Source organism: Vidua macroura, chromosome 16 (assembly GCF_024509145.1).
Source record: "Vidua macroura isolate BioBank_ID:100142 chromosome 16, ASM2450914v1, whole genome shotgun sequence".
Classification (NCBI taxonomy): Eukaryota; Metazoa; Chordata; class Aves; order Passeriformes; family Viduidae; genus Vidua; species Vidua macroura.
The window spans coordinates 10,176,608-10,320,786 of NC_071586.1; the positions used below are offsets into that span (position 1 = coordinate 10,176,608).

Genomic DNA, 144,179 nt, shown 5'->3' on the forward strand with positions numbered 1-144,179 from the left:
AACATTTGGGATTTCATATTTTTTGGGCCTTTTAGGTGATGTAAACCAGAGCTGACCACAGGGGAGTCAGACCTTCATATATTAACCCGGTATTTGGTATTTCAAGTCTCCCAAAGAGTCTGGGACATAACAGGAGATGGAGCTCTGTAAAATGACAAACCTGCTGTACATTTATTGACTGAGTCTAACAGGCCTGCTCAGCTCTATTTTCTTTCAAGTATCTCTGCTGGCTCAAACACTGGAATGTGTTACTGTAATAAACAGGTGGCTAGTCATCTGGGGTTTGCATCTGTATGTTCATTTTATCCAGGAGACACTATTGCCTGAATTACTGATAGTAGATTTGTGGTTCTAGCAAGAAAAGGAAGAAACCATAAAAGTTGACTTAAAGCTCCTGTAAACAATTAGTAGCGAGTAGACCAGGGTATGAACTGAGAGCACATCAGCTAATGCCCTGAATTCCTGTGTGTGAAGCAGCTGACTTCACTCAGAAGGTACAGCGAGGCCCTGGGCAGATGGGCCTCTGCAGGTTCAGCCGAGCAGACAGAAGATGCTACAGATACAGGTGTTCCTCAGTGCTGCTGTGCCAGAGGCTGCTGCCCCTTCCTCTTTGCTGGCAGGAGGGCTTTGCCCGAGCACAGACACCTTTGGTCAGGCAACATCAGCAGAGGCAGCACAAAGTGGCGGTGTGGTGGGTGTGAGCTGCTCCCAGGGCACTGCTGATGTGCCTTGGGGAATGCTCCCGTGGGCTGCTCAGTGTGGCAGATCCAGTGCAGGGGCAGATGCCAGCAGCACCTCACATGGAGGAGTATCTACCTGCAAAAGGAACAGATGAGATGTGAGTTCACACCCCTCTCGCTGTGCATTGGCTTTGTCACTTCCAGAGGGCGATTAGGTTGCTGTGTCACTGCCAGTGAACGATGGCACCCACCCACATTTTCTGAAAAGTCCCTGTTATGTTGTACACAGGCCTTGTCTTCTTCATTGACTCTCAAGAGTATGAATGTTTTACAGAAACACAGATGTTACCCAGAAAATTCCAAAGTTGCCTCATACTTATAATGCTTTTAGCTTCACTTTGATATTTCCCTGAAGGATGCAATGCCTTCTTACATCTCTTTCTGGACAAAAAGTCCCTTTTTAATGTCCTTATACTGCAGCATTTTCATTCTTCTTCTTCTTCTTCTTCTTTTTAATTTAAAAGCTTGCTTTGGGAGTTGTTTCACCTTACATGACAGTCAGTCCCCAGGAATTATTTCACTTTTACATAATGCGCACATCTGTGTTCTGTCTGTGGTGTGAAAACCAGCAGAATGCTGGCTGTTAATATCATATACGTTAAGAACTTATATCCACTGCTTTCCCATTGCCCCTGTGACCCTCCCCAAAGTCATTGGCAATTCATCATCTTGTAGTAACTCCTAATGAGCAGCGTGCAAGGGTTGAATTCCTGGTGGTTCAGTGTGGCTGTTGAGTGTCCTCGTTGCCCTTTCTGTCCTGAAGAGTTCTGTACTCTAGAGGACACTTTCAGTTCACCTGTTACCCAACTGTGACCACCTCTGCAATGGGCATGGCAAGTATTGAACAGGCTCCATTTGATCAAGAATAGGCTCTAAAGGTAGAATCTCTTGATAGTTATATGTGGCAGACATTTGCCTGTCCTGAAGTGACATGGGAGAACAGGTCCTTAAATCCCAGGACTGTCAGCAGCTGCAAATATCTGCAGATGTGGGATCTGCAATCTCTCCTCTCAGACTCTAACATTGCTGCTTAATCTCTTCTATTTGTGACTACAGTTTTGTTTTCATTTTATTTTTTTATAGGAGTCACATAAAATCCACTACAGGAAGAAATCACTGCACATTTCTCATTTGAATGGCAGTAGACTGCAGGAATACATATATATGCCTGGATATGTGTATCTATACACACATACACACAAATATATATGTAAATAAAACCACAGGGAGCTCTAATGCAAACATTACCACATACTGTGAAGCTAAATGGAGGCAACAGATACAGAGGCATGGGAAGGAGGTGTTGAGTTTTCAGGTGGTACAATAATGAAAAGCTGATGTGCCTTGGTGTCCTGGTGGTGACACCCATGAGAGCCCAACACATGACTCAAGGACAACACACCCAGAGAGGTGCAATCGCTCCCTATTAAAGTGCTCATTGTTTTGGAACCAAGGACTTCCTTTACTGATCAAAGAGCTGCTTCTGATTAATCAGTTTTGAAATGAATGAATTTCTAAGTTTTTATTTTTCGCTTTTCTTAGGGGAAATATTTCAAAAGCCTTTTGATCTTTGGTGATAGGCATTTAGTAAAAGGCAGGTACACTTTTACAAAAAGAACCTGGGAAGTCTTGTTGTAAAGGGTAACGTGTATCAGAAAACATTCAGAACATGTTCAGCAGGTCTATTGGCTTCAGCAGACCCCTGCACACTCACAGAGTTGCTCTTGTGTTCATTCTTTAACAGGATCAACAGTTTTAAAAGGTAAAATCAGGCCTCTGGTCTGTGAAAAAAAGGGGCAATATCTAATGGAAAGGTCAGAAAATATTAATGTGGCATCTAACACTAACAGAGTACAGGCAGCACAAATCTCTACAAATAGGCATCCTGCTGGTAACCAATTGAAATGTAGGAGGTAGTTAATGTCTTTCAATTGTAAGTGTCATTTGATCCCCAGGGAGACATTTAATGGATGGTATTTTCCTACTGAGTCCTGTCTTTTCTTTCTGTACTTCATTAGTAATAGTTCAGGGTCCTCATGTTAATAAAAAATGTATGCACTGCTTACCTGATTTTTCACATTTCACACACTGTATTAGGAAAATTGATGTTTTTCCTACAGAATTAAATAGAATGCTTTACCTTTAATTATATGGTGTCTTCCTGTCTGCAAGCAGGCTTTCCCCACTACTTATTAACAAGCCAAAGAGAAGGAAAGATCAGAACAGAAAAGATAACAGTACCTGAATAAAATAATGGCTATTTGCAAATCAACTCGCTGTGGAAGTTTCCCCCCTCTCCATCCAAGCTGTGTGGTCTGGATTGATCTTGGGGATTGTTCAGAATGCAGGTCCTATCTGAGATATCTATGGGAAATGGATGCCTCACTTCTGCTGTGGAGAAGTGATATGAAACACTCATTTACCGAGTATGAATAATTTTATCTGTAAGTGGAATCTTACAGTTGTTTGACAGGGTAGAGCACTGATATCCTACTGCCATTAAAGGGGAAAAAAATCACTCAAAGAACTCAAAATTCCACAAGTACACCTGCCTGGAGTAATTTCAGATTCAAAACTCAAGCTGTTTCCCTCCAAGTGTTTCCCTGGTGGCTCAGGGAGACGATACTGACCCATCTCTCTTCCCCAGGATCAGGGGCTGGCATTCCCTTTCTGATACCGTCTTGGCTGACTGCTGTCATGTTTTCATAATGTTTTAACTCAAACTTACTTTCTGGTAATCTTTATGAACTCCTTAATAAACGGATAATTTAGTAACAGGAACATCTTACTTTAATGGTCTGACTGAATACAATAAAAACAGTCTAACATGCAAATAGAGAGCCTGCCAGGAGCTGTCTGTGTTGATGGGGTTCAGTTCAGAAGTGCAGCTCAATCCACATTTGTGGCTGCAGTGTTCCTGCGTGGAGCACTTGCCTGGATGGCAGAGAACAGGCCATGCTGTCTGTCATAAACCAGTCCCCTGTGACCCATGAAAATACTCTGGATTCATTGCAAGTGAATTCAATGAGGGTGGAAAAAGCCTGATAGTGGCTAAAAAGTGCTTTTTTGTGTTAGACATGAGGTCTGCAGGTGCAGGAGCTCACTGCACGTGTTCAGTGTGGTCCTGAGCACCGGCTCTTCTGCTGCTCACCTGTCCATCGGGCACTTTCCAGCACCACAGGGAGCTGTTCCTCCTGTGTTTGCACTTACACACGTGTTTGAGAGCTCTGCTGGAGCAGAATCAAGCGACCAGTTTCAATATTGACTTGTTTTTGTAAAGTTGAGCATGTTGTGTTTTGTTACATAGCTTGCGGTGGTGAGAGAAATCCATTAAACTTGAAGTTAATTAGTATGGGAAGACTGTGATTTATCGAGATTGCCTGAATGGAAGTGAGGGCATTGCTATTTAATTAGCAAGTGCATTTAGATTTTTAGATTATTTTTTCCTTTTTAATTTTATTCAAAATATTGTAAGTACTTTGCATATAATGAAACAAGAATAGATTAAGGACAGTAAAAGACATTAAAAACCTGTGGGATAATATTAGGTTTTTTGCTATTAAGTGCATGCTTTTGATCAGATAAGAGAACTTTTATTGCTGTGGTCTATTCTTATTTTGTATCTTAATTCTGCCTGAAAAGATTTATTAAATGACAAAGTCCTAATTTCTATTACCACAAAGGGCCAGTCTTACAGTTATTAAACCAGAACGTGCCTGTTTGTTGCTCCTTCTACTTCCCTGTTTCTGAGACCTTCCACTGAAGTCATGGGCACCTTCAGGTGATTTCCATAAATGTTTACACTCAGCTGTGTTTTATTCTGTGGGCTACTTTCATTGTTTTCCTTAATTTAAGTCTTTGTAGATTGAAACTCCACTAACATCACTACTTCTCCAAATGAAAAATGACGGGAAAAGAGGAAATGGCCTCAAATTGCACCAAAAAAAGGTTTTAATTGGATATTAGGAAAAATTTCTTCACCAAAAGGTTGTCAAGCACTGGAACAGGTTGCCCAGGAAGGCAATGGAGTCCCCATCCCTGGAGAGCTTTAAAAGATGTGTGAATGTGGCACTTGGGGATGTGGTTCATTGGTGGCCTTGGAGCTGCTGGGGGAACCGTTGGACTTGATGATCTTGTTTCCAGCATCAGCGGTTCTGGAATCCACAGCTACTCTCCTCCATGGAGAGTGAAGCTGCTGCTGCTCGCAGGATGGACCTTGTCCCTCCAGTTGCTAATCATGCAGCGTGTCCCACTAAGGCATGGTGGCATGGGGCGTCCAAGTGCCCTGAACAAAGTCGAGGAAATTCTCTCTGAGGAGCGCACAGCATGCTCCATCCATCCATCCATCCATCCATCCATCCATCCATCATCCATCCATCCATCCATCCATCCATCCATCCATCCATCCATCCATCCATCGTCCATCCATCCATCCATCCATCCATCCATCCATCATCCATCCATCCATCCATCCATCCATCCATCCATCCATCCATCCATCCATCCATCCATCCATCCATCCATCATCCATCCATCCATCCATCCATCACCTCCCAGCGAGGGACACAAGCCTTGCGCTGGACAGGACAGCATTTTGGCACAGTGATGACCCCGACCTTCGGGGCGGTAATGACCCCGAGTGTGGGCTCAGGGCGGCATGGGGCGCCACCGCACCCTCGCCGCTGTTTTTTGGGACAGCGAACGCTCCTCAGCCCGTGCCACGCCGTCCGTGCCGTGCCGCGCCGTGCCGTGCCGTGCCCGTCCTGTACCGTGCCGCGCCGTGCTGTCCCGCGCCGTGCCCGTGCCGTGCCGTGCCGTGCCGTCCCGTGCCGTGCCGTGCCCGTGCCGCGCCGTGCCGTGCCCGTCCTGTGCCGTGCCGTGCTGTCCCGTGCCGTGCCGTGCCGTGCCCGTGCCGTGCCGCGCCGTGCCGTCCCGCGCTGTGCCCGTCCTGTGCCGTGCCGTGCCGTCCCGCGCCGTGCCGCGCTGTGCCCGTGCCGTGCCGTGCCGTGCCCCGCCGTGCCGTGCCCCGCCGTGCCGCGCCGTGCCGTCCCGCGCTGTGCTCGTCCTGTGCCGTCCCGCGCCGTGCCGTGCCGTGCCCTGCCCATGGCCCTGAGGCGGCTGAGGGCGATCCCCGCGCGGCGGGCGCCCCCTGCCGGCCGGCGCGTGCGCCGCCCGGCCCGGCCTGGGCCCGGAGCAAAGCCCCGAGCCCGCCGGAGAAATAAACTCTAACAGCGCATTTTTGAACCCTCCGCGGGAGATAAACCCTCTGGCACCGCCTTTTAGTGCTAGCGAGGAAGGAGGTGTTGCTTTGTTCTTGCTCAAGAGGAGTGTGTGTGTCTGTGTGGCCGACAAAATTTTCCAGCCTCCACACGAGATGCTGATACAAAACTTCTTCACCTGTTTGTTTATTTTTAGCAAACTAAGAGATTAGTGTTCACTGATTCCAAATCATACAATTAGTTCTTTAATTGGTATTCTGTCCTCTCTTGGTTATGGATTTCTCACTGTTCATGCTAATTCACATTTTTAGTCTTTTTAGTATCTTTTTTCCTCCAGCAGGGATTTTCCAACACAAATATACTGAGTTTGTTGTCTTCTTCTTTACCTTCTGATTCCTGAAAAACATCTTTGTAGTCCATAAATTCTTCACTTCACAATCCAGTTTCAGCAATACATCGCTCTCTCCCAGGCCTTGCTCATTGAAGCATATCAAAGTTAGCTTAGCAGAACTTTAAGTTTCTGTAATTTTCCCAAGCTAATTCCCAAGTATTCCCCCAATACCTGCTCATGCTAAATTTTGGCTAAAAGTGATTTAACACATTGGTTGTAATTAATACACTGGTTATGATTAAATAAAACCAATTAATTTCAATTAATTAAAACCATCAATTAAAAATTAGAAAAGTGATATAATTTACAAGAGAAGGACAAGGATTTGGTAGATGGTCATAATCTTTTTAATCTCGAATTTTATGCAGGAATTTGCAGCTGCCTGTGCTCGAGCAAGCTCCATATCTCTGTATGGCTCCCTTCTGCCTCCTGTGAACAGTGATAATATCACTTCTCTGCCTCCCAAGACTGCTGTGAGTAAATGCATTAGAAAATTGTTTGGCTGGGCTAGTCTTTCCCTAGTGCTCGAGTATGATTTGCTCCTGTAGTTGTGACAGTTGTACAACTGCGGTATTTTATAAAACACCAGATAGAGGCAGGGGATTCTGCACCCCTCAGGTGAGACCCTGCCTGCAGAGCTGCCCCCAGCCCTGGGGGCAGCACAGGAAGCACTTGGAGCTGTTGGATGAGTCCAGAGGAGATCACCACGGTGATCAGAGGAATGGAGCAACTCAGCTATGAGGAAACTGGGATTGTTCAGCCTGGAAAAGGGAAGGCTTTGGAGTGACCTGATTCCCCTACCTGAAGGGAAATGACAAGAAAGGTGGAGAGAGTAATTTTTACAAGAACATGTAGTGACAGGACAAGGCAGAATGGCTTCCAACTGACAGAGAGGAGATTTAATTTAGACACCAGAAAAGAATTGTTTACTGTGAGAGTATTGAGGCCCTGACACAGGCCCAGAGTAGTGGATGCCCCATCCCTGGAAATGCTCAAGGCCAAGTTGGATGGGACTTGCAGCAGCCTGGTCTAGTGCAACCATGGCAGGGGTGTGGAACAAAATGATCTTTAAGGTCCCTTCCAACTCAGGCCATTCTATGATTTCATGGTTCCATGATTTGCTGTGACTGCTCTCTTTGTGCACACTGCTGTAGGAATTACACATGCTGGTGATGAGTATACCCAGCTCTGAAAGAAGTTACTGAAACTTCTGTGTTCCCCACTTTTGTGGCTGCAATTTAAAAATCCACATTTGTAGTGCACGGTGTGCTGTCAAAGCTGAGAGCTGCAGGATCTGAGCAATTTTGTGACAGCTGCAGGATGGCATTTCAGTTTCCAAGGAAACTGGCACAAAAATCAAGGTGAAGTGTTGGCTGATTATCTAATAATAAAGTTGAGCATTTAAATATAAAGTTCTTCACCTTCCTTTTGCTGAGAAAACTTCTGTTTGTACAGCACCCAGCAAATGCTATAGAGGCCTTGTGTCTTCAAACTGTGCTCACAGCTTGGGCTGCGTAATCTCCTTTTCAGAGAGGAAAGACAAAATTCAGCCTTGACCCATTCAGCCATGGAGCTTTATGCTCTGCTTTTAAGATAAAAGGCTGACTTGTCCTCACAATTACTGCACAAACCAACACCATTGTTTATATGACAAATTACAGAGTAACAGAAGTTCTTTTGCTTTGCTGTGTGTTTTTCTCCTGTGCATTTCCAGAACCTTTCTGTGCTCAAATGCGTTTCCTTATAAAAAGTTCTCATTGCATGCATTTTTTATCTGCCCACACTCTTGCTTATCACCTGAATTTAATGGCTCTTTGGCTTTGCACTCACTGGACTCTTGTTTTGAGTCAGTGAGTTTGATCCTTGTGCTGAACATTCCTTTTTCAGGTCATTGATTTCTAAGGTTATCAAAATGAATCCTCCTACTGATCCTTGCTACGTCCCACTAATCTCATTGCTATATCCTGAACTGCTCAATTACCTTTTGTCTTCAATTTCAGATGCATTTATCAAACCCACAGATCAGTCTTTTGTGCAGGAAGCAGTTTCATATTAGATTCAAGAACATATTCGTGTGACTATTTCTCATACTTATATTTCAATTTGCTAAGGCTGTTTAAATTTTCTTGGTTAATTTGCTTCTTGACATACCCTTTTAAGTGCACTTTCTCCACTGCTTATTTTTTGCCAGAGATACCTTTCTTTCTAACCTCTCTTCTTTTCTGCTCTTGAAGAAGTGTCTTCCAGTATTTGGTAATGTTGACTTTCTTCTTTGCAGCACTTTATCTTTTCTATCCTCCTGAATAATTTGATTCATTTGCCATCCTTTCTTCACTCTAGGCAGAGAGTAAAAGCCAATATTCTTCTGAAGGACATTTGCTCTGTTTTTTTCAATAGGAAATCTGGGATTTTCTTAGGCCTGTCTTTTGTATCTCTAACTCCATGTCCCACTTTTTTGATGGGGGTTGATGCCTACTTTGCCAGGTTTGGCATGATCAGTTGTATCTTGGCTTGGACATATGGAGAAGAACACAAATGCAAAAACCCAAAGCAGCAAAGTTCCTGGCCTAAGTCCCCATGACACTCTTTGGATCACCTGAGTATTAATTCAAAAGGGGGCCAAGCATAAGTCTTGTTCCTTTCAAGTGACCCGTTTCAAACCCAAAGGAAGCCAGTTTCATGTATCTATAACTGAGTCTGCTCTCACAGATATTGTCTTTGCTAGCAGTACAATATGGAGAAGAAAGCTTTTTATACATCCATTAACATGTCAATGGGTTGTCTTTAAGTGTATTACAACAGCAAGGGCAACATGTCTTTCACAAATGTAACAAAAGAAGTCCAAACTAAATTCTGGCTGCAGAAACCCCTGTGCAGTCTGTCTCGGGACTCTGTCACTCTGAGCTGCATTTTGCATATCAGAAATCTCTTCTTTCCACTGCCCAAGGACTATGTAGCCATTTACAAACTACACTGACATCCCAGAACAAGTCACTGCCTTTGGCAGTGGCTCAGAGGGCTGGGATCTCAGGAATAAACAATTAATCTGAAGTTCACAGGCACAGTAGCTTCTTTGCTAAAGAGAGACACATTCTTAGCAGTAACTGAATATGGCTGAAGATAAGAGTTTGATACCAGAGCACTGAGAAAGAATACAAAGAACACCACTTTCAATCAACAAGCTTGCTTAGAAATACCATTTCTCAGGAAGAAAAGCTGAAAGAAGTTCTGCTTTGGAAGGGACCTTTTGACAAAAACTTGGGTTTATAGGATTTGTTATCTTACATGAGCCTATTCTATTTTAAATGTATCAAATTAATTAAGGGTCGTGTAATTTCTTTCACAGAAGAACTGAAGCTCTGGGCTCCTCTGAGGAAGCATGGATGTTGAACATGTGAGAAGAGTACCTCAAAAACCTCATGGTAAATCCCCTCACATTCAGACTATTATCTTCTAATCATTTGAGATACTATGAAAAACCTTAAACCCACAATACCCACATGCTTTCAACAGAGGTGGGGAGGGTGTGTCACATTTAAAAAAAGAAGTGGACACAAAGGCACTTCTGTTTAAAAGCATCCAGGGTACTCTGAAATGCCAGTGGGCAAAGCCTGGCTGAGCAGGAAGCTGATAGTAGATGATGGTCTGCAACAGGTATGGAGTTTATACAACCTTGAATATTGATTAGGAATTTCAATTAAATATGTTTTGCTGAACAGCTTTGAGCTACTGGTTGTTGCATTTTTTAGAAGAGGACCTTTGATGGCTAAATGGGGAGCAATATGAGGTCTAAAAGAAGCATGGATAGCCTAAAAAAAAAAAAAAGCTTCTTATACAGATTAGAGTGGTATTCTATTTTAGAAAGGGGTGGACATGTGGAGGTTTCTGCAGTACCAAAATACTGCTAACAGGTGAGTATATCACTACCACTGCAGTCTGACAGAACTCTATTAGCTTAAAAATGGATCTTTTAAGACAGGAAAAAGAACAACATAATTAGGTTGTCTCGTTCATTGGAAACCCCTCCTCTGTTTTCAACCTGGACACGTCAGTTCCTTGATAGAAGAAATACACGTTCAACAGTATTTTGGATGACTTCCATTTCCAGTAATGTTGTTGTACATAGGAAAGGAGGTATGTGTGTCTTAAGCATTTTCTTCTTTGAAACAAGAGAAAAGAAGGAACAGAGAAATTACAAGAGGTAGTGAATTTAGCAAACCTGCACATAAAACAATCTTCCATAAGAATAAAATGTTGCATTTACAGCTGTAAGTGTACACACCCGTATAAGTTAAAAATACAAAGCTACTTTTACTGTGTTTCTTGTTCTTTTTAAGTTCAGAAAATGAAGTACTCAAGTGCTGGACTTAAAGTGGTGAACCTCATTGCATTGGCAAAACCAAACCATTCATGCAGCACCAGGCTTTTGACTTAGCCTAAGTGAGAAAGTTAGACAGTGCAACCAAAGTGCAATTGTGTTCTTCACAGTGTGTACATTTTGACTGGCTTGTAAAGTGAATGTAGAAGTTCATGACTCTCCCAGGCAGCTTCTTTTGATGATTGAAGAAAACATGATCTGCAACATACTGGGCCACAGCCTGACTTGGAATGATTAGACCGGCGTTCATCAGACAGTGGAGAAAAGTCAAAGTCAGCTACCTGGGAAAGGAAGATCAAAAAGATAATTCTTAGTTCTGTTCCCACTGGTTCAAGTCCAGCAAGAACACATTGGGCTACAAATGGCACTTGGTCCTCAACCATTTTCACTCAGTCACTAACTTCAAATAGACTTCTCATTTATATCTGCTTTGCACATGGCTTATAGACAGTGTCTCTAGAGGTATATAATTTATATTGTGGCACAGTGTAAAGGGTATTAGGTACTTTCCAAAGAACCATGAAAGCTACTTTTGATTTAAGAACTCATGCTTATTGCAAACACCTTTTGTAGCAAGTGAAAGTATATTAGAGATGGCAGGGAGCTGGGGAGATGAAGGCCACATACAAGGGGTAGGTAACAATTTAGGGCTGCTTTAGGTAACATACCCCTCGTTTTTTATTATCCTGTATCCTCTTGCACTGTCTCCTGCTTTCTTTCATGTAACTACTCTGAGGCAGATCCTCTGGAATGGATACTTCAATGCAAGCATCTGCTTGGGAATATTAAAACACTGTCCATTATTATTCTGGCAATTTAGAGTTCTCTGCACCAAGCCAGAAGCATGGCTGTTTCTTCATCTGCCTACACTGCTTGGATTTTTTTTTTTTTTTGTGGAACAGATCACAACTACCAGGGAAATTCTCCCTCCCGCTCTGTTTGTCTGGGGATTAAAGAATGTTTCCTATCAGATACCTTTCATGGCTGAAAGCTACCTAATTACTATCCCAGCTCAAAGTAAGAGTAACTGAATACCTCCACGAGGTCTTTTTGTTGTGTGTGACTTCGAAAAGTCGTGTACAGCACCAATACCAGCATCACTGAAACCAGAGCAGTGCAGAGCAGGACAAAGAAAGCTGGGTGGATTCCTAGGAAAAAGCACAAGGACACATTTCTGTGACACAATACCCCAGAAAAGGCAACAGCGAGAAGGAAGCAATGAAGAAATTTTAGGAGCATTTTTAGAAAAAAGAAGGAATGTGTGTAAGAAGGAATAAACTTTTCAGCCCTGATCACTCCAGGTTTTTCTGAAATCTCAGGAGTGGGAGAGGGGTTTGTAAGGATCTTTCCCTTTATGCCCTCTTTTGCATTGAAGAACCTAAAAACTTCCACTCAGTTACATATGTTAGCCCCTGACTCCCCAGGGTGTTTGTGGCACCCCAAGAGGATGGGAAGGACTCTCACCTCCACAGGAGCCAAGAGCCTCCAGCACAGAGGATTCAGCCCTGATGCACACCAGTGCCTTCTGGAGTGAGCTGCCCTGTCTGTACACAGCTGGCTCACAGTGACATGGTGTGCCCACTCTGTGTCACAGCCTGGCTGTGCCCTATCCTCTTCACTTGGCCACCTAACCACTCTCCCAGGTGGTTTAGGGACCCAGGACGAGCATGTGTGACCATGCATGGGGGAGCCAGCTGGGGCCACTGGCAGGAGGGACAGAGACTTGTAATGAAATGGAAGCCTAGAAAATCTACCCTCAAAATTCCATAACTAAACTAAGCACAAAGACTTGAGACTGTTTAATTAAGGTAGTGTTACAGACACATACATTTTCCTAGTTATCCTCTCTAACAACAAAAGCTGGACTATTTAAATAGGAAAAAAATTAATTTAAGTAATACAGCCTTCCCAGTGTACTTAGTAGCTTCAAGACACTCTTGGGACTGAGGGTTCAGTGGAACACAAGAAGCTCAGAGCAATTACAGCAGGCACATTATACATTCTCATTTCCCTTTTTATTCCTCTCGTTTTAGGGATCTACACCACATTCCTGAAACCTCATCTGCAGGCTGGTTAATCCACGCTTGTCCCTAACCTGTTTGGGACTCTCCGTGCTGCTCAGACTCCCTGCCCCTCACCTGCTGGCCGCACTTTGATCCCGTGGTACGTCTGCAGCATTGTCACGCCGTTCTCCACCCTGACACTGAGGCAATACTGTCCCGCGTCCCTGAAGGTGTGGCTGAGGTTGTAGCAGGAGCCACTGATCTCCACCAGATGGCATTTGTCACCTTCAAGAGGAATGCACTCGGATTTTATAAGCCAGCATAATGCCAGTGGTGGGCTGAAACGACAAGAGCAAAAAGGCAAAATAAAAAAAACTCTGCAAAAAATTTCAGCAAAGAGCTTGGTTAAGATAGCAGAATAATTTTGAAACTAATGAAGTTAATTTAAATACAAATAAACCGCACTGTTGTTTGGTTTATAGCATATGCGAAATGAAAAAGTTCTTTGTGATGCTTCTATAAAGGCAGGTCTTTCACCTGAGAGCTGAATACCTGCAAGGGTCATCAGTGGGCCACTGTTTGTAGAAAACTCCATAGTCCTTCTTCAATAAAGATAAAAGGAATCTTTTCTCCTGCACTTCCAGGGGAAGTTAGTTTTTTCTTTGTCCTTCTCACACAGAGATCACTGTCTGTACCACTGAAGCACACCCAAGAGTGTTTTAATTAAAACACCCTGCACATGAAACTGGAAAGAATATAAGATGAGCTCTGAACAAAGGACTAAAAGCTGGAAAATGTAAGTAAATTTCAAGCATCACATTCCCTTACTTTAACAAAAGGGTTTTTATTTGCTATCAAGCAATTTAGTGCACGTCATGGCCCTGTGGCTTCCCATCACATCTAATTGAAGCCTTTTACTTACCTGTTCAGCTCCCTGTTTCAACTGATTCTTCTTGAGCTTACCTTATGCACTACAGACTTTGATTCTGAAAACAGACAGAGCTTTTCTTTACCCTATTTTATTAGTATTTTGTTTCTTATCTCTTTACAACATTCTTTGCTAAAGAAAGCATCATGTTTATGTGTTTAGCTCATTTTCTAGCTTTGTTTTTGATAACCCATCTCTTTGTCACCACATCTCTATCTTAAACTCCTCTTGCATCAGCCCCAGTCCTGTGACTACGAGGTCACCAAGCCTGCTCTTAGTGATCTCAGGTTTGCCTGTCATAGTTTTTGGCTGTTCACCTTTACTGGGATGCCATCTCCAGTTCCCATTCCTGCCAATATGCCTTTCACTTTCTGAATGCAAACTGTGCTGCTTTGTCTGTTGGGACTGTTTATGCCTTTGGTAGATGACTCTGTTTGGGTGCTGCTCACTCCAAAACTCCAGTGTGCTCTAACGCTGCAACTTGAGAGAGCTTGTACAAGGATTGAGGCGCTCACAACCTTCCTATTTTTCTATGATCCTTGCTGCACAGGGCTTCTATGTCTTATTTGTCTTGTGGCATTGTGGCAACCTGAACTTTGCCAGAATCACTCCCCAAACCTATTGATCCTCTATGCTAGTCAAGTTTTGCTGCTGTGCAACAGGACTTGGAATATATTTCAATTTAATAACAGGGAAATTGGTGAAGGAGAAAAGTTCAGAAAGAAGTTTTCAGATGTATTTTCCCCCACCATTTCTCTGGCTACTTTTCTTTTAACATTCCCTTTACAAAGATTAAAAAAATAGCATTTCCTTTACATAGGAGGATTCTACTTTTCTGTAAAGATGCAGGGTCTTCCAGGCTCTTATAGCTCATGGCATTTCAAGTCAGGAAAATGCAATATTCAACAGTATTTTTGGGGGGGAAGGAGGTGGTCTTGTTTTTTTTTTTTTTTAACAATTGTTCTCTGGGGTTCAACTGACTATATTTAGGAAACACTGGGGGAAAACACTTAAAGAAACAATTTTTTGGGGGGGGGGGGGAAGAAGTTGTGTTTGCTACTTACGTGCCATTGATATGAAGAGATAAATTCAAGTTTTCCATTACGTGAGTCTCTCTGGAGCCCACTATGTCAATACTTTTAACAGCATCTGAGAAGTAATGAAAAGGCAGCATGTCACACTCCACATGTAAACTTGAGTCTCACTGGTTTCCCAGTGAAGGTTTATTTCCACAGACTTACAGATTGGAGTTTCATCAGTCACACAAAGAAAACTATTTGTCTCACACCCTAAAAGGAAACCTACCACTAGAAATGCTATAAGTTTCCTGACTTTTTGTCTGATTCCTTTTATAGGTATAATCAACTTTATTAATTCTTTACATTTTTAATTCTGTGTTTATTTACTCCCACAGCTGATCAAATCAATGAGACTTTCCTAATGCTTGATTTAATTGATTTATTGTTTAGGGAGAGCTGGTGTAAATTGAACAAACAAATCCAGCATAAGTTGCCATAAATCCTTTGTTGTTTGAATTGTATGTAAGACTTCTACAAAAGACAGTAAAATAATCTGTAGATTAAAAATAAACTGAAGATTGTATCTGTTTCCACCATTTTTTCTGCCCTAGAAGAGCATGTAGTCAATTCTACAGTGGAAACACTTTTGGTGAATGATGTTGACCAGTCCTTGCATGTGAAACAATGTTGAAGTTGTGTTACCATGTCAAAAGCTAGATTGTATCTGTATATACTAGATTGTATCTATACATATAGGGCTTGATCTGCATTGAGGCTGCAAAAATTTCATAATTACCCAAGAGCTCCAGAGCTGTGGTAAAATCACCAGTTTTCTGCAGGATTTCTCTTTCGTGTATGATGCTTCCAGTTTGCTCCCATTCAGCTACGACCTTCAGATGCACCGTGCGGTTCCCCATGGAGGAGCAGTTGCAGTAGACAAAGGGCTCCTTGGTAATCTGGTAAACTCTGTGTGCAACAGGGAAAGATTTAGAATCAAAATTGCCTTTTACCAAGTGCTTGTGTATTTCTGGTTTAAAAAGGGACAAGCTCTAATATATTTTTTTTACAGACAACGTTCCAGTGGCTGTGATTCTAATTCTACTTTATGTCCATATAAACGAGGATTTATGTCTGTGGTATTACCTATAGAATGACAATTAGTACCAGATCCAGAGTGAATCTCTGCATTTTCAATTAAAGAAACTAAAGAAAATGCTAAAAGAATTCACAAAATTGATGAAAATAACATTTATAGCAGGCAGACTATTAGCTGACTGATTTTATTAGGATTTCTCTCTAGATGAACATCTGAATCAGAGCCATCTGGAACACTCATTAAAGCAAACAAAGTAACCACACCTACCCATCTCCAAAATCCCAGTTGTAGACAAATGATGCTGACTTGAAGTAATGACTTGGGTCATGAAGAGAGAAAGAAATCCGGGTCACTGTGTCCAAGGAGGAACTAGAACCATGTGTGGTAACTCTGCTGTCTTCTATCTGGGCTATGGTGAGGTTCCCTGTGATAAATTCTGCAGAATAAAAAAGGGGAAAGAAGAATGACAACACATGTGACGGCAGAATGACAGCATGTATGACAGCATATATGACAGAAGAATGACAGCATCCTTCCACAGCTCCATGCTCTGTGTGTGTATCAAAACATTCTTTCAGGTGTACTGGGTGAGTCTTGCTGTGTCCCAGTCCAAGTGGTTAAGTGTATTTTACATCTATTACTCAGTGTTGTCATGCATGTGAATGAGGCAGTGAAATGAAAATATTTATTGAGGGTTATACAATGGGTCATGATAAAACATCCAGTAGAACTAAGAGAAACAGTCCTTGACTGATTGAGCTCATTATAAATTTTGCTATTTATTTTAAAATAACTGGTATTAATATCAAGCATCTAGATTCAGAGTCAGGCCAGTACACATACTCATCATGTGTGGGATGGTGGTTTTTGGTTTTGTTTTGTGGGTTTTTTAAATGTAGCATTCCCCCCCTTAGTTTTAGCTGTTTCTACAGAAATTAAGATTTGACTACTGTGAATAACAGTGCTACATATTGTGAATGCAGAAAGGGAGGAATGTGTTTGTGAGAGGTTCTTTGTTGGACAGTGAATGGCAAGGACTGGTCTAAAAAAATCCTCTCTAACCTACAAATAAAGAGGTATTATGATGAGACACTTATCAGATTGTTATAAAATTAATAGGTTATTGATTACCAGTAACAGATTCTTATCCTGTTAACAAGTCATTAAATCTGGTTAACAGGTTTTTTTGGTGATGCACAAATAATTGCAATTACTGTTGGAAAGGTGCTGTCAATCCCTGTATCAGAGATTTAGTTAACCATAGCACACCAGTGGTTAATTTGTAAATAAAAAAAACATATTTATGGTTATGAATATTCCCAGAAAACTGAAGTTGCACTTAACAACATTTGGAAATGCAGCCATGATTTCAGATACAATTTCAGTACACTTGGACAGAGCTTTAAAAGAAAATGTAAAGCTCCGCTGTGCTGATGGCCTAAGATTTGCTGTGTCATGCAACAGGGAAAAGCAGTAGATTGGCACTGCTGATGATCATCCTAACTTTAGGTCTAGAAATGCTGGAAGGCAGCAGAAGAAGCATTGTTCTAGGAGTTTGGACATCACTGACCCATGGTGATGTGTGAACTGCAGCTGCTGAAGCATCTGGTTTCTAGTTCAGTTTCTCTAAGTGACAGAGGCAGGAAAACAGAGGCAGCATCACACTTTCTTCCTGGGTATAGAGAGACTAGAGCGTGGCTGTAATGGTACTTATTGCACCATGCCACCCAAACCCACCTTCAGCCACAGGCCATAACCCAAACTCTGTTGTCAGAAGCCATATTTACACTGGCTTTCTTTCTGATGCTGCAAGGGCATATATACTGAGTTCCTGAGAGCTATAGGTTGTAAAGTTATTTTACCCATTTTACCTGTAATCTGAAGCACTGTGATATTTCTTGCAATCGGCCGACACAACCAACAGTTTTTGTGAGTCACCCAGACAGACACGGGGAAAGTGCCAGGGAATTCACCGGTCACATTAATTATGGAATGAAACTGCTGCTCTGATTTCTCTATCAGAATCAGTGGAGCATAAACCCAGTTAAAGTGATACCAGTTTGATGTGACATTTTCATTCTTCATTCTTAGCCTGGCCTGAACAGTAGCTTGAGCTCCTGTTGTGATGGGACCGTTGTTGGTTATTTCCAGACTATACAACTCTGTGGAAAGCAGAAGAAAATGAGTAAACCAAACTTTCTTGCATGACATTTTAAATTTCATTTATTTATTTATACATTTTAGCCAGTCAGCTCTAGTTATATAACTCACAATGACACTCATCCCAGCAAAGAATTTGCCACCATAATTTTTTACTTTTTAAATATCTGAAACAGAAACTGTTCCATGTGTATATGAGTTCAAATAAATAGCAGTAAACAACATGTGAGACTGGGTCCTAGAAATGTTCATAGTAGAAGACAGCTTCAGTCTAGAACATCACAAAAGCGTTGATGAGGTTTTACACCTGGAGCTGGGTGCTGGCTATAGGTTCATTGTCACTAATGATCTTACATGAGCATTAGACTTCCAGCTACTGGAAGAGGCTCAGCTCTAATCTCTGTACTAAAAATGTAAACTTTCAAACTCAGGTGAGATTTCATTCACTAGATTCCTTTGCCAGCTCTATTGAAAAGTTATCTAACTTTCCTCACAAGTAAACATAAAAAAACTCAGTAAAAGCATTTTCTGTGCTATGGTCCACCTTAAATTTCCTTTTCCAGGGAAGGACCAAAAGTCCCAAGGCAAATAAAAGATGTACCATGCTGCAGTGGCAGATCAGCTGCTGTCCAGAGGGACCTGGACAAGCTGAAGAAGTGGGCCCATGGGAACCTCATGGGGTTGAACAAGGCTGAGTGCAAGGTGCTGCATCTGGATTGGGGTAACCCCTGGTATTCAGTACAGGCTGGGGGATGAAGGGACAGAGAAGGACTTGGGGGTACTGGTGGATGAAAATGTGGACTTGAGCCAACAATATGCACCCAAGAAAGATATGAGGCTGCATAAAAATCAGCCAGCAGGTTATGGGAGGTGATATTTCACAATGAGGGTGGTGAAACACTGGCATGGGTTGCCCAGTATAAACATTCAAGGTCAGATTGGACTGGGCTCTGAGCTACCTGATCTAGTTGCAGATGTCTCTGCTTGTAGCAAGGGGTTGAACTTGATGACCTTTAAAGGTCTCTTCCAACCCAAACCGTGATATGATTCTATGAGACATCAAGTCATGAGAAGTGCAGGACCTGTGATAGTGAACCAGCTCTGCTGCTCTGAATGACTCACCATTATCTTCTCTTCCATGTTTACTCAAATTACTTACTTCAGATCTTGCAACTACTGCGATAGACAGTGTTGCGTTTTGTGGAAAGAATACATTATTTTTTTTAAGTAGCAGTGCAGAAGCATTAAAGAATGTGCATGTGTTAAACAACAAAATCAACCCCCAAGCCCCAAAACAAAAGGAAATGCAAAATAGCTGTGAATTGGGACAGAGTTGGGAGCAGGATCTGGTTGCTTGCCTCCAACATGGAGATGCTCCCTTCCCTGTATCAGAATTCTGCCTGGCTCTCCTCTTATCAGCAGTGCTGGGCAGAGCAGCAGAGCTGGAGGGTTCTAAGGCAGATGCCTTTCATTATCCTCTCTTTCAGCAGCCACCAGACTGCTACCAGGGACCTGAATATCTGACCCTTAGAACCTGCATTTCTCACTCATCCATGACCTCTAATATGAAGGGAGAACTGGGGCTAACTAACTCCTGCGCTGGCTTTTCTGCACCCATCTGCTTGGGATGGGATGAAAGAGATGGCATTGTGCCTGCATTTTATTTTACAGATCACAGGTGTTGAACAAGTCTGGAGGCAGAAGAACTGTGAGAAATTAACTGTAACACTACTGCCTGAGAAAGAACTCCACTGTTCCCATTTCACAGCAGAAGAAATGGTCCTGAGCTTAGTTTCCTCAGTTAAAAGAGAAATGCTTGTGATTTGATGAAACCTGGCAGAGGGAGGTTTCTTGTCTCTAGAAGATTCAGGCTATGTTCTACTTGGTTTCACAGAATTCGGGAAAAAAATAGCCGACTACCTCGTGTTTATCTAGCACTCCTCCTTGGAGGTTATCACGGTGCTCTACAAATCAGGGCCACACCGGCCAACAGCTGCACAGCTGGAGGTTCAGTGGCTAACCCAAGGTCACCCAGGGAGTGACTGGCACATCAAAACGCTCCATCCAATTCAGGGATTTCTCCTGCCTTTCGGACCTCTCTGCAGAATGGAGCTCTGTGAGTCCCACGGCGAGGGACAGCAGCTGCCCAGGTGCCTTGTGACCCGCGGCGCGGGGTCAGCGGGGGAAGCAGAAGTGCAGCTTTTGGGTTAGCAGTGCAAAGCAGAACCCCGGCTTCCCGGGATGCCCCCCCTTCACTACAGGCACCAAGATCGCAGAGCCGGAGAATAAAGTCTCCGGGGGTGGGGGGAGCGTGCCCAGAGCTGCTTCCATCCCTTGTCACATCTATCAGGCTCACCTGTGATGCAGCTCACTCCTGAGGTCTGAGCCCTCTCCCCCAAGCACCCCGCACCCCTCGCCCGCTCCGCAGCGGCGATGCCAGCGCAGACCGGCGGCCCCTTACCTGCGGCCGGGGAGCGACCGCGGCCGAGCTGCAGCAGCAGCAGCAGCAGCGCGCAGAGCAGCCACCGCATGCTGGGGGCCGCGGGGGTCGGCACCGGGGCCGGCTCTCGAACCGGGAGCGGGTCTGGGCGCGCTGGGCCGCACTGCCCCCGCGGCACTGCGGCTCCTGTGTCCGCGCCCCCGGGCCGCTCCCCCGCGGCAGCGCCCAGCCCGCCTCTCCCGGGGGCAGTTCCTGCGGGATCGCGCTGCCAGCGGCCGGGACGCAAAGCCGCCGGCGGTTTAAGCGAATAGTCAATAAAACCCGCAAATGCCTCTCATCTGCTCAGGGCGTGAGGACATCGCGGAGCGTTTGGGAAGGGGTTTGTGCTGCGCTTTGGTTGCGGCAGGCACATATAAAGTATTCCTGTGCGGTAGCGCGGGGATGCCTCTGCCGGGGGCAGTTCGGATGCTGTTACCGGTCCCGCAGCGCTCCGAACGGCCTGTAACGGGTGCGCTGCTGGAGAAAAGCGACAGCAAAAGCGCCGGAATGTGGTTTTCTAGTGTTCTTTTTTTGTCGTTTTATTTTGTTTTTTCCTGTTTTGTTTTGTACATTTTGGTTTTAATTCGTTTACTTCTATTTTTTTAATTTTCTTAAACTCAACATTCGAAGCCCTTTCTCGCTCCGGGCCGCCGTTGTTTCTTGTGGCGGATCAGTCTCTGCGCGCTTCGCTTTTGGTGGTGCCGCCGCTCCCCCGGGCCACCGGCGAGGCGGGGCGGGCCCTGCGCTGGCCGGAGGCACCGGCCGCGGCCGCCTCCACCCCGGTAACTCCTTGCCCGATGTTACCGGCGTCAGCGGAGCCTCGGGGGACGCGGGGCCGGGCGGGGCTCGCCTCAGGCAGCGGCCACTGGCAGCGCCCAGCCGGGGCGGGTCAAGGCGGGGCTGTGCGAGGGTCGCGGGGCCGGCGAAGGGAGCGGGCGGTGCCGCGGAGCTGCGCGCCCGCCTCCGCCCGGGGAGAGGCGCGGGAGGCGGCACCGGGAGGAGGCGGCCGGAACTGAGCTCGGGCGCTTCCGTCGCGCCCATGCGCTGCCGGCGGCCTCCGGGAGCAACAAAGGAGGGATCCGGGGGGCCGCGGCCGGGCGGTCCCGGGGAGCCGCGGGGTGAGGAGCGCGGCGGCGGCGCCCCGGTGGGGCCCGGGCCTGGGCGCGGTGCAGCGGGCCGGGGGGAGGCGGGACCGGCGCGCTGCGGGCAGGAGGCGGCGGCCGGAGCCCCGCCGGAGGCCTGGGGCCCAGCGCGGCACCGGCAGGGCTGAGGGACGGGGCGGAAACCTCCGCTGCGGCCGCTCACGGTGCCCGTGTTCGCAGGGCGGAGATGGGCTCGGCGTGACGGCGCCCTGGCAGCGGGGAGCGACCCGGGCGAGCAGCGCTGCGGCGGGGAAGGTGAGGGGCTGGCTCGGCCGGACCTGGCCGGGAGCAAAACTGACGGGGAACCCCCAGGGGAGGAGGGAGATCGCCGGTCTCTCAAGCTAGATGTGATTTTAGGCTTGGAGCGGGTCCCGCAGGGGTGTGTCCGAGGGTAGCTGTGAGTTTGGGGCGGAAGGCCGGATGATGACGGGTGTGCGGTGTCGGGAGCATCCCTGAGCCTGGAGCCTGCTGCTGGGAGAGAGGAAACCGAGCAGGACACGTGAATGTTCGTGCTGCGAAGAGCTCAATAACCCCTTTTATCTATTAGTGCAGTCCTGTCACAATGAGTGCTGTACATGCTTGGTGTTGTATTTGTAAGCCTAAGTAAAGGTTACAGTTGTGATTTTTGGAAAAGGAGTCTCTTCAATATGGTAGAAGAATGGATGCAGGTGATGGGATAGCTGCTGTTAACAAGCCGTGTAAACTAACAGATATTTCTATATTCTTTTGTAGGTGTTGATCTTGATTTTATGTACTGAAAGCTGATCTTTCCTCCTCCAAGATGGCATTTGTTTCAGCACAAGGGCCTACGGTGGTGGACCAAACCACTTTGATGAAAAAATACCTTCAGTTTGTGGCTGCTCTTACAGATGTCAATACACGTAAGAGACTTTTTTTCTTCTTGAAAATTGCAGCTCTTCAGTAGTTTGCTTCACAGGTGTTGCAAACGTGTTCAGACAGTTGATGAAAGAGACAGTGAAATCTGTCAAATTCACTTTGAAATTTGTTTGAGTTTTGATTTTTGAAGAAGCAAAATGATGAGAAACACTTGCATGAGCCGAAGTGAGTGAGTTGTGTGTGTGTGTGCAGTTGTGTGGTGGTTGTTTGAGAGAACTGTGTGTCTTATAATTGGGCAGTGATAGCGAAACTGATAAGATCTGATTGCTTCTTTGATCACTGAGTTTGTTGTTTTCCTTCATAACCTAGTTTTACATTCACATTTTTCTACTTGAATTTCCATTTTCAGCTGATGAAACCAAATTGAAAATGATGCAAGAAGTCAGTGAGAATTTTGAGGTAATAAGAAAGATAATAACCCCAAGCAACAAAACCCCTACAAAAATCCCCTAACTTTCTGCAATGGCAGCCTTTCTTGTGCTTAATGCATATTAATTGAATTTCTGATGTTATGCAGTTAAAATATTAATAGTAGCATCCTGTGACTAATGGTATGGTTACAAGTCATTGATTCTAGGTTTGTATTTAGGAATTAACCAGGTTGTTGAAGAATTACATTTGGACTTAGTGAGCTTTCATTGCCAAATCTTTATTCATTAAGCATTTAAATAAAAGTGAAGTAACAAATTTTTCTTCTATTTTTTGAATGCTATGAAATGTCTGTATTTAAAGCTTTCTTTAATTTAGTTCAAATGTGTATTGTGTTCTTGTGAAACAGAGGCCCTTCTGATTCCTCTGAGTAGTCCATGGTGTGGAAGTGAGAGAGGAGTTGTCAGATGCAGAATTTGACATCAGGAGTGGAGATGTCTCCAGTGACATCTTTTGCATGTTGATGGACCATCTTTTTAGATGAGCAGCAGAGAAAATGCAAAACACAAGTTAACCCAGCCTTGTGTTAGCAGAAATTATTCTTTAGTTGAATACTTAGTTCTTACGTGCCTGTTCTGAAGTTATAGAAAACTAAAGTCATACTTGTGGAGTTTTTTATCTGCTTAAGCTGTTTCTGAAACAATTTATCTGACTAAAACAATAGTTTTAACTGCTTAGTCTGGTGATCTGTTAGAATCTGAAGACTTAGTTGATTCTCTTTGCTCTTCCCTTCAGGGAAGGACTTGTATTTGTTTTGCTAATGTTCTCTTGGAACTCACGTGGTTCTGTAGTGTCAGCAGATACTTAATCACTGAATCTGTTAAAAATTTACTTGAAATGTTTAATAGTGCCTTTGAATGTAACTAAATGTAATCTATTTTATAACCCCCCATTTTTTGTTCTTAATTAGAATGTGACATCATCCCCTCAATATTCGACATTCCTGGAACACATCATCCCTCGGTTTCTCACCTTTCTGCAGGATGGGGAAGTTCAGTTTCTGCAGGAGAAGCCAGCACAGGTAAGCTGTGTGGAGCATCTCCTGCCTTTTTGCTGGGAAGTCCTTGATTAACCTAATGAACTGATTTAAGACTTATTAAAAATAAATCTGTCATTTGGAGTGGAACTGAGGAAATCCTGTTTCTAAATAAGTTACTTATAAACTTTGCTAATCTCGGCTTCTGTGAAATAGGAGGAAAAGCCAACAGAGTTGGCTTTCTTACTGAAATAGTAAACATTATTGCAAATTACTGACTTTACTGAAGGTTAGGAATGAAAGGCAAAAGTTGAATCTTTGTCATTAAATACTTAAAAATGCATTCCTTAAAAGTCTGATTTTACAACTAAATTAGTTAAATTTGCCTCATTCACATAGGTGGATACTAGGAAGATTTATGTCTTTGTATACAGGGCTATGTCTACATGAAATAAACTGGCTTTTTTTTCTATTTCAGCATGCACAATTATTAAGCTGAAAAAGATGCTGCAACTAATTGTTGGGTTTTGTTGGCTTTTCAAAAACTTCTGTCATATCACTATTTTTCTTGCTTTTTTTTTTTTACAGCAACTCCGGAAGCTTGTGCTTGAAATAATTCACAGAATACCAACAAATGAACATCTTCGTCTTCATACCAAAAATATCCTGTCTGTGATGTTCAGATTTTTAGAGGTATTTTTTACTTCGTCTTAAAACTGTTTGAAATTTTCAGAATTTTTTTCCTCTACTTTTTTCATCTCCAAAATTTTCTGGTGGTAGGTTTTTCAATAGCTGTGCTGCTGGAGCAAGAATGGAAAGATATTCTATTTAAACTTCACCCATGCCCTCTCTTACCATCTACAAGTTTTCTGCATGTTCTCTTCTGCCCTTTAGAAACTTGGATTTTACAAATGCAGGGAGCTGTTCTCATGCTGGGCAGAATTTTCTGGCAGATAGCTTATTCTTGGGAGTTTGTTTTCTGTCTTGGAATTCACAGCACTGTCATTTGAAGCTCAGATGGCAGGTCTCTGTTTGAGGGGCAGTGGGAACAGATCTGATGGTACAGAGTGGTTGAAATGTCTGGTTTTTATTCCCTCAGGGGTGGATTTAATTTCAACCGTGCTCTAGGACTGCAGGGTATCAAAGGAAAGGTGCCTTGCTCACACAAACCCATATTAATGGGGCACTTTAGAGTGTTGAGAAGAGTATAATTTTACAGGGTTTTGAAGTTCCCACTTAGTAGTGGAAGAATTCACCAGTGGGCTCACTAAAAAGTTTCTTTCTTTTTTTTTTCCAGACAGAGAATGAAGAAAATGTACTGATTTGCTTAAGAATAATTATTGAATTGCACAAACAGTTCCGACCAGCAATCACTCAAGAAGTAAGTTATAACTCTCATTACATGGTATAAAACTTGCTGCCATGCTCTTCAGAATTGCTATTTTGTTCAAGTGGGTTGATTGGTTTGATTTGCTGTTGTCCTTTTATGTTGCCTGACCTGTTGTGGTAACCATATGTTTAATTTTTTTCCTTTTTTTTTTAATATTAAAGTGATTTTTAAAAGAGGATTGCATAATGCTAGCACTCCAGGGTAAAAAATCAAACTATTAAAGCTTAGTTGTGCTTGGTTTAAATGTTTATGGACAATATGGGCAGTCTAAGGAATAAATTTCCTGCACAAAGGAAAAGAATTGATGCCTTTTGAGTGTGTAAAGGAAAATCCTGAAAAAGAATTTACTCTGATTGACTTCCCCCTGCCTCCCCTCTTCTCTCATGTGACTCATCAAGGGGAATTTGGAAGTTTGCATTGTTATTATCTTGCTTTTTGCCTTGATTTTCTCTTGGGAAGACTTAGTTGTTTCATGGTAATTGTACCTAACAATACTCTACTGGAACTATGTAGAGATGATAGGTAGATCAGATTGTTTCCAAGGGAAATTTGAATTAATACTAACAAAGAAGAAGGAGGGAGGAGAACACTTTCAGGTTATTTTCAGTTATCATGAAAAATATACTGTACTGGTGAGTAGAGATTTTATATATTTGTACTGTTAATACAGAGATTCTAAAATTGTGGTTTTAAAATTATTTTTCAAAAATTTCCTTATGGTAACTGACTTCTTCCTTCCTAGATTCATCATTTTTTGGACTTTGTGAAACAGATTTACAAGGAACTTCCGAAAGTAGTGGTAAGCTTTTTATTTCTTAAATCGCCCTTGCTATAGTCAGAAAACTAGTTTTTATTTCTTAATTTTATCTCTAAAGGATACTGACATAATTAATTTGCATCTAGTGATACTAGATAAATATAGTTTTAGAGAATCTATTTATCAAAACTATGTCTAAAAATGAAGACATTTAGATTTTGATTTGGACAGCCTTGTGTTTCTGGCACACTGTTAGTGGTGGGGGAGGATGGAGGTGAGCTGGAGTTCTGAAGCAGGGTGAGGTTGGCTGCAGTTGTCTCCATGTGCCCAAATGTCTGTTTTTGAGAGAAGGGTGAGGTCATGAAGGGAGGCTCCAGTCTGGTCCTCCCTCCCTGATACAGAGTAACTCTTGGGATGTTTTCCTTTAGGGGAAGAACCACCTTGGCTGGGGGAGCTTTGCTGCTGCTCTGTCCAGGGGGAAAGCCTGCAGGGTGTGTGCCTGGCCCAGGCAGATGCAGCAGTGCAAACACCACTGCAGGGAGGAGAAACCTGCTCCAGGGGAAAATTATATGGGGGAGTTCTGAGGAGATGGATGGCTTTTCGACTGTTACTGGCATTGTGATTTTTTTTTCCTGCTCTTTGCTTGTAGAATCGGTACTTTGAGAACCCTCAGGTGATTCCAGAGAACACTGTTCCCACTCCTGAAATGGTTGGCATGATTACAACCATCGTGGTGAAGGTGAACCCTGAGCGAGAGGACAGTGAAACGAGGACAGTGAGTGTTCTGATGGCTCTTAACTGGGGGACTGTCTGTAGCACAGGACCACAGATCATAAGGCCAGGCAAAAATAACAGACTTTCTTTTTGCTTGTTTTTCTTATCCAAACTTTTCAGTAGAAGCTGATTGAAACTTTCCAGTTATTTTCTATGCAGCTGTAATTACAGGAGTTTTATTTAATGTAATAGCCAATGCTTTTGTGTTTTTTGAATGTTATTATTGTTAAATATAGCGCTACTAAAATGAGTGGCTTCTGTAAAACTGTGTTTTACATACTCTTTTGAATTAATAATTAGACAGTTTATAAAGCATGCATTCTTTCTTTCAGCATTCAATAATTCCCAGAGGATCTTTATCACTAAAGGTCTTGGCTGAGCTACCTATTATTGTTGTTCTCATGTATCAGGTTAGTACACTTCAGTATTTTGCATGTAAATACTTCATTACTGAATGGCTTGTGTAACTTCTGTTGGCTATCATGTTAGCAAAAATGAATGTGATATACTTTTGAAATTAAAATATCAACTAAAAATAACCTGGTGAGATGTCTTAATTATTTTCTGATTAGCTCTCCAGTAATTTGACTGCAAATGTGATATGTGAATTTATCTAATAATATGTTTTTATTTTTAAGCTCTACAAACTGAACATTCATAATGTAGTAGCTGAATTTGTGCCCTTGATTATGAACACAATTATAATACAAGTTTCTGCTCAAGCAAGGTAAGAGCATTTAATGGTATTTTGATGATATTTGAGATAAACTACTTAAACCTGTCATTCAATATTGCTCAAAATATTTTTGTCTTCTATTTTGTGATTTTTGATTCTAGTCTCACTGCTTTTAATCTCAAAAGCAGCAACGATTATTTGACTAAAAATTACCAAGGTTCTATAGGTGAAGTTATTGGCATTATGTCGTTGGTATAGTCCATAGTTGTGCAGTAGGTCGCAGTTTACTATTTGATAATGAGTTTTTTTAAAAATAGGGTTTCTGACAAAAATCCACATTGTCACAGACAATGATGAAGACCCTGGGAGTGTGGACAGTTGCTGTTGTTTAATCTTTGCCATACCATCAATGTGCTCTTCAAGGTGTAGCTTACATGAAGCCTTGCGATGTTGCAGGGATAGGCACTGCTTTTCACAGAGAGGGATGTTTCTGAAGAGCACCAACTGGTTCTGGTCAGGGCAGTGGGAGCAAGATCTCTGCCTTTCCCTGTCTGCCTGGATGACCTGGTTAAGTGGTTGGAGCTTGAGAGAGACAGACAAGTCTGTGGGAGGGAATGTTGCTTAGAGAAAAATTGGCCCCAGTTGGGGGAGCTGAGCCAAATGTGTGCTGATTTGTATTGGCTTGGCATTCTGTAGAAAGGTGCTGCTGGGAATTTGAAAGGCAGAAGGCTTGTTGAAAATGGGCTCTTCCAGAGAGATTGTATTCTTTTAAGAAGCAAGAACTGCACTACAAGATGATGTAATTTGAAACTTCACCGAATTTTTTGAGTGGAGGTACTGAAGGCGAGGAACAAAATCGTAACCACTGTTCCCTTTAATTTCAGACAACATAAACTTTACAACAAGGAGTTGTATGCTGATTTTATCGCTGCTCAGATTAAAACTTTGTCTTTCTTGGCTTATATCATCAGAATTTACCAGGTAGGATGAATTTTTATTACTTTGGTACTTAATGCATCAGGTTTCTAGTTGCTTTATGGCAGACAAGTGACCTGCATGTCTGCAGTGCACTAGGGGATGGAGATGGGAGCATTTGTGTAGAATATCTGGATGTGGAGCTGTAATTGGTTATCCTTTCAAAACTATCCTCATGTGAATACAAAGTAAAAATATGCCATTCCCCCTTCCTGGGCATTTATGGAATGACTACTGTATTTTAGTTTTAGGATTAGATTTTGGAAAATAAATGAGTGAATTTTAATGGAGTGCTATTTTGCAAATGTAACACAAACCTTAAGAATAGAATGTTGCAGTAGTTGTACTCACGTTATTCTTTTTTGTTGCAGGAATTAGTGGCTAAATATTCTCAGCAAATGGTAAAAGGAATGTTGCAGCTGCTCTCCAATTGTCCAGCTGAAACAGCACACCTCAGGAAGGAACTCCTGATTGCTGCTAAGCACATCCTGACAACAGACCTGAGGAGCCGTATGTAGCACTTTTTATAAGTGTACCTTAAACTGGGAAGATTTCTGCTATTTCTGTCAATTTTAGAGGCTTACTGCTTATTTATATGGGACTGTCACAAGATGCCAAGCCAGATAGAATTGTTGTGTGCAGGGTTGCCCAACTTGTCATTTCCAGTAATTCATTGAAAAATTTTTTGTATTTAACTAAACTTGTAAATAACCTGAGTACTTTTTTTCTCTTTGCAAATAAAATTGACTTTGAGTACTGCAGTGTTACTCAAGGAGCAAGTATCAGTGGAGTAGACAGTCACAAGAGATTGTTTGAAAATTTCCTTGCAAGTGGCACTGCCTTTTAGAAGCTTCAAGAATTAATTTAGGGATAAAATCACTTCCTAACTTCAGGTTTAAATACTGAAGTTAAGTGGTCTAATACTTAACTATCTTATTTTCATTATGTCCTTTGCCAATTGTTGTGTATGGCTTTTTTGTTTTTCTGTTTTCTAAATTCTAGAATTTATTCCCTGCATGGACAAGCTGTTTGATGAATCTATACTGATTGGCTCTGGATACACTGCCCGGGAGACGCTGAGGTATGAGAAAGTTCAGAGTAATGATCTGAGTGCCTGCCAGGGCTGCTTACTTTGAAAATTATTAGTATTTACAGCAGCTTCTGTATAGGGTTCTAAGTCTTTGTTTCAACTAACTAATTTTACTAGATTGTTTTATTGGCAGAGCTTCTGCTGCTGTAATGGTGGCTTTTGTTTAACACTTTGATGGCACAGCATGGTAATGTGAGTGTAGGACAAAATAAGAAAAATGGGTGAATGATGATGATTTCAGTTTTTTGAATTGTGGAGGACAACCAAAACAGAGAAACCAACTGAGTATCTGCCCAATATTTCATGAAACACCCTAAATCTTATGTCGACTGTAAAATCTGAATGAGATTTAAGTTGTTTTGTCAATGAATACTTTAAAACTTACTTGTTTGCAATTGAAGAAGTAAATGGAGAGAATACTTAACTTTCTATATCTTCAATAGTCTAAATCTGAACTTCTTTTTGTTTCAGTATCAAGTGTACCTTATTGACAACATGTATTAGATTTAGAAGTATCTTCTCTGCTAGAATCATTTATGATTAATTATGAAAAAGATTACCAATACTGCTCAAAATGTGGCTAACATACTTGTTAACTGCATCTAGATGAAAATATGTGGTGGGGTGTTCTGCAGTGAAGGAAGAAAGATCAGAGAGGCAATACCAGAGTTGTGGGATAAATTGATGCATCATTGGTTAAATTGCACAGGTTAAAATTACCTCGAGTAACCGAAAAAGCCTTGTGAACTCTGGGTTTGCATATGAAAATAGAAAACTTACATTGAGAAACTTGGAAGTACCTCCAGGCAGTAATTATTTGTTTAGTCAAATTGACAACATTTTTAGTTGTGCTCAATGTGTTTTCCTCATTCCTTGTTTTGGCTGTAGACCCCTTGCATACAGCACCCTGGCAGACCTGGTGCATCACGTCCGGCAGCATTTGCCTCTCAATGACCTCTCCCTGGCTGTCCAGCTGTTTGCCAAGAACATTGATGATGAATCCTTGCCAAGCAGTATCCAGACCATGTCTTGCAAGCTCCTGCTAAATTTGGTAGACTGTATCCGGTCTAAAAGTGAACAGGAAAATGGAAATGGTAGAGACATCCTTATGAGAATGCTGGAGGTATTGATTTGTTTAAAGCATTTGATAATTGCTTGGATATCCTGTTTTGTAGTATGTTGTCAATCACATTTTACTTTCTCCTTTCTTCAGAAATGAGAATATGTAGGAACAGCCTGTGTACTGTATTTCACTTCAGTGTTTCAGAGAAGGGCTCTTTAAAATGCTCTGCAGCTGGGATAATATTTCAAGTGTAGTGGAGATGTTTGTCATCTCAGCTTCATTTAGTGGCTAGTTTCAAAGCAAGAAATTGAATGCCTATTTTGACTAGCTTGTTTTTTTTTTTTAATTATTTCATTCTAAATTTTAGTTATAATCTTTTTTTTTCCTTATGTAAGAGTATGCAAAACCCATATTTTTTAATGCCTTGTGGTTAAGGCCGTGCTTTTTGGTGTGTTTTTTTTTTTTTTAAGCCCTGAAAGAGGATCTTTGCACAGGTCCTTGGCATGGCACAATACAATCTGTACAATTAAACATATCTACTCTTTGAAGACCTAATGATCCTTTCTAATGATCTTTATATGGAAGTTTTTTTTTTGTATTTTTGAAAATCAAGGGTGCACTAGTTGTTTGAAGAAGGCAAACTAGTTTATAGATACACTTAAAAACGTTTGCTGTCATTTGAATTACTTTAAAAATAGCTGAAAGTTTTATTGATCTCTGTATGCTGATTTGAAATATCTGTACTATTAAATTTAGGATGACTTTTGAAGAAGCAACTTATTTTCTTTTGCTTCCCCCCCCGTCCCTGCTGTTTGGTGCCTCTCCTCCTTTGCCTTAGGTGTTTGTTCTGAAATTCCACACCATAGCACGCTACCAGCTGTCTGTCATTTTTAAGAAGTGCAAGCCGCAGTCTGAGCTCGGGGCGGCTGAAGCTGCCTTACCTGGAGTGCCCACAGCAGGAAATGCAGCCCCTGTTCCTGTCCCATCTCCTGCCCCAGCCACTCCCGTGGCCCCTGCACCAGTACCTGTGTTTGAAAAACAAGGGGAGAAGGAAAAAGAAGACAAGCAGACATTTCAGGTCACGGATTGCCGGAGCTTAGTGAAAACTTTGGTCTGTGGGGTCAAGACGATCACGTGGGGCATCACCTCGTGCAAAGCTCCTGGTGGTAAAACTGCATATTTAATTACATTTATCTCTCATAATTCTACAGAAAAAAGCCTCTCTAGAATGAAAGCAAATAGTATTTTTAATGCTTAACTATCTTATTCTTCTTTCAGAAGCACAGTTCATTCCTAATAAGCAGTTGCAACCTAAGGAGACTCAAATCTATATAAAATTGGTAAAATATGCAATGCAAGCCTTAGATATTTATCAGGTATGTAACCTGCCCACACAGCACTTCTATTTGTACAGTTTCTGTATGTTTGATCTTTTAATAACGATTTATTTGTCAGCTAAAACAGAGATTATACATATGGTATATTTGCACTAAGTCTTTAATTTGGACCACAACTAGTGAGAAATGCTCAGTATGACAAATTAATTTCAAAAGTGAATTTCAACATACTTACTATTTACAAGCAACAGATCTTTTTCTCAACAGCCATTTTTGTCAGTTCATGCAGGCAGGTCAGACAATTGTCTTTCATGTAGTGAATTAAATCTTTCCTTGAAAGAGATAGTTTAGCTAACAGTTGAAGCATTCACATGTCTATGTTTATCTTCTGTAGTTACACAAAGTACTAATGAAATGTAAATGTGTTTGATTGCGTATTAAGTAATTTACAAATTTACTGATATCTCCTACTATTGTCTTTCTCTCTTTGTAACTTCCTAGTTTTAAAATCTGTTCTGAAAACACTCAGTATTTTTGTCATGGTTGGCTCTTGTGCCCAACTTCTACCTGTGTGGGGCTTGCATGTAAAACCCATAAAATCTCAGTTACTTTCAAAAGCTATTTTAAGAATAATGGGGAACAAGCTACTCAAATTCTGTAACCAGTGTATGTGTTTTCTCAATTGCTGTAGGTGCAAATAGCAGGAAATGGACAGACATATGTTCGAGTAGCAAACTGTCAGACAGTCAGGATGAAAGAGGAAAAGGAAGTTCTGGAGCATTTTGCTGGTGTGTTCACAATGATGAACCCTTTAACTTTTAAAGAAATCTTTCAAACTACTGTTCCTTACATGGTGGAGAGGATCTCTAAAAACTATGCTCTTCAGGTATGTTACTGTTTACTTTTTAAATTGATAATGAACAGCATGTAGGAAAGAGGTTTATGCCTTGAGGTACATATGACTGATGCAGAATAACACATGATGTATAAATAATATAAATGATGTAGAATGATGTATAAATAGTAGTATTGAAATTATTATTATGTAAGATTTGAAGCAGTCTATATAAAGAGTAGTTTATGAAAATAATGTAAAGATGAATTTTCAAAAAACCTTACCTAAGTGATGCAATACAAACATGAACTCTTCAGTTTAGAAGATATGAATGGACTTCATTCATGAAAAGTACTGAACATTATGGACTTGCTGTTTTGTTCATCTTGTTGTGCTAATGTTCTACTGTTTTACAGAATGCAAATCCTATAATATCCACTTAAAATTTAACCTGAGACTTCAACATTAAGCTACATACATGGTTGTTTTCCACTGAGGACAAATAGAATCACTTGGGTAGCAGTGGAGATGGGGAGAGAAATTTGTCTTAGGATTTTTTAATGGATAGTGCATTTATCCTTTTGTTCTTTTCATTACAGCAGTAATAAGTTCTTTGTGGTTTCCTTTTATAGATTGTTGCCAATTCTTTCTTGGCAAACCCTACTACCTCCGCTCTCTTTGCAACCATTTTGGTGGAGTATCTTCTGGATCGTCTGCCAGAAATGGGCTCTAATGTGGAACTCTCCAATCTGTATCTCAAGCTGTTCAAGTTAGTCTTTGGCTCAGTTTCACTATTTGCAGCTGAAAATGAACAAATGCTGAAGGTAAAGGTCATTTGTTTTAAAAATAAGTCTGCTTTAAAAACAGCACTCTTAAAGAGTTTTGCACAGTCTAATATTTGAGAGTCATTTAATGTTTGAAGCACTATTTGTGACACATCTTCATTTTTTTCCAAATTCCAAGTACCTTGTCTTGTTTCTAAGAGATGGTTTCAGTGACTATTTTGTTCATATTTGAAACTATGGAGTGATGTACTAATTCTGAATATAAATGACTGATACATGATTGTGGTCTGTGATTGCCATAAGCCCATGTAACTTCATGGTCAGGACATGCATAAATTCTTGCATATTTTCTCCCTTTGTTTCTATATTAAATTAAGAGTTTTGCTTGGATTGAAAGCACTTTTTTTGTGTGTTGGTGAATTGCTATGCCTCTTGAGTTAGATTTTCTATGCTCTTGGGAAGTCTGGGCTTAAGGAATGCTATTTTTTCTACTGACGACATATTATGTATTCCAAGCATCTATTTATGTTGATGAGATCATCTCATTATTCAGTCAATTTAGAAATGCTGAGCTTGTAGCAAGAGTGCACTTTCCTCATAAAAGCAGCAGCTGCCTGTATCTAGAAAAGACATTAGGAATTTAATGGAACACTGATTGTTCTCTCATAGTTTTTCTTCCTTGTACTTTGTACCAAACAAAATTTCTGATACAGGCAACTGTAGAGCAGAGGGGGGATTACCAATTTCCCAGAATCTTTGAAAACTAACAGTAATATGAAGCAATATTCATATAATCTTGCTTTAATTCTTGCAGTTTGTCATCAGACTAAAGGTCATTTGGATTTTATAAGATGGTGATAAAGTTTAAAGAGTGTAATTTACTACCTTCACAGTTTCATGCTTCTGTTACTTCTTTTTGTTTCTGTAGGATGAATGGTAGGGGCCTTGGGCAGACAGTTTAATTGAATGATGAAGGCTGTTTGCAGCATTTGCATAGCAATGTAGAAAGCTTTTTAGATGTTAATAATATCCAGACACGTTGCTGTTTGTCTCTGGTCCATGAGAATACTGGTATTTTTTAAGTATTTTTAATGAATCTTGCAAGGTGTTCATGTTCTCTGCTCTAGAAAGGCCACCAGTTCCATAACCTTTTTTACTTGAGAGAGTTTAGTTTCAAAATGAAATTTTAGCATTCACAGAACTTAAGAACTAACAATGAAATTAGATCAGGGCTAAATGAATATTGTTAAGTGTCCTCTCTTTTCATTCTGACACCTCTGATGTCTGCTTCCCATTCTCAGGTACTTGAGAGGAAATATTTTCTCATTGTGTCAGATTTGCAGAATCTCATGCTAAACTCTTGTACAGTAACATGATGATAAAATTGGTATTTTATTAATCTTCAAGCTTTATTTTTTTTATAGCCACATTTGCACAAGATTGTGAACAGCTCTATGGAACTTGCACAGACTGCCAAAGAGCCCTATAACTATTTCCTGCTGCTCAGAGCACTGTTCAGATCTATTGGAGGAGGCAGTCATGATCTGTTATACCAAGAATTCTTGCCGCTGTTACCAAACTTACTGCAAGGTAGAACAATACCTTCTTTCCCTGCCCCAGCTTCTGATTTTTTTTATGTGAATAGTAGTAATAAAGTTATATTATGTGGTTGAAAAACCCTCAAAACTATAGCCCTACTACTGATAAGTAGCTTCTGATTTTGAGTTTAGTGATTGATTTAAATACCTTGAATGTGCTTATTTTCATTTCCTATCAGCTGCTTCAGGCTCCATAGTTTTGGCTGCTTCACAATTTCTGCTGCTTGTTTTTCTTCTTTTCATTGTGGGGCTGTTGGGGTTTTCTTGTTTGTTTCTATTACTTTTTTGGGGCTTTTTTTGCAATGGATAACTTTGTTGGCATAAAGCATTTGGGGGATGAGTGAGCAGGTGAAGCAACATTGCCAGGTCACCACTGGCTTTGTGGGGAGAACATGGCAGTGAAGCTCTGGCTGTTCTGCAGTTGAGGGCATGTGTGTGCACCTGCAAGGGCATGGTAAATAGAAATTCAAGTAGTGCCAGACTGCAAAAAGAAATGGAAATAACAATCAGTTTGATTAATTGAGCATTTATGCTTGCAAGAACTGTGTTCCAGAAATGCTGAGGGTGAGTAAGGAAATGTGGAGAGCTACTTAAACCTAAGGACAAGCTAATCAGGGCTATCCCAGGACTGTAGACTGGTTCAGATCTGTAGCTGTAGGGACAGTTTTTATTGTAGTTAGCAAATATATGTTATCAATAAATCTTTATGTAAAACTCATGTCAGTAGATTTCTAGAATATGAGAAATCTTTATGGGGAGAAAAATCACTTGGGGAGTATGCTCAGTCTGTATGGGACAATTAATGCACTTGAACTCACTGATTGTTTTCAGGATTTAAAATATTTAAAAAAAAAGTTGTTCTGTGTGGGTTTATGTTTTACTGTTACAAGGCTGAGGTTTGAGTCAAATTTTTTTTTTCTTTTCTATCTGCTGTATTCAAATGCTGCCTTATTGATCTAATATTAAACTTCAAAATATGTGCATAGATGCTTTTTTTTCTATATGTGTGTACATAAAAAGACATTCACTGCATGACATCCTTAGATGTAAGTTACAATAATGAATGGTATTAATATTTTGTAAATCCATTATTTACAGAGCTGTAAGCTCTACAGTGTTTAAAAACGTCAGGCTCTTCTGAATTGAGGAAATAGCAATTTTGAACAGGATACTATGGACTGTCTTTTTCCTGTGAGTGTATAACTTATCCATAACTTTCAGGACTTAATATGTTGCAAAGTGGCCTTCACAAACAGCACATGAAAGACCTGTTTGTAGAGCTCTGCCTCACTGTGCCCGTTCGTCTGAGCTCACTGCTGCCTTACCTGCCCATGCTGATGGACCCCTTGGTGTCAGCTCTCAATGGATCCCAGACCCTGGTTAGCCAGGGCTTAAGAACTCTGGAGCTGTGTGTGGATAACTTGCAGCCAGACTTTCTGTATGACCACATCCAGCCAGTTCGAGCCGAGCTCATGCAGGTAAATGTGTTGTTTCCTGTTAGACCACAAGAGGTCATTGATTTGCTGAATACTATCAGAAGTTTGTGTGACGCTTTGGTTACAAAAACTTGAAAAATCTGTCATGAAACCTATACCAGTCTGATGTGAGTGTAGAAGGATAGATGGTGTTGTGCTGTTAAGCTGAAAACTGAAAATTTAGAAGAGAATGAATTGCTTCTCCTAAATACTTTGTTAAATGGTTACATTTTGTTTACTTTACTTGCTTCTATATTTCAAAACTAGCTCTGAGCTAAATTCAGTTCAGCCTTAACTGGCCTGCTTTTTTAATTAACAATGTTGTTTAATATTCATCATAAACATAAAACTACACTCCAAGATAGCAAAGATGTTGTAGCTGATGACAGTAGTTTAATCTAAAACTGCATTTAGGACAACCTTGTTACAAAGCACTTGGGCTGTTGTGACCTGAGACTGCTGATATTCAACCTTGATAAGGAGCTTATGCAGGGTCAGTTACCCAAATACAAGAATAAAATGTTTTCCTTGACATTTTCTTTACATTACAACTTGAAAAATGTTGGAGTAAGATGTTTTTTTTTATTTTACAACTTGAACAATGTTGAAGTAAGCCTGGTCTGCCCATGTACCTTAAACCCCCAGGCTTTGTGGAGAACCCTGCGCAATCCTGCTGACAGCATCTCCCATGTGGCTTATCGTGTGCTTGGGAAATTTGGTGGAAGTAACAGGAAGATGTTGAAGGAATCACAGAAACTACAGTATGTGGTCACAGAAATCCAAGGACCCAGTATTACGATTGAATTTTCAGACTGTAAAGCATCCATTCAGCTCCCAATGGAAAAGGTAAGGGCTTATGTTACTTTCAATGCTGAGAAACTAACATTAAAAATATCTGTCTGGAAGTTCTTTCTTGATTCCTTCTATAAACTATGTAAGATTTCACCCCCAAAATAACAGATTTAGGCATACTCTACTGCACTTATGAAGTGATAGGCTAGGGAGCTAAACTGGCCCAAATAAATGTTTTCACAGAATGGGTAAGGTTGGAACTTCTGGTATATTGCTTAGGTTAGAAGCAGGATCCTCATCTACAAGTCCCTATTTGCTTTTTGAAATGTATCAAAAATTTACTGTAGAAATTCTTCAGTGGTGATTATTCTCATGACTCCAGGATTTGGTTTTGTTTGTTGTCTCTAGAAGCACTTTGTACTGTACTGGCTTTCATCTGGCAGTCACGGTGTATCACAAGTGCTTAGTTCTCACTAATTACAGCTATCTAACATCTGAGAGTGAAGCTGGATTCTGAGATAATTTGGTCTGTAGAGTTTTAATACTTACCTTTTCAATTAGACTTTCATAAGTAGATACCATTTGAATGTAGTAAGCAATTTTCTTCACAGGCAGTTGGCTCTCTGGCCACATCCAGCCAACAGGCTTAAAAATAGCTTGGAAAAGTGATTCTTAAAATGCAGATTTACTGATTTCTCCACTATACTGAAGCTGATGAATTTAATACGTATAACTACTGTAGTTGCTGACATTTACCTGTCCTGCTAGGTTTAATTCAAACAAAGTTTTCCAAAGGATTTTAGCATCTAACACTGATATGGAGCAATCTGCAGCTGCTCCATAACATCATCTTGATGTTGACCAAGAAAGTGTTATCTGCTGAACACTTTGTGTCTATGAAAAGGAAATGTTAAAGTACAAAGAAAAAAAAGATGAAATAAACTGAAAACAAGAAATACTTGTTTTCTTTTAGTGCCCTGGTAGACTTTTGTGGTCTGTCCAAAACTAATTTTTCTTTTCATTGAGATACTGTGATAAAAGCTTGGGATGACAATAAGTTAAGTAAGTGGAAATACCAAGGGAGGAGAATGTCCACTTTGTAACAGGGGCTTTTTCTGCATAAATGTATTATGCACAGATGGTTAGATTTTGCTTGCAATTGATAATTCATTTTTTCATGCATTAAAGAACAATTTTTACAATTTTTCCATTTTTTTTTTTTTTAACTTAATGCCAGTCTCATTTATCTTCCTGTCTTTTGTGGGAGAAGTCTAAAAATTAGACAGTTGTGCTTTTATGTATTATCACTATATATATATAAGCACAAAATAGAAATTTCCCAAAGAGATCTACTCCCCTTTTTTAATCATCTTCATGTCTTAAAGGAATGATTCGAATTATTCTCGAATGTATTAAATCTTCTTGCAAAGGAAGAGTACTATTTCCATTAAATAACTGGCATTTACAAGTTGCTTACAGGGACATTTCATCATGCATGAAAAGGTACCATTTATATATGGGTATAAATGCATTGTATACATACAGTATAAAGGGATTAGACACAGCAATTCTTGCTGAAGGGAAGACAAGGAAAATTTATTTTTGGGAAAGGGGAGGGACACAGTGAAGGTTTAGCTCACTCATAACTTGAAATGTTTTCTGACCATGGAGGTAAATGTATCTGCCATGAAACTCAGCACATATAAAAGCACAGAAAATACCATGGTGTTTTCAAGCTACGCTCTCAGGCCCTCTCTGCATTTCCTAACTTGGGCACTCCAAACCGTGCATACTTCAAAAGTTAATTTTAATATATATTAACGATACCATTCCCTTGATTAATGGCCTTATGGTAAATGCCAAGAGCAAGAAGTGTGTGGATTCTCTTGTTCCACGGCAGGCAATCGAGACGGCCCTGGACTGTCTGAAGAGCGCCAACACGGAGCCCTATTACCGCAGGCAGGCCTGGGAGGTCATCAAGTGCTTCCTGGTGGCCATGATGAGCCTGGATGATAACAAACATGCATTGTACCAGCTCCTTGCACATCCCAAGTATGACAGTTCTTTAAACGTAAATGTGTATGTAAAATTTATGGTGTCTGTGGAGCAACCTAGTTTAGAGACAATGATTAGTTTGTGCAATTCATGGGTTTTTGCCTGTTGGTAAAAAGGAGTTTTGTTAGCATGTTTTTTAATGCCAATGACATGTTAATGTTTCATAGTTTAATTTTCTTCCCTTAATTACAGCCCAGTGTATAATCTATTACATATGATCAATATGATTAATTTTAGTTTCATGTTTTTAAATAATTGGAATATTCTGGTGCTTAATTGTATTTTAGAGATGAATTTAGATTGTGACATTTTGTATGTACATCTAGACTTTTACTAAAGTGGAAGACAAAATTCAGTTTCATTTAGTGACTAAGCTGTAGCGTAGTCACACGCAGCCTCTGTTTATCTTGGTGTGGAAGCCTTTTATTGGAGCTTTTCTTACATGTTTTGCAATTTTAGTCATTGATATTTCACAAGTTTATTGCTTTTAGACAACTTTAACATCTTTGCTCAAGAAGTGTGGGCTGACTTTGACTCTTGCAATATAATAAGTGTAGCTAAAGAGCATAGTGGCTTTCACACTTTGGGCTTGTTAGACTTGACATAAATATAGGTTTGCAATGAATACGTTTTGTTGGGCAGTGATTTGATAAATAATGTTTCAATCATTCAAGATTAAAATCAAATGTCATTTTAAAAAAGGGAAAAATGTCAAAATATTGAAAATGACATTCTGTAATTGAGTTGCAGCATGATGCCTGTACACCTATAATTATATATACATGCCTTCTTCTGAACCACTGGCTTTAAATGTTCCTGATGAAATTGAGCTATCCATCATGCTGGAGACCAGTGGCTGACAAAATTAATATGGGCTGAGTGAACTGGTCTAGCTCTATGAAAATGAGGGGAAAACAGGAGGTGGAGAAGGAGTTAGATATGGAGAGCAAACTTTGAATGAAGTTTGAGCTGACTGAACTGGTCTAGCTCTGTCAAAATGAGGGGAAAACAGGAGGTGGAGAAGGAGTTAGATATGGAGAGCATACTTTGAATGAAGTTTGAGCTGGGGGTGCTGCAGTTTGGGGTTCTGTTGAACACAACGCTGTGTTTCAGCTTCACAGAGAAGTCCATCCCCAGCGTGATCATCTCGCACCGCTACAAGGCCCAGGACACCCCGGCCCGCAAGACGTTCGAGCAGGCCCTGACCGGGGCCTTCATGTCGGCCGTCATCAAGGACCTGCGGCCCAGCGCCCTGCCCTTCGTGGCCAGCCTGATCCGCCACTACACCATGGTGGCCGTGGCTCAGCAGTGCGGTGAGTGCAGGGGACGCAGCTCCTGGCGCCTCCAGGAGAGCTACACACAGCTGTTTGTTTTAAAAATCACAGCATTGCAGTTGCTTCTGGGTAACTATACTGGATTTTTGTTTGACGGTAGAATTACGTTTTAATTCTTTAGAGCAGTGGGAATTATTAAACAAATTTTGAAAAGCAATCAGTCACCTAATAATGCTCTGTAAATGCTACAGCCAATGAAGTAACTGCAGCATGGGCCAGCTTATACAGTTCCAGAGCATTTGTGTAACTTAATACTCACAGTAGTATTTGCAGATGGCCTTTAATTAGGTTGTTTCCAGTTGTGGTTTTGAAGGCCTTTCAGAGGAATTAAGTAAATGCTGGAGCATCGCAGTGTCTTATATCCAAGAAGAAAACTTTTTGTTTGGGCTGTATGACAAGTAGTTTGGTAAAAGGCATATTATAAGCATATCACTCTTCATTGTCACATTAATGTAACTGGGATTTTTATGACTCTTCATTTTTAATTAATCTTCTTGCAGTGCATAGTCTAGTGCATAGAGGAAAGTATTCAAGTAGATGTAATCTTTATTTCTTCTAGGAGTGAAGGATGCCTTACAACCCATTTATATGCAAATAGGCACAGGGCTTACTGGTTTTGCCATCAGCTAGTCGGAGGAGTAGTAAAATCGAATTAAAAGACTATTCATATTGAAATATCCATTGTTTTATCTTTATTTCCCCTGCCCCCCCCCTCCATTCCCTGTTACAAATTCCAGGTCCTTTCTTGCTGCAGTGCTATCAGGTTGGGAGCCAGCCTAGCACAGCCATGTTTCACAGTGAAGAAAATGGGTCAAAAGGCATGGATCCCTTGGTGCTTATTGATGCCATAGCAATCTGCATGGCATATGAGGAGAAGGAGCTCTGCAAAATAGGAGAGGTGGCCCTAGCAGTGATATTTGATGTTGCAAGCATCATCTTGGGTTCAAAGGAAAGGGTAAGATTTTTAAAAGTATATTGAAATGATTGAGTTTCAGCCAATGCAATTTTGCTTCTAAAATTCTGGAGGCTACCAGCAAGCTGAGAAAAGGAAACTGATCAATTTCTTTGTTTCCAGGCTTGTCAGCTTCCCTTGTTTTCCTACATTGTGGAACGTTTATGCGCTTGCTGTTATGAGCAAGCTTGGTATGCTAAACTAGGAGGTGTTGTGTCCATTAAATTTCTTATGGAACGGCTGCCACTGATCTGGGTCCTCCAGAACCAGCAGACTTTCCTGAAGGCGCTTCTCTTTGTTATGATGGACCTAACTGGAGAGGTATGTAATGAACGAATTTCATCAAATAGTGTGGGGAAAATTTCTGGCCTTAAATTCACACAGATGGAACTCTTAGTAATCTTGATTTTGCTGAACTTCAGAATGCATTTTACCTGCAAGAGTTAGTAAATTCTAGTCATTTTAACTCAAACCAAGATCTGAAGTTAGGAATGAGGTCAGATTTTTCCACAAAACTTTGCTGAAGTTTTTGAGGTTACAATTGCTGCTGTCAGACTAGAAATGTACAGGCCACATGTAGATCACAAAAAAACACAGATTCACTGTCACTTAGCACAGAATCACTAAGCTTAGTTGGAAATCAGAATCACAGGATTCATCAAAATCAAATTCTAAGTTGGTGAGTAATGTGTAGATTTGTGGTCTTTGTTCTATACTTAGCCGATAAAAATGATCTCTGATGCCTCAGGTTTCCAATGGAGCAGTCGCTATGGCAAAGACCACATTAGAACAGCTCTTGATTAGATGTGCAACTCCTTTAAAAGATGAAGAAAAAACGGAAGAAATCCTTGCAGCACAGGAAAAGTCTTTCCATCATGTCACACATGACCTTGTTCGAGAAGTGACCTCTCCGAACTCCACTGTGAGAAAACAAGCCATGCATTCCTTGCAGGTGCTTGCACAGGTCACTGGCAAAAGTGTCACAGTCATCATGGAGCCACATAAAGAGGTAAGCAGAAATACTTACTGAACCCCAGCTTAAAGTTGTTTTCCAGTTTGGATTTGCAGAAATGCTTTTCTTAGTATGTTTTTGCACACTAGTGAATTAAGTTAGTAGTGCTTTGGTAGCATATGTTTGTCATTTGCTAAGTTTTGTTGTTCAAACATACACAATGGCTGGAGCACTATAGAGATTCATACTGGCTCTGCTTGACTCTTAGCCAGTATTTATACTGGCTTCAGGTTGATTTACTTCCTTAAATTATGGGCTGCTCATCCTGCCACAAATCAGACATAGGCTAGGCCATATAGACATTACATTTTGACACTCAGTTTTATTATTCTCTAAATATGTGGCATTACTGCTATGCCTTTCCTTATCCAGAAAGAGACTATAAAGTTCAAAGCTGGTTGAAATAACTTTTGGCTAGATACTCCTTAAAGCTGGTATTGTTTAGTCTTTTGGAAGATAATTGAATGCACATAAGTCTTAAGGGCCATGACAACATTCCACATTATGCTGAGAAGTTCCCTAATTGGTATCTTACTTTGCTAAAGCTCTTTAATGAGGAAAGTGAGAAGTTGATGTAATGGAAAAAAGTTACACTAGCTTTTTTGGTTTCCTGATGTTTTAGGAACTTAAAATATTCTTGTTTCTTCACTGTTTGAAATGCTTCAGTCCATGAATCTCTTTGTTGTTCATGATGTTGTGTGAAGTTATTAAATATCATAGATTTGTTCACAGAGAATATGTATTAATTACAGCTACTACACTGGTTTGCAAACTGACTGTGAATCAAAGTAATTCAGAGAATTATTTTTCCTCTAGCTTAATTTTTTCTCAAGACACATCTGGAGCCACAATAGAAAATGGATAGAAACCTAGAGCCATGACTAATGGTGTCTTCTCGGTCGCTGGGTCTGTGGGGTCATTTCAATAGCTGCTAATTCAGTAATCCAAATTACATCACTTAGGTACTCCAGGACATGGTTCCTCCTAAAAAACATTTGCTTCGGCACCAACCTGCAAATGCCCAGATTGGCCTGATGGAGGGAAATACCTTTTGCACAACCCTGCAGCCCAGATTGTTTACAATGGATCTGAATGTTGTGGAACACAAGGTCTTTTACACAGAGGTACTTTGTTTTTATGTTATCATCTTTGATTTTAGATGCTTTTGTATGATGGTGTTAGTACTTTCATTGTTAAAAATACATATTTTTCTTTGTGCATTTTAAACTTTGACTGAAAAGCAAGAGTTTCCCTTTTGAAACATCAAGTGAAGTGTGCTTTGCCTGCAGCAGTCAATGCAGAAGATCCTCTGGCTTTGAGTTAAGACAAAAACAAAGTCCTGTAGATGAAAAGCTGTCTGTAAAGGTGGGGGTGAGATAGTGGCGTTGCAAATGTGAGTAGCAATATTAAAATGATTGTTTTTTTCCTAGTTACTGAATTTGTGTGAGGCTGAAGATGCTGCCCTAATGAAACTACCTTGCTACAAAAGTCTTCCATCACTTGTACCTCTTCGAATTGCAGCCTTAAGTAAGTAAAACCTAAACAAGACTTGATGCAGTTAAGTGTCCTTGTGAGCAATGGGCAGTCTGCTTCCTGAGATCAGCAGAAAACCTGAGCACTGGAAGACTGATGACTGCTCTCCTGAGGTTACAGTTTAATGGAGAGAATAATGGGAAAGTATTGCTGCCTTCTTAATGACTAGAATTCAGTTTTCTGAAAGGAACCCAAAATATTTTAAGATTAATTATGTTATAAAGCATTAGGAAAACTATAGAATGTTAATAAGATTCTCATTCTTTTACTATTTTATGATGCCTGTTGATTTTGGCAATGCATACAGTACTTTAGCTGTCTGCAATTTGAGATGACATAAAAAGAAACTATAAGAGAAGCAGTGTAGAATTAGGGTTTATTTTCTCCTCTCCTTTGAAATTGAGTTAACAAAGAGAACAAATTTACTTTGATATTTGCAGATGCTCTAGCTGCCTGCAATTACTTGCCTCAGTCAAGAGAGAAAATCATTGCTGCACTTTTCAAGGCTCTGAATTCAACAAATAACGAGCTGCAGGAGGCAGGAGAAGCATGCATGAGAAAGGTGACTGTATTAAAACAACATTCCTTTTGAGGCCACTGTTCTCTCTGCTTTACTTCCTTGGTACAAGACTTCTTGGGAAAGTTCTCTACAGGAAATATTGTTGCTCTGTTAAGTTTTTGTTAGTGATGCTGATAGAAGTTTGTGTCAGATGTGTTTGTTTGGGATTTGAACTTTGCCATAAGCAATTATCCTCATATCCTTAGATTGCAATTAAGAATTATAAGCTCCTGGATGAGGACCATGGTAAATCTTCCAGTCTTTATGTGCAGTCTTTCCTTCTTTCTGTTTGACTGACTGGTCTTTCTAAATAGCTTCAGTCCTTCTCAGCTGTTTTGCAAATATGCAGGCTTGGCTTTGTTGTAAAAGCTCTTCCCATGTTTTGTTTGTGTTCCTAAAAGAAGTGGTGGAGATCCCATAGTTGGTTTTGGAAAAGTAAAGCAGGACAGCAGAGTTAGACCTGAATCACAGTGTGATGGTTACCTTAAGGAACAGGACTGGCTGTCCTGTTTCAGGTCAGAATTAGTGTCCTTGCCTTACAGTGCCCTGTCTGACCTGTGGATGCTGCTTTATCATCTATAAGGGCTGAAGCGACAGGGAAAGGGTATTCTTTCATCATGATTTGTTGTTCATTAGCTGTGCCTAATTTTGATTCAGCAAGATTTTAATTCCATTCTTCTAAATGCAAAAAAAAAAAAAACGAATGAAATTACTTACAGCCTCTTTGTAATGCTGTGTAGCTGGGCTGACATGGAACAGAGAATGTAACTGCAGTAATACTGGTGGTTTGCATTTGTTTGTGCCATTGACTGGCCAGAGGTTGTGTGGCTTTTCATGTCACTGTGGTCATGAGAGGGAATGTACTTACTATTTGTGGCTTGTTAACAGCACAGTTGGGTTGAGAGGTAGCAAATAAGGGTTGTTCTGACCTATACATCAGATTTGTCAGATTGTTTTTTTTCCCAGGATAAACTCATACCCACAGGATATTTGGTTATGACAGGAAATATTCTCTCTGGCTGCTTGCAGCCAAGCTCTTTTGACCTTTTCTGTTGCTCAGGATGCATGCAGATTTTAACATAGAAATTTGCTCTATTGCCTTTAAGCCAGATTCACAGGCAGTTCTTAATATAGTGTCCAAGTAATTTGTTCATAGCTGTGCATTTAATTTATAACCGTAGCAGTTTTTCAGTCTGTCTGTAATTACAATCTCCTACTTGATTATTTTATGGAATGTCCTACTGTGTGTCAAATACCTCAGTGCTTCCCAAATCCATCTTGTCACTATATAAATTTCCAGCACTAGATGTTATTTGAACTATTGTACTGAAGGAACAAAATAAAAGAAGAAAAATTGAATCAGCTGAATCTATTTCAAGAAAAAAGCTTGCACAAAAGTCATGTCCCTCTCCACCTGTATCTTAATTGTGCACTCTCTTGCAGTTCTTGGAAGGAGCCACCATAGAAGTTGATCAAATTCATACCCACATGAGGCCATTGCTGATGATGCTGGGAGACTATCGGAGTCTGACCCTCAACGTTGTGAATCGCCTGACCTCAGTCACTAGGCTTTTCCCAAACTCTTTCAATGATAAATTCTGTGATCAGATGATGGTAAGCCCATCCAAGTTTTTATTTTAGCTCTTCCAGAAGAAATTTTCTTCTAGTTACTATTTTTATTGGTGAAAAATCAAAGTAGTTCAGTAGTGACTCAATGTATATGTTGGAAGTAAAAGATTTTTGTTTCACTATTAATAAAAAACCCCAATTTCTTTAAACATTTTGAGTAAGTTTCTAAAGGGCTTCTAAACCAAAAAGTTGAGGGATTTTATTTTTTAATGAAGACATAACTAGTTATACTAAGGTTTGTTTGGACAAATTTATCTTTAAGCAAGGTGCCACTTGCACCTTTAACAATTTTACTTCCCAATGCACTTGATCTGTTTTGGTGCTTTCTTGATTTATAAAATTTTGGGAGGTATTGCTCTGTTTATTTGCACTGTTTAAATGAATATGTGAATTCTTTATCCCCTTTGCACGAATATGTAAATATTTAAATGCATATGCATCAAGCAAGTCATCAAAGAAAAGAAATGTAAGACTATGAGATTAAAGGTTTTTTTGTATATATATATATATATATATATCTGTGCTTATAATCCCTGCTTTCCTGAATAGTCCTTCTTGAGAGGACTTCCAGCAACAGTAAACTTTTCAACTCGAGGGATTGAAAATAACTGATAATTCTTCCCTTTGTTTCCTTCAAAGAATATTTCTGCCTCTATAGTGTCTCTTGTAGCATGTGCTAAAATGGATCAGTCTAATTAGAAGAATAATGATAATTATCCTTTCTTTGTAGCAACACCTGCGTAAATGGATGGAAGTTGTAGTTATTACACACAAAGGTGGACAACGGAGTGATGGAAATGTAAGTTAATGAGTGCTTTTATGTGAGAAGAGAAGAAATAAATAGTATTAATGTTTTGGAGTTAAAGAACTCACTCATTTGTAAGTGCTGCCATAACTGATTACACACTGATGCTTTGTTGCAAGCTAACAGACTTGTTGGATTGAATATGGAATATTGAATATCTGTTAGAAGTCTCAGTAAGAGGAGCTTCTTTTCTGCTGACAATGGTTACTTTAGAGACTGTTCTAGGTTAGTGTAGGAACAGCTCAAGCATTTGTATTTCTTTTCCCCCTCAGGATTTTCTGCTTAGAAATCTGTTCACTGGAATGGCTGATGAGCTCAGCAGCTTAATCCCCCATTTTTCATTAATATGTTTGATGTTCATAACATAGCCTTTGGAAAATTATACATAATGATAACATAATCCCAGTTAATTTAAAATTTAATTTATTTAAACCAAGTTCAATATTTGCTAGTTGGGATCACATTAAAATCACTCTCCCATTGAAACGAATGGCCTCAGTGTAGAAGCATGGGAAGCTGATCAGTTCTCTTATAAATGGAAAACTGTGCGGTGTAATGTCAATACTGTGTGCTCTTAGCAATACTGATGGGAATTCCTGCTTCAGTGCAGTTTCCTGTACATTATCAGAAGTCCTATAATTCTATTAATGTTTTTATTAAGTGTTGAGATTTATGATTGCACCTAAAGAAAAAATGGGGGAAATTCTATTAATATCTTTGTTTTTCAAATTACAATGAAATTACCTTGGCTTTTTATTTCCCTCAAAACATGGAAATGACTTAATGGTTTTTCATTTCTCTTTCCTGTCATTGCAAAGAGAGCTTTTAATCTGAATTTGGTCATTGCTTTATATTAGACCTAGATGTTCTCTAATGCAGTAAAATAAGATTGGTTTCTTATGTTTTAGTTAAAACACTGTGCATTCTTCAGTTAACCTCATTTTATTAATGCCAGAGTAGTTCTAAGGCCTTCATATACTTTTGGGATTCACTTTTCCTCAAATGTGATGATTACAGATAACTTGCAGATCTTTTTGTAGCAATAGTCTTTTAAACCACAATGTGGCACCTCCAGAACAATTTTTATTGTCACTAAGTCATGTTTAGTTGGGAATTCCCCTGCTTTTAATGTTTTTGGTTGACGTTTTCTGTGTAATTATGTATTTAGAGAGATAAGTTGTGTGGGGAGTGCACGCCAGACACTTGAGAAAGTATGTGCTGTCACATCTTGAGGGACAAGAGAAGTCTGGAAACATTTCAAGTAGAATTGTGTCAATGCAAAGCTGATTAAATATTACTTTTCTGCTTCCTAGCTGTTGCTCCAAAGTTTCCTTAAAAATAAAAACTCTAGGAAACTGCAGGAGGACGCAGTTTGGTTTTTGTACAGCTGCTGTGACAGGCTGTGTTCATGTGTCTGTATGTATATTGTGCTGTTCAAAAACAGGGATGGTCAAACTAGTGGTCAGTTATTGTAGTTGGCATTTCACTTTATCTCTTTTCTTCATGATCCTGGTGAGATTCCAATGTCTGAGACACTCACTAAAAGCAGTGTTCGGGAGCAGGCTGGATCATTCAGACTTGTGGTTGAGTAGAGGAGGTGGTAAACACTCAGAGGAGAACAGAACTGACCAGGAGAGCCTGGTGTTCCCTCCCTGTGCTGCTGCTGTTCAAGCATTCCATCCTTTTCCAGCAGCACGGGATGAAGGTGCCCTTTGATGATGGTGTCAGGCAGTTCTCCAGCATTGTGCAGATAAAGGCTGCTCAGCAGGGCCACTTACAGAATAGTGAAAAGGTCTGTGGAGTGAGTTTTCATGTGAAAAGGTAACTGCAGACAAACTGAAAAATTAGTTAGAAATGCTACATAGTGATGGCTGTTGTAAAGATCCACACTGATGCCAGAATAACCAAGCCTTGTTCACCTAAATAATTTATTACAGTCCTGCTGTGGACCTGAGCTGTGATCTGGCTGTTTAGAGAAATGATCAAATTAAAATGTAATATATTAAGTAGTGATTAAAATCTAATTCGTTGGTCCAGGGAATAAAATATTTGATTTAAATCTTTCTTCCTCTCTTTCCTGCCTCTCCAGGGAAAGGCATGGGATTTCAGGTCATGTCTGGTAATTGAAAGAATAAGTTTTGAGTAGATGGTTGCCTCCAGCTGTCCCTCTTGTGAGAGGGTGGAGATTTCCGTGGTGGAAATTCTGCATTACAGCCTAGGAGGAGTTTAGAGGACTTCATAGCTTGGTAGTGCAAGTACTGAAAGTGGTTTTGTAATAGATGGTGGCCAAATTAGTCTTCAAAGATGCTAAAATGTTGTTTCCCCTGACTTAATTTTTATTATCTTTTTATTCAGTTTAAATATTTGAGAAGCTATGTCTGATCAGTGTAAAAGTAGAAAAAAGGATGAATTTCATCCTAGTTGTTTGGAGGACAATTTGGAGCATGTGAGATGCTCATTGTCTCCATTCCTTCCATTTGAGATGAGGAAGTAACTGAGCTGAAGTTAGACTGCAGCCTGAAGAATGGAATGTGCTGCTGATTTGTACATTTATTTGATATTATTGTGGGCTTTTTCCTTTCATGCTGTGACTTCTGTTTTGGTTCAGCCTGCCACAGAAGGGGTAGAGGTGAGAAACTCAGTGCAGGCACCAGGAACTTTTTTTTGTTGTTATGATTTCTTTTGTTGTATTGTTTGATGTTTTTTTTCTTTTAACTTGTGGTTTGTTAGTTTTATTATTGTTTTGGGCACAGTGCATTGTGCCTCTGAGTGCAGTGCTGTGAATTGTCTTCTGTTTGTCTGTGCAGAGCTGTTTTGATCACATTGCAGTTACGGATGTTGAGCATGTTTGTACCAGGAAGAGCAGGATTTTTAGTTTCTGTGAAGTCATAAATGGTTTCAAAAGATTTTTATGTATTCTCAGCCCTGCACTTCAGCCCATGAGAGGGGTCTTGTGGGGTCTGTCTGGGCAGATCAGGTTAAAGGAGTGGAGCCTAATGCTTTGTGTTTAAATTCAGTTGAGAAAATGTAATGCACTTGATAAAATCATCTTGGATACTGGAACTTGGTTTTAGAGAGATGGTGAGGGTGGTTTTGCTATTTTGTTTTTTCCTTTCCCTTTTCTTACTGAAGGAAATCTACACTTAGGCTAGCTGAAATACAGTCTTTAAATTGCACAATGGAAAAAACAAGCAAAATTATTTTGGACTCCTGGAGAATTTAATATCTAGTGAGAGAACAGAGCTGACTTTACAGCAACCAGCTGTTTGTGAGATAGGCTGAACAGTGCTGTGAGAAAGCTGAATCTCTCTTCATGTGTAGTCTGGGGGTGTGGGGTGTATAGCAGAAATGGTGTAGGTGGAAGGCCTGCCTGTTTGATACATGACCCACTTGGTGTAGAGCAGTGAGCACTCTGGAACTCCCCCATCAGCAGTATCATTACAGTGTTTAGCTCTTACCTGTAAAACACCACTCTACTGGAATGGAAAATAAAATTTAAACCATGATATTACCAGAGGGGGTAGGGCAGACTTCCACAGGTGCAATTTTTTCATGCATTATGGCAAGTAGATGCTGTGTATATGTTAATCTTCTGCATTTGGCTGCTGGCTATGCTAATACCAAGGGAAAAAAAGAAGTAAGATGTGTGATACTGTTTTTATACATTATAGCCAGTAATATTTATTTAATTGTGTTTCTTTGTATCTGTAGGAAATGAAGATTTGTTCAGCAATTATAAATTTATTCCATCTGATCCCAGCTGCCCCACAGACTCTGGTTAAACCTCTTCTGGAAGTTGTTATGAAAACAGAACGAGCAATGTTAATCGAGGTAAAAGTGGAAGTTAACATTGCTGAAATTTTTGCTTTATAGTCTTAAACATTAGTGTATGATAATTATAATATTCTAAATATGGTGTGAGAACATTTGATGCTAAAATATGCTCTTCAAGCCTTTAGGAGATATTAACATTTGCCTTACACCCTTAGAAGTGAAGTTTTGGAAGTGTCAATAAATTCTTATCATGAGAGTTCTGAACATTTTGTATCTGTATAAATGCCAAGTCAAATGTATTTTTCTGAGTGGTAGTAAATTAGTGGGAAATACTCTATACTCTGCATTTTTAATTTAAGGTTTTGAATTTTTCAGGCTGGCAGTCCATTCAGGGAACCACTGATAAAGTTTTTGACACGTCATCCGTCCCAGACTGTGGAGCTGTTCATGATGGAAGCCACTTTAAATGATCCACAGTGGAGCAGAATGTTTATGGTAAGCTGTGTGGGGAGAGGAGCAGGAAAAAACCCTCAATTTGACAAACCTGATGAACAAAAAGGTTTCATCTTTTGCATCTTTTTTTTTGCTTGTATGACCTTGTAGTCCTTAATCATGGTCTTATTCTTGACTGCAGGGTTCCTGTTCCTGGTTTTGTATTTGTTTGTCCTGAAGTGTTGATTTTATACCTTTCCAGATCATGTAAGGCTATTACTGAAGTGTAGATGTTATTTTTATATACATGAAATACAACCTCTGCAACTTTAGTGTGGAATATAAAAGCTACAGGATGATATAGTCGCTGGGTATTTTGGCTTTTAAAGGTTATTAAAATTATTTCTTCCCCTTTTGCAGAGTTTCTTGAAACATAAAGATGCCAAACCTCTGCGGGATGTACTGGCAGCTAATCCCAACCGATTTATCACCCTGCTGCTGCCTGTGGGCGCCCAGGCAGCCGTGAGACCTGGCTCCCCCAGCACCACCACCATGCGTCTCGACCTGCAGTTCCAGGCTATCAAGGTACTCATTTATCTTGTTTGTCTCTGCACTGGATAGCTGAAACCTCTTCAGCTGCTAGCCTCTTGCATCCAGGCTTTCAATGTGTGTGTGTATTACAGCTCATAGAAAACCACTTGTAAAAATATGGAGTGTTTGTAGTCAGAGCTGCTCTGAGAAGAGAAAAGAGACTCAAATTAACTCTGCTTTTCTTGTCAAGTAGGATACAAGAGGACAGCATGACAACAGAAACAGAAATTTATTTTTTTTAATCTAAACTATTTTGTATTTCACTCTTTTGTTTTGCTGTTGAATATTTTAGAACCCTTAATTGACCTTAAGCAAGTGCTCGTATATCATTGTTTCTCCTGGCAGATCTCTTGTGTGTTGACTGTGCATTTGTCTTGTTTTGCTTTGGACAGATCATAAGTATTATTGTTAAGAATGATGAATGTTGGTTAGCAAATCAACACTCCTTGGTGAATCAGCTGAAACGTGTATGGGTGAGTGAAGCTTTTCAGGAGAGACATAGAAAGGAGAATATGGCTGCAACAAACTGGAAAGAGCCCAAGCTGTTGGCCTATTGCTTACTGAATTACTGCAAGTACGTAAAAATCTTTGGTTCCTAGACCCTGCATGTATTATTTTAATTTTGAAAGAACTGTAAAGGTATATAGGCCTACTAAAAATGGTTTGCAGTTACTGAAGAGAAAGTGTAATATATTTCATAATACTGCCATTAGCTTTAAAACCATGCACGTGGTATTGGCTGCTCTTGCTTCTCTGCTCCTTTAAAAGATTAATTTCATCAGCATAGTAGTTTGCATATTTTTTTCACAGAAGCTTTGTATTTTATGTGTTTTCACAGAAGGAATTATGGTGATATAGAGTTACTCTTCCAGTTGCTTCGAGCTTTTACAGGCCGATTTCTCTGCAATATGACTTTCTTAAAGGAATACATGGAAGAAGAGATCCCCAAAAACTACAGTATTCCCCAAAAACGGGCTTTGTTCTTCCGGTTTGTAGACTTGAATGACCCAAACTTTGGAGATGAGCTCAAAGCCAAGGTAACTAAAGCAATTAAATCAAAGAAGCCTGGTATTTAGGTTTCATTTTCTTCTTGGGAGCTAGGGCAACAAAACTCCCTTACTTAAATGTCAATGAGTTTGATAATTGGCAGAGTCATTTAGGTGAAAATATCATACCTGAAGAAGAGCGATAATAAACAGAGACAGCAATTCATCTTGTGTTCAATGCTGGCTGCTTTAGTTTACACTTTCTAAGAATCTGTGCCCTTGGAAGGAAGAAAGGGGAAAAAGTTGGTGTGTGTCTTTTTTCTTGGGGTTTTATGTATAGTTTCCTTTTGTAACTCACTGAGTGTGTCCAACAGGCAGGTTTGCATGAGGCAGTACTTGAATATTGGCTGCCATTAGAAGAATAGAGTAGTACAGTAAAATTTACTTTCTTTATATTCTGTAGGTGCTGCAACATATCCTGAATCCTGCTTTCTTGTACAGTTTTGAAAAAGGAGAAGGTGAACAGCTGTTAGGCCCCCCAAACCCAGAAGGAGATAATCCAGAAAGCATCACTAGTGTTTTTATAACAAAGGTAACAATCTGTTTACATTGAAGTATTCTAAAATTAAAACCAAAAGTTGTTCCTTTCATTTGACTTCTCATCCTGATGTGATTTAGTTGTTCTGTTTTGAATGTTATGGTCTGTTATGTCAAATTGCTTCATAATGTTGAATGTGAGATCCATTAGTCATCAGACTACTATTTTCAGTTCATGCTGTTTTCAGATCTGGAATGTAGCTTTAGAAATGGGCCTTACTTGGCTATAATCCCAGTCTTTTTTATAAGGAAAGCTTTCCATGACCCAACATCAGTGTCTTTCTAATTCACTGCTGTTTCATGGAACCAGTCAGAGGTTATAAAGTAAATGTTGTTGAAGATGAGGGTTGGGGTTTTTAATTTATTTCTTTTTATAGGTTAGCAGTTTGGGAGTTCCCAGATGTGCTCATTATTTAAAGGTTCACACTTCAGCAGTGTTTTGTGGGTACTAAACTGAGTCAAGAAAGCAATTACAATTAGTTCTTAGTCTTCTTAAAAACTGCTCAAAAAGCAAAAATTTGGGACTTTGCCTTTATAATGATAAAAGTCAGTTTTTTGTCAACTTCATTCTCTCCTCTTTGATCCTGCCTGGAACTAGGTACTTGATCCAGAAAAACAGGCTGATATGCTGGATTCTCTGAGGATCTACCTGCTGCAGTTTGCCACGCTGCTGGTGGAGCATGCCCCCCATCACATCCACGACAACAACAAGAACAGGAACAGCAAACTGCGGCGCCTGATGACCTTTGCCTGGCCTTGCCTCCTGTCCAAGGCCTGCGTGGACCCAGCCTGCAAGTACAGTGGCCACTTGCTCTTGGCACACATCATTGCCAAGTTTGCCATTCACAAGAAGATTGTTCTGCAGGTATTGACCATGGGCTTGTGTTAAATTCATGGAGTGCTTTCTTGTATTTTAAGATTCAGAGTAGAAGCTGCACGGTGGTTTTGAATACTGAGTGTAATTCAAACACCACAAACAAATGCAGAAGCAGCAGGCCAAATGTTTAATACAGATTTACTTGGGAGTAGGAGAGTATAGAAAGAAGCAGGAAGGGTAAGACAAGTAGATGTTTTGGTTGAATTAACAAAATTGGGAATGTTTCTTCATTTAAGAGAGAGACACTTCAGTTGAAACACAATGTGGGGACCAAGGGAAAACTACAAATTGGACAGTGGAGAGGGAGGAAGAAAAGGGAATGTAAAGGAAACAGAAGTATATGCTCCATGCTTCTGCTGCTGATGTATCATCATATTTCTAACAAATGATGGACCTTTAGAGAAAAATTGTGTTTATAAATTGTGCTTTGTTTTTGTAAATGCATACAGTATTAATGTTGATGAGAAGCTCTGCTGTTCAGGTTTTTCACAGCCTTCTCAAAGCTCATGCAATGGAAGCCCGGGCTATTGTCAGGCAGGCCATGGCTATCCTGACTCCAGCTGTGCCTGCTCGAATGGAGGATGGACACCAGATGCTCACTCATTGGACACGAAAAATCATTGTGGAAGAGGGTCATACAGTGCCCCAACTAGTACATATTTTGCACTTGATAGTGCAACATTTTAAGGTACTTGTACTGTTACTCTGGTACTCACTGTATCTCCTGTATCAAGGAAGTAAACAGTTTGATTAGAAAAACAGCGTAATCTGATTTATATGGATTAGCTTCAAAATGCATCATTTGTCTGTAAAGATACTTATCTGTAACTGAATACAACTGTTTAATAGCAAGTAATTTATTAAGCTCTATCATGATTGAAGCTAGAACTCCAAATGTCAGGTTAGAGTCTGCAAGGTGAATTCATTGCACATGCATTAGCAGTGTTCTGTGAAGATTCTCTAAGAGTTCTTTTAAAAAAGTACAGAACTATATTTATCGCCATCTTCCAGTAATCCTTTTTTGTTTGACTTTATATATTCTGTGGGATTGACTAGAACACTTTTTTCTGCAGGCAGTGTATGTTGGGAAAAATTAAACAAATGGGAGAATGGTGGAGAATGTCAAGATAGAAGCATTTTTGAAAACATGTATTAAAATGCAATCCAAAGAGACAGCTAATAGACATTTTTCAGGAACTGATGCCTCAAAAATTTTTGAAAGAATATCTGAGTGTGTTCAGATGTGAGTTGAAGCTCTTAAAAGGGTTGGAAAAAAATTGGTATGACTGGTCCTTGAGAAAAACCATGACTCTTAAAAAGAACGTGTTCATTTGAGTGCATGAAATCAATAGTCACTACTGAAAGTTGTAGCCAAAACACTATTTTCAATGGACCAGTTACTTTTCCATATTGCAAAATTTGAAGTGGTACAGGTTTAGCAAACTTTGGGATTGATGACTGTTCTACAATTTTGCTTTATTTCAACTTTGTAGGTTTTGTGTAGAATGTTATTGGTTAATGACTCACATTTCTGTGAAACCATTTCTCAGGTTTATTATCCTGTGAGACATCACTTGGTTCAGCATATGGTTAGTGCCATGCAGAGACTGGGCTTCACTCCCAGTGTTACAATAGAGCAAAGAAAATTAGCTGTGGATCTTGCTGAAGTTGTTATTAAATGGGAATTGCAAAGAATCAAAGACCAGCAGGTAGGAAATCAAAATAAATGGGTAAAGATTGAACTGTTCCACAGTTTAATGTACTTTTTTTAACATGCACATTGCTGATATTTCAGCCAGATTCAGATATGGACTCAAGTGCAAGTGGAGAAGGAGCAAGTTCTGCCTCATCTGCTGTTAAAAGAGGATTGTCTGTGGATTCTGGCCAAGAAGTAAAACGATTCAGGACAGCTACAGGAGCAATAAGTGCTGTAAGAGAAAATCAGGATTTGTTCAGAGACTCTAAGTAGTGTAATTGTTTTTTCCACATGACTCAAAACTCCCTGAATTGAAGGTTTTAGCTTTAGCAAGTATTTAAAATCTGTTCTTGTAGTTTTCCTCCTCCAGTCTGGCTGATGGCTTTTGTGTTTTGTGTGCATGCAGGTGTTTGGACGGAGCCAGTCCTTGCCAGGAGCTGATGCCCTCCTTGCCAAGCCCATTGACAAGCAGCACACAGACACTGTTGTGAATTTCCTGATTAGAATTGCTTGCCAGGTACTGTGGTTATTCTGATATGCAGATACCAGTGTGGAGTAGCAGCCAAACCCATAAACCCCTCTTTTCACACAGGTCCTTTTAGGCTTGGATTATTCTAATGTTTCTATGCTTTGTTTTCATGATTAATTTACATATCTGGGTAATGCTGCAATGTATGCTTGTTCTTTTACCTAGGTTAAATGTCAAGAATGCTTTATCCCAAAATATTTAGAGATTTTTATAGGGAATGACTGTATCTAGGGGTAATGATTGTAGTTTTTTTTTCAAAATCCTATACATGGAATTACTTTCCTGCAGCATGTAGAACTAAAGTTTTTCACCACAATTGGAGGGAATTAACTTTTCTAGAAGGGGGAAAATTATCTGGGTGTACCTCCAAGCTGACAAATTTTATGGCTTCTGCTCCTGCAGCAGACTCAGCTGGTAAGTAGCATGGGATTTTATATCCCACAGTCCATTGCACAAAGAAGATGTCCTCCTAAGTGTAAAGATGAATTGAGTAAAGAGCTGCACATGTTTATGGATACCTTGCAAACAGTAAAGATTAACCATCTTGAGTATGTTCAGAGTTGTAGTAATAAAGGATGGCATGAAACTATTTTTAAATACACCTTTGATGGGTGATTTGGGTTAATTAGCCAGCAATTTAGACACCAGTTCTGGTGTTTACTATTAGTTGTCAGCTTTTTATGCACTAAATGCTGTGTGACTGTACTGATAAAACTACTTAAGCTCATCCTTTTCAGAAATAAGAAATTACATGCTTGCATGGAATGAATAATAAATTAATGACTTGATTCCAAAAGGGTGTAATTTTATTAACTCTGATTAATTGCTAGGTAAATGACAACTCCAACACTGCTGGATCCCCTGGGGAGTTGCTGTCTCGTCGCTGCGTCAACCTTCTGAAAACAGCTTTGAGGCCAGACATGTGGCCCAAGTCAGAACTGAAGTTGCAGTGGTTTGATAAGCTGCTCATGACTGTGGTAGGTAGCATTCTAGTCCTGGAGGTCTTTAGGTTTCCCTGGCATGTGAGATGATTGAATACCAGTCATATCTGGATATAGATTTTTACAGTACTAATCTGTTCTTTGCAGTGAAATAAATAAGTGCTTACGTATGTGAATTGCAGCAGTGACTGTAATTTGTAGAGCTGCAGTACTCACTGGTTGGTGTGGTTTATTTATTTTTGGGGTTTTTTTTCTTAGTAAGTTTTACCAGATTTGATCTGAGTTTAGTAATCTGTGTAACAACCCTTACTCACTGCCTTTTTGTATGCTTTCTCTTTAGGAGCAGCCCAATCAGGCCAACTTTGCCAACATTTGCACTGGCTTAGAGGTCTTAAGTTTCCTGTTGACTGTGCTACAGCCCCCTGCTATCCTGAGCAGCTTCAAGCCCCTCCAAAGAGGGGTAGCAGCCTGTATGACCTGTGGGAACACCAAGGTTTTGAGAGCTGTCCACAGTTTGCTGTCTCGCTTGATGGGAATTTTCCCCACAGAGCCAAGTGAGCGGTGTTTTCTTCCTCCTTTTATCCTTTATTGCTGCATAACTTAAGTGGTTGAGGGTGGGATGAAGGCACTTTTTGGAATGTGCTAATATTCTGTTTTATGATTCTTGCATTTAATGGTCCATTTTAGCTTGCACTTTCAACCTCTGATTAAAAAAGGAAAAGCTGAAAGAAGTAATCATGTAGAATACATCATTATCCATTGACATAAAAACTTAATAACCTGTGGCTGTCATAACTTTAGTTCAAGAAATGCATGCTATAAATTTAATGTATTTCTGCAATTAGAATTTTTCAGCTTCAGAAGTGCATTTTTTTAGGTATTAAGTTTTGGTGTTTAGCTGAAACAAGGAAGGGAGATAAAGTGTAAAAAAGAAAGGCAATAAGTAATATGCTGTGTCTTAGTAGAAGCTAATTTAGATAATATTTTCTTGGAAAAAAGTAAATCAGTAATGTAAGACTGCTCATCAAATTGAGTTACTCAGAAGTGGTACACTATTATCAAAGACATACTGGTATAATAAAGAGGTTTATATAAATGAGGGATCTGCCTATGTCACCTTAGAGTGTTTACAGTATAAGACTCCAGTGGTGTTTTATTGACTCTACATTCACAGTGTAACTGTTCTCTGCCTGTGCTGTGGGTAATGTTACCAAAACTAAACACACCTCTGAACTCTGCAGGTACCTCAAGTGTAGCTTCCAAGTATGAAGAGCTGGAGTGCCTTTATGCTGCAGTTGGGAAGGTTATTTATGAAGGACTGACTAATTATGAAAAAGCCACCAATGCCAACCCTTCCCAGCTCTTTGGTACGTGTCCCACACCCCTGGCAGCTCTGTGGGAATGCCCCTGAATGAGTCATGTCTTTGTCATGAGTTTCCTTTTCCATAAATCCGATCTGATGCAGAGGAAGCTGTGGGAAGCATTTCAGGCTAATTTGAGAGCCGAGCTTGGGATGTCATAGCTGTGAAGAAAGGGAATGGAGGGGGGTTCATTGTGTTCTGTCTGCTCCCTGAAGTGACCTGGGAGCAATTTTTGGAGGCTGGGATCTGTAGATCTACTAGGTGGAAGCCTTTTAAAGTGCAAAGTATTTAAAGTGCATAGGGAAAAGGTGCAGTATTGATATTAAAGTTACTGGCAGCTTCTTACATGGGAAAAAAATCAAATCCTGCAGATCCTCTGAGATACAACAGTTCAAGGAATCTGTGTAGTCTTATGTGTTCTACCTTTCTTTTTAATTTTCTAAGCCTTATTTATTAGCTGATTTAGTTAGTGTATTAAGATTCATGTATTTATAGATCTTAAACTCTCAGTTAATCAAGAAATTACAAAAATACTATTTTTTCTTGTGTGACAAAATCTGAATTTTTAGCATAGACCATTCTGAAGAGCTGAAATGTTTTTCTTTTCTTGGTTTTTTGTACTTACTGAACAGCTAGACAACTCAGCTACATAATAGAATGACAAAGATATATAGGAATAATAGAGTTTGGCCCAGAACTGGTTCTGTTGGTAATACAGACCTGAAATTGTACAATGTTGGAAAACCTGCTGATTTAAATGGCAAATGTCCTTCACTGTTCTATTCTGTGAGCTGTGTAGATGGCTGTAATTTTACCTTGGGAATTGCCTATTTGTCAGATGTCAGGACGTGCTTTACATCAAACTAACCATGAAAGATGTTTCTTACATTTTGTCCAGTGCTCCCTTAAAAGCAGCACAATCAAGTTGTCAGGGGGAGCATTTTGTAGTAATTCTGTGGCTCAGGGGCTGAGCTTTGTGAGCCAAATTTTGTGCTCATCTGATCAGAAAAAGAAATCAGATCTTTGGCAAGAGACATTCAATGACCAGAGCATGCTTCTGTAGATATGCTGTGTAGATAGGTTGAATTATGAATTTGCAGTAGGTTTTTTTTTTTTAGTAGGTATAATTTTACAGGATGTGTGTGCTATTTTTTTTTAAAGGGTGAAATAGTCAACTTCTTCAATCTACAGAAACTGATTTATTAAACTTTATAAAGTTTCTAGATTAGAAAACCCAAGTTACCATTTCTTAATTACTAAACCTGGGCCTACTAATTTAAAAGTTTTCTACTTTTTGCTACTAAAATAAATGTGCAATATCAGGAGTAGTTACATTTTTTTAAGGTCTTAGGGAAGTATTTGTTCTCAATCCCTTTCTTCCTGTCCTCCCTTTTTCCCCTTGCTGTTCATCACACACTTGTATACAAAACTTTGAAATGTTTTGATTAGTGCAGAAGTAACCTTTTAGACTTACTCTAAGGACTAAAGTTGAGACTGAAATTTTTCTCCAAATCTCTCCAGATTTCTAATGTTTGTAACCTGGGTAGTCCCATCCTTTCATGGCATCTGTACCTTACTCAGGTCATGCCCAAGAGAAGTTTTAATTCCTGAAACCTTGTTTTTATCCCTAGGGACTCTGATGATTCTGAAATCTGCATGCAGCAACAACCCCAGCTACATTGACAGGCTGATCTCAGTTTTCATGAGGTCCCTGCAGAAGATGGTCAGAGAACACCTGAACCCACAGGCAACAGCAGGAACAGCAGAAGCAAACACAGGTATTTCCTTGTACAGTCTGTTAATGATTAAACGTGTTAGAAAGCATTAAAATATCTTCATGTTAAAGGGATTCAAATGACTTTGCAGTGTTTGTGTCCATTATAACTTGCTGAAAAATACTTCAGCCTTAGTGAGTAGTACTACTGAAGTGTTGAGAGCTAAAAATGCACTTAGGAAAGTTACCTGCTTAATATATGAATTTCAGTATTAGCCCAACCTTTTCAGTGAAGGGATAGTGAAACATTTGTTGAGTTGCAGCAGAAATAGAAGTCTGAAATTCTTCAAGGCTTTAGAGGGTTGAGGGGAGAGGGGCTGAATTTTTTGATTGCTCTGTGCTTTCAATTTTTTTTACTCCTTCCTATTTTAAAATATTGGAACAAATGTGTTCAAATTAATTTGTTGGAGCTGATGCTTTAGCTTTTAATCTTAAAATAGCATCATTTTCAGTCAGTATAATTCTGTCTCTTGTCAAATGAATTAGAAAAAATCAGATGTTCTTGTAGAAGAAAATACAGTGCTGGTAAAGGGCCCTGTAATTTACTAATGAATAAGCTACTGAAGTAAACACTTTGAAAGAATTGTTACTGTTAGATTCCCAGCCCAAACTTTATTAGGTAAATGAGAGCCTTGTAAATTTTATTAACACTGGGAAACAATTGGAAAATTATTAAACTTCATAGATAAGCAGGTCAGGAAATTAGCTGAACAGAATTAGAGAATTAGCTGCATCACAGACAATTTCTTTCACAAAGTTAATTGCAGTTTTTGAGTATTATGTGTCTGTAATACCTTTTACTAAAGATTTGCAGAAAGGAAAAAACAGGCTTGCCTTTAGGACTTTAAATGGATTTGGTTTTGAAAGAAGTCATAGAATCATCAAATGGTTTGGGTTAGAAGGAACCTTAAAGATCATCTAATTTCAACCCCTTGCCATGGGCAGGGACACCTCCCACTAGACAGTTGCTAAAGCCCCATCCAAGCTGGCCTTGGGTTGTGCCTTAGTTGTGTAGGATGGTAAAATGGTAATTCTGAACACATTATCTCTGGGGTTGGATGTATTTCCAGGCAATAGATGATGCTGATATTTTTAAAATTACAGCATCTTATCTGGAAAGTGTTTTCCCTCAGTGTTTCATAGGTGCATGCACAACTCTAACCCTGTTTTTGCATCCATAGCAGGTACAAGTGAACTGGTAATGCTGAGTCTGGATCTTGTGAAAACTCGCCTGGCTGTGATGAGCATGGAAATGAGGAAAAATTTTATACAAGCTATTCTAACATCTCTCATTGAAAAATCCACTGATGCCAAAATTCTTCGTGCGGTGGTAAAAATAGTGGAGGAGTGGGTGAAAAACAATTCCCCAATGGCAGCTAATCAGGTAAATTGAGTAGATGAAGTCATTATTGCTCTCAAATACTAAATAACTATGGTTAGCCAATATAATTCATCAGTTTTGACAGTGAGGTTTGTAGTGATCTGATATATATGTTTAGATTCCCTTGATGATGTTTAGACTATTTTCATTCCCTGTGAAAATAGCTGCAGCTATAGATACTTGGCATTTTATAGACATATTTGATGTTTGATCTCAAATGCTGTTTTGTGGAAAACTTCCTTTAAAGTTTTAAAATATACTTCACATTGATCTGGATAGAAAGACTCTTCAGGATGAAGATGACTAACGCTAATATAAATTATATTACTCTGTAACATTTTGTGTCCTCCTCAATCTGCCATATTTTTCTTAAGAATTGAGCTCTTTACAGCCTAGTGCTGTACAAAAGGACTACACTTTTTATAATATACATCAGAAATTTTTAATCCCTGAACAACTTAGACTTACTTTTAGTCACAATTTAAAAATTCTCCAGCATATATTAGAAGGATAAGTGCTTGAGTTATTTTTCTTTTTAAGAACTATGACCTACCAAGCTCTTTTTCAGTACTTTAGAAGCAAAAGAGTCATGTAAAGAGTGGCTGAGTTGTAGTTTGAATGTGCTAGTTCTCTTGTTTTGTTTCTCATGTTTTAAGATGAATTGACAAAATTAATCATGTGTTCTTTTACCACAGACACCTACTCTCCGGGAGAAGTCCATTTTGCTGGTGAAAATGATGACTTACATTGAAAAGCGTTTTCCAGAAGACCTTGAATTAAATGCTCAGTTCTTAGACCTTGTTAACTATGTCTACAGGTAATTATAGTAATTAATCATTTATTGCAGCTTATTGGCTCATAATTTGTACCATATATGAACTTTATAACATGTCATCAGTCCTTTTAGGTCTGAATTAAGGGATTTTTTTTTTTTGCCTTAAAATGCAAAATCAATTCACTTTACTGAGACCACAGTGCATATTTATGGAATGCAATTTGAAAACAGAAGTTCCTTAGTAAGGATTTTTACTTTTGGCACTGATAAAATACCTCCACCCCAACTTCTTTCTTTCCCAGGATACCAAGGCATCCTTGTAGCTGACTGTATTCTCAGCACTGTGGTTACAGCTAAGCTCTGTCTTTTCACATTCATAGGATATAAATATTATTTTTCCTTGAAACTTAATTGTAAATTACACTTTCAGGAGAGGTACTTTGCTGGGTAGACTTGAAGATTTGAATCACAATGAAATAATTAAAATAGTCACCTTATCAACAAATGCCAGGTATTTAATGGTGTGCTGCTGCTGCTTCACATTATTTTGCAGTCCCTTTGCTGCTGTACTCTGCTGGTTCACAGTGCTCAGGAAGTTTTATCACTCAATACAATTTGTGATTTCAAGCACCATACAGATATAGCTTCAGGTGTTTCATAATTATGATAAGATTTTATCCTGAAAGAGTATTTCTGATAGTTCTGGGTAGTTTTACAACAAGCAGCAAAGTTTTCTTTGCTGTTTCTCTCAAAAACTGCACCTGGATGTTTATCACATGTGGGTTTTTACAGAATGTCATCTCTTGGAGTTTTTAGTCCGTTATACAGAACCTAGGAGTCTTCTCTTTCTAATGGCTCTGTTTTTCACCTTTATTCATTCTAGGGATGAGAATCTTTCTGGGAGTGAACTTACAGCTAAACTGGAGCCAGCATTTCTCTCTGGTTTGCGCTGTGCCCAGCCACTCATCCGAGCCAAATTCTTTGAGGTCTTTGACAATTCCATGAAACGTCGCGTTTATGAGCGCTTGCTTTATGTGACCTGTTCCCAAAACTGGGAAGCAATGGGAAATCACTTCTGGATAAAGCAGTGCATCGAGGTAGGGAAACTACTTGCATCAGAAATGCAATTAGATACATGTTTTAGTCCTTATTTTTCCTTGTTGGGTGTAGAAGCATTGTGTGGTGTTTGTTTTCTGGAGTGTGTTTGTATCAAAGCTGAAAATACCAAGTCTGCTGCCTCAGCTTCTGTGGTGCTTAAAAATATATACAATGGTTGAACAGTGAAATGCTGATGCTTAGGAAGTGACTTCAGTATAAACGTTTAAAATCTATTTTCTCTGCCAAAAGCTTAATGACCAGGTTAATACTTCTTAAGGAAAACAATCTCTTATAATTGATAATGACTATGGAAAAAAACCCAAGAATTTTTATAGGAGAAAATTCCAAGAAAACTATTAAAGCTGTAATGTCTCCTAACAGTGTGACAGCTGTTAGGTGGGATTGCATGGAAATGAAATTGCATCTTTGCTTGGGTTATTTAAAATAAAATGGGACAAAACCTTTTATTTTGACAATATGCATATTAAAGCATGAATTTAAGGTGACTGTGAACATCCATTTTAGGGTAACAGAGTCGTATTTATTAGCAGATTGAGGGCATTTAATACTTGTGTTAAAAAGTACAAAATACAGCCTTTAGGCCTAGGAGATTCTATGAATAAAGCTGATAAAAAGGTCTTAAACTTACTATTGCAACTTCTATCTTGTTTTTAAATATTAAACCATAGTGATGTTTTCTTTGAAGTTCTGCAGTAAAATGCATGTTCAAAAACTCTTGTTACTTCTCCACGTGGTAGCTGCTGTTGGCAGTGTGTGAGAGGAACACCACGATTGGCACCAGCTGCCAGGGGGCCATGCTGCCCTCCATCACCAATGTCATCAACCTCGCTGACAGCCACGACAGGGCAGCCTTTGCCATGGTCACACACGTCAAGCAAGAGCCTCGGGAGAGGGAGAACAGCGAATCCAAAGAGGAGGTAACTGACAGGAAATACTGTGGGAAAAGCAATCTTTTGGGTGGAATTCAGCTCTTCTTAGTTTCTCACCAGATAGCTTTGGAGAATGTATGATGAAGGTGATGTGTGCAGATTGTTCGTGTCTCTTGTGGTTTTAAGCATGTGTGGGTCTCTCAGAACTCCCATTCATTCATTCAGCACTCTAGGAAATTACAGATCTGAAACTGAAGAAGAAAACAGTGAGGCCTGATCAAATAAATTGATCAGGAAGGTGTTTTCTATTGTGGAAAATAAGCAAAAGTACATAGAAGATGTCTGTTTATTTCTGTGTAGGATGTTGAAATAGACATTGAGTTGGCTCCAGGAGATCAGACCAGCACTCCCAAAACGAAGGAACTTTCAGAGAAGGACATTGGCAACCAGCTGCACATGCTGACCAACCGGCACGACAAATTCCTCGACTCCCTTCGGGAGGTGAAGGTGGGTGCAGGTTGTTGGTGACAAACCACTTCAATCCTAAAACTTCAAACTGATCTGAGGTGGTTTTATTTTTTTTTTTTTCTTTTTCTGTCTCGCGCTTCTCATTTTTTAGCTGAGTTTTCTTATGTAGACATTTCTTATAATCTGGAGTTTCTTATTTGCCTATGGTAAAAAATTCTTAAGCCTTCACTTCATCGCTAGTTATTACTGTATCCCTTTCCTACAAAATTAAATATCATCCTCCTTCACTGTATGTATATTTTAACAATTCACTTCAGAAACTAGTGATGACAAACACAGGGTATAGCATCAAAAATGTGTATCAGCATTTTATGATTAACTAATTTCTAAGAAAGTAATTTAGCTGAAAGCTATGTTTAAATAACTCCACACTAGCAACAGCTCTATCCAATTAACCTCATTATTCCTGTTAGGAAGATGATCGACATCTTCCCTTTTTCCTTCTTTTTTTTTTTGATGATTACAGTAATGAATCAGAGTCTTGATCAACATGAAAATAGGATTAATTTCTTGTTGTGCATCTATATTGCTAAAGGAAACACATTTTTGTGAAAAGACATTAGTGTTACTACTGAAACAACTGTATAAGTGGACTGTTTTGCCACAGGATTAATTGTATTTTCCTGTTGCTGTACATCTGTCTGTTTCCAGACTGGAGCGTTGCTGAGTGCCTTTGTTCAGTTATGTCATATTTCTACACCTTTGGCAGAGAAGACTTGGATACAGCTATTTTCACGACTTTGGAAAATCTTGTCTGACAGACAGCAACATGTGAGAACCTCTCTCTCTCCCACTTGCAGATTCCTCTTTGTAAATGACTACTGTTCCAGGAAAATGTGTTTGTGTGGTGACTTTGTTCACTAGCTTTGAGATATTTGCTATTCTCAGACTGTTGAATGCTGTGTACTTGTATGAATACATCTTTTGAAAGAAATAGGGCCTTTCATTTTACAAAGAGAAATGTACTTATTGGAGGGTTGTTCCCTGTACTAAAGAGATGTTAAATCTGATTTCTCTAATTGAAGAATCTGAATAGACAGATAATACTATGTTTTTTCTTCTAGGCTCTAGCAGGTGAAATAAGCCCTTTCTTGTGCAGTGGAAGCCATCAGGTGCAGCGAGATTGCCAGCCAAGTGCCCTGAACTGCTTTGTGGAAGCAATGTCACAGTGTGTTCCTCCCATTCCCATCAGACCTTGTGTCCTGAAATACTTGGGTAAAACTCACAACCTCTGGTTTCGTTCTACACTCATGCTGGAACATCAAGCCTTTGAAAAAGGACTCAGTCTGCAGATTAAGCCTAAACAGACAACAGAATTTTATGAGCAGGAAAGCATAACTCCTCCTCAACAGGTAGTGTTCATATTTCATAAGGTATTTCAATAAATATAAGAGAAAAACCTAACACTGACAAGTCCTCCACTAAACCGTGTCCCCAGGTGTCACATTTCACATGTATTTTAAATACCTCCAAGGGCAGTGACTATAGCATTACCCTGGGCAGCCTGTTCCAGTGCTTTACAACCTTTTCAGTGAAGACATTTTTCATAATATGAAATCTAAACCTCCCCTGGTGCAACTTGAAGCTGTTTTCTCTTGTCCTGTTGTATTATTGACTTGTTTAAAGATTTTGGGGTTTTTTTATGATTTGATCTGTTGTGTTAGGGAAAACAGGCAAGAGTCAGTGTGCAAGCCTTAGGATGTTTTTGTCATGCAGTGTTGTTCTCAGTACATGGTTGTTACTAATTTCTTGCCTTGTAGAGTTTTAAAGAGACTTTTCATAAGTTTTATAAACCCTTCTCTATTTCCATGTCTCTATCAGCTTGCCTCAGTGTAGAACATGGGGTTTGCTGCCTACTATGCTTTATAAAGATGAGTTAACTGTGGAGAAATGTGTTCTTAACCTTGTAGGAAATCCTGGATTCCCTTGCTGAGCTCTACTCTTTGTTACAAGAAGAGGATATGTGGGCTGGGCTGTGGCAGAAACGCTGCAAATTCCCAGAGACAGCAACAGCCATTGCCTATGAACAGCATGGCTTTTTTGAACAGGTAGAGTCTTCATTTTAGAAATTATCTGAGTAGTTCTACAGTCAGGATAAATATTCTGGTCAGCAGGAAAAAACTCTGAATATTAATTATTAACTTGAATCTTCTAAAATGGAAAGTACCATGGCTTCCCTACTGTCTACAGTAATAGTTTGAGGCCTTGTAATACTGAGGTAAAGTGACATTCTTGTCACGAAAATCTGATGGGTGTGCACATTTGTCAAGCTGCCAAATATTCAGGAATAAATTTAACACACCTGACTATTTTTTTAAAGTCTATGAAGCTTTTCTTATGACTCATTTTTAAAAAATAAAAGAGTATTGACTTATTGTGTACATAGCAGATGGAAACCTGGAATGGTTGAATTTTCTTTAGGCACAAGAAACTTATGAAAAAGCAATGGAGAAGGCTAAAAAAGAGCATGAACGGAGCAACGCTTCCCCTTCCATCTTCCCTGAGTACCAGCTCTGGGAAGACCACTGGATTCGGTAAGACTTGGAAGCTGATGTGGAACAAGTGTTTTTACCCTGCAATAGAAGCAAAATACCCTGCTCTTGGTTTAAAGCATTAGTTATGAGAGTAAACTTACCTCAGGACTTAGCTCAGATACAGGGAAAACTTAAGGGAATAAAAAAAGCTATTTTGTATTCCCTTAACAGAGCCTCAGAAGTGATATGCCTGAATTGCTGTAAAAATGTAATTTGCTATTGGTGGAAACAGACTGGAGCTAAAATTTGTTTTTCCTATTTAAAATGGTTGTTCTGGGAGACACAAAATGCAGCTCTTCCCTGTTCACAGATTTCTGTATTATAACTGATAATAAATAAATAAATAAAAAAAAAGTCTTCCCATCTGGATAAAACTTCTGCAGTGCTTGCAGACTGTTTGTAGACAAATATGCAGATAATATTCTGATGCACAAACATTTATTGTCACTTTTATTGAAGCTTTTGGGTTTGTTTTTTTTTTTTTTTGGTAACAAAATTGACACTGCATTTGATTTTCCTAGTTGCTCAAAAGAGTTGAACCAGTGGGAGCCTTTGACAGAATATGGCCAGTCCAAAGGTCACATAAATCCTTACCTAGTGCTGAAGTGTGCGTGGAGGGTCTCAAACTGGATTGCTATGAAGGAGGCTCTGGTGCAGGTGAGTGAAGGCTTTTTGTGCTCATGTTTAGTTTTTCCTCATTCTGCCTTGGGTATCTTCATCCCAGCTGTTTCAAGAACCATCCCATGAGAATAAGCTGGTGGTTATTGTTCTTGAGGCTGCTAGGACAGCCAGGCTGCACAGACATCTTCAGCTTCTTGGGGCCGATGGCAGACTTCTCTTGTAGTTGCCAGTAGATTGTCTGGATTTTTTTAAAGTGTTGTATAAGGTGTCACTAATCTAAAGAAGATGGAAAACATGGGGTTTTTTGTGTGTTTTGATTTGGTTTTTCTTTGGTTTCTTTGTTTTTCTGTTTTGTTTTAATTTTAAGGAAATATATTGTCTTTTCATGGTAGGTAGAATTGTTAATCTGTGATACATTAATACAGAAACATTAACCAGATGTAAAACTGAAATCTGAAAGGTGGGAATACTGCATTAAATCACAGGTGGAAAGGAGCTTGCAGATCTTTCTTGCACTGTTGTATACAGTTGGGCAATACTGCAATTACTCTGCTAAAGATGCCAGAATTTGCAATAAAAAGGTGAAGTACGTGTTTAAAATACAATGTGAAACCAAATGTCTAAGTAGCAAACTGCACATGCAACAAAAACTGTCTTATGGGTGCTATTTACATTTTAATTAATTTCTTTTGTTCTTATAGCGCTTAGTATTCTGTGTACTATTTAAGTATGCAACTTCAGAGGCTAAGTATAGAAATATCTGAGAAACCTTTAAAGCCTAAAGTAAGAACTATATTGTACAGTATATTGTAAGCTTTGGGCTTGAAGAGAGTGAAATAGATCATATCTGACAGTTTCTGGTTTTGGACAATTGCAAGTTGAGTGGAAGTGACAACCCTGAGTAAGTGCTGATATGCTGTAGCTGCAGTTATATTAAATGAGGTATTTTCAGTAATGAGACATTTACTTTATGACTGAGGAGAAGATGCTGCTGAAGCCATAAATGGAGCCTTTGTGACTCTACTCAGGTTCTTGTAAAAGTGTCAGCACACGTTTGCATAAGTATTGGGATCTGAAAGAATAATTGATTCTATGCTGCTGTACTCACTTCTCCAATTTTATTGACGTTCTTTAATGTGGCTGTTTTTTGTCAAGTTCCATGGTTGATTCACAAGAGAGGCCAGACACTATGGCAAATATCTATCAGTTTTTGTAAATCTTTGTGAAAGATTTTTAATAATCTACCCATTAAAGTTGAGCTATTAAAATAGCAAGTAGCCTTTGATAGGACCCAAGACTCATTTCCATTTGCTCACATTGCCATTGTGTTTAATGATCCAGTAGATAACATAATAAAGGAGATTATTTTCACTGTGTAAGTGTAAGGATGCTACCTGGCACTTTGTCTTTGCTGGCTCAGGTGTAAAAGTCAGTTGAGGATAACAGGAATAACAATTGTAACGGTCACCATACAGTTTATCAGCAGGAGGATAATGCAGGGGGATTTCTGTGTTGCACATCAAACCATAAAGGGCTTGATGTAAAGTGGAGGAAAAAGAGGTGAGAAAGTTGTAGATTAAAGGTCAGCTGGTGAGCACTGGCTCAGTGCAGGTTTGCTATAAAGTGTTCACAGAATTTAGGTACTGCACAATTCAAGTGCTTTGCTGGGTTTAGTTGCCATATTTCTACTGTTCCAGAATTCTGAGGAAATGGTTTAAAATCATTTTATGAATTATTTTAGCACTATGACCTGACTTTGCACCTGTGCTCAGAAATTACTTTAACATAAATGAGGTTGGTTGTGATTACTTGAAAAAATATCAGCTGTTTATTTTCATAAACTTAGCAATGCCCTAGAGCAGACAGGGAGTACAATGCTGCATGATGTGGGACAGGTAGGCACAGGGTCCTTTTACGTGAGAAGTTGCCATTACACTTTCTGGAACCCCTGAAGCATTTTAGACATAGTGTCTGTTATCTGCTGAGAAGCATCTCCTGGCTTTGTGCAGGGTGAATTGTTTGCTGTGAGCTTCCTGCTCCTGTGGCAGGGCTGCTTTGGGCTGGCTCAGCTCTTTGAGCTGCATTACAATTGTCAGTGTAAAAATACCCCAGCAGCAGCTTGGGCATGGGCACTTCTACTCTTGTGCTGAATTGGCAATTCATGTGCCAGCCTGCCCTTGCCAGTAACTTTAGGAGAGCTGAAACTCCTCTAGTGACATAAATGTTAATACTTGAATCAGATATTTTTAAGAAATGAGATTATTTTTAAAACATCAAAGCTGTTTGTTTAAGAAGGCTTCAAAAAATTAACTGTTTGAGTAGGAATGAGCTCTACTGGATTTTTTTCCTATTCCATGACCAGGTGGAACTGAGTTGTCCAAAGGAGATGGCCTGGAAGGTGAACATGTACAGGGGGTACCTGGCCATCTGCCACCCCGAGGAGCAGCAGCTGAACTTCATCGAGCGGCTGGTGGAGATGGCGAGCAGCCTGGCCATCCGCGAGTGGCGGCGCCTGCCCCACGTCGTGTCCCACGTCCACACCCCCCTGCTCCAGGTAACAGCAAAGACTTCTTCTTTCCACTTGTCCTCCAGCAGCAGGTCTCAGAACTTTCAGTAGGTGCAAGTGTGAAATATCTTAGTGTATATAACATATATATATATATAGTACTGTTAGTTTTTGCATTGTGGTATTTCTTTGTTCAAAGTTGCAGAATGTGTGTTTCTATTTCGTCGAAGTACGTGTTGCTTATCAGGAAGAGCTTGTTAGTGGTTAAACCCACCTTTTTTCATAACTCCAGAAATATTTTTGGGAAGCACCTGGCACAATTATGATTATATGGAATATGTCGTTTAACTATTATGAAATGAAATAACATGTATTACATGGTGAAAAAAGAATGGTTGTGTCCTTTGAAATGTTCACACACATTTTACCTTTTGAAATGTATAAAATATCAACACCCTATTGTTATCTCTTGGATTTAATAATGTAAATAATTAATTTTGCAACTGTAAGAGAAGAATTTTTGAGAGTAGATGTTTTATTGACAAGTATAATCAAACAGAATTAGTTGCCTAAATCCATCTTTTAAAAATCTGATTTGGCCTAGAGTTACTTTCAGAAGATTCTTGCCAATGAACCTTGTCTTCTCTGATCTGTGTGGAACCAGTGTGGAAGTGGGGCTGGGGCAGGATCATGCTGGGCTTGGCAGTGTGAGATTTAGGCAAAACATTCCATTCACGTGACGTTTAGGCGTTGTCCCTGTTTAGATACCCTATAAATATATACCTGACAAAACTCTTGTTCCTGTGGAGGGAACCTTTAATCTCCAGGGGAAGAAATTGTGGAATATCTCAGTTTTCATAAGAGAGATCATTTCTTGATGGGCCATTGCTCAGAGGTCTGTGACTGAGCCCTGCCTGTGGAAGTGCAGAGGACTTTGCTTTGAGTTCTCTTTGATACAGAGGCCTCTGTGATTGTTTAAGATCAGTATTTTCACTCTGTGTATGTGATTCATAACCAGTCTACATGATCTAAGAAAGGACCTCTATAAAATGATTGCTCCTGTGGGTAGAGCACACACAGCAGCTCATACCTTTGAATTTTTATAATATAAATTGCATCAGATAAAGTGAATGAATATGGAAGTTATCAAGTAAATAGGTACAATTTGTGAGCTCACACAATAGCATTAGATGGCTTCTCAATTAATCTAATTCCTTCCTGCTAAGTTTTCACCCATATTTCAAATTGCCCCCCTCCCATGCTCAAGAATGGCAGCATCTGCAGCAGGAAAAGATTAATATTGCTAAATAAAGTATTTAAGTGCTTTCAGATATCAATTAAAACAAGCTTCTAAAACAATCTAATATGTATATATCCCTTGTGAAGAAGTGATAAATTAGTCAGTGACTGACAGAGGTACAAATGCAGCCTCGAATTTGCACTGCAGTAATTACTTTTTTTTAATATCAGATAGTATGTGATTAAATACCCATGAGAAAATTAAATTTATGTGATGAATGGCTGTAGGATGAAGGTTAAGCTATTGTGAGAGCTGATACTGAGATGATTGTAGGAAAATATTACTTTAATTTATTTTGTTTCAAGAGATTTCACTCTATAAATTTGGACTGCCTTTTTTTTTCTGAAATAGTTATCTCATTTGGTTGATTAACAGTGAATACAACTGTTATCTGCCAAGTGGTAGCTTAGAGAATACTACACTGGCTTTATTGTACTACAGGTAATTAAATTCCATTAAAGTTTGTGGGCCTTTTCTTCAGGTGGTTGAAGTTTTAACAAACCGTCTGCTGCCTTTAGTGGGTTCGAGACTGCTGCCATCTTCTGTCTGTTCCTTATTTGTATTTATGTTTTCTAGGCAGCACAGCAAATAATTGAACTTCAGGAAGCAGCCCAAATAAATGCGGGATTGCAACCAACTAATCTGGGGAGGAACAACAGCTTACATGATATGAAGACTGTTGTCAAGACTTGGAGGAACAGGTTACCTATTGTGTCAGATGATTTATCCCACTGGAGCAGCATTTTCATGTGGAGACAGCATCATTACCAGGGTAAGTCTTGCCTGGTCCAGCATGCATTCATCATAGAATTTTCCAGACAACACATATGTTCTCGGTGGCTTGATTTTGATGAGTTGTAATTTTTATTCAATTTTCATTGAATTTTAAGTCATGTGTGTTGCTGTGTAAGGTGCTGCTCTCTGTATAACACCATTTCCCATGATGAACACTTCACGTTGCCTTTCCAGCCATTGTGACTGCATATGAGAACAGCTCCCAGCACGATCCCAGCTCCAACAACGCCATGCTGGGCGTCCACGCCTCGGCCTCGGCCATCATCCAGTACGGGAAGATCGCGCGGAAGCAAGGGCTGGTCAACGTGGCCCTGGACATCCTGAGCCGCATCCACACCATCCCCACCGTGCCCATCGTGGACTGCTTCCAGAAGATCCGGCAGCAGGTCAAGTGTTACCTGCAGCTGGCTGGAGTCATGGGCAAAAATGAGTGCATGCAGGTAGGGCAGCTTTATTCCTGAAGCTATTGTTGGAACTCGTGGGATTACAGGAGCCATCGGATGCATTGATCTGAACAAGCTGCCTGTATCCACAACAGGGGCTGAGTTGCCTTGGCCATGTTATACCCTGCAGGGAGTGTTGTTTTGAGTCATGCTGTCAGTCCAAAGCAGTTAATGTCCTCTTTGAAATGGATTCTGTGAATATATTAAAAATTAGCTGACCCAGATGTAAAGTGGGAGTAGGTTTTTTGAAATCTTACAAGATGGATAAATGGAAGGACTTTGAAAATGGCATTATTTGTAATGGGGAAAAAAATGAGTGTCTGACTCATGAGTGGTGGATGCTGTCAAACTAAAGTAAAATTGTATGTGTTGAAAAGGAAAAAGTGTGATTTTAGGCAAAACCCACTGGCATGTGGTTGACCAGTAAATGAACATTGTAATATAACATAATATAATTATAACATAGCCAAGGTGGAAAAATTACCTGCTAAATGTTGTCTGTAGTATTTGGTTTGCATAGGCCAGTGGAAACTTAAAACTGTCAGTCTGTATTTTTTAAAATCAAAATGAAATACTTGAAAGTCATGCTATTTAAATTTCAAGAGAATATTTTGGCTGTTGTTTTATGGCACATTCTTTTTAAAAAGCCTTTGCTTTTAAAAGACTTTTCTCACTAAGGCTTATTTAACAGGGTCTTGAAGTCATTGAATCAACCAATCTGAAGTACTTCACCAAGGAGATGACTGCAGAGTTTTATGCTTTAAAGGGAATGTTCTTGGCACAGATTAACAAGTGAGTATGTTGGCTGCAAGAGGCAGTAGCACACATCTGAAAAAATGCAGCTGAAGTATTCAATAAAGTATTTTTTGAGCAGAAAAGCCATTCCATATCTTTATACCAGCCTAAAATTTCTCTCTGCTGTGTAAGAAAGTAAAAGTATCTTTGAGCGTTCCTTTGCAGTTTGGAGATGTAATGATTGGTCCTATACCGAAGCCTTGTAGGACAGAAGTAGTAATGGTTTTGCTTTGCAGTGACAGGCATTTTACTATTCTGAGGAATATCTCTCTTTAATTCAATAAATAAGTATCTCATCAGTCAATTTTTTTTTGGTGATGCCAAAAAGACCCCTTCAGATTTCAAGAGCTCTTAGTGGGCATGGGATTTAATGACAATTTTGCTATGTGTTACATATGGGTGGAATAATTCCTTTACCACTGCATTGTGGCCACTTACAGAATGAAATCCATCAGATCTCAAGTACACTGCAACCTCACATAACAATTCAAGTCAGGAAATAATGAATATTTTCTTCTGTGGTTACAAGAGAGAATTTTAAATAGGCAGAATGCAATTACTTGGATGGAAGGTACAGTGGGCTTTTGTATGGTCACTGGCTTAATTGTAGTTGAGATATAAAGAGAAGAAAGTGTGCCTTCCCCATATTGTTAAATTTTTTTAAATTCTTCCAGAGAATTGTCTTCGTTTGTTCCTTCAGGATAAAATGGATAAAGGTTTCTGTTTAAAAACATGGTTCTGATGTACTTATGGTTTCTTAATCTTACCAGAAAACACACAAGCATTTTTTAGCACTACAGCTGAGGTCAGGAATTTAGGAAGGATTCAGTTAGGACCAGTGGCAGTGTTGAACCTGAAAATAGGACTGCTGATTGATTACCTGTGTGTCAACAAAACTGAAGTTAAAGGTCACCTCTGCTCCTACATCCTCCTGTGCTGCCCATTGGCTGAGCCAGGTGATAGAAACTATTTAAAAAAAAATCACCTCAGGTGTCAAGAGTGATGGATTGTAGAGTGGGAGAAAGGAAAACGGACAGAGAAGTCCTTTTTTTATAAAGGAGCAGTAGTGATACAAAGTCATCCATCAGGCTGTTGCTGGGCTGGTTCACTTCAAACCTTCATCCAGGGTGCAGGAAGCTTCTGAAAGCAAGGACATTAATGTAGCACAAAAACCAACACATGACAGACAAAGCTGTTTTCCTTTTTAGAGTTATGCTTCAGTGACTGGTCATTTAAATTTAGTATTATAATCCCCCAATCTAATATTGTTATGTTAAAAATACACTGCAGGTAATTTAAAAAAAGAGTCAAACAAGCATCATGTTACTTTCATATGGTTTATTTCAATGCTTATTGTGCAAGGGAGAAGTGATGCTCTTTCTGTTAATAAGGAGTCTTGAAATACTTTAAGTTTGTTCATTTTGGTAATGCTTATGGGAGTTTTCTCATCCTTTATTTTTATGCCTAAGAAGTAACATAGATTCAAGGGCTGTATATATATTGGGATGAATCATGCCAAATTTTGGACTTGTGACACTTGAGGAAACATGGAGAAAACCTCAGAAGTAACAAACAAATAATCTTTTGGTTACGCAGAACTGTGTGATTGTCCTCCAAATTCCTTCACTTTTTGTGTTGAAAAAGAGAAACTTTTACAGCTGTGGGGATGAGGAACTGACTGTTTCCAGAAAATGTTGATTGTAAAATTTTTCATAACTTCTCTGGAAAAGGAGTTAAGTAAGATGCTTTCCTCTAAAAGATAACTTAAATAACATCTTCCCAATGTTGCTTTGCTCCTTTTTTGCCCAGTGGAGCAGCATGTTTAAATGATTTTGCTTCACTCCCCTTGTGTTATCATTCTCTCTTCTTTCTCCCAGTTTCACTGCCTGGGTTTCCACTGCAGTGCACTGGGAGCTTTTAAAAATTTTTTAAGGGACTATGTGAGATTTTTAACACTTATGAAACTGTTTTCATGATGAAGCATTTACTTTTGTAGGTGCTGAAAGGAATTTAAGGAAAGCAATGACAAAGACTGCTTTAAGTAAAGCAATGACAAAACAGTTGTATGTTAAGTTAGAAAACTTAATAACTATTAAGTTAGAAAACTTAATATCACTGAGTATTAAGAAACTAATTGCTTGCCCTATCAGAAATCTGACTTGCACTAGCAAACAGCTACCAAATGATATAAAACTCATATTCCTGCTTGTCACCACGCAGGTCTGAAGAAGCAAACAAAGCTTTTTCTGCAGCTGTGCAGATGCACGACGTGCTGGTGAAAGCGTGGGCCATGTGGGGGGATTACCTGGAGAACATCTTTGTGAAGGAGAGGCAGCTTCACCTGGGGGTGTCTGCCATCACCTGCTACCTGCACGCCTGTCGCCACCAGAACGAGAGCAAGTCCAGGAAATACTTGGCAAAGGTAAGGTCTGGGTGGTAAAAAAAGAATTAGAGCTCCATCCCCTTGGGAAGGGCTGGGATATTGTTCAGCTCAAGTTTTTGCAATTAGAGAAAGGGTTACTGAGGGAAAGCTTTAATTTAGATGAAAGGGCTGTATGTGGTTGCTCATAACTCATTTTGGGATTTTTTATGTCAGTAGGGTGTTTGGGTTTTCCTTTAGATGTGGAACCTTTCTGTAGGAGGAAAAGGACAAATCACATCCAGCATTTCTACTACATAGTGTCTTGCAATACTTGCAAAAAGGCATCCTTTGGTGCTTTAAAAAGTAACATAGTTTGAGGTCTGTTTGTCATTACTATGGATAAATAATATTAATGTTTACCTAAGTATTGCATTTTATTCCAGATGAGCCTTTTTTGTAGTTTTACTCTGAAATTCAGCAAAGTTTTGGCCAAAAAAAGCTATTTGTGTTGTATGTTTCTCAGTTTAGGGATATTTAATCTCTCTTATGAAGAAAATTTAAAAAATGCTACCAGACCAGGGAAGACAATCTGTTCTGACCATGAAAAAAACACAGAAAATATTGTCTGAGATTAAAGGTGGCCTCAACAGCACTCTGAAGTTTATTATTCTCCCTGTCTGGTGGCATAATAGTTAATGATTTTTAGTCAGTGCTTAATATGTTTACATTTAAATTAAACTAGGGGTGGACAGTTAAAGTAATTAAGAACACCCAGAGAAATAATCAAGTTCTTGTATCAAGGTTCATTTATCTGAGTTGCATATTTTAGGTTCTGTAAAATTGCCTAAATTTTTATTCACACCCCCAGCCAAAACCCCAAATAATTTCTGGAATGCAGTCATGTTAATTTGATCTTTTCTGTCTTATTTCATAGTAAGGGGTACACTTAGATTTATTTTTTGCATCCTTTAAGTATTATTTCTGAGGGAAAAAATAGCATTGGCCAGGCACAATGAATGTAAGTTCTTGTCTCTGAGGCAGCTTTAACACTTTCAAGGACTCCACAGTCATTAATAAAATATCTCTGCTTTTGTGCATCATAGTGATTGATGTGTCTTAAATTTAAGCACTGAGAGAGCCTCTTAAAATTCTCTTCTAGGTTCTTTGGCTGCTGAGTTTTGATGATGATAAGAACACCTTGGCAGATGCTGTGGACAAGTATTGTATTGGTGTCCCACCCATCCAGTGGCTGGCCTGGATCCCACAGCTGCTGACGTGCCTGGTTGGCTCAGAGGGCAAACTCCTCCTCAACCTCATCAGTCAGGTACTGAAGATAATCTCTAATTCCTTATGGTCTGTAATCTTCATTTGTGAGGTGACACATGAATATTTTTAAAATCAAATTACAAAAATGTCAAGCTTTAAAAATGGTATTGTTTGCAACTGTTGATGTGTTAAAAATGGTATTTTCTGCCTTTAAGCAGGATATTTTGAATTTCAAAGTGAGTTTTACTTACTGAGATTAAAGCCAGTGAAATTGTATCCTTATTTGCATGAGGCATTATAGCTCTCCCTCTGGAATTCTATTTAATAGATTTTTGTGAATGAGGTAGAACACATAAAATACATAGGTAAAAATGCTTGTAAAGTAGGAGTAAAGAATGGTTAGCTTTTGTGGCTAAAGGGCAAACTCTCTCTGGAAGTGCTTTGGTGTTTGTTCATTCAGGTTGATATAAAATGGTTGTGAAGTCCCATTAATGCACAGGTGGCCATGGGAAGCTCTCACAATACCTGAATTCCAGGCCTACACTGCTCCACTGTTTCCTGGAAACTGGCACAGGACAACTGTTGTGCTGAATTCTTCACAGAACTCCTTTCTTTCCCTCCCCTCTTGATTTTTGAGATATGGAATTACTGACTATGCAGGTCCCTTCCAGTTCAGGGTATTCTATGGTCTGGTATTGCAATACCACTGTCTTTTCTGTATTTTCTGTCTTCTGGCAGAAAATACTCATTTCAACACTTTGTAGACACTTTATTTGTTGAGATCTGTATAAAATTTGTAGAAGTGAGTGTTTGCTCAGAATTCATACACTAGTTGGAGCTTAGACTTGTAAATATCACAGATACTCCTGTTTGTTTTGCCTTTAAACTTCAGGTCAACAGAAGAAGTGTGAAATCAAAAAATGCCATATTTTCTGTGTTACAGTTGTAAAACTCCACAATTCTCCTCAAATAACTTTTGAGTTACAGCATGAAGCATGTGTGTGTCAGGTTAGTGATCTGTCATAAATATCAGGTTACTGAATGCTTCAATCCCATTGCTATATTTCCACCACTTACCATATCCATTTGGATGGAGAAAGGATCTGTGATTTAGTAAAATTGTGGCTGAAGAAGCCACAAATGATGTCTTAAGATATGCTGTACTGCAGGTAGTATAGAAATGGTTTCTTTCCTTTAATAGATACTGAGATTTACAGATTTAAATGGGATGCTGAATGTCAACATCTCTTTAGGGTTGTTTTTTTTAATGGAAGCCATAAAATCCTGGTTTTATTTTTGGGTGCAGTTGGTATCCCCTTACATTAAGTGCCACAATTAGGTGGAGTAAAGTTACTCTCTAATGGGCTTTCTTATCAAGTATCGTGGAGCTTGCTGGGAATTGTGGCCTAATTTAAAGACTAACTGCTGTCATTATGTCTGTTTTTCTTCCATTATACACATGAGTAAGATCTTTGAGCTGGCCCAGCTGGAGCTCTGACATTATGCTGCTTTCAGGTTTATTAGGCAATATGATCTGGAAACCCTAATTAGGTAATGTCTTAACAGTGTGTGCAGGGAGCTACCAATTCATCCTCTTCAGGCTCCTGTTACTGAAAGAATCTTTAATTTCCATAAGCTGTTATTTAACACAAAGAGCTGATTATTCCTGAATTGGACTAATTTACCAGAGAATCTGTGTTGATGTGATCTGTAGTCAGTATTCCTTAACTGAGAAATGTGTATCTCCAAATAGGTGGGAAGAGTCTATCCCCAGGCTGTTTATTTCCCTATCAGGACCCTCTATTTGACCTTGAAGATAGAACAGCGAGAGCGCTACAAGAGCGGTGAGTTTGGTCCTCACGGAATTGTTTGGGCTCTTTGTAACTTAATTGTTAAGTTTCACTGGATGTTACAGAGAAAACTGATTCTCTAGAAAACATACAGACTTAGCAAGGCTAAGGAAGAAAACTCTTGATAAGCTCTGCTTGCATTGATTTGTTTCTGGGAAGTTAAACCTGCAGATGACTTGAGCTGTCTTGAATTTTCCTGTATAAAATACTCACCAAGAGGAGTTCCATCTCTTTTGTTCTCATGTCACCTTAATTACTGAGAATCACACGTTCTTCACTGGATGTTTATCTTGATAAATTTGTGGAGAAGCAGAAAATTCTTGGTTTATAAATACAAGAGAATGTCACAGTTTTCTAAGATTCTCTAGACTAATTTTCATTGGAAGCATGAACCATACAACGTTTAGTTTGTTTTCAAAGGAGCCACACTTGAAAAAATTCTATCTCCATAATAACTTCTTACGGTGAATTTTCAAGTAAAATAAGCATCTAAGATTACAGCACTAAAAGCAATGTTGGCTTTGAGAAATGTTTGGGAGATAGGAAAAGTATTCAACAACTTGCACAACAGCTCTTTTCCCAAGAACAAATCACATTTGGAATAGTTATGTCAAATGATTCCATAGAATTTAGTTGTTCTTTTGTCCCATATAATTTCCTGGGAATCCTGGGAGAGCTACTTGAAGAACTCTCATTTCAGTTCTGTGTTCTTTATTACAAAGTACATTGTTTATTTAATTGCCCTTTCCATTTGGGAATTAGTTCACTAAACTTCTTATAAAATTTGAAAGGGCACTAATTAAATAATGTTTTCTTTTTGTTTGGATACTCTTTTGCAGGAGGTGATACCCACATACCCTAATAACTTACTCTTTTCCAGCAATAGTAAAATATTTCCCTGTAGGTTCTGCCAAAAAACACTGCTGGGTGGGTGGGTTGTGTGAGTTAGTGGGGGTCATCTGATAAAGCAAAACTGCTTAATCACTGTCTGATGGAGTTGTCATGCTAGAGATGGTTTGTGCTAAAAGATACAGACTAGGAATACATAATTAATACTTAATGTAAATCTCAAGCAAATTCCTGGAACAATTTATTTTATTTCAAACAGACACATATCAAGTTGATGAAATGTAATTCTTTTTAATGTTCGCTTTTCAGATTCAGGACAACAGCAGCCAAGTTCAGTTGGAAATCAGTCCCACTCTGCCTCAGACCCCGGGCCCATCAGAGCCACTGCCCCAATGTGGAGATGCAGCAGGATCATGCACATGCAGCGGGAATTGCACCCAACCCTTCTGTCCTCTCTGGAAGGCATTGTGGATCAGATGGTCTGGTTCAGAGAGAACTGGCATGAGGAGGTATTTGGCTTCAATGCACCTTCCATGAATCTATGGATCATCTAAGGGAAAGTTAACTGCAAAATATTTACCCATCAAAGCATAACTGTTTGTTTTGATTAGTAAACTGATGTTTGTGGAACTGACTGTTCTGATTGGAGTTTGGATCTTGGTTATTTCTGGAAGCAGTACAGGATTTTTGCAGAACTGTTATGTGATGAATGCCTCTAGGATTTAAGCTGTTGCTCCTACTAACTGAAAATGTATATTCTTACACGAAGTCTCAGAGATAGCACTTTCCTTCTTGATCTGGTGGTCTGTGACAGGTGGTGATTATTACCTGAAATTTGCATTGCAACAGAGAGCAGATGGACCTGCCACTCTGCTGTTCCTTGCCTCTCAAAGTGTTGGACTACTGTTCTGTCTGCCTAGCACAGTGTTTATTTAAAGGTTTCCTCATATCACCTTTTTTTCATATGTCTCAAAATGTGAAATCAAAAAGTTACCTGCTGTTGAAAGAGCAAGTTGTCCTTTGTGAAGCAGCATTTCCCCTGCTCAGTTTGTTTGCAATGCTAATGGAATTCAGTGCTATCATTCTGATTGACCCTCTGCAGTTTAAGAGTAGAGTTTTAAGCAGATGTTTTTGAGAGCATAATTCTACTATATAAAATGCAGTGGGAATGAATATTTGGTGTCAAATCAGAAGGCCTATCTTCTGACTATTTTGTTTTTTCTGTTTTTCATTCATAGGTTCTCAGACAACTGCAGCAGGGCTTGGCAAAGTGCTACTCCGTTGCCTTTGAGAAAAGTGGAGCCGTTTCAGATGCCAAAATCACTCCTCATACACTAAATTTTGTCAAGAAGTTAGTCAGCACCTTTGGAGTAGGTCTTGAGAATGTCTCCAATGTGTCCACCATGTTTTCTAGTGCAGCCTCAGAGTCACTAGCTAGGAGAGCACAGGCAACAGCTCAAGACCCCGTGTTCCAGAAGTTAAAAGGCCAATTTACAACAGGTAAATGTTTAAAATTTTTTAAATGTTGCTTTTAATCTCAAGAAAATTTCTCTCCACAGTTCAGCTGTGAGGGCATTCTGCTTTTTTATTCTACTATCTTTCCTGAGAGAAAATTCAGAAAAAGGCACTTTTCTGTCATTCAGCAAACCTGAAATAGTTTTGTTCCTGTCTTTTGTGCAGTAATAAATGTAATTCAAGTGGAAAACAGACATCAACCTAGAGAATAAATACATTGCTGTATTTTTATTATTGAAAACCGTGGTTTGATCACATATGTGTTTAAAGATAAATTAGATTACTTCAGTGTAATATTTTTGCAATTTGAACAGAACTGCTAGCTGTATGTGAGGGACAGTAATGATCTCTGTCTCTCTATGATGCCAGAATTTAATGAAATTTTCACCCCAGAACTCCAAACTGATGATTTTATGTGAAGTCTTTCAAAACAGCTTACTTCTGATGAGTAAGACTACTTTAGTGTTTTGGGCAACTAGATTATAAAAATTCTATTGCCCACATTTTCATCACTGGTAAATTGAATCAATAACTTTAATCAGTTCTAATAAAAAAAGATACTTAAGGGAAGTAGCTTTTTTGCTTCATTCATTTTCTCTTAACTAGTGGTTACATATTTGAGTATCTGATCTTGATTTGAAATTCTAAGAAAAGCTCATTTACAAGCTGGATTTGTTTGGTGAAATGTGTTAAGGCCACACAGCTCATACATGACAAAGTGACACTGATTGGCATTGATGTTTTGGGTTGCCAGAATTTTGAGTTTTGCATAAATTCCTTGGTTTTTCTTTAAATGTAACTGAGAGTGTTTGTCAAGTAGACTTGGGGTGTTTTTTTAAGCATTTTGCAGATAATATTGTGAAAATAAGGGAACTGATGGGAATCCTGTGAAAGTAACTGAGCTGTAGAAGTGACCTACATATCTGGTGCACGCCGTGCTTTGCACGATGTCCTTTCTGAGGCACAGCAGTTGCATGACAGCAGATAATGAAAGTCCTGAACCATATGATTAAATTTTTACTGGATGAAGTGTACTAGGGAGAGAAATGGAAGTAGAAACACCTTGTGTGTCTTTAATGGGAGCGTGCAGGGGGAAAAAAATCATTGGATAATGATTAATGGGGTGAAATCTCACCAGTCCAAGTGCTGGATTCTGTACCTAGAACTGAGGAATAATGGCAGGTAGAGGTGTAAATGGGGAGAGGAGAGGCTGGAGAGCAGCCCTGGCTCAGGGATCTGGGGATGCTTGTTGTAGATCCCTTCCAGCTGAAATGCTCTACATTAAATACAAGTTTGGACTTGATTTTGATTTTTAATAATGGTTTATAGTCTTTACATTGCAACAGTGGTATAGCCACTTATTTATTGCTGTAAGTGTTGTTGATATGCTTGGTTGGATTTGAGTTAGTTTTGGTCTGTCACAGCAGCTCCTACTTCCTTTCCTGTGAGCATCAGAGAGCTCTGGGGTTTCCAAGGTGTAAAAGAAAAGTAAATACAATACCAGACTACAGTCTGCAATATCTGAAGTAATATTTCAAAACATTTCTAGAGAAACATTTAAGGAAGTTTAATTATGATTCAGTAACAACTTTTAGTTAAAAAGTGGAGAGGATTTCCAGTATTTTTTATGCTGTTTTTATTTTATGCATATCTTTGTGATATATAAATGGCTGTTAAGGTTTTCAGATGTTCTCTCTTAATTAAAGAATTATATGGAACAACATATAAACCAAAGTATGACATAGGCCTGGTGATAAAAATCATGTAAAGTCATCAAATGCAAAGTGTTTCTTAGTAAACTTCAGTTAAATAACAGTAATTACTTTCTTTTTTTTGAAGATTTCATGTTTTATTTTTCAAGTACGATGAAATATGAATGTCTGCAGGATACATGTAATTATTTTGCGTAGTGCTGGATTAGATTTTATTTTAATCCGTTACATTCAGTGTTTTAATTTACAAATTAAATGTGGGAAAACAGAAGAAATTAAACCAATCAGCATACTTAATAATTTCTGTAATTTAATTCATTATGCAGAAAATGAAAATAAGTTTTTTATTGATTTTACAATAACAATAACACATATGTAAATAACTGAATAGGATTGCAATTACTGTACTGAAAATTGCAAGTTTTTTTTTTACCATTACAAGAAACCAGTTGTAGAATGTGCCTGATGTGTCCTTCTGTCACACCACAATGTTCATGTTTGTTTTTCCCGTTCTGAGTACCAGTTGCATTTGGATGATGGACAGATAATTACAGTGGTTGCCTTTCATTTCAAAAGTGTCCAAGCTAAGGAGCTGTCTTGGAGTAAACTTTTTGTCAATTATTCCCAGATTAATGTTGACAGCTATTTTTTATAGACACTTTCAGCAGGGTTTGGTTCTATCAACATCAGAGTTGTATTTTGATTCCTGTTTGGAGCCACTGGAGACTCTCACACCATTTCTTATATTCTGAATTCTTTGTCTGTAGCAGTCTGGACTGTTGGAACTGTGATAGGTCATCTTTATCTATCCTAATGTTATATTATAAAAACAAATTTTACTTTGAATTTTTTTTCTAGAACTTCAAATGCATAGTTCTTTGACCATCTGTTCTTTGTTCTTTCCTTTTCTGCTAAACCTTTTGACATCAAAGAAAAGAAAATGCTGAAAAATGCTCCCTTTGAGAGCTCTCTCAGCAGTGAAAGCAGCAGAAAAGCTGCCTCAATTGTCCTTTTCTGGGCAGATGATAGTTTAGAGTTTGGCTCAGCTTCTTTCTGCAACCATCTCTCCTCTCAAGCTGAATATGAATGGAGAGCTCCAAGATACCCTCTTGAAGGGCATGGTAATTTCCTTGAGACTTTGTCCCCCGGCACAATGAATCCTTCACTGTGCATGGTAGTTCTGCAGTCAGGAGGAAGCTCTTGAAACCCAAGTGTGGCTCTGAACTGTTAGGAGGGGGCAGGGGGAAGAGCTCTGCTCATTTTCAGCCTTTTTAAGGATTTTTTTTTTTTCCCCTTTTGCTCAAGAGTGAACATAGTGTGCTTTGGTAGCTCTTTCTTTGCTTCCATTGTAATTTTTAGATAACAGGGTGTTATCCAGGAAATCCAGATGAAGAGATGGATATTTGACCTTGGTGTCTGGTCTATGCAGTCTTGGTTTTCTGGAGCTGAGTGATAAACCAGAAGTCCTGCTCCATATTTCTGCTTTCCTATCACTGAGATTTTTAATCTTTATGGGTTTCTACCAAAACTTCTTGTGAGATTGGAAAGAAGTTTTGGGAAGTAGAGTATATAAATGTTTGAATAACAACTTCAAAACCAAGACAGCACTTCAATTTTGGAGAATGCTTGGATCTTCTTCATGGGCATAAAGAATTGTCCTGCTCTGTGCAGAAAAGCTTACAACTCAGTCCTCAGGGACATCTTACATGATGGGTGTCTTGGCTTTTTAGCTAGAGATCCTGGAGATGTGAACCTTTAATCGAATCAGGCTTTTCCTATGGTCAGAATAATATTAAAAATTTTCAAGTGAACTGTTTCTTGCTCTAAAAGCATTAATAGCCTGTTGTCTTTGATCAGAACTATTTTCTTCCAGTGTAGCAGAAGGGTTTTTTTAATATAGTTCCAGAGTCTTAGTTTGGAGGTATTCTTTGTTTTCTTAATGCCATGTTAATGTTGTGTAGGCCAAGGGGACTGGGGGGCACAGAGGGTTTGATACTCTAATTTTGCTACCTCAAGTATGTTTTTTGGTGTTTCTTCCTGAGGAATGATGGTACAGCCTTCAATCAAAGTCTGTTAAGAGGCATCAGGATTTTTTTAGGTCTGTCTCACTGGGGAGAAGACTGTGCCCCATTTCTCCTTCCATTGAGAGTGGCAAGAGACTTCAGCAGCATTGAGAAGAGAGAGCAAACTGCTTCCACTGCAGTCTGTGCCATGGCCTTCTGTGAAAATCCCCATTAAGGATGAGGGGGGAAACTTCCCATCCTTTTTAGGAACAAGTGGTGCAAGTAGTGAGCTACTTCAGACCAGTGTGTGTTAGCTTGAAAAAGGTGTTTTCCAGTACTACTGAAGAAATGGATTTTTTTTTTAAACAAAACCACTGTTTATATAGATTGAGATGTCTGCAAAGCAGAGAGACTTTGTACACTAATAATGTTTGGTCTTGTATTTCCCTTTCTTCCAGCTGAAATGATTTTTCTTCTCAGATGGGCTCTCTGTGACATGAGCAGAAAGACTAATTGAACTCTCAGTGTTTCCCATCTGCCACTGGGAAACAAAAGAACAACAAAAATCCTAAAATAGGCATTCAGCAAACTAGAGCTGCTCTTGTGGTGAACTGAGTGACTTTTTTTTGTAAGGAAAATATATTGATGTGTGTTTTTACCTCTTGGCTGATTCACATTAGCACAAAAACTAGTTGCAGTTTGAGGGTACTTTCCTGCACTTCAGAGATTCGGGAGATAAATGATGCAATAATTTTGTCACTTTGATGAAATGATTTACTCCCCCTGCTCACTAGAGGGTAGGCTTGGGATTTTAATAAGAGTGTTTTACAGTGATATTGCAGTAGATGCACTGCCCACAGCAGGCAGAAAAAGAAAAGGGAATATTACATCCATAAATATGAAACTGTATTTTTCATTATAGACTTTTTTCCTACAGAAGTGGGAAGGATTTTGTATGAGCTGTTTTTTTGCTCTGTTTTAGGCTGGTAAACTTAGGTCTTTCACTGACAGATTTTAGCATATCAGTTTATTGTGGATAAACAGTGAAATATGTTGGGTTATATGTTCTCTGATATTTATTTAGGTAGCAGAACAGCAAAATGAAAGCAATCCTAAGGTGCATTGTTTTCTTTGGCATTAGAGTCGTGGATTAAAGAAAATAACATAGGAGAGTGTATGTGTAGAATGACAGGAACTCTGCTGGCTAAATGAATATTTTAAGTTGTTTTTAGGAGTAAGTCTTTTGGACGATCAGAGTTTTGAGTGATTTAATTGTGGTTGAAAAAACTTTTATAATGCAGTAATTGCTGTGTGCACATACTTAATTCACTCTTGGCACACTTGCAGGCAGATGCTTGTAGCATATTTATGTGGTCAAATTTTCTGAGCAGCGCTCATGTTTGGTTTTTGGTATATTTGTCAACTTAGGAAAATATTGAGTGTATATGACATATTGAAATGAAGGTTCTGCAAGAAAATTTAAACTAATTTTTAAGACTTAATTTTCCATTGTATTGAATAATACTGAAGATTCCATTCTGCTCTAGCTGCAAATCTCAGAAATACTGAATTGTCATTCTCTGGTGTTTTTCAGTTGCTTTTTCACTTGAGACATGTTGAGCTTAAAACAGCATCTTCTAGGGAGTAGACATGAGTTAAAAATTCAAGTCTGTTGGTTGACTTGCACAGTTTGGGATGCCATAACTAATGAGGTTTACAGAGAGTAGTTTGTCTTCTTATCCAAGTGTGTTTAATCTTTCATTGTTGTGGCACTGAAATGCTGAGCCATCATTTCACGTATGTAATTTATTCATTTTCCCTCTTTTGGGAAATTCGAAGACATTTATTTATTTATTATTTGCTTTGTCTGAAACTGTAGTGAGAGCAGTGTTGGGAAGATGGTGTTGGTGTGGCCCAGAAAATGCTCAGTATTGCAGTGATTCCTGTTACAGAATTACTTGCATAATGTACTGAAGTCCATATAGTGACCTTGTGAAAGTTCCTTCTTCACCTGCATGTGGATTAAAGGAGATATTCTCACTCTGTGATACTCTTGACATTGCAGTGGAAAGAGCAGGCTGTTGCATGATATTGTCATTTTTCTTGGGCTGCTGTGGCTGTTCTTCCTGTAGTGTCTTTCAATTGTTGTCTAAGATAGGAAAGAATAAGAATTTTCTTGCAACTGAGAAAAGAATAGTAATAATAACAATTTTATTGTTTGTCCTGCATTTCCTCGTGGATTCTATGTTGTATCTTCAACTGGGGCTCTTTCATCCATTTTAGGAGTAAAAAGTCTCTACTGATTTTAAATAAATAAATAAATGGTTTGTAATTAAACAGGTAGAAAATTATAGTGCTATAAAGTAAGCCTACTTCTCCTCTTTCACTAAGTGGTCTGATGTAATAATTCAGAGTTTTACTGTTTTTTTTTTTTCTATGCAGTATGTCTGGTTGCAGTATATAGAGAATTCAATACAGTAATAGTATTTAAATTTTTCACTATATGCTTTTCAATGTTTGTGTGGCTGTAAAACAGGAAAATCTTAGGAAGTTTGTTATGTACTAAATAACAGAATATTTTAGAGTTGTATACAGAAAAGAGGTAGCAGATTCTGACAGGTTTAAGTTATTGTTCTATATAATGCTAGGACTTTGCAAAAAGCTTTTCTATAGAAAATTGAAATACTCAACAGAGCCTGTATTTTAGAGGCAGTTCAGGTTCAGCTTAGCTGGGGGTGTGTGTGTTTGGTTTGCACTATTGAATTGAGTAATTTGTGTTTGTTTGGCTTTTTTTTCCAGATTTTGACTTCAGTGTGCCAGGGTCAATGAAACTCCACAACCTTATCTCCAAACTAAAGAAATGGATCAAAATTCTGGAGGCCAAAACTAAACAGCTTCCAAAGTTCTTCCTCATAGAGGAAAAGTGCCGCTTTCTAAGTAACTTCTCAGCTCAAACTGCTGAAGTAGAGATACCTGGAGAATTCCTTATGCCAAAGCCAACACATTACTACATCAAGATAGCAAGGTAACCTAAAGATTTGCTTTGGTAGCTGTAGTTCTGAAAACAGAGAAGGAAATTAAAGCCCTCTCCATCCATCCATCCATCCATCCATCCATCCATCCATCCATCCATCCATCCTCTCTGCAAAAGTAGATAGATACTTTATAGTAGATAAATATTTCATATATGTGTGTTACATATATAGTCAAACTTTGATGTAAGACCTTTTTAATTTACCCCCTTTCAATAATTTTACATTTGATCACTAAACACCTGCACTGTTCAGAGCATATTTGGTTTTCTTGTACGTTGCTGTAGGTTGAGAACTGTGCTTTTATTGTCATCACTAGAGATCCTGTCGTTCAAAACACTTACAAAGCTGTCTCCAAATGCTCCTTCGTGGCAGGTTCATGCCCAGGGTGGAGATAGTGCAGAAGCACAACACGGCCGCTCGCAGGCTGTACATCCGCGGGCACAACGGGAAGATCTACCCCTACCTGGTGATGAACGACGCCTGCCTGACGGAGTCGCGCCGCGAGGAGCGCGTCCTGCAGCTGCTCCGCCTCCTCAACCCCTGCCTGGAGAAGAGGAAGGAGACCACCAAAAGACATTTGTTTTTCACAGGTACCGCAAGTAGAGAGATCTGTGTTGTTTTTAAATGTAAGTTGCGCTCAAAGGTTATAATGGCTGGAGATTTTTTGAATATTCAGAAGGTAAATTCACATCTGTCTGGGTGATTAGTCTTGTCTGGAGCTGTAGCACCCCTCTGGAGGAGTGCAGCTGATTGCATGGGATTTGGGGTGTTTTTAGAAATGCTTATGTGCCTTGCTTATGATATCAAGTGCACTTGTGGATATTTAAGGCAGAGATGCCCACTGGGCCTGTTGGTGTGGAAATGAGCGTTGAAGTATGGGAAATACAATGGGAAATACAACATTTAGAGACAGCAGAAGAGGGACAGAACAAAGCCTTTTCTCCCCAAGTTGTGATATACAAATAGTGAATTTCTTTTACCTCTTCCACATAACACAGAAGAAATAATTTTTCTTTTTTCTGCTGAATTTCATCTAAACAAAATATTACCCTCTTTCCTAAAGGTAAAGAAAAATAGGAAGAATGATGAATGCTCAATTTTTTTTCCTAAAATACCATTGATATTTTTGTTAAGATAAAAGAAGACCCTACTGTAATTCTTTTTTGCCTGAGCTTGTAAATTAGTTATGAGCATAGAATTAAAGTTTTCTGTTGATAGGCTCCAGTTGATATTGGGGTTGTGTTTTGAGGGCTGGTGTGCCAGCATTTGGGCTCTGGATGAACTCAGCTTTGCTTTGCTCTCTCTGCCCCGCCCCTGCGCAGTGCCGCGGGTGGTGGCGGTGTCCCCGCAGATGCGGCTGGTGGAGGACAACCCCTCCTCGCTGTCCCTGGTGGAGATCTACAAACAGCGCTGTGCCAAGAAGGGCATCGAGCACGACAACCCCATCTCCCGCTACTACGACCGGCTGGCCACGGTGCAGGCTCGGGGCACGCAGGCCAGTCACCAGGTACCACGGCAGGGGTTAACCCAGGGCTGTCCCCTGCACCCTGCCCTGCCCTGCCCTGCATCCTGCCCTGCCCTGGGCAATTCCATCCAGGGCTGTCCCCTGCACCCTGCCCTGCCCTGGGCAATTCCATCCAGGGCTGTCCCCTGCACCCTGCCCTGCCCTGCCCTGCACCCTGCCCTGCCCTGGGCAATTCCATCCAGGGCTGTCCCCTGCACCCTGCCCTGCCCTGCCCTGCACCCTGCCCTGCCCTGGGCAATTCCATCCAGGGCTGTCCCCTGCACCCTGCCCTGCCCTGGGCAACTTCATCCAGGGCTGTCCCCTGCACCCTGCCATCCCCATGACAGCTTCATCCAGGGCTGTCCCCAGGACCCTGCCCTGCCCTGGGCAGCTTCATCCAGGGCTTTCACCAGCACCCTGCTGTGGCCATTCCATCCAGGGCTGTCCCCTGCACCCTGCCCTGCCCTGCCCTGCACCCTGCCCTGCCCTGGGCAACTTCATCCAGGGCTGTCCCCAGCACCCTGCCATCCCCTGGGCAACTTCATCCAGGGCTGTCCCCAGCACCCTGCTGTGGCCATTCCATCCAGGGCTGTCCCCAGCACCCTGCCATCCCCATGGCAGCTTCATCCAGGGCTGTCCCCAGGACCCTGCCCTGCCCTGGGCAAGTCCAACCAGGGCTTTCACCAGCACCTTGCTGTGCCTCGGCAAATTTCTCTCAGTGCTTCTTCAGAATTTAGGAAGCTCATTATGTACTAAATAACAGAATATTTTAGAGTTTAGAAAAGAGGTAGCAGATTCTGACAGGTTTAAGTTATTGTTATATATAAAGCTAGGACTTTGATAAAAGGTTTTCTGTAGAAAATAGAAGTATTCAGCAGAGCCTGTCTTTTAAAGGCAATTCAGCTTAGCAGGGATGTGCATGTTTGGTAGATGTCATTAGATGTCAGATGCATGGTGCATGGGTACTGATTGGATTTTTTGCATGTATTTTGATTTTTCATAGTGAGAACTCTATATCTCTTCAGAGTTTTAGGTGATCTTGGAATGATTTTATTAAAAAAAAGCTGTATTGCTGGAAGTTGTTTTGAGTAAAAGCAACTGAAAACAGGCAGGGTGCTGATTGATTTTTTTTTTTTTTTTTGCTCTCTTATATAGTGCTTTAAAAATAATTAATTGACAGCATGGGAAGCAGCATTTCTAATTTACATAAGCAGCTACAGCATGGTATGTGAGGCAGGCTTCCTATGTTCTTCTAATATTTCTCTTAAAATTGCCAGTGGATCCATTCATCTAAGCTAAACAGAAGCAGTTGGACAATCTCACCTAATAAATTAAGTACTCAGAAAGAACAAAGCTCTCTGTCTCTGTGACCTCCATCAAATAACCAGTATAAGGTGGTTTTATGTGTTTTTTTTCTTAGTGCAAATTCATACATAAAATGCCAGTCCCATTCCTAATACAGCTATTAAAACATACACAGTAGATATGTATTACGGATGTAGTTTAAACAATTGTCTCAAACTGTCTTTGTTACAAAATAAAAATGGAAGTGCTATGTAACATTTGTTTCTATTTTCAGAATTCTTACATTTGAAACTTTAACAGCCTTTTAATTGAACTCAACATGACTGTCATGCTTTCTGGTGTAACAGAACAGATCCTTCTTTTTCTAACTAATTAGGCCTAGTATATGCTATAGTAATTAAATATTTTGGTGGATTTTTTTTTGCTTTTCCTAAAATGAGATACAGCAATTAAAAGCAGATTGGTAGTTGTTTTAGGTCGATTTGTCTGTTGCTAAGAAGTGCATTAAAAATGCCTTTTTCCAACTAACCCTTTTGCTGTGCAGGTTCTCAGAGACATCCTGAAGGAGGTGCAGAGTAACATGGTGCCTCGCAGCATGCTCAAGGAGTGGGCTCTGCACACCTTCCCCAACGCCACGGATTACTGGACCTTCCGGAAGATGTTCACCATCCAGTTAGCCCTCATTGGCTTTGCAGAATTCATCTTTCACTTGAACAGGCTCAACCCTGAGATGCTGCAGATTGCCCAGGTATGCTTCAGTTTGCTCATTCTCTCCTCTTGGATCAGATGGATATTTGCACTGTGCTTTTGAAATGAGTCAAAGTTCAACATAGATAATTAACAGTGCATTTCAGTAGGCTTTTTATTTCTGTGTGATTGCACATCCTGTAGGGAGTACTTTAACCTGCAGTCCCCATGGACATCAACTCTGCCCTCTGTGGTGAGAGTTTAGAACTTTGTGAAATAGTTCTTAGATATTTGAACTCTTCATGTAAATGACTGATAACTCTCTTTTTAGTCTTCTTTCTAATATATTGCTTTCAAATTATTCTTTCAATATATTGCTTTAATACCTTTGTATTAAATCAATTAGCTATAAGAAAAATAAAATATAGAGCTTCATTTTCTTAAAAGGGCTGTACCCCTTTTTAAATACCATTCTCTTTTGAGCATATCCATCATTACGACTAGTGTTAATCAATATTTTTCTGTTTTAACTCAATATTTAAAATGATGTTTGCCACCTTAAAAAAGAGCAAAGGTGGTATTTATTAAAGTCTCCATGTCATTTTAATGTATGGAGAGCTATAGTCTGTAGAGCAATTAGGATTTTTTGATCCCTCTGTCAAGTGTTCAGCTGTTTACCCACAGTGAACCTTGGACACTGAATGTTGTCCCAGAGGTCTATTGGCAGTGAGTCCATATAGATCAGGATCCAGAGGCATCTATTCCTTAAGTTTGGTATTACATGTGTTTAGTAAAGGGTTTGGACACAACATTTTGAGAGAAATACCTTTGTGCATGCTATTATTTATAACTTCATTGCTCAGAAGTTGTTTGGCTGAACGAGTGAAAAGTACTGTTGGAACTCAGCAATAACAGACACAAAAACCCAACTCTTTTCGTTCCATGAACGAAAATCAGTTCCTTTAATTGCTTTTGTGCATCTTTCTGTTACACCCAGGACACTGGCAAGCTCAACGTGGCGTACTTTCGCTTTGACATTAACGATGCCACTGGAGATTTGGACGCCAACCGTCCGGTTCCCTTCCGGCTCACCCCGAACATCTCGGAATTTCTCACCACCATCGGGGTGTCGGGGCCCCTCACTGCATCCATGATTGCAGTCGCTCGCTGCTTTGCACAGCCAAACTTCAAGGTTTGTAAACCTTTTTTGCAGGTTTGTATTTGACAATTTATAAACAAAACAGCACTTTTTTGGTGAAGGTAGGAACTGAATGATGGTGCAGATTTGTTTAAAATTTTACCCTGAGGTCATCACAAAGGCCAGCTGAAATGTTGGAAGTGTTTGGAAATGTTTTATGTTATGTGTAAACGTTTAATTTGACTTTGGACATGTAAAAGGTTGCTTTAGAAGCTTGAGACTGTTGGAGTTGGCAAATTAATACCAGTTACTCAAGTCAGTGATGAGAAAAAATACGAAAGTATTCGTTGCAGGCATTTCTTTTTCATCCAAGGCTAGAACTGGCCTCTAAAACATAAATGTGTATATATATTAGATACATATGTGTGGATGTTGTAGTCAGTGTTCTTTCCCTGTGTAGCAGAAAATAATATTCCCTGAGAGTGTAATGACTGCAATAAAACCCTCCAGCTTTTCAAAGTACTCCAGATCTTTCCCTAAGACTTCTGTCTGTGTGTGTGGTAAAAGCCATGAATTTAGTGGAGTAATTTAAAAATAGGATGTACACAACTATATCTGTGTATCAATATCTTAATATATGTTATTAATTTCTGTAGGAGTCATTGTGTTGTGTTTTTGTAATGGAAACTTTTTATGAAAAGAAATAAAATTTGGAGAGGAAATAATAAAATGTTTGGAAGCCACGCTCACCTTGAAAAGTCTGAAATTGCAATGTGGCACCAAAAGTGTCAAAATACTGTCAACTAAAATCTAGTTACAATTCTGTGATCTGATAGAACCCGATCATTCTGTGGATTAAGTGCAATAATCTGATTTTTCTTCTTCATATAGGTGGATGGCATCCTAAAAACTGTGCTAAGGGATGAAATCATTGCATGGCACAAAAAAACCCAAGAAGACACCTCCTCTCCACTGTCAGCAGCTGGGCAGCCCGAGAACATGGACAGCCAGCAGCTGGTTTCTCTGGTTCAGAAAGCTGTGACTGCCATCATGACTCGCCTCCACAACCTCGCCCAGTTTGAGGGAGGGGAAAGCAAAGTCAACACTCTGGTGGCAGCTGCCAACAGCCTGGACAACCTCTGCCGGATGGACCCCGCCTGGCACCCCTGGCTGTGACTTGAAGCTTTCAGTAGTTTGACCAGGGAGTTTGTTGGTTTTGTTTTTGTTTTTGTTTTTGTTTTTTTTTTTTGTTTGTTTGTTTTGGTTTTTTTTTGTATTTTTTATTTCCTCCTGTTGTTTGTGCTGTGAGCCATATTTTGTGTTAAGAAAATGTGAAAAAAACTTTCCAGATGACAGCTTACCTGTCACACTGTGCTTTGTCAGTTTTTATTCTAGCTGTGTTTACAGTACTATGGCATTTTTACTGGTTTTAATTTCACAGGGAGACATTGCCTCCTGTTTAAGCGGTTGATATGCAACAGCAGCTTTTGCAAATAGATTAAAATGAAGAGAGAAAAATAATATACAGAAAAATCTAATTTTTATGATGAAGACTATGAAACTAGCATTGTTAGATTTAGGGTCTGCCATTCCTAATAACCTGCAGTATATAAATTTTTATACAATAGTAATTACTAAAAAGAAAGAAAAATACAGTAATCCCAGTTACTGAGTTTTCCTTCTTGAAATTTTACTTAATCACTCTCTCTTCGTAATGCCAAATTGAAGGCACAGATAAATGCTCTTAACTTTTAAGTTTGCTTCAAATTTACATGAGCAATGTTGCTTTGTACAGACAATTTTGTACCAAATGTTATAGAGGTGAGATTTTGTTAGGCACTGAGAAAATGATGATCAAATTGTGCTGACTTTTCCTGGAGCACAAGCTATGTACAGTAAAAGTGTAAACCATTTAGAGTATTTGGTTTAGTTGTGGACAGTGTTTGGGGAGAAGTTTATAAAAGGATGGAAAAGTCATCCTTTGATACCTGTATTTGTCTGTAATAGAGAAAAAATGAAATCTTATCAAGATCTCTTTACTGTTTAGAATTACAGTAGCTTCTTTAGAATGAATCTGTTCCTTTGTAATTTAAGAAGAAAAGCAGTTTAATGTTTCACTTGTCTTTCTGTTGTGTTAGCATTTTTATAAAACTTCAGTGTTGAGAATGTTAAATTTGTACAGAGTGACTTTTTTCCAAATAAATATTTTATAAAATTCTCTGTGGTATTAATTTTATTTATAATATTTTTAATATTATCCTATGAGTATGATTTTGCTTCATTGTATGGTGGATGAATCAAGCATGGCCCTTCATTCCCATGCTTGATGCTCCTTTTGTATTAAAGAGTATTGCAGTATTGCTCTATGGTACTATGTTCAAGGGGAAGCTCAAATAAATGAGTGCTAAGGACTATATAAGGATTTGGAAAACAAACATCCTTTTTTTTTTTTTTTTTTGCAAAGACTTCCTTATCAAAATCATGTTGGCAAGAATAATCTTCTTGTAAAACATAGCACTTCCTGCATGTGTCACAACACACTCTGTCTGCAGTCATTCACAACTGAGCTCAGTGCTTTCATGACTTGAAGGGAATTGTTGCCTTCCCTTTATTGAAGATTGTAATATTTGCAGCTGTGAAATACAGCACACACTGCACAGAGGAGATGCAGGATCATTTCTTATTTGCACATCTTGGATATGTTTGAGAGATGACAGCATTCCCTGACAGGAAGTCATCAGATAATTCAGCCACTTTTCTGTCCATGATAGAAATCTTAATGGGAAAACGTGAATGTGAGTTAAGAGACAAACTTTGTTGTCTTTAGATTTGTGACATCTCTCTTGCTCGTGGCATTGTCTCAGATATACTCCTGAAAGAAGACTTGGGCTGTGAGGGAACAGAGAGTTGTTTTAATGAGTTCCCTGATGGTGTTAATGTGCAAATGTTAATACCTGGTTCTCTTCTTTCACGAGCATATGCTATGGATGCACCTCAACTTGTGAGAAGGCTTACACAGTCTTAACCCAGAGTTTTACCACCAGCTCAGGAGATAAATCTGGAAGCTTTTAGTTATACATGAGCATTCTTCAGGCCCTGGGGGATATCTGACATCTCATGTCAGCAGTAGCTGTCCATTAGCAGGAGAGTGGTTTGACAAAGTACAGGGTAGGAAGTTCCTGATTATCATCAGGAACATGTGACATTTATCTTAGCTGCATTTAATTTTTTATGATTGTAGATAAGGGTTCCCTCTGTCTTGTTAGAGATCCATGCTCAGAATGCATCTTGCTGAGCAGATACTGGAAAGGGAACTACATTAAATGTCAATTCACTCTTAAGTATTCCCTTCAAGGTTTCTTCCCTCAGATTAGATACTACACAAAAAAAGCCCGTGTCATTACTCTATAAAATCAAACACTCAAGAATTAAGAGAGGTCAAATTTAAAATTCTCTCTGAAACTGTGTGTATAAGCATTATGCCATTCTGAAAATTCCTCCTGTTGTGTTTGTTTTTCAACCTCTGTAGAGTTACAGACAGATTTCACCAGATCTTCATGAGGGTAACTAGTCACAAGTCCTTGACACTAAAGTTGTGCCAGCCATAATTCTGTATAAAATACATGTTGGTAGGCTTTGGCATGTTTACCTGTGTTGGTGTGAATTGGGCACTCTGGGAGGTCACTCAAGGCAAATTAGAAATACTAATAACTAAGAAGCAAGTTTGGCATGAAAAACTGGATAAAAATGTAAGGTGTGGATATTATATGGAGAATAAATAGTTGTCAGGTTTCTCAAATTACAGTTTTCTGTCTCCTGACTTTTGTAATCATGTTTGACTCTGTCTTTATTAGATGATGTTGCTGCAATTTAAATTTTTATTATTACAGTCTGCTCTCAAAGCAGATTATCAGAATTTGCTTAAGTGAATTGTACTCTGAAACAAAAGCCTTTAACAGTAGTTGAGTGTTTGAGTCCACCCTCTGAAAGTGGTGTGCCACTTTCCTCTCCTGTAATTGGGCTGTCCGTGAATTGTCAGGTACAGAGTGAGCAAGGGATTAGTTATTACTGGAAGATGATGACTCAAAGCCTTTCAGGGGCAGACAATGAAAGCTCTGTTTCATAATGGCAGTAGAATAAAGTTGCTTTTAAGGCTCTGATCTGTTTCAAATATGATGTATGAAATGTTTCTTTTGTGGTGTAGAAGCCTATTCAGAGAGAAGATTTCACACTCACAGGAGCTTTTAATCAGCTCAGTGTGGGTGCATTTCACATTTAAGAGGTTCAAGAGAGCACATGTGAAACAACTGGTGACTTGTATGTGGTTTATCATCATTGTCCCTTGACTGTGTCAGGTCTCACTGTCCCTGTGTGCATGAGCTGTGAGCCAAAGGACAGTGTCACCTCACCTGGGACCTCCTAAACCAGGGCTCAAGGTGCTGAAATGCAGAAAAAAAAAAAAAAGAAAAAAAGAAGTAGTCTGTGAAATTGTTAACTTAGACTTTCATCTCTTCACTGTGGCTTTTTCATCTTTAAATGAGCATTGCCTTTCCCTGAGAGCTCCAAGCATGGGTTGTGCTCCCTCTGCCTTCAAACTTCTCCTTCCCCTGTTATCATCCAATGCTTTACTCTGAGAAATCTTTTTATTTCTTCCAATTTCCCCCAGAAAACACCACATAGAATTGGAGCATCCTGGTTCCAGCTGGGGCCCCTCAGCTGCTCGGGAGCTCCTGGCACTGCATCCCCCCTGTCCCTGGGGGACCTGCTGGGCGAGAAATCCTGGGGAGGAGAAGGGAAAGGGAAGGGATGGCTGATGGGTGCCCTTCAGTGCTGCCCCTGCCCTTCTCCAAGGGGAGTGACCGAGTGCAATCCACTGCAAACCCAGGGAATTTTAGGCAAGGAAGCAGAAGTGGCAGAGGCGAAGCTGAGCCCGGTGAAACAGGAAGAAAGAGGCTGCCCTAAGATTTGTTTCTTTGTTTGTTTCCCATTAAGAATGGAGTTTCATGTTAAATGCCAACAAATGGAGTTGAATCCCCCAGCCCAGACTGATTGGCTGAGGACAGTGAGCAGCCTGGTAAATGTTTTCAGGGTAACTTGCTCTGATGGCTGGGTCTGGCTCAGTCAGGGCTCAGGACATCATCAGGGAAACTCGGTAAGGGATGTTTTGGTGTTACAAAATGCATTTTTGTTTGTTTGTTTTGTTTGGGGTGTTTTTGTCCACTGGTGATGCTTTTCACTCTGACTCCACTGGAGGACTGCATGTGGTTAATATAGTCTTTGAAAATCCATCTTGAGTGAGCCATAAAACCCATCCTGACCTTGTCTTGCCCCGGAGGATCATGTCATGCTGCTTGTAAGAAATGAGGTGCTAAGTTGGCTGTGTCTGCTCTTCCAAGGGAGAAGCACTAACCAGTGTGGGCACCTCTCCTCTGCCCCCTGTTTTGGCTGTGTGGTCTGGGCAGGAGCAGTTCATTTCTTATTGTGCTCAGCAACACAAACCTTTTTAGAGCTTTCTATAAACGCTTCTCTTGCCATTTAATCCACAATGGTTGGATTTCGTGGAAGAAAACACTTAAGTGTCACAGAAATCAGCTGTCATAACAAAGCACTGGTAAAAGCACATTTCCAATCCACCTGGTTCTTGTGCTGAACATCCTGTAGAAGTTTGGTATATTTGGAGGTGCTATTAGCTTTGGCTTGTTAAATTCACATGCTCCACACCCTAATAACCAGGCTTCACTTGCTGCCTGCAGCCTGAACTTTTATTTTTTTTTGGGAAAAGATATTTATCCAGGCTGTAAAATACTGTCAGGATTGTACCTTAATCAATCAGGCATTGCTTACCTTCAGTCCAGCCCCTGAGAACTGCTACAGTACCAGCTATATTAGAGAAGCTTGCTCAGTCTGATAGCTGGGAAAAAACAGACCTTTGCTGGCTCTTAGTTTCTCTTGATACTAACACATTAATTACTGTCTCTCTCCACTGCTTGCTGCTGTTTGTAAGAAAGTGGCATTAAAGAACCTATTCTGCTTATTCAGCAAGAGTTCTCATCAGTAGCAATTCATAAACCACTTTGGAGTGGGTCAGTGTTGCTTTACCATCCCTTGAAGCAATACTAAGTGGCACAGAACTTTTAATTGAGGTCTGGTGGTGTCATTGAAATGTTGTTTCTTTGTGTAATAGCTGCCCCTATTCCTTTCTGTAATACAAAAAAAATAGCGATTATCAAGTGGAGAAAGATGCCATATTAATATTCTGTAAATTAACAGCATCCATTATTAAAAAATCTGCTTTTTAACCTCTCATGCAGTACATTATGCTACCATTTATTTTTTAGCTTGAGCATGTGAAAGAGCTACTCCCCATCTTTGTGAGGCTCTGTGGAGGAGTGGGGATTGGGACTTCAGGGTTCCTTGTCCAACTCTGTGTGTGGTGCAAACCCTCTGGTATGAAGTAAGTCTGTGGGGGAAAATTGATATTTTTGATACTTAGGATGTGTGTGTGTGTTGTAAAACACAGTGGCTTTGTCATCTGGGAGTGAAAAGAAGTGTCTCCAAGTTAAAATAAATTTCTTGCCTTTCTTGTTTAGGTACTGCAGTCTGGGTGGTCCAAACTCAATTTTGTTGGGATTAAATGAATTTAGAGAAAGTTTTCTGGGACAGTGTCCAAAATTCTGTGATCTCCCATGGCCCCTTTGCCCTCTTCTCCCTTCCACTCTATATGCCTGGCAGAGAAAAACTAGCAGAGACAAAATGTATGGACATGCAGAGCCCCACAGGAGATGGCACAATGACAGTAAAACTGGGGCAGGTCAGATGAATTTGCCCTGCAGGCTGTATCTGGTTTCCAGATGTGGAGTTGGATGCACCCTGTGTGAGATGTGAGATGTGTTGCCCTTGCTTTAGCCTTTGGAAATTTCTGGAGAGAAAAGAGTAATTTCTTACTGTGGCCTGTAAACTCTTGGTGAAAGTGTGGGGATTCTTTTGTATTCTGGAAGCGGATCAAAAGTGGAAGATTTATGAAACAGAGACACTGAGGAACTGAAATAGTGGGGACCCTTCCTCTGACCACCTACTACCTGTTTTTGATCTGGTGATTTGGGGAAAAGAAAGACTCAAACTTCCTGAGCCTTTCACAGTCTTGCAAAAAAATAAACATTAGTTTGGGGTGAAATTATGACTTGCTTGTCTCTGCTTTGGCTGTTTCACTGAGCTGGTATGTTGTGAATGAGGTAACTATTGAAAGTGCCAAAATGCTTGTTTTATTCCTCCTGTGACAGATGTGATGCTGTAGAGCTGTGGGATGGTTCAGTACAGATATGAATTTTGTGTTCAGCTCTCACACAGGTTGTCAGTCACGCAGGGAAAGATACCCAGCTCAGTTTAGCTTTCATTCACATGTATTTTTTTAGGCATTATGTGTACTATGGGATTCATCTGTTCTTTTCTGTGACCTGAATGAAGGTGTTTTGCTGTAGTAATAGTTACATTCAAGGGTGCTCAGCTTCCTTTGTAGCACTCTTCTGCAAATCCACCTAGAAGGGGAACTCAGCTTTGGTAACTGTATTTTTACCCCACATATGTTTTTTTTTTGTGAAATAAGTTCATTGACTGACACAAAACTTATTCTTTGGGGGGGGGGGTGATTTAATGTTAATATAACTCAATTTAGTGTCTAAACCCCCACTTCTTATTAAGAGGTTTTATTTTAGAAAACATTTAGTAACTTTTTAGGCTGTTTCTGAATAAGACTGGATGCTTGATTAGGCTGTGTAGCTCTTGGTATTTACTGCAGCATGATAAGCAATGCTTGAGAAGAGGATTTTCACCAATTTTTAGTCCTGTCTTTGTAAAATATCAGAACCATAGATTTCAGGGGTTTTGTTAAGAGCAACATACACAGAATTAATGGCATAATCCGTCATTCCAGATTTCAACAAGACAAAACAATGATGCATTTCCTTTGCAATGAAAAATGCTGCCTTTAGCTTCTTACTGTTTCTCTTACTTTCAAATGTTGTTCAATCAAAGAATAGTCTTGAGTTTTCTAGTGAGCAGAGTATCTTTGTCAGATCACAATCTTAAAAACCTCACTATTATTTACACAGACCTAAATGTAGATGCAGAATTGGAGTTATCCACTGACTGCGGTTCATTCTTGGAGGAATGCAGCTGAAAGGTTCAAAACTCAGTTTACAGTTCCTCCATCTGAGGATGTGAGAGAAACTCTGACATCTGCCAGCCATGGCACAGGCTGGCAAATGCCAGGATCTGTTTTGTGTTTCTCACTGACTCACTTTGTCACCTTGGTTGAGTTACTTCACTCCTCCCTCCTTCTGATTTCTCTGCTACTCTTTTACAATTTTCTTAAAGGAAAAGCTTGAACAGAGCTTGGCACAACGTAGGACATTGTCTTTAGGTGTCCCTGCTGTGTAAATAATGTGTTGCTCTTCAGCTATGATTAGTTTCATCACTCAGGAGCTGGATACACACAGAAGTGTTACCCCTTTTACCTTTAGCAGAACTGTTCCCATTTAATTTATCTGTGTTTGGCACTTCAGAGGTATTCTACTTTTCCTAGAGTGGAAGAAAACACAAACACATCGGTTAATTGCCTTAGCTGCAAAATTTTTCCTCTCCGTATTAGCAAATTTGGTTAACAATTATATTCGTATTTTGCCTGAATCAATGGTAAGAACTGCACACAGAGTTGTGTGATTCACCTCTCTATATGCTTTTAATGTTATTCAGAAGGAGCAGGGATAAATGCTCTCAGTTGAAGCAGTAGATTACAGAACATGAATCAGTGATAAAAATGTGCAAATGGACCTGACATCAGTGGTGTAGCTGAAATATTTTTTCATGATTGCTCTTAGGGATTTGCAGTATCTGTCCCCGCCATCTTTAATAGGTAGCTGTTCATGAATCAAATAATACAATTTCAGTCAAGAAGCAACCTGCCAGTGGGAGGAAGTGTATGAACATAAATTACATAATTATTATTCTGCTTGCTTCTATGCATTTAATCACAAAACAGCAGAAGCCTGAAGATACAAAATAAACCTTAAAGGCATCATAATCTTAAACAACAGTAGCAACACACCAACATGTGCCCTGTAAAATAGAAAAAGATTAGTAAAAGAGTGACACTTCTTAATTTATTCTCCTCTTTTGTGATCATTAGGTGATAACACTAAATTAACTTACTGTATTTGCTTACCAAGTCAACAATTCTTGAAGCAAAGCTGTAGAGAACTGGAAAGTTACTGGGACACGAGGATGGTACCTCCTCTTATTAGAGGAGAAGAAAAAAGAGGGGATTTTATCTTAGGGCAACTCTCCCTGTGTGAGAGATTTAACCCGATGCAGTGATGTCTGCCTGGATTTGCAGAGAGCCTGCAACAATAGACCTGAGGGGAAAAGTGCTTCATCTTTTGGAACTGGTTGCTGACACCAAGGTCAGTCATGGATTTTTTAGTTGTGAACTGTGTTCCTGTTTATGAAAGAAGAGCAAGAGTCATGCAGTAGATTCTCGTCATCAAGCAACAAAGTTTCTTTTGTAATCAGTTAATAATAAAAATAAAATTAATTCTCTTGCCTATGAATGGATATCTCTAATATTTTCCCTTTAGTGGGGTACATTTCAAATATTTAGCTTGCCTTGGAGGTACAGGGAGCAGAACAAACATTTAGTGCTTGAGTGTGACCTCTGTCTTCTGCAGTAGATTACAAGCAGTGTACCTTGGACTAGAGACACTGGCCTAGGGTAGAGGATATTTTAGATTTAGATGGTTTAGGTATTTAGTTATGGCACGGTGTGTTTGCCACTGGCTTTTTGCTCTTTCAGCAGTGATTTTGGCTCTTTACTCATTCTCCCCTGGGCTGAACCATCCTGGTGTCTGTGAACCAGAGCCCACCGGTTTGTCCCCGAGCCACCTCCACTCTCAGGGGCAATGTCACATTGTCACTGCATGATCTGCCACCCTAACTCAGCCTGGTGAAGGGCAGAACTCGCCATGGCTGGTGGAACAAGAGGGGAATTTGTGCCCAGTGCTGTTGGGGTGGATGTGGCCCTGAGGGTGCCCTGCACAGCCAGGGCTCGGCGCTGTGGGGGCAGAAGGGGCATGGCATGCTGGCAGAGCTGGCTCAGGACTCAACTGCACCTCAGAAAATGACCCTGGAATCTTATTTTTGTTACTTTAATTCTGTATACATCACAAACAAACAAGCCATAATGGGAAAGCCATTTTATCAATATCCTGTGTCAATGATATGGAGATTAAGGGCAGCTGGATTCTAGCACAAGCACAGAATGTTGGGCAGAGCATTCCTGTGCAATTTAATCCTTTAATCCATGCAGTAAATAAATGTTTTTGATCTGAAACACAATCACTTTGATTACAGCAGCAGAGGGGCACATTTTTTATTCTGCATATTTTTTATTCTGCTGCGTTATATGGACTAAATAGGGAAAAGAATGATGGGGGAGGTTTGACAGAGCAGGCCCTATAAATGCACTCTCTTCTGTTATTTAGACAAATGAATCTGTGGCTAAGGGCACTGTTATTAGCAGAACAGACCAAGGCTCAGTTTCTTGTCACCCATCTCTCAAGTATGATAAGTATTCTCCCAGAAGAGTTTTGTTTTCAGTAATTTTGCTTTCAGAAAGCAATATAATTGTTGTTCTTTTTTAAACTATCTTCAAATGAAAATAATTTTGATTTTGCATTTTATATGGAAAATTTTACCTTCAAAGTCTAAAAATAGTAAAAAACAATTTTTTTTTTTTTTCAGTTCAACCAGACATATAGTCAATTGCAACTTTTTGGATGGGATGCTGTTGGGATAGTCTCAATTTTACAAGCATTTCATTTTCATGTCAAATTAATACCAAGCCTTATGCTTATTTTTAAATTGTAACAATTTACAACAGTTTGGGCTTTCTTACTGTGCTAGTGTTGACTTATATTTTCAGCTGACCTACAGCTGGTATTTAGAGGAACCTTATGCTTTGGGGCTACCCAATTAAAATAATTGTGACCCTTCTACAATGATGGGGGAGCAGATCACTGTAATTAAAGGTAGTGAGTTATCTTGAGAGTATGAATTTACATGAGGTAAAAAAAAAAAAGATATTTTTGGGCAGAGAGGCATTTAACAAAGAATTTGAAAGGTTCATTCAGAAAATGATGAATCTCTGCACATCCTGAGTGCAGCACTAAGTAAACAAAGCAGCATTCACTGTTCCCAGACTGTATGGAGGTATTTGTGGGGTATGCATAAAAATGAAAGAAATGAGGGGAGTTGAGATGTTTCATTCCAAGCTCCTCAGCCCTGGCTGTTAATTACAGTGGAAACCCTGTCCAGGTTCTCTGCCAGAGCTGCCTCCTTGCAGGGGTGGAGCTGGAAAACTCCAAGCACAGAGGTGATGGGCTGAAAGTGGAGGAGAATTTGAGTAGGATGGATTATAATGATCTAGTTAAATTAATTGAGATCTGAATGGGGCAGGCCTTTGAACATCTCCTAACTAAATATTGGCAGGATTTAGGGAGTGCTGAGTTAAGTTTGTCCTTCACAGACACCTCTTGGCGTCTCTGTTTTGTGTTTGCAGTGGCTCTTGGGAACTTCTGGGGTTTAGCCACCTCTTATTAATGACAGTGGTACAGTTCAGAAATCTCAAGTCCATTTTATTAGAAGGGCCACTGGGCCCCTTAAAACCAATTTTACTGTCCAGTGTCTATGTCTGATTTCTCTCTCTCTCAGCTTGGCATCCCAAACCTGTTGCCCTTTTCCAAAATTAAGAAAAAAGCATCCCAAATCGCATGTGGATCCAACCTTGGTGGCTCTTGGGAGTTTATTTAAATTGTAATTTGTTTGTAATATCCTTTTACTTGAAATGTTATGGAGCATATTATCATATTATTCCCATTTATTTTTCTTAAAAGAGAAAAAAGAAAACATTGAGGATCCAATTTTATTTTTAAGACAATAATTAATTATATTTTGATCTTTGAATTATCAATCCCTTGTGATGTCTCACATAGATATTTTTAAGTGTAGAGCTTAAACTTTTTGTGAAAGAACTGTCACTTTCTATATCTACAGGCTGCCCACTACAATTGGGTTTTTATTCATCTGAGCTGTCCCCAATTAAGTAGTTAAGTGATGAGGCACTTTCCTCAGAAACCCAGAGAGGCTTTTTGGTACAATTTTTAAAAATGTAATATTTTAAGTCTGATTTTTCATCCTACAAGCTATAAATCATACCTGTTTACAGATATGTATGGAATTCTGCGGACTAATGATTTGAAAGTGCTATCACAGGAAAACAATGGTGTTGCACAACAGTTGACTCCCCCAGGAAATTGCAGAGCTATCTCAGTGCTCAGGAGGTTTAAAACTGTCAGTGCTTGGTAAAGATGAGTAATAGCAATCCTAGGTGTTCTCAGCCTTGAGTTTTAAAATTGTTTTCAACTCTCAATGCAAATGTCCCTTTCAAGGTGAAAAATGTCACACCAGAAAGGCTGAAAAGTTTCCAGGCAATTACACTGGTGAATAAGTGTGTATAGATTTTTGATAACTTCAAAATAAGCTCTTTTAAAATAAATAATAATAGTGAAAAAGACAAGAGGCCCTTGTAATTTGTATATGGGTTGACTGCAGAAAATAAAGCATTGAGTAAATCTGTAGGGTTATTTACTGAATACTGAAGTCTAGAAATTATTTTTTCTGTTCTGCACTAAGGTTGCCCCTACAGACCAGCTCCACCAAGGCTGCCAGGCTGCCATGTAATGACATGATCTAATCTCAGTCAATGATGTTCAAAGCCCCAGATTTCATTTTAAACTGAATCTAATACAAACCAGTATTAATAAGCAGTGGCCCATCCACAGTTTGTCTTGTTAATTTGACAGAATATATAAGCAGCAAATGTGGTTTCACTTTTTCTTCACCTACAGCTCTCTGCTGCAGAGAACATGAAGCCTTTCACAGTAATTTTTTTCGTGTTGATATTATGGAATCTGGTATCTGTCCTTTTGTCTTTTCCTGGCAATTTTAGGAAGTTTAAAGACAGACACAGAAAGAGTGTTGTTACTGCTGTAATTGCAACTGAGCAAGTGAAGGTTAATATTTCAGAGGACAGGCAGGAATTTGTTTAATGTATGTTGTGATTCTTAGAATTTTCTGTTGGCATATGATGGTTGGTTGATGGGCACCCTAATGGCAACATATTAATGTTTGACACAACTGAGATTTAATAGCTGAGCTGTCCTTCTGTAGAAAACAAGAATCCTTGTATGTCAGGAAATAAACATGCTACCTTGAAACTATTATTTGTAGGCACTTTGAAAAATGACTTTTTAATCCCTATCCAGCAAATTCCCTTATGCAAAACAGAATTTTTATTACTTGAACAATTATTATTACTTAATATGAATTTGAATTTTAAATAACTAATTTCCAAAGAAATATCTACACCTGACTGCAATTCTTTCTCCCATCTTCCTTTAGGGGAATATTACATAGTGTGCCTGGAGAAACCTGGAGGCCCTCTTAGTAAAATGCATCATGTCTACAAGGAAAGGGGGTATATTTAGATGCTTTTAAAATGGCAGAAATAATTCTGGTGTCATTTGGTATCAGGCACAGATTTGTAGTCTAAATGGAAAGAGCAAATATTCCTTTTAACATTGTGACTCTGAAGCATAATAGGTAAAAGAGCTGAAAATACAAATTTAAAGCAACTTTTCTTTAGGCAAAAAGGAGCAAAGAAGGATTAAAGCAGTTAAAGGAAGTACATAAATGGATAACTGGAGGAAAGAATTATGTGAATCATGTACTACAGACAACTTTCAAAGATATGAGTCTCTACAACCATTTTTATCTAGTGCTTTATGGCTGCAGTCTGGAAAATTGCTCACACACGTCTAACATGGAAGCAATTCCATTGCTCTCAGTGAGTCAGGAGCAAATGGGGCAGCCATATGTGAATATGTTTTCCAGCTTAGAGCTATCAGACTCTCCTTTGTGCCTGTTCAAAGCATCCAGTGAAGTCAGTGGGAATTTGGGCCAGTTGGAGATTTCATCTGGAGTTCATTTGGAGCAGCCTCACAGCAGAGCTTGTGTTTCCTTTCAGGATGTAACTCGCACAAAAAGAAAAATCAAGCATCATTTCACCCTTTCATGTGGTCTTTTCAGGACAAAACACATTCTGATTGCTGCTCAGGAGGGAGACCTCAGGCACACCATGGCTTACCCTGGAGGGATTTACCCTCCCAGCTCTGCAGATTGCAGGGCTAAGCCAGGGCTGTGAGAGTATGGCCAGGCAAGCCTCATGCCAGTGACAGTGCTGGCTGCTGAATCTCTTCTTCAAAGTTGAAATTTGGGCTTCTTGACCACATGGCAAGAGACATGAATGGGCTGATACCAATTTAGAAACTTCTTGTCCTGTATCCTCCCTGCCTAGGGTGAGCACACCCGTGTTTAACCAAACTAACCACCCTCCACTCTTCCAAATCAGGCTGAGGAAGGAGAAACCCTGGGTGAGCTTGGTGTGGTGAGCTAGTTTGAAACAATGGGACAAATATGGCCACTTGCTAAATTATTTGTGGTATAGTTAAAAACAGTAAAGATATCAATGTCTGGGTATTACTGCTCCAGCCCTGAAAATGGTAACTGTGATTTCAGTTACAACTCTTACTTTTAAGGATCAAGGAATGGTATGTATGAAACTGCAAGCTGTTTCCATTATAACTTATCAACAGAATCATATTTGTCTTGTTCTCATTAGAAATTCTCATATTTGCCTTTTCTCCTTTTTGCCTGTGAGGAAAAAAAAAAAAGAGTTTAAAAGTATTTTCTCCAAAGGAATAATTTTTCACCATATATTCATACACACTTGAAAAGCAGCACCTATCATGAAAACATCATTCCTTACCTACCAATTACATAGAGTCACTGAGTTGAAAGCCCACTGTACACTCCTACCATGAGTAGATCAACACCATGCAACTCTGAAGCAGTGCATTGATATGGACCTATTTAGATTTTTATCAGTTTCAGCTATGTGTAACCATTTTATTATAATTGACCTGGGTTTGTTTCTACATGTCTCCCTCATTAAAATGTATAGCACCTGGGCTAATGGATTTTGTTTCTATCAAGATATAATGAGGACTGGCATATCTGCATATTCTCCAAGTGCACCAGGAGCAGAGACAAATACTCCATTTTATTACCATCTGACAGAGACATAATGATTGCTGAGAAACTCATTACCATCATATTATGCAATGATTTAACTCAAAAACCTTGCTGTGCTGCAGCCTGGCAGTGGTAGAGCTGTTGGAAATGCCTGTTTTTGTGTTTGAATAGTGTGAGCTGAGCCTATTCCCTTCACCCCGTGTGCTGCACACAGTCTATTTGCTTTGCAGATTTCTGACTGTCTTTGAGTTCATTTCATGAGTGTAATTAGGGAATATTACTGAAAAGTGGTTAGAAAAGCACACATGATGAAGATACAGGTAGTGAAGGGAGTTGGTACAAGAGGGAGAACTAAATATTTTTCCTTCTCCCTCAGTTCCCCCTCATTTCCACACCCCATTACACTGTGGTTTATAGGTGAGGCACCCTGGCTCCTCCTCTTTTGAGGCAGCTGCTGAGAGAGCTCCAGCAGCTCTTGGTCAACTTTTCTGCAGCTTTGCAGATACAGACAGGTACTTAGAGATAAAAGCTTTTCAGCTGCAATTTGTGTCTTCGTTCTCTGTACAACTTTCCTCTTCCAAATGGTACTGCTGAGCTGATTTCTTCAGAGCTCAGTTTAGTGCAGAAGACCGTGACAGAAAATGTCACTGAGCACAGTTTATCATTTGAACACAAAACCCCTCAGTAATGCAAAATAACACGGTTCAGCTGGCAAATGCTGGCTGCAGTCACTCTGCTTCCATGCTAGACAGGGGAGGGGGGTGCACTGATAATTTGTCTCTGTCACCTGAGATAGGAGGTCCTTAAGTGTTCTAAATATCTATATAATAGTCAAGAAGGTTCTAGTCAAGTTCTAACCCCTTCCAGCCTGTTTGACAAATTCACCTCAAGGTTTAACATTTCACTGTTTGTGAAGGGGTGGGAGCAATGTTCCCATTTCTCCTTCCAATGTGTAGAATCCACAATGCTGAAATATGTTAAAGGGTTCATTCTTTCATATGTGTATCTATAGAGAAATGCACAGTTTTAACAGGGGGAGCTAAGAGAGTTTTGGTATTTTGTAAACTTTTTCAAGTTCAGAAATTTTGTTAATGTTTCAAATTTCAAACACTGAGCAGCACTAACCAAATGTCAGGCTGGACACATGTTTGGGATGCTAGTGTCATTTTTTATCACTGGACAGCTTCTTCAGCAATTTGGATCCCTTTGAAAATAATTTGCTTTTTAAGTTCAGTTACTAAAGAAACATTGAGTGTGTTCACACTACACAGATGTGATTTATTTGGTAGGTGAGAGGAGGAGTGATTTAGAAATCTAGAAATCTAACTTCCATTTGATTTCGGTACTGTAAAGTCAATGGATAGAGATTAGTCCCTGTATGCAGAAAGAAAAATGCCAGGGATGATTAATAATCTTGTTTCCATCTAATCAGCAATGAGAACTTTGCAATACACAAGTCTATAAAGACTAAATTCAATCCTGAGCTTGTTTACCTGTGTTTTAGTATTTAGGAAGGAGGAGAGCTTCTTCTTCTGTTTATGGACATTGGTGAGCAAGTTAACAGGTTCAAATGCCTGCTGAAAAAAGGTAATGTGAAATAGATAAAATAGGTCATGCATACCTGAAAAAAAATGAGAAGCTTTCTCCATATTCAGTGTTTGATCATGTAAGTAATTTAGCTGTGTTATATCATAGAATTGTGAGCAGAGGATTTCACCTGGGAGAGCTGCTGTGGGTTTATAGAGCAGGATTCCCAGTTGGAAAATGAACCATATGGTGCATATGTCAAACCCAGGGAAGGAGGTAAACCTTACACAAACCTAACAGATTCACTCTTAATTAAGATCAGATGGTGCCTACCATTAATCAGGACACCCAGGCAGACTATTTATAGATCTTGGGTGTGAAATTGTTGTATGAGCAAATTCCTCCAATCATCTGAAATCAGTGGAGTTTCACTGATGTGGATGAATGTTCAACACTACCTTTTGTGCTGGGGGAATTCTCATGAGTGGAGATGGGAACCTCTCTGGACAAGCCATGTGTCTGCCTAAGCTTGGAGGAAGACAACACACAGAGCAGCAGGGAACTCAGAAGAGCTGTGTGTGATAGAATTTGTTTCTGGAGTGCAAAAAGGGTGAGATCCCTTAATTTCTCTGCCTCCTTGCTGTTTCCATCTAGCTCCTTGCTCTTCACTGCGCATTCAGATTCCAGAATGCACAAAGGCTTTTCAGTGTGTCCTAAAAGGCTCATTTGCTCTTGAAAACTTTAAAGATTATTTTACAGAAATGGTGATGTGTATAAACCGAAGAGATCTAAAAGTCCCTAGTGGTCTATAGATGCCATCAAGCCTCAACTGCCAAGTTTAGTTTTTTGTTCTGCACACATTTAATTCAGCCCCAACTGGCTCCTCTTTAAAGTAGCCCAAAATCATTCAGCAATATTGTGTCAGTCCACAAAGGCTGTCACTCTTCTCACCCAGTGGGTACCTTCAGGCTGGTATTTCCTTATTGCTGACATAAGCAAAGAAATATTTCTTTTGTAAGGCAACTTATGAGGGAAAGTTAAAACCATACTCCTCTGGAAGAGTCTGTACATAATAGTTACTATTAGCTTTATTACCTCAGCTTTGGCACTGAGGCTGTGGAAAGACTTCCTTTTTTTCACAGCATTTTTTCTTCCCTGTAACTTTATCTGCACTTTGGAGAAGGCAATGACTCTATCCTTGTCTTATATCCAGGAGTATGGAGTCTAAGAAAGTGCCATACAATTTTTGAGTACTGAGAAGCAAAACACAGTTGTACACAGAATTATTTCCAACAAATTGAAGGATTGCTGTCCCAACATACAAATTTGGAGCTCAAATGCTTCCCCACCTTGCATTATTCTTGCACACAGAATCCCATGTTGATTGTATTGACTGGAAGGAAATAAGGTCACTGCACAGTGAGGCATTGAGCTTATTACTGATGTTTTAAAGGATTGTTTTCCTTAGGTAAGTACAAGGATGTTGATAGCTAAAATATACCGTGTGTTTGTTTTGGGTAAACGTTTTGCTGTAATTCAATTTATGAGAGGGATCTCTCTCTTAAAAGCATTGGACATGTCTGCATACTAATAAGAGATTATGTTCTTCAGCTCTACATACAGGAGAGCCTGAAAGCAGTCATTTAAGTCCAGGAGAAGTATTTTTACAGTGTAATTATGAAATAAAAAAGACAGCACCCAAAATGACAACTGGGGTGCTGGTTTTGTAAACCCCCTTTCTTTGGAAACAAGAGTTGTGTTCATTCTTGTGTTGGAAGACTAGTATGTTTAAATGTAAAATATAAATAATCCATAAGACAGAGAAAACCAGTGAAAATGCCTATAGTTGTGCAAACTTCAGAAGGATGAGAATTGTTTTCCCAGGGTAAGTTTATGTCTATAATGTACCAAAAGGAGTCTGTTGATTTTGTTGGTGTTGGGGTTTGCTTTTTGTTTGTTTGTGTTTTTTTTTTTCTCAATTGTAAACAAAGCAGGAAGTTACTCTGCAGTGAACAATATTTGGGGTGGCAGCCAATTTGTGGTAAGAATAAATTCTGAGGGAAATCCTTTTACATCTCTAAGCATTCAGTCCTCATTCATTCCAGAGTTTGGTAAGTGATTCTTTCCACTATTCACAGTTTAACTGTTTAACATGAGTTCTTACCTCAGAGCTGTTGTGTTTGCACAGCTCGGGGAAGCCCTGACACCAGGCTTTTTACTCCAGATCAGCCTTTGGAAAAGTTTCTTCACTGAAAGGGAGGTCAGGCATTGAAATAGGATGCCCAGGGGAGTGGTGAAATCCCCATCCCTGGAAGTTCAGAAGGCTTGTGGATGTGGCACCAGGGAACATGGTGGTGCTGGGTTAAGGTTGGACTCAAAGATCTTGGAGGAGTTTTGTCACCGCAGGCTTTTAGCTGGGCAATAATTAGTATTTACTCTAAGCTTCTCAGAAGGCTGATCACTTTATTATACTATATTTATTAAGAAACTTATTGCTCTTACAGACAGTCACAATAGAGGTGGACCCAATTGCTCTTGGAATCCAAACACCATCACCATGGGCTAATTAAGAAATTACCTTTTGGGAAACAAATCTCTACGTGTTCACAACAACAGGTGTAGCAAGTGGAGATAAGAATTGTTTATTATTCTATTCTCTGATCTTCTCACAGCCTTCCTCAGGACAATGCCTGGGAAAGCTGTGCCTGCTCTCTGTGGTCAGGGAGCTGCTGCCACAGTGTTTTCCAACACAGATGATTCCATGGGGCTGCAGGTGCCCGTGGTCACATCCCACCTGTGCCAGGCTCCCTGTGCCTCCCGGGCAGCCCCAGGGTGTGAAAGCTGTGTCCTGCACAGTGTCCCTAGGGGCACAGGACAGAGCCACAGGTGTACTCTGTGCTGGTGATTTCCCTTCCTCAGTGGCACCCTGGAACAGAACAGCTTCTTTATATTTGCTGAGTTTTCATTGTCTGTAATTTAGGAGAGTTCCAGTTTGCTCTGGAGGTCTGTTTTATAAGTCAGTCAGAAAGTGTATTCCTGAATCTGGTAAAGCAGAGGCTTGTGCCTGCTGTGAAACATGAGCCTGATTCACAGCCCTCTTGTGCTCTTGGAAGTATTTCCATTGATTGCAGCAGGCTTGGATCTATTCTTATTTCTGTGAAAATTCTGAAATAAATGAAGCTGCTTTAGGACATTGGGAATGAAGGATAGCAGCTGTAGGTAGATGTTATTACTGTGGTGCCAATAATCTCCAACCGCATTAAAGCTGTTACAAGGTGTCCATGGGAAATAGTTCTTTTTGTGTGGGACAGATGATTTCAGAGCTCCATATGACTTTTTTTTTTGGCTTTTCACTCCTGGTTTTTCCTGGTTTCTCTGAGGTTCCTGGCTTTTTGTTCTTTTTTCCCCCATTGGTGTTCTGGTCACCCAGGGAGCCAGTAGCTCATTAGAGATCCTGCTGGATTCCAAAGTTTGTCTTCTCACCTGGAGTTGTGGGCTGACTCTGGCTGGGCACCAGCTGCCCAATAAAGCTGATCTGTCACTCCCCTCCTCAGGTGAACGGGGCAGAGAAGATATTAAAAAAAGTCTTGTGGATCTAGATAAAGACAACGATGGATCACTCAACCATTGCTGTCATGGGCAAAACAGATTTGATTTGGGGAAATAAGTTTAATTATGAAGATTTCAGGAGTCACATGATTCAAAAAATCTCATTCTCTCCTGCATTTCCTCCCCCTTCTTTTCTCTGTATGGTGAGGGCCAGGCTGGATAATTAAATTCTCCTTTATTTAATCACAGAGTGTGGCACAGTAATGGTGCTGCTGATGCTGTCAGTGCCTTGGCTCTGGAACTGCAAAGTCAGCCCAAAAGGACAGTGTGGACTGTTCAGTGCTGGTCCTCCTCAATCTTCATCTCCTCTGCTGAGACAGGTGTCACTTAATGCCAGGAGCTGCGAATGGCCTTGATGATGTGGGGACTTCTAAATGAGGAACATGAATAAAGCTGCTTGCTCAGAGACATTCCAAAGTGCCCATTTGTCATTGTTACTGTCTAGGATTTGGGTCAGAGAAAACCTCTGTCTTTACTAGAATTCTTATTGTCTTGATCATCAAAACCAGTAATTTAATCTCTTAGTCTAAGAAATAATGGCAAAAAAAAAAAAAAAAAAAAACAACCAAACAAAAAAACTGTAGGCTGTAGCCAGTCTCCCCCAAAAAAGACTGATTTTTCTAACTTTAATTGTTTTTTTTTTTTTAATATAAACTCTGTTGTGCTTTGCACCAGTGTATTTTATTTTGTTCATTCCTTCAGACAAACACCTGTGAATTTCCAGTTGTTTATCTGCATTTTTAAATGTAGGGTGTATTCAGGTCATGTTTTTGCCTCCCTTTTCTTAGGCTTACTGTTAGGTCTTTGATAATATTCAAAATAGTCAAGCAAATAACAAACAATACAGATTGTTATTACTGGTTTAACTCTGTCAAAAACAAAGCATAAGGTTTTCCAGGCACTAAGCTATCTTTCTTTTCTTATAATCTTTACTATTAATTTGAATATTATTACAATATGCTAGGTAAATGGGTATATTTACATACGTATCAAGGAATTTTTTTTATGCTTTACAGTAAAAGAGTAAAATGAAATGAAAACCATCAATCAACGACTTTTTCTTTGGAATTAATTAAAAGATAAATGAAGCTGGGTTAACTAAGCTGTTCACTCTGCCAATTTTGCTGGTACTATTTGCATTCATATGTTCTGAGTTTTCTAAAGTAAATAACAGGGGAATAAATTGGACTGTTTTGCATCAATTTCAGATAGGTCAGAAGTTGCATTAAAGAAACCCTATTATATTATTTACAGCATCATCACACCACTGATGCTCCTAAAACTTAAACATTGTGCTCAAGGAATTTTCCTCTTCCATCTCTATTTTTTCCACCACTGCCTTGTGTTTGTTTGAGCTGCATAAAGTCCCAGAAAGCTCTGGCCTGTAGTTTCATTTCTTTAAAAATTAGTCTTCACATCCGAGGTGCATGGGTTCAGATAGAGCTCTTTTCTAAATTGTTTCAATCTGACATATTCATGTTCTGAAATCTGAACCATGACTTCTGGAAATATGGTAATGTGAAAGTTGAAGGGAAGGCATAGTAACAGTACAAAACTCAATACTGGTTTTGCTAAACAAGAGAAAATGATGAGAAATCAGCAAAAAACCAAGTTTCCCTCCTTGGGCCAGCTCTGTGGAGGTTGTTTTTAGCAGTGTGCATTCTCTTCTCTACTGGCATTGGAAAACTCAGTATTTTGGTTCCTGCCTGGTCTGCCCTGTTTGAGAAATGAACCTTAATACATCAATTAAGACAAGAAACACTTTCTGCAGCACACACCCATGGAGATTCCTGATGGCCATTTGGACATAGCCCAAGCTCTTGGGGTGGCTGCCTGTGGTGATAGTCAGATTGGTTTTGTGCATAGCAGCCCTCTGGTGTGGATGGAACATGTTTGCAAGGATCCAATTGTGACATCAAAGCCTTGTTATCTCTGCCCAGGCCTTGGTTGGAAGCAGATCTTTCATTTGCACAGACCCCTGGCTCAGTGCTGTGGAAGAGTCTTGCTGGAGCACAGAGGCTGCAACCACCACAAGAGTTCCTGCTTTTGGGACACAGGAGAGACGTTCCTGCCCACCCAGCTGCAGGTATTGAACCCAGACCTACATATCCACATAGAGACAAAGCTCATCTGTCTCCTCCATCTCAGTTTTCTACTGAGCCCATGACATGGTCCCTTCCTTGTCATCATTTTCCAGCCCTGAATTCCCCACAGGGTTTGCATCATTCAGGAACCTGCCTGTTTGAGAGCTGTTGTCAGGGAATATCTGTGTTTGCACTGGTTCTTAGGGGGAGCAGTCAGGGGCGTTATTTCTGTAACTATGCCATTAATTGTCTCAATCATAGGAGTGAAGTTTCACACACACTTTGAGCCAGTACAAGCAGATGTTACTGCCAAGATCGCCAGTTCAAGCCACCCTATGCCCCTGGCTACTTTTCCCCTTCCCATAATTGCCCTCTTTAGTGAACTTTATTGTTTTCATTCAGATAAGTTTCCTGATCCACTTCCCCACATGGCCACACAGATACTTGTCAGCACGGGTGGAGGAGTGGAGCTGAGAACAAACCTCTGGAATCGTAGGGGAGGGCAGGACTGCCTCTTGTGGTGTCTGTCCTAGCTTAAGCCAGCTTAAAGTGTATGTGAAACTACTGCCTCACATAAAATAGTTCTGTTTTACATCCTGTTCCTTTAGTTCTTCATGGGGCTCCCTCTTCAAAGTGCCTGTGCTGCAAGGTGTGGTTAGAAGAGTTGAGTGAGACAGTATTTGTTATGTATTGGAGATGGGCTCAGTTATTCAGAGTTTGAAAAAGGATTGGATTTTCTCTTACAAGTTGAGAAATCTAGAGTTTATTGCAGGGACAGAGTGGGGAAACAGCTCTGAAGGCATTTAAAAAAATTTCATCTGGTACCATGGGTTTCCCTAGACTCTTGGCTTATTTCTCCTAGGAGGTTTATTGGCTGGTCAACACTCTTGACTCTGCAGCAGCACTGAAAATTTAGGTAGATTTTGAGTTGTTTTATGATATCCATGGTTGTTCTGTCTCTATCTTTGGATTTGGGAGAAAGAAGTAAGGTGGTGTCAGGCCACCTCAGCTCCCTGTCTTAGCTCAACATGCTTTTGCTGCCCTGTGGGTGCTGAAGCAGCACCCAGGACAGGGATCGTGGTGTGGGGGTACTGGGACAGCCTGGGGGCACTGCCCCACGGGCTGGGACTGCAAGGGGCACCTTGGTTTGTCTCCTCCTGCTTCCTGCATGGCTCAGCCTGTGAGGGCACTCCCTCATTCTCATGCAGGGCCACCTTTACTCAGCCTCACCAGTAACGTCACTGCAGCTCAGTTTTAATTGGCCAATTTTTTAAAAGCTGCCACAGTCTTTAGGCTCCTAATGACTCCTAAAACATGAAATGAATTCCTAGTCACTGAGGCCGAAACAAAAATAGAAAAGAGCTCAGTGCCTTCTCCACTGTGGTTTTCTTGCCTTTTCATGGGTGAATTATTATAAAGGAAGCTATGTATCCCAGGAGACATTCATTGTTGTAATGATAACTGGAAAGGGCTTCCTGTTGAGGAAATAATAAGTGTATCCTGGTTTGAATGAACTCCAAGAGAGAAAACTCTGTCCTTCTGCCTGTCCCAGCATGGTGCCCCTCCACAGGGGCCTGATGATTTCTATGTGGAGCACAAGGGAGAAGCTGCTTCTCACAGCACCCATCTCTGGCTGTGTTTGGGACTCCAAATGGGAACCCAAATAGGAGGTAACAGAGCTGGGAACTACATTTACCTCCCTCTAGGTGCCCTCTGCTGTCACCTCCTGTGGAGGAACCCTGCCAGTGGCAGAGTGGGTACAACAGGACAGCAATGGGGAAGGTGCAACGAGATGTTTTCAGTTTGCTTTGGGGAGGCTCCTGGCTGCTGTGGGAGGAGAATGGCTCTCAAGGGAGAACTCTGTGAGTTTGAGAAGCAGAAATTCTACAACAGCAGCCACTCCAATGCTTTGCTGCATTCAGGAGCATTTTAGAGGGAAACCTTGGAGGGTTCCCTTTTCCTAAGCTCCACAGCCTCCAGCAGCCTGGCCATCATTCCTCTGAACCAGCTGTAAAGCCTGTAAATGGGGAGTGCTGTAGACAAGGCAGGAAGGATAACCATGGCCAACAGTTTGGATGAAATCATCTTCCTTTCTGTGCACATCTGCTTCTGTGGACCTTTTGGAGAGTTTGGGTCGTTTACTGAGGAGTATTCCCCCAGGGCTGCGTTGATTTAGATTTTGTTTTAAGTGAGCTGGGGAAATGTATCAGTTCCAGCAGGGAGAGCAGAGAACCATGCCGAGTGTATGGCTGATTGGAAAAAAAAATTAAAAGAATTAAAGGAAATCACTGACCTTGGATTAAATGTTGCTGTCAGCTGCTCAGAGCATGGAGCTTTGCATAGCTGTGGGGTGATTATGCAGATCAAATGCACAACCAACCAGAAAATAGGAATTCTGTTTTGTAAAAAGCTAGAATTGTGCAACAGTGCCACAACAGCATCTCTGCACCCAGTGTGGCTGGGGCAGGGTTCCTTCAGTCTGTATCAATAAGCTACACACACAGAGGCCAATCAAAAGTCTCCTTCGTTCAAAATCCTTTTATTCTAGATAAAAAATTTCATGGTTAATCATTATCATCTTGTTCCCTTGCTAGGTAATTAGTATTGCATTGTTGCTTTGTGCCTTTCCCTATGTTCCCTTCATGTTAGAGAAGTTTAATTGACATTAAAAGAAGAGGAAATTAAAGGGATTTTAATCAGTTGGTCTGTTCTATCTGTTTTAAAAAGAAAAGCTGCAGTAATAGAAAAATGGGCTGGTGTCTATGCTCTCTTATCATCCATTTTGCTGTTCATTACTGAATTGATGAGAATGTCTGCTTTGCATATTTAATCATAGAACTGCTTAAAATACAACTGGTGTTTCTTCCTGTTAGTGCTTCTCTAGGCAGCACTACAGGTGTCAACAGACTTTTGCCTAACTATTATCTCAACTTTTTCAGTTTTCACTCAGAAACCAACACTGTGAGGTGAAAAATGGCACTTACTGTAGTTTTCTCAGAAGATTCTTTGATATCTAGAGTAAGATTTCATCTCATAAAGTGCTAAGTAAGAAAATAATGTTATCTATAAGAACTCTTCAAATCTACAGTTAAAACAGAAGAGTTTGCTTGAAGCTGTTTACTTAGAGATTTTCTGAATCAGGACTTTGGTGCATTAAGCTTGCAGAATCTATAAATGCCCAGTGTCTGAGTTATAAAATGGTTAGTAAACTTACACTGAAGGCAGCAACAGAGTAGTACAGGTCACAAAGAGAATATTTGGACTATATTAAGTATTAAAATCCTGAGAAATTTTGAAAACACTCTAAATAATAAAACCCTTCTAGAATTTGACTCAACCAATAAAATAAGTTTAATGTATTGTAGTGACCTGGATGAAAAGAGAAAAAATTGGTCTCATTTGTCTTAAGCAAAGATGCTGAAAAACTGTTATTGTTTGTCAGTTTTTCCTATTGCGAAAAGCAAATATGAATTTTAAATATAGTGTTTATTGGGCTCTCTTCTGAAAATTGCAACAATAAAGAAAATCAGAGAACATTCTTTAAATAGCCTTGGAATAGGAGTTCTGCAATTTATGGTGTGCTGCTCAGAACTGAACTCAAACATGCCACTACCAGGCATTTAATACAAAGCAAATTGTTAGGGACCTCGGGGTGTACAGACTGGAATAAGCAGGAGGGCTCCCACTGACTCCACTCTGCTCGGATTGAGGCAGTGAAAATGAGATCCTGGCAGTTCTCCAGTGCAGGCTGATGGCAAAACTCCCATTGCCTCATTAGGGGCAGGATTTTGTGCTAGGTTTTGCTAAGACTTCATTCCCACCAAACTTTTATCCTCAAAATGAAGGAAAGCAGGAGATGCATCTCATTGGTCCCAGCTACTGCTGTGCAGGGGAAAAGCAGTTAAATGCCGTGGTTGGGTGTGGCTTTAGCAGCCTGGCTGGTGATGGGAGATGCCCTTCAGGGGCTTTGTTGCTCATTCTTGGGAGGGCAGCCTCTCCTGAGCAGGTGTTTACAAGCTCTGATGGAGTGGAACCAGCAGAGTGATACATTGGTGGGGACAGGCTGTGAAAATGATGGATATGGAGAGGGAAGTGCCTTGCTTACATCCTCTTACTGCCTGTGCTCATTCACCCATATCTCCCAGTCATGGAGGTGGGCAGAGGTTTTCTGAATCCCAAGGAACAGTGCTTCTATTTCAGATGTTTTCCTTTCTACTCCTGGCATGTGATAGCAAGTTGGACAAATTGATATAAACCTCAAGACCCTCCCTAGGATTTATTGGATCCCTGAGCTAAGATTTTCCGGGTCTCAGAGGTCCCTGCAACCCCAGCACCAGTGAATCTTCTGTCTGTGGTGAATGTACTAGAAAGGAGATTTCAACCTCTTCTGTAAAAGAAGCTAAAAAGGAAACTTGCATAATATCCATTCTGATTTGTTGTCCATAGACTAATTTTGGAGATCATTTGAGAACTGACAAAAAATCAGCAGCAGGCTTTTTTCTTTTGTAATTTTGAGACTTGCTGTCCAAATATGACACCTCAACTGTTCTGATTCCACTGAAATGAACACAGACTTCTTTGCTTTGATTTTAATAAACAATGGATTGGTTCCTCTGCCTATGTGTTAGTAATTATGAGGGTAATTTTGTGTGACTGTAGTTACTCCTATGCTTAATTTTCATACTGGTTAAAGGCAGAAGGAAGTTATCAAATAAAAAATTGAAGTGGTTTGTTCCCAGATACAGAATCATGTTCTTGCATTAGAAAAGTTGTCTGACATACTAGATGAAATGCAGATTTCTTCTAGGGGGCCTTTAGCTATTGTGTGCTTAAAAGGAAGTGCATTTGCAATAAAATATATGTTCCTCTCAGATTTTATTTTGGATGTCTTTTGGAGAAGGTGTCTTTGTCTCTTTAAGGGACATCACCTACATGAAAATCACAAACCCTTGGGAACATGTGTGCCTTCCTGTTACAAGTAGATCTGTAAATAAAAGAATGCAAGGACAGGTGTAATGTGATTCTCCTAGGTTTCTCTGTAGCAGTGGTCATTTCCTCACTGAAAGAGAAAATGTATTTCTGAAACTTTCTTTTCTGAAGCCTTTAACTGGGAGGTCCTTAGAGTGACTTAATTTCTGGATCTCCTTATAAATCACCACCTAGGTGTTGGAAAATATGGAGGTAACTTAAAAATGCTTTCTTTGACTTATGATAACATTGCTACAGGAGCGAGGATGTTGTCAGGCTGCCATGAAAGCAGCTCTATGGATCTGGAGAAGCAGAGTGCCAGCAGTACAGGGTAGTTACAGGTTAAAAAACCCCATTCATTTTAAATACAGTAAGTGGGCAGATAGAATACCTTGGAAAGGAGATCTGAGGGAAAAGGAGACTCCAACCCACAGACCTTTGGTTAATCAGCCATCTCCATCCAGCAGTAGTCCCTCTAACAATTCCTGTGTAGAGTTATTTCCCAGCAATGGCATTGGAGGGCATTGCACATCTCCAGTCCTCTCTTTCCCTGTCTTGTTTCTGTGCTTGATAAGCAGAAAGCTTTGCTACAAATTGACAAAGTCCCAATGGTTTCATAGCAATCAGCAGCTTCCTGCAGGCTTTGCAGGATGTTCTGATGTGAAGCCTGGAATGATGAGCAATTCCCTCTGCACTGATGGCTGGGTCCATGGTCACTGCCCAAGTGCTCTGAGAAAACCAGGAAGGTTTCTTGTTGGGCTTCTGGTGGGATTTCTCTGTGCAGAGCCTTGCTCCCTGAAGCTCTACTCTTTTAATCCGAAGTTCTCTTTTATTTATTCTGGACTAGAAGCCTTATAATAAAGGCATGTCAAGTTATTTTAATGTATTAGACCTATAGGATGCCATTAACAGAGGCCAGTGCTGTGTTAAAGCATCGTCATTGCAAGTGTGGCAACTCCACAGCCCTTCTCCAGGGCACCACACCACCCAGGCTGTGAGCCACGGGGAGCTGTACTCTTGCAAGCACAGGTTTGTGCAGTCTGCCCAGTTTCCAGCAGTGCTGGTACGATCAGGTGGCCTTTGGCAGAGGACAGGCTGCCCAGGGAGCCGTGCCACCGGGATGCTCTTTGCGTGTGCCACGAGGGGGAGGCAGATGCTGCTGCATCATCCCCGAGGATGCACGCAGGAGAGGCAGCCCGAGGGACAGGGGAGGGCAGGGAGGCTGCTGGACAGGACCGTGACACTCGGCCCTGTGTTGAGCTGCTGAGACCTCGCTCTCCTCTGCAGGTCAGACTCGCTGTGTTTTCAAACACGGGCGGTGCCGCCGTGTCACCCATTTCACAGGTGGACAACCTGCCCTCCACAGCTCCACTGTGAGCTGACAAGGCTCACTGAGAGGAGCTGGGTGACAAGGCACTGGGCCTGTCTCTGGCCCAGCATGGTCTGTAAGGGGCAAAGATTCCTTCCTCATCTTGTCCCCACACCCCTGGCTGGACAATACTTGGATTGTTACAGCGTTGTTGCATTCTGTGCTGCTCTGCTGCTCCTCAATGCCCAAAGGAAGCCTGTTGCAGGTTTTCTGTTTCAGGGGATACAGGTAGATTTTCAGCTCCCCCACGTGGGAACATGACCTGGGAACTTGCTCAAGCAGAAGTTTTGCTGTGCTTGCTTAGAGAGCTGTGACCTTTCTTCAGAAATGCAAGTATCGCCCTTGGTTTTCAGCAAAGAAAAGATGAGCACATATTTACAACTTCACATAATTATATTTTATGATAACCTGATGCTAATGTGAACACCAAATTGAACATAAGAATCTAATTGTGTACTTCCTGTTGAATAATGCAAGACAGTAGCAGTCATTAGCCTTGTACTGCCTGAGAATGCAAGAGTCTTCCCTTTCTGGAAAGCGCATAAACAGAAGACAAAAAACCAAAATTTTCTCACGAGGTTGTCATTGTTCCTTTCTCTCAAATCAGCAGCAGTGAATCAGATTCCCAGCACTGAGCACTCTCTGGTGTCTGGATGCTTAAAGAAAGGGTGTAAAACATGTTGAACCAGCTAGCAAGCCATCCTGGCCTCTCTGAAACCAGTGGTTGCACTAAGTGCCCATCTGGTTTTGAAATGCTGACCTTGGTCTGACACTGTACATGCTGGTGGCCTCAGCCAGTTCCCCAGCGCTCTGCTAATGTGGCAAAGTAGAAGGACAGGAAAGAAATGAAAAATTTGATGTTGAGTCTGAAGGATACAAGAAATGAAAGGTAGCAAATGGAGCAGCACTCCTGGCAACACCGTCTGTTTCCAGGTAACCACTTTTATGGCATTCTGCAAAGTGTCAGAGGTCAAATATCTCCAGGTTCACTTGCACATTCAAGTTCAGGACTTGGTGTGAGGTCTTGACTTTCAAACCTCTTTCCAGTAAGGAACCTTCCTTGTGGAGAGGGTAAGAAGAAAAAGAGGAATTCTGAAGAAGAGTGCAAGGCAAAAAAAATAAAAACCCTGCAGGCCTAGCTCATTAATGAAATTTGGAAGTGGGCTGCAATGTTTTGACAAGGCTGTCAAAATTATTGTTTTCAAATAACTGACCCAAGCTGTGGTCACTCAGTATTTCTGCAAATCCAGGCTTTAGTATGGGGCTATTCATCAATTTAGAGAACTGAAATGTAAATGTAAAACAAGAGAAATGTACAAAGTGGAGTGAAATACCAGAACAAAGGTTTCTTGATTTGTGCCTCAGCCTTCCTTTCTGTCCTGCTGGTGTTTAAGGGGCAAGGGAAGAGAGCAGAGGGGATCTTCCCCCTGATATAATCTCCCAGCAAGGGAGAATTTTCCTCTTTAGCAGGCAGAAGCCTGGGAGAGGGATTAAAAGAGGCCTGAAGGTTATCCTTATCCCCAGTGAATCATGTGTTTAGTGCTGGCACTGGGAAGAGTGGCAGGATTGAATTCATGGTGTGTTTCCTTTGTCTGTCCCATGGCAGTCACATCACACTTATAAACAGTTCTTGCACTTTTATATCCACCCTGGTGGGATTCAGACTTGCACTGTGGTGGATCCAGGTAGCATCAAGTACCTGGATATCCTTCCTGTGTTAGAGCAGAGCCTGGTGGTCCGTGGATGTGACAAGCCAGCAATGCACAGCTCTGGGTAGGAAAAGCCATGAAGGAGGAAGGAGTGACTGTCACACACAGCTAAAAGTTCAGAGAGTGTCTTTGTGTTTTCTGATTTGCACTGGGAGCACCAGCTGCCAATGCACAGCAGAGGCAGCTCTGACTCACTATTGTTGCTGTTTCTGGCAATCTCAGTATTTGCAATCACCATTGGGCTAATTGTTATGAGCAGTGCCACTCTGCTTCACACTTCTGATGTGTGTTGATTGTAGCTGTATAACAGAGCAGTTTGTAACCTTCTGCTTCTTGTCTGTATGAAAGGGATGTTTCTTTTCACTCTTGTGACAATTGAGAAATTAAAAGCTGTCTCAGCTGGGGCTGTGCATGATCTAAGTCTTGTGCCTGCCTTCTTCTCTCATAAAGCTCCCTCTATTCCTTTGGGCAAGCTGCGCAAGTGAGGGTTTGCTTATGTGAACAAGCATGGGCTATTGTGCCTTCAGATTGTGGGGGGGAATTTCTAAGAATTCAGAATGTATGTATAATTTTCCAGGCTCTGAAAGTGCAAACCATTGCTCCTGAAGTCAAGTCAATGTGATTTGAGGTGAATATGGGCATGGCAGGAGTGTCAGTCCCTTGACAGGATCACCTGGTCAGGCTGGCCTCTGTTGAAGCACTGTAATCACAAGTGGTGTGCTGAGGTCAAGGTGTCCTTCTCTGGCCCAGCCTTAAGAGGCCAAGAAGGATGTTCCTGGCCAATTTACAAACTTGGCTTTGTAAATGTGTCTCTGTGATGTGAACACATGAAAGATGAAAGGAGAATAAGTTTGGATGCTTTTTCCTTGAGCTGAAGGTTGATGATTTACCATTCAGTTTTATACAGGGTATGAGTAGTTTGGGAGACTTCCTTACACTTTCCTTTTCCTTCACATTCACTCTAGAACTGCATAAATCCTAAATTCAAGTCTGGTTGGCAGTGCCAAATGCTTTTCTTTGATATAAGTCAGGTGGGCTATGCTTGGGACTCTGGCATATCTGACATACAGCTACTGTCCTCTCTTGTGAGTTACTGCCTGGCTCCACTGGGTTTTGTCTTCCCGATTTTGGTCAAATGCTTATATCTAATAAAGTTTGTGAGTATTATGAAGATAACCAGCATTATGAGCCCTTCTTATGTCTATAGACTGTCTAAAAATGGTCAGTAAGATTTTTCTTAATGGCAAGACCAAGTATCTCAATGTTTCCAGGGCTGTATTTCTATCTGTACTATGTGCAGGTTGCAAGGTGAGGGACCGTTTTCCTCTGGGGTTGTTTCATTCTGTGCTTACCTTTCCCACTCTCCAGTAAAAATGGGGTTTTTGGATAGATTTGTATTTCCTCTGAGAAGCTAACTTCCTCTTTTGGCAATTTATCTCACTCTTTTTTTTTAATGTCTTTCTTTTAGTTTTTTTCTTTTCTCCTAACCTGTCCAAGAGCAATTTTGGCTTTCTCAATGTCACATCCTTGAAGAGGAACATTTTAACTATGGTTATTTGAGGATTTTAAAGCAGCAGTTCCGAGGCATATTTAAAAAGAATATTATTTTCCTACCAAGAGAAGGAAGCAATGACTATATTTTTCTGTCAGATTGCTGGACTCTCTGCCTTCCCAGGTTGAGTCTGCTTGTGCCCTTGTCCCATTTTTGTTATGGCAAATGCTTCTCTTACAGACTTATTCAGTATTGGTCAGTGTCTCACAATTGCAGTGGTCACCCAGCCATTAATCATCCCTAGAAGTGGAGCTGTGTGACATTCACATTCTCTGGACACAGAGACAAAATTCTGTCTCTCAGGAGAAGCACAGAGAGAAGAAGAGGAAACATTCTTTATCTCTGCTCCTTTGTTTTCCCCGTGAGGAATGTGGTGTGGAGATTGTTTACCTGCAGTGATTGCTGGGTTGGATTTGGGGTCAGTGACCAATGGGATCCAGCTGTGGCTCGGGCTCTCAGCAGTCAGTCACGAGTTTGTTAAGTTAGTTAGATAGGTAAGTAGGAAGTAAGTATGTAGAATAGAATAGTATCTCTTTAAATAGTATATTAATGTAATATAGTGTAGTTTTAATACAGCTATCCTTCAGCCTTCTGATCTGGAACCAGACATCCTCATTTCTTCCTTGTGCCGGGGTTTGCCACATTTTTACTACAGAGCTGAGCCATTTCATTGCTGGGGATGGTCCCCACAGCTGGTGTGACACTCTGCATGTGCTGGTGGCCTCAGCCAGCACCTGGCACAAGGCTGGGGTGTTTCCCTCTGGTGAGCACCTTGCCCACATACCTGCACTGGGACTGCATCCACCAGAAATCACTCCTCCAGGTGAGCAGGGGCAATTTTCTTAGAAGGAAAATTATCCTGGCTGGATACTTCACCTTGCTCTAGCATAGTTGTGAGTGGCACCAGGGTGATTCCCACTTCTGGAGGGAATTGCCTCAAGGATGTACAGGTCATGAATAGTAAGAAATGGCCACTGAACTTCAAATAGGAGGCAAGGTGATTTTAATAATTCTAGCACATACTTAAATACGTCTGTTAATGTAGATTTTAATTGTTTAAGACCACGTCTTCTTGAAAGACCCTGGGGCTTAGCTCATTTGCTGAGGCTTTCAAGGGAGCTAAGGCCAATGCTCTTATGCCTGTGAAAGTTGTACAAGTCTACCCTCTCAACAAAGTGTAACCTACAGATGACAGATGGAATGTGTGCTACAAAACAAAACAGAACAAAAGGTACTGCCAAAAAACACACTAAGAGATTTAGCAGTTGTATGAAAGGAAAAAATTGGGGAAGAGAATGGATCTGATGGACAACATCACAACCCTTTTTCTGGGAAATGGCTTGAAATGGCATGCAACAATGTTTTCTAATCTTACAAGAGCAGAGAAAAGGCTTTCAGCTCACTGCTTGTAGCTTTATGTGTTTGTGGCTTGGCTTTGTACTGAAATACCAATAATTTAATGTTTAGCTGAGAATAAATGTGTTTGGAAGCAAGAGGGTGAGAATGGCAGCCTGCAGTCTGGAAGGATTGGTGTTTTAGGCCTGATTTTTGTTTGATTTCTGAATATAATGGAAATGGTCTTGGTACATCAATAACCAGTAACTTCTTTGAGCTTCTTAAATAAAAAGGGTGAGTGGGTGTTCTGCAGAGTGACATCTTGTGCATGCACAGCTTTTCTTTGGAAGGTTTTGCCCTTTGTCGTTCACATCACTTGGTTACTGGAGCGCTGTCAGGAAGAATTTTTCCTTTCCAAATTATTCCTGCTAATGCTACTTAATTTTTTCAAACAGATCAGTGTATTGACTTACTAGCTCCACTCAAGAGAAAGCAGGACCAGTGCTGTGAACACCAGAGGATAAATCTGTCAGGAGAGGAGCAGGGATTTGTGTTACAGAGAAGTCAATACGAGACTGTTGTCCTGAAGTCCATAATCCATTTAAGCCCTTGTCTCAACACACATTAGTATGTACATTTTCCTGTGGAGTAATCAGCATTTACCCAGAGACATGTCCCTGCCTTGAAAGGTAGGGACAGCTGGGCAGTACATATTTCCAATATGACAAACATACCTAGGAAGCATCTATTAATTATTCCACAAAACTAATACATTGACCCTTTTAAAAATCCACTCCTCCCAAAATGTTTCCAGTTGAGAGACAAATCAGGCCTGTATCATTTTTATTTGGTAGCTGTCAATGTCATTTTCCTCTGAGGTACTTTTTGCAGTATGTGGCCATGATTGTTTCGTAGCTCTTCCTTTCAGATATGCCATGCACATCATCTGTCAGAGCCAGGAAATATGTCTTAGCCTAATTATGGTGTTTGTGAGGAGCAAACTGATCAACTGAGTTCTAGTTTATTTCCAAAGATAGGTCTGAAATGATGTATGTACATAATGTGGTGGCTTTTTGTGTGGTCAGGGGAGATGACAGTGAAACCTGGGAGGAAGGAAGTGGCATGTGGATGTTACAGCTCTTGCTGCTGGTTTGTATTTGGCACTGACCAAAGGAAATGGGTGAAGGATATTGGCTATTTTGCCCCACTTTACTTAACCAGGCATGTTTTGACCTGTGGTTTTTATCAGATGATTAAACTGCTGCACTTGTAGGCAGCTCTCTGCACAGGCATAGTTCTTATAGTTGATGTAGTATAGGCAGAAATGATGCCCAAGGTTTGTTTTCAGTCTTACAATCATGTTTCCTTCTGGAGGCTGATTTCCTGGTTACTCTTTAGAGACTCACTCCTCATGTCTCAGGTTGCTCTACGCTCCTGAACAGTGATTTATTTTACATGTGAAATAGATAGCACTACTCAAAACCTCATTATTTGCTTTGTGTGACAGTGGAAGGGTAAGGACAGTGATTGGTCACGTGTTTTGTAAGGAAAGCTCCCCCTCTGGGATTTGGCATTGCATTCCCTGGGATAACAGAACCTCCTTTTCTCCTCTGTGTGTCTTGAGGATGAAGTGGAGGGTCTTGTTTGGGTGACCTTTTCCTCTGCAGGAAAGGATAAATAAAATCTATGAGAGTTTTATCAGAGTCCATCTGCTAAGGAGAACTTCACAACATTGAGAAGTCAGCTGGATTAAAGGATCAAGATAGCTTTCTGAAATTTCAGGGCTGAGAGTTCTTTTCTGACTGTAAATAACCTATTGCAGGCTTACCACAAAGGACTATACCACATAATGGATGGTAGTGAAAATTCAGCCATCAAATAATTAACTAAATAAATAATCTCCAGAAAAAGAACAACCTAGTACATGTTTCCAGTGGGTTATAACTAATAGGAAATTCTTCATCATTTAAATTGGTCTTTCAGTGTGTTCTTTAATGAAATTACCTTTTTACCAGTTCCTTTTGTGGAACTGATGGGATGTATGTCTTCACACAGAGTGGTAATTTATTGAGGTAGAGTCAGGGTCTTTTCTGGAAATGTTGACACCAGAGTGAGTCAACTTCCCAGAAAAACACCAATGACCTGCATAGCTTGAGTTCTGCATTTACACTGGGCATCTTAAAGACAAGATTGGCATATTTACACACAAGTGAAGCCTTATTCTCAGTGTCTGTTCTTACATTATTGGTATTTCTGGTCTGTTTCGTGTCAGGGGATGGGTGAGATCTTTTTGCGAAATTCCACTGCCCATATTTGTCTTGTGAAGTTTAATGAGTACTTTTTCCAGGGCTGTGCTAATGGAGTCAGCTCAGGGTTCTCCTGTGTCAGGGTGAAGTCCTGAGGGTGGCTGGGAAATGCTGTACCCCTGATGTCAGGAATGTTCTTTGGAAAAGGAGAACAAACACAGTAATTGTATCATTTCCCTTACCCAAGGAAAAATGAAGCCAGCCTATTCAGGAGTAAGAGCTTCTTTTTTATTGGAAGTTCTGTTTCAGAACAAAATTCCAATCTGAAAAAGCAGAAATATCAGTTTCCTGCAGTCTGAAAATGAGAAAAAGTGTCAGATCAGTTCTGCTGCTTCTTATTAGGACAATATCAGAATGATTATTCAAATGAAATAGTTTTAATTGAAATACCAATTTAAAATCACTTTGAATTTGTGATTTAGGTTGTGGTCTTTAACTTTTATGCTTAAATATTAATTTCTGAATCTATAGTGACATATACTGACATGAATCACATTTTCAGCATTGGTGATGCTCTGGTAGCCTTACACAACAAAAGGAAAGTAAAAAAAATGAATAGTTTTGATTTTGTATTCAACTCTTAACTTATATCTCAGACAAATCTAAATTCACAAGCTCCTTTCTTTATAAGTAGAATATGAGGACTGTAGAAAGCTTCATTCTAAACCAGTGTCCTTGAATCCAGATGAGATGGATTGCTTGACCCCGAGGTTATTTAGGTGTCAAGTGTGTGGAAGTGGTTCTTTCTTTTCAGCTTTTGGGAAGTGTCTCTTACCTGACCCCTTTGGATCCAGTGTGTGCAGTGCCTGTGCCTGTAAGTGGAAAAAAGCAGCACCTGAGCTCTCTGACACCTCAGCTCTGGGTGACTGTGATGTCACAGACCATGCAAGAAACCACTGTTGTATTTAATGTACCACTCAAGCTGTGGACAGCTTTTAAGAAATCAGCGATTTTACATTGCTAAATTCTAGTGGTGTTAAGTGGAAAAGTGAACGCTCCAGTGAAAATGGCTCTCACTTTTCCCCACCTTGATATTTTTATTTCCCTTTCTTTCTGATTATTTCACCAAATACCTTCCACTGGCTTACCTTGACCTTTCAAGGACTTGGATAACAGCTTCCTTTCCTCCTTAAAAAATCTTCCAGTGGTTTTGAACAATGGGATAGAAGTGGTCAAGACAGCTTGGACCACTAGAGTGATCACCTGTTGTCTTTTATCACGGGTAATTTTTCTCCAGCCAAGCTGCCTATTGTTTGTCCCTTTCTTGTTCCCAGAGCTACAAATACAATCAGTGAATTGGGAAGTTTTCAGGGGTGGTGGCTGTAATGGGTAGGAACATCCTGCTTGCTTCAGGTCCAGATTTAGGCTACATGGAGCATCTTCCTGGTTCTGGCAGACTTAGACTCATTTTGTGAATGCAAGGGGATTAAGAGTAAATGGAGTCCATATATTTAAAGTTTTTCTGCTGTTTCTCTTCAGAAAACATACCTGCAAGTGACAGCTTTACTGTGTCATGTCCAGGATCCTGACTAAGCTGAATTTAATTTTCTTTTTTGACTTCAGTTGTGTTAGGACACAGAGAGGTGGTACCTGTGTACAGATTGTTACTCTGCTCTGATGTATTGCTTTAGGGATTGCATTTAATGGCATTACTAAAATCTCTCTTCCTCCCAAATCATCATCCTAAGACAAATCTGTGTGAATTCAGACTTTTCATAAAACACCTTATCTCTCACTTGTAACTTGCTACATTTTTTTTACTGTGGATGGTAATTAGTATTTAAAGCCCCAGTTCTGCTGTGTATTTTCTTTAGGAATCTTCATATTCCACCTCCCAAACTGCAATTCAAGTTGAAGTGTAACACTTTAAGCATCCAATTTCTACCACAGCTTACCCTAATGACCTTGAGGGGCTGTTCATACACTGCAAAGTCTTGGAAAACAGCATGAGGTAAAAGAGATAGAGAATGATATGCATGGTGGCTGATTGTAATCCAATCATGTCCTCCTTTTATTTTTATGTCTTAAAGATAATAATACCCTAAGCAGGAAACTTACAGTGAATCTTCCTTGCCTACTGAACCTGCTCCTCCAAGTCTATGAGCATAAATCAGCAATTATCAGTGGCAATTTCTTGAGAAGTGCAGGGCTTGGGGCACACGTACAGAATTACAAGCCTGATGCAAAAAACCTCAGGGTGGTTCTCAGAGAGCCAGGGAGACTTCTCTCACACTGAGATTACTGCCAGGCAATAGTCTGGCCACATCACTGTGTTCAGTCTTGTTATTCTCGTTGTTCACTCTGTGGTGCTTAAAAAAAATCCAAGCCCAAAAACCTAACTGGCATTTTTTTGTCTGTAAGAATGTTTTTGAAAAATGCAGTAATTCCAAGGATGTGATGCTTGGTGTGGTTATGACCTCAGGGAGGAAGAACACAAGAGTTTGGATTTGTGCCTCCACACATGTGCATTTCAGGAGAAATAAATACATGTTCCAGGCAAAAGGAGAAGCAGTAACTTCCCAGCCAGCTAAATGCTTGTTTGGCCCATTCCCCATCTTCATTATAGCTGCACTTGCAGCCTGACTCGAATCCATGGTAGCTGCCTGCCAGCCCTTGGCATGAAATCTTTGCAAACAACCAGTTTCATAAATAAGTTGGTGTTTGGTACAGTTGAACCAGAAAGTTTCCCTTTGTGGTTTCCCTCCATCTCCTTTTCTCTTTCTCTTTAGTCTGAGGAGCTTTGAGTCATGTTCTTATTTGGCTATTCTGCTTCCAGCTCAAATGGAATAGGTTCACTGCTTGGCAGTGGGTATTTACTGAATAAGTTTCAAGTTGTTCCAGCCTAGGAACCAGGGGAATGTCTGCAGAGAGTGATGGTGTAATTAAAAGATATACAGTGGGGTTGCACAGCAGCAGTGCAAAACTCTGCAATATTCAGAGTGAGCTGAGAGTGAGCTCTGGGATTAAGGGTTTCTGAGTGGGTTCCTGAGTTAAGCACCTAAATTAGTGACCTGCCTTTCAAAACAAATGAGCTTCTGACAGATTTCATTGCCTATAATTCTCCTTTCTCTCAGTTTTCCTGTCACATGAACAGGATGATTTAGCTCACTGCTGGGATAGGGCAGGGCTCGATTTGTTAGTGTTTTTTAACAGTGAAATGATAGTCTAAGGTAAAAGCACTGACATGAAACTAAGGAGATTTGGATTTCATTTCTGACTATATCACAGATTACCTGTGACCCTGGGCAGCTCATTTAATCTGTCTGTGCCATGGTTTTCAGTTGTAAAATAAGGCAAGTCCTATATTTCATACAGCTCTTTCCCTTCTAGCTCTAGTTTGGATCATTAGACCTCTCCAAGCCAGAGGAGCATTTCTCACTCTGGGTATGTTCAGTCCTAGTGTGTGGGACCTAAATAAAATTCTGCTGCTAGCAGGATAAAGAGCAAAGCATTCCACAGAATCTCAAGGACTTTGGGCTCACTTTGCTCCTGTTTCAGTTTGCAGAAGTTTTTTTCCATATTTCCTGAAGTATTCACTGCAGTGTGCTCAGGCTTTCTCAGTGCCTTATTAGAATGTGTTTGAGAAGCAGAAAAGATGAGCATGCTCCAGTGCTGGGTTATTAAAACTTCTGCACCTCTATTTCCTCCATTAGACAGAGAAATTTCCATGGCTACTCTGCAACAAGCTTTCAACACTGCTCTAAAATGCCTGTACTTTTATTTGCTGTTATTTTCTTCTTCAGGATTTTCCTAAGTTTGGAGCACTTCATTTAATCAAATAAAACTTGTGTGCTCACAGATGACCTTGTTAAGTATTTTTAATTAAAAAGACTAGCTTTTCTTTTTCCCCCCCTAGGGAATGATTTTGTGACTTATTTCCAACTGAGTGTTCTTATTTTCCTGGACAATATTTTATTTACAGACACCACATAAGCGATTTGCCTTGCTTTGACATTTTCCAGCAAGCTAAAAGAAAGCCACCTTTTGCTATTTTTTCAGAGGGGGCCTTGATATCAGAGGACTCCTTTCTCTGCCTGTGTTTTATGGTGATTCTTTGTTTAGTCAGAATATTTTTTCCAAGTCAGGAAAAAGAATCACTTATTGACCTGACTTTTATTGCTGCTCTGAGCCAAACATCACCTGTAAATTGAGCAACCTCTTTTATCTGAATGAAATGCTGTAAATTCTATTAAACATTTTACCATTTCTCTCTCTTGCAAGAATATTGGAGTGTCATCCAACCCAGAGGAATAGTTTCATTTTTGTTATTAAATAATCGGGTCCTGTTCTTTATCAATCTCTATTTTAAATGAGTTTGGCTAAATTAAATGGCTCTTTATTGTGGCTGGCAAGACAGAATGGTTTAGTGCTCTGGCCTTTTATCTCTGGAGACCTGAAGGCCATGCTTTTGGTCCAGATAAGGCTGCTTTGCACCTCTGAAGCAGTATAAAGTGACATTCAGCAGCCTCAGAGGACTGTTAGCAGAATCCTTTAGAGCTTGAGAGCCCTTCACAGAGACTTTTAAGAAAGTTCCTTCCCAATCATTGCATTGTGCTACTATAGTGCAAAAAGATGGTTGGAAAACTCTTATGCTCAAGAGCAAAATCTTGTGCTGATTTCTTGCTGCAGGTCCCAGCCAACCAATTTGTTTGGATTTATCTGAGTCTGGTGGGTCTGGCCATGTCACAGGGCCAGGCTGCAGTTTGCTCTAAGAGCAAACTTAGACACAAACTTACACTGCTGCCTTTCAGCCCCAGGGGTGGCCACACCTGCAGTCTTGGGCAAAGGCTGCAAGTTCATCCTTGTTTTTTTATTACTTTGGTTTTTATTACTTTTCCCTACTCTAAATGCCCAGGAACTCATTTTACCTAGGGGGTAATATATTTATTTATACATCTCGGGCCCAGTTGAGCATTCTCTGGTGGTGCTGAGGCTTCTGCACATCAGCACATGCCAGACCAGAGGTGGGTTTTGTAGTGTCTATGGGAAGAGAACATGGTTCTGTTGGATCATTACAGCAGGACTGTTGTACACAGCTTTGCCCAAATGCTTCTAAAACTAGAGTGGTTGTGAGAAGAAATGCATTACTCAGCCCCACAGGGTCTATGTGCTGCTGTCTATCTTGTCAAAAACTTTGGACTTTTGCAATTATTTTAACAGTCTCCTGTGGTTTGATGAAAAGACAATGACTTTCAGGATTTTTATTTCTCTAAGTTCCAATGAGGAAGTTATTTTGGTAATGAAGAAGTAGAAAAGTTTTAAGAAGTGATTGCAGAAAGAAAGGGAATTGGCTGGCAAGAAAACCAAACCTTCAGGGATCTAAGGGAGATCTGTATGTAGTTGGCAGAGATGCATAAAGTGACATTGGTGCTGTTGTACTCAGGTAAGTGAATCTGCATTTGGTTGGAGGCAGACAGGTGTTGATCTGATTCTAAGAACCCTTTCAAACCCATAACTTTGGCTGCTTCCTTGGGGATCTGGCTTTACTGTAATGTTTGTGGGAGCCTGGAAGTTCAGGAGCCTGGGAATTGGATTTTACCAGCCTCAGTGTTACTCATGAAAAAATTCTACAACTTTCCTGTCCCTCCAATAACCCCTGCAGGAGTTACTCACACAGGAGGAGCAGAACTACCTTAGGTGACATTGCAGTAGCTGAACACTGGCTGTAAAAGGGCTGTGTGAGGAAGCAATTGGATTTACACCCTGCTGATACAGCAGCATGTGACAGGGACTGCAGGAACCCCCAGCTTTGCAAACCTGGACTTTTAGAGAAACTCAGATCTTCCGACTTCTTTCCTTTAACTTTCTGTTGGTGCACTTCTCTCTGCTGGACTCTGCTGAACTCAGCTGAGCTAATCTGAGGTAGCACTGTGTGCTCCTCTTCTCATCTAGAGAATCAAAGCTTTAGTGGCCAATCTCTGATTTGATTAAAAAAACCCCAGAAAATAATGAGAAAAAAAAAAGAAAAGGAAAACAAAAGAACTTGCTGTTACAGAATAATCTCAGTGAACTTTCTAGCTGTCATCATAATAACTTCTATTGCATTACATTTGAAATTTTGTTACATTCTACTCTGGCACTGATTCACCTAGACAGTGAGAGAGCATTAAGACCAGCTTATCAAATAGTTGCAGTAATAAAATATTTCCTGCCTTTCTGTGAAGACCTTTATAGAATTAGGGAAAAGGAAGAAGTACAGCTGACGAGGGCTTCATGGTGCTTCATAGCCCAAGTGCTTTTTGCATCTTTTTCTATTTCACAGTTTGTATTGGATTTCACAGATAGAAGACTAATCTTGTTGCTTTTTTGGCATAATTTGTTTTGTCTGCTTCATGCAACTAGGTGATTTAAATGGTCCACAAGTGAGAGATACCTTGGGGAAAAAACTTAGTTTTCTACTTCATATTATTCAGACTCTAAAGCTCAAAGTAATTGAATCTCTACTCAGAAATGAAGATTGAGTATTTTTGTTTTAAATTTAAGTGTCTATATAAACATGATGCCTCAGGGCTTTGCTGATTTATAATGTATGTGATTTGAAGGGTGCCTTAGTGGCTTCAGCAGAACCCTTTTCATTTTATTAGTCTTTGGGAACAAAATATGCAGCACATAATTCTTTTCTTTCCTGCACTATAATACAGCTAATGCTCTTTTCTGTCATGATCCTGTATAATGCTATTAGCTAAGCAGCTGTTCTGTACCTCAGACACACGAAAAAACACCTCCCAATACTGGTTCCTCCACACACTAATGATAATCTCCATGCAGTTTTCCCCCCTCTTTTTGTGTTTTTCTCCTTTCCCCTGCTGCCTCTCTGCCAGGTGTCTTCAGCCTAATGGCCATAATAACAGAGGAGCTGATGGTTGCAGAGCCTGCTGCTGCCACACCACTGCTCCTTGGCAGCCTCCCCGGGGTCACTGCGCACAGCAGGATGGCTGCCCCCACCCTGGAGCCTGTCCCCTTGGAAAGGCACAACCCGAGGGGCTGGGTGGTGTCCCACTGCCTTCTGTGGGCCTGCAGGGTGACAGATCACCTTCCCAGTGTGTGCTTTGGCTGCCTCTTGCCAGAGTGCAGGTTCAGGGGTGTGAAGCTGAGTGGTTTCCCTCATCCTTTTGTGTGATAGAGCCCCAGGTAACAGAGCTCAGGTGATGTCTCCCATGGGAGAAGTGGCTGAGGCAGCAGCATGGTTTGATATTTCCAGCCAGCTGTGTTATGGCTTAATCTGTGTCAGATGTTTCCAGGCACAATCAGTTCAAAATATATTCCTTTAAGTTAAAAACCAGGACAGGTAGGAGAGAGTCACAGCTGGAGCAACCACTGAAAAATCCTGGTGGCACCAAGTGAATACTGCCTCCTGAATGAACTGTCCAGTTCAGTTTTCGTTTGAGACCCAAAATAAAGCTTGGAAATTGCAGAACTAGCAATTTTAAGATGAGAGCCATCTCAGTGTGACTCTGATCACTTTCCATGAGCCCCTATTTTTCTGTGAGAACCTCTTGCCTCTTTCACTTTGTGGACAGCCTTTGCAAGGCAGCCCAGGGCTGAAATTTGGAATGACCACAATCTCATAAATGCAGCAATTTATGTACTTTAATCTCAAGGTGAGACCATAGTGATGCTTGAAGAACTTTGTTTTCCTCGGGGAGCAACAGTAAATGTGTTTAGTTTGGCTTTTTGGTGACAGTGTATTCTGCTGATGTGCAGTGAACTGAGGAGTTGGACTGGGATAAGTGCTCTAGTATTGGTTTCTATTTGGGAGTTTATTCTTGTCAGTCAGGCAAGGACAGTGGAGAGAATTATCTATAGCTTGGTATAAATCCCTCAGCTTCTGTAGAAATACAGATTGTATAAAGTAAGTTGGTTCTTTACAATTTTATTTAAGTTTTTAACTTGCTTAATGGCCATTGAGCTTAATGGCCATGAGTTGACCTCCTTTTGTGTGCAGGAGGCAACAGTCCTTTGGCACCGTAAAAGCTTCATATGTTTTAAAAACCTGTGGGCTCTGTAGAAGAATGTTCATTCTGTACAGAACTGACAGGAAAATTGGCTTTAAAATTGTTCAAATTATTTGAGAGTGGTATTTTCCTTGCTTGTACTTAGATCCCAGTATAATAGGTCCCTTAGAAAACCTAAGACAGTGAGACTTGGCTTTAGACAAGGTGCTACTAACACTTCCACTGGCATTTTTTAGCCTGGACTGAAATTATTTATGCTTAAAGGAGTTATAAGTTTGTGTGTCTGCTGATAAACTGTTACCCAGACCTCTCTTCAAGCTCAGTGTAAGAGTGCACAGAAGAACACACAGAAGGAACAGGTGGTTTTGACTTTTTTTGATGGAATCAAGTCTGTTGTGTATGTGTGATGTGAGTCTGTTTTGCACCAAAGGAACGTGTTGGCAGCTGTAAATTCTGGTGGAATCCTGGTCTGATCCTGTTTTGCTCCTGCTCATGCACAGATGCTGATACATGCCAGCACAGGCTCTTTGTGTGGGGCAGTGCATACTCACAGCTTTTCCTGGCCAAAAGGGAATGTTAGCATTGGAAAGATGAACCCTATAAATCACTTTTTTAAACTGAACTTTGTGTCCATGTCCCACACAACCCTCAGGCCACTGGCTATGAATTATCCCACACTGTTCTGCCTATTCTTATCCCTGGGCTTTCCTCATCTTCACATTTATATAATTGCATGTTACCTAAAAACACTGTACACGTCAAGAAGAATGTTTATTTTTTATTTTGACTACTGTTCAATTTCCTAGTGTGCTGCTGGTTTCCTCAAGAGCCATAGAGTAACAACTGGGGCACAATATATACTTCCAACAAATCAATAGGGGTATATGTGCCTTTAGTTCCTAAGAAAATAAACATTTTGTTTATCTTTTCCTGGAGCAGCCTCTTTTCCACTGAGAACAAACATAATTTGTCAAACTACTAATATTCTTCTCATGCCCAACTAAACAAAACAAATTAATTTATAGTATTTCTTGCTCTGAATACTTCTGGGAGGTATTTGGACAGTCACTCAGTAGTATTCCCACTTCTGCCAACTTCATAAGTGAAAAGAAAAAGAAAGAGAGGAAATTCTGTTAATTAAAGAAAAATTATTGTGACTAAAATATGTGAGGTCAATGGATAATTTTAAAAATCCACTTTTACTTTAGTTATTTGATTTTTTTACTTTGCTTTGAGTTCCAGCTCCAGTTTTCATTTTCAGAAAGATAAATCCCCCATCCAGCCCTGGCCCTGCTTTCCAGCAGCACAGCTTTTATAGAAAGGGGAAATTGGTTACCAGAATTAGGATACAAATGCTAAACTTTCCCATTTTGATGTAGTGATCTGTGGAGCAGACTCACAGAAAGACAGATTGTATTTCCTACTGAAACCTGGATATGGGTAACCTCTCTACTCCTCCTCCTCTATTCCCCAAGAATTTTGGTTTCTTTCTGGTGGAAGACAGATTGTGTGCCAAAAAGAATGAGTGATATCCCTAGAGTGCCAAAGTTGGTGAATTGATATGATTTGCCCATAGTCATTGGAGGCATTTGTGGCAGAGCAGGGAATTGCTTTGGATCTTGTGAGTTCCAATATTTAGTGGCCTTTTCTGAAGATGTCACTTTTTAAACTTCTTTTTCTCCCCCTTTTTTTCCTGTTCTTTCTTGACCAATTTTCTTTGGCAGTTTGGCAACATCCCAGATATATTCTGATAGACATCAGAGAACTAACTAAAAATTAAATTAATACAATGACAGAACCAGTCAACCATTTCAGTGACAATCAGAAAAGTTGTGGGGGAAAAAACAACCAAACCTCAGACTGCTTCTAGAATAAAAGCATCACTATTCATGAGCCATTGGTGAACTTTTTGTTCTTGTATCTGATTTATTTATTTTTAATAGCTTTGAAGAAGGAAGAAAATAAGATCAGGGCTGCAATGCAAAATGACAAGTGTTTGGTTTGTTATTGGTTCCAGCTAATAAATGTGAATATTGCTGTGAGTCTCTTTCAAACTGTGGGCATAAAAACTGAGATTTCATTCAAGCTAAATGAGGGTGCAGCTAAAAACATCTTTATTTAGTGAGGGATGAAAGAATAGAGGCTGCCTCCAGAAGCACAGAATGGTAAACCACAGAGAAGTAGTTAGTCTGGTTGGATTCATGCACTTCCTCAGATTAGCAGAGCACGCTGAGAGATTGAAGTGCTGGATATGAGGAGCATATTTTTAAGGAAGAAAGCAGGACCAGAAAAACTGAGAAGATGATCAGAATAAGCAGTAATACCACTGGGAACATATCTTTGAGGAATGAGATGATAGATATTCTTGCAAGAAAATAGGGTGTTATTGCTTCCTTATTAAAAAAAAAAAAAAAGAGAGAAAAAGAAGAATAAAAAGCCAAAGTAAGATTGTATGGAAAAGAAAATAGGTCTTATCTCCATCTTATCTCCATCATTTATTTCTTTTTTTGGATGTGGATGACAGCTCAGGTTTGCCTCAGTGCTCAGGTGAAAAGGGAGGTAATGAGGTCCATATTTTGGGCTGAGTCTCAGCTGACACAAGTGAGCACAACTGTCTGCTCCTGACCCTTGGTAAGGACATGATGTGCAGAAGCAAGTGGGAAAGGTGATTGAGTTCTCTCCTCCGTTTAGGGCAAATTAGATGTCATTTGACACAGGATGGTTTCCAATTCTGACATATTTTACTGTCAAAAAGTGATGCAGGGATGAAAATAGAACTGCTGGAAAGAGTGAACGTTCATCCCTCTTCTGACCAAACTGTAGAAAACAGGATAATTATAGGTGTGTGGGGGATGAGGAACCTTCTGAACTTTGCCATTTTCCCTGTAAACACAGAGCCCTGTAAACACTGAGGCTCATCCAAGTTCTGTCAAGTAAACAGTGGGAGTCCATTTCTATGGCCTAATGAGAGAGGATGATGTTTGTGGGGTTTTTTGGTCGTTTCTTTCTCCTTAAACTCTTTTTCCTTCTGAATTCTATGTCAGTATATATTAAAATACATGTATTAAAGTTGCACCTGTGTATTAAAAATTACTTCCTGTAACATCAGGCTCACAGCTAACCACATCTCATCTCTAGGAAGCATTTGGGTTTCCTCATCTTTTCTTTTTTAGACTAAAGAGAGCAACCATTCTGCTTTTGCAAAGCTTTATGTATAATAAATATGACATGCTCATTATAAATGTACAGTGCCACCACAGTAAATTTCACTCAGACATGGCAAATAAAACAATAGGAAATTACCTAGGTAGTGATTTGCTGACAGATTTTTTCTTTGGTGGTTGCTGTTTCAGTGACTATAAATTCCAGACCCACAGTAACTTTCTACCATTATCATCCCACATTCTGCAGCTATTTTGCATGGTTTATGGTGTCAGTGTTGTTTCCTACTCAACTGCATACCAGCTAATTTAACTTAGATAAATGAGCTGAAATCGAAACATAGTGTGACTGTGGCCCTAATGGATTTATTTTTATTTAAAAGGGGGAAAACAGAAAGTCCTAAACCCATGAAGCATATTTGCAGGATATGCAGCTAGCTCCAGGCTGCAGAGACACCCTTGAAGAAGGTGCTGTGCAAGTTATCCATCACTTTTGTCACTTCTCACTCAGTGTGTGCCATATGGGAGCACTCAGCAGAGATTTGTGTGGAGGTAAACATCATCTTTCTGCAGCAGCTCACCCATGGAGCAAGGTCTGACAGGCAGCACTGCTTGGATTTGCCTGTAGAGTTGTACTTCAGTCTGAAACCCCTCCTGCCTACTCAGCCTCCTGCTACAGTAAAATACGGTGTCTGACCGGCAGGAAGAATGATGTGCAGGACTCCAATGATTTCAGAAGGCTAATTAATTACTTTATTATATTATACTATAACTTTATTACACTGTATTACACCAACAAGAACTATCACTAACTACTAACTAGAAAACCCGTGACTCTCCTGAGAGTCCCAACACACACGTGGATCCAATTGGTCAGTGAATCCAAAACACCCTCACCAGAATCCAATCAAGCAATCACCTTGGGTAAACAATCTTCAGAACACATTCCACATGGGCACAAACAGGGAGCAGCCAATAAGATAAGTGTTGTTTTGATTTTCTTTTCTCCTCTCACAGCTACTCTCAGGAGAAATCCTGAGAAAGCTAAATCTCTGTACAGAGAGCATGTGAATACCACATCCTGCCCTTCACAATTTGCTTTGCTGAGTGTTTTAGTTTTGTGGAGTGGGGAGACAAAGTGATCTCCATGCTGAGCTGCCTTTACCAACTGGAGTCTGTTATAATGTCACATCTCCCAGGTTAAATTTGAACTTTGTCTGCTTACAGCATAAGCTGGGATTTGGCTGAGGCATGCCCGTGTCACCGGTTCTTGTAAACATCCCAAATTTCTAGAAAGCTTCAACACACTTCAGAGGAATAATAAAGTCTGGAAGATGTGTCTGGTGAATAGTTGTTCTGTGTTTGAAGGCCCTCCTTGTATTTATGTCTGCGAACCTCAGGCAGCAGCTTTCACCCCACAAGGGAAAAAATTGCTTGCATGGCATGAGGCTGATGTTGGGGTGACAAGGAGCTGCTGGGGCACATACAGGGAGCAAATGTTTGCTAAACCAGCGTTGCTGCTGAAGAAATTGCACAAAATATTTTGCTCTGATTTATGATAAGGTAGCAAACGTCCAGGGCATTCATAAATTAGAAAAACACCCTGATTTAGATTCATCTGCTTTTTGAGGAGTTATTAGATAGCCCTGATGAGTCTATAGTGCACAAACTCTTTAAGAGATGCTCAGCTCCTACTTCATGTGTTATCCATGCTTTGTGTCTGAAGTGTTCCCCTCAAATCCCATTAAATCACAGTCTATGTGCCAACATTCTTCTCAATTTTCTGACCTTTTCAAGCAACTTAAAAAGGCACTCATAGGCATCTCTTTACCCACATTTTTCTGTTGATAAGAATTTTGAGTGCTCATCTAACATTTTTCAACTTCAAAGCTCTTCAGAAGTGAGGGGCCTGATCCAAAGTTCATTGAAATAAATGAACAGTCTTTCTGCTAGCTTCACAGGGACTTGAGCAGTAAATTGTGCTCCTAGTCCTGTCATTTCCCCCCTCTATTCTCTGAATTCCTGCTATCTTTTGCAACTACTTCAGTTTTAGGCTCTGAGTAGTCTGTTTCCCATTGTGCTCCTGTTTGCCAGTGGCATAATGAGACCATTTCTGAGAGCAGCTTTCTGAGAGATGCTCAAATCTGGGGTATGTATAAGTCCTTTGTAACTGTAAAATATATCTTTATATGTGAGCTTCCAGCCATTCACAGTAATTTCTTCAGATGAGATGGCAATGAGGTCTCTCTTTTGGTAACAAAACCAGCGCTTTGATTTTCCTGGTGGTTCCACGATTCTTTCTAAACCCTGCTCACTGTTAGAGAACTCTATTTCTCCTGTCAACAACCTGGATGGGTAATTCCACTTCTTTAAGGACTATAGCAGGCTTTGTCCTTGTGAAACTATTTCAAGGGTCCTAAAACCCTTTTCTGCCCACAGCTTGGTTAGTGAGGATCCTACATCCTCTGTGCAAGGATGTAAATGGAGATTGTTCATTTAATATCTCTGCTTTGGCGTTAACAGCTCCTCCACATTAGTATCCTTTATAACTCCTGGTTTTCTTTTGCATCTTTGCATCTTTCTGGCAGATTTTGCTTTCTCTGTGCTGCAGAATGCTTCTGTATTAGTTCTTCCCCCATTCATGTTTTATCTTCCATGTCTGTTGCATGCATCCCCCCCGCCGACCCTGTGTTTTATCAGCTTTCCCTTCTGTTTATTTATTCATTCCCATTGTTTTTCCTCTTCTCCCTACAGGGTACTCTGCTTCTGCAGAGGTGAGGGAACATTGTCAGCTGACAGCATGTAGGCAAGTGGTCAGTAGGGATTACTGATATCAAAAATAGTCCTCCTTCAGTCTATTAGCAATTGCTGTTGCTGTTTTCATTGTTGCTTTTTCTGCAAGTCAGCTGGAGCTGCTGAGACCTTTGTGTGACAGTCAGTGAGTTTGGCTCACGGATCCAGGAGCTCCTTGGGCACCAGGATTCTGATTTACCTCATTGCTTTCTTTTTGAGCACTCTCAAACCCACATTTAAGTACACAGGAAGTGCTTCTATGTGCCTGTGTAACCTTTTGCTCTTATCATTGCTAGGCTTTTCATTGCCTCCAGTTATCTGTCATTTCATTAGGTTGGGGCTTGCATTAAATTAGCACTTGAATTTCTGGGTCCTACTCAATTCACATTTTCCTTCCTCCTTGAACAGCATGACCACTTAGATCTGCTACAACAGAAGTTAGAAAACTGTCCCTCCCTTGCTGTTGCAATTAGATAATTCAGCAGCTGGATTACCTCAAATTCTCTGCTTTTCTATAAGGAAAGGAGATTCTGCCAAAGCAGCCAGATTGCCTTTGGCTTGTTTGCTTTCCTCACAAGTATCTTGGCACTGTCTCCCATGTCCCTTTGAGCTGGTGTTGAGTCCAGATTTACTACAAACAAGATACAGGTTTTATTTAGCAGCCAGTGATCAACCATTAGAGCATGCTGCTGATGGGAATCCTCACCCTGGAAAGTGACTGAATCTGGGGCTTTAACAGTGCCTTCTCTGGGTGAAATCCAGTGTTGGTTGTTTTATGAAACATCATAAGTCCCTCCTGACTCTTTGATGCACCGTGGGACGTGTTATTCTGTGTGCAGTGGAAGTGATGGTGTGAGATCTGGGGCTCCTAACT

General features: G+C 40.0%; 2 protein-coding genes and 2 long non-coding RNA genes across 4 annotated transcripts; 2 read left to right on the top strand and 2 right to left on the bottom strand.

Annotated features, from left to right (window-relative positions):
* The first annotated feature begins 5,931 nt into the window (after positions 1-5,931).
* LOC128815232 (uncharacterized) lies at positions 5,932-9,772 on the top strand. The gene is made up of 3 exons (XR_008439588.1): positions 5,932-6,040; positions 6,719-6,823; positions 9,697-9,772. It is a non-coding gene; the product is annotated as an uncharacterized LOC128815232 (long non-coding RNA).
* Positions 9,773-10,430: 658 nt separating this feature from the next.
* Positions 10,431-20,826, bottom strand: TMEM130 (transmembrane protein 130). The gene is made up of 8 exons (XM_053991762.1): positions 20,396-20,826; positions 17,646-17,936; positions 16,042-16,210; positions 15,475-15,644; positions 14,724-14,808; positions 12,867-13,069; positions 11,764-11,876; positions 10,431-11,009 (listed from the first exon to the last, which is right to left on the bottom strand). Exons 1-8 carry the CDS (start codon positions 20,463-20,465, stop codon positions 10,833-10,835), a joined length of 1,278 nt encoding a protein of 425 aa, XP_053847737.1. The 5' UTR covers positions 20,466-20,826; the 3' UTR covers positions 10,431-10,832.
* An 890-nt stretch (positions 20,827-21,716) lies between these two features.
* TRRAP (transformation/transcription domain associated protein) lies at positions 21,717-94,964 on the top strand. Its single transcript, XM_053991922.1, has 71 exons — positions 21,717-21,810; positions 22,288-22,436; positions 22,802-22,851; positions 23,792-23,902; positions 24,446-24,550; positions 25,155-25,238; positions 25,990-26,046; positions 26,654-26,779; positions 27,111-27,188; positions 27,417-27,505; positions 28,339-28,435; positions 28,801-28,939; positions 29,432-29,510; positions 30,408-30,642; positions 31,421-31,748; positions 31,861-31,958; positions 32,611-32,805; positions 33,387-33,578; positions 34,964-35,129; positions 36,359-36,615; positions 37,258-37,458; positions 39,305-39,456; positions 40,573-40,772; positions 41,531-41,748; positions 41,869-42,066; positions 42,494-42,754; positions 43,720-43,881; positions 44,188-44,284; positions 44,731-44,852; positions 46,293-46,463; positions 47,209-47,277; positions 50,995-51,114; positions 51,433-51,552; positions 51,910-52,074; positions 52,473-52,654; positions 52,919-53,117; positions 53,530-53,658; positions 54,262-54,528; positions 55,022-55,228; positions 56,091-56,249; positions 56,336-56,470; positions 56,643-56,753; positions 57,596-57,742; positions 58,047-58,260; positions 58,948-59,073; positions 60,699-60,845; positions 62,023-62,225; positions 62,918-63,039; positions 63,881-64,094; positions 64,854-65,033; positions 65,346-65,492; positions 66,165-66,284; positions 66,578-66,865; positions 67,424-67,561; positions 67,935-68,047; positions 68,569-68,704; positions 71,031-71,222; positions 73,051-73,246; positions 73,444-73,709; positions 74,404-74,504; positions 76,728-76,929; positions 78,029-78,193; positions 79,889-79,979; positions 81,144-81,343; positions 82,073-82,334; positions 88,864-89,089; positions 89,472-89,689; positions 90,422-90,606; positions 92,453-92,656; positions 93,593-93,787; positions 94,625-94,964. The coding sequence occupies exons 2-71, from the start codon at positions 22,337-22,339 to the stop codon at positions 94,907-94,909; spliced, it is 11,514 nt and encodes a 3,837-aa protein (XP_053847897.1). The 5' UTR covers positions 21,717-21,810; positions 22,288-22,336; the 3' UTR covers positions 94,910-94,964.
* A 19,267-nt stretch (positions 94,965-114,231) lies between these two features.
* LOC128815514 (uncharacterized) lies at positions 114,232-115,943 on the bottom strand. The gene is made up of 2 exons (XR_008439663.1): positions 115,852-115,943; positions 114,232-114,443 (listed from the first exon to the last, which is right to left on the bottom strand). It is a non-coding gene; the product is annotated as an uncharacterized LOC128815514 (long non-coding RNA).
* Between the last annotated feature and the right edge of the window lie 28,236 nt (positions 115,944-144,179).

Coding starts and splice junctions, on each gene's coding strand:
- TMEM130 (XM_053991762.1), bottom strand. CDS start 20,465: ATGCGGTGGCTGCTCTGCGCGCTGCTGCTGCTGCTGCTGCAGCTCGGC. Junction 17,937..20,395: donor CGGTCGCTCCCCGGCCGCAG/GTAAGGGGCCGC, acceptor TGCTTTCCACAG/AGTTGTATAGTCTGGAAATA. Junction 13,070..14,723: donor TCTCTTCATATCAATGGCAC/GTAAGTAGCAAA, acceptor TTGTCGTTTCAG/CCCACCACTGGCATTATGCT.
- TRRAP (XM_053991922.1), top strand. CDS start 22,337: ATGGCATTTGTTTCAGCACAAGGGCCTACGGTGGTGGACCAAACCACT. Junction 56,754..57,595: donor TGATTAGAATTGCTTGCCAG/GTACTGTGGTTA, acceptor ATTAATTGCTAG/GTAAATGACAACTCCAACAC. Junction 92,657..93,592: donor AGATGCTGCAGATTGCCCAG/GTATGCTTCAGT, acceptor TGTTACACCCAG/GACACTGGCAAGCTCAACGT.